Below are 144179 nucleotides of genomic sequence, written 5' to 3'. Positions count from 1 at the left end.
TTGTTGATTCCTTAGATTTATTTTGTTTTTTTCTGGTTCCTCCCGCAGATTGTACCCAGTGATACCTGGTAATGCACGTGTCATCTCAGACCGGGACATCCAAGTGGGAGATTACCTGATCCCCAAAAAGGTGAGCAGAGTTATGAAACAAACGGGGATGAGACCTAAGTTGTAGGGTAGCAGTGGCACAGTAAATAGGGTCACAATGTCCAGGCAGCAGTCCAAGCTGATTTTAGCCACAGGGCAGAGTTTGGAAACATTGATGTTTGCACGACAGCTCCCAGAATCCTCTATCCAGGCTGACCAAGAGTGAATGGAACTCTGTATGATTCTATGATGGCTTGCAATGGAAGATGCATAGGGAGCTTCAGCAAAGGAGAGATACATACTGCAAGGGGCCATTCACAGTACAGAATTATAATGCTGTTATTCCTTTTTAATTGCCATTATTCTATCCTTTAAAATCCTGTCCATAGGCACTAAAGGACATTAGTTCTCAATCTGTGGGTCCTCTGGTGTTTTGGCCTACAATTCCCAGAAATTCCAGCCAGTTTACCAGCTGTTAGGATTTCTGGGAGTTGAAGACCGAAACATCTGGGGACCCACAGGTTGAGAACCACTGCTATAGGGGCTCTGTGCATGGGGATGATAAAGGCCCCTCCCTCAGCTGCTAATTCCAGGATTCTAGAGGATGTTACCATGGCATTTAAAATGGAATAGTAGCCATGATGATGTAGTGTAGAGTTATGCTCCAAGTGTAGGGAATTGGAACAGTGTCTATAGAAGATATCAAACTAAGAGCATAATCCATAATGGCTTCCTTTAACCTGGTATTCATGTTAGCTGTCCAAACACTTGTAAAACACTGGGTCGTGAAAGCTTGTTTTGAGATTGGGGCTTCTTCAGTGGTTGTTTTTGGGGAACTCCTATGCATAGTGTGGACTGCATTCACATTATACATGTAGGTTTCTGGGGTTCACTTCTCATGATGTATTTTTTTCCTTGCTCCTCTTAGACCCTGATCACCCTCTGTCATTATGCTACCTCACGCGATGAAAAGTATTTCTCCAACCCCAACTCCTTCCAGCCAGATCGGTGGCTGCACAAGGATGGTGCACATCACCCATACGCCTCCATCCCTTTTGGCTTTGGGAAGCGCAGCTGCATCGGCCGGCGCATTGCAGAGCTGGAAGTCTATCTTGCTCTGGCTAGGGTGAGTGTCTTTTTGGAAATCCAGCTCTTTCTACCAGTATTGATAGCAAAAGCATTAGAATTCATTGCCTAAGAGGCCAATTCAGTTGAGCAAACTGAGATGAGGTGGATGGAGCACCTTGGCCATAGAATAATCATAGAATAATAGAGTTGGAAGAGACCTCATGGGCCATCCAGTCAAACCCCCTGCCAAGAAACTAGTGAGAAATGCCTTGCTTGGTGAGAACACTGGCTGGCTGGTGTGGACTCTGGGAGTTGCAGTCCAAACAGGCAACTCTTCCAAAGCTCTGGCAAACTAAGGGTTCATTCAGTCCAGCTTCCAGCCCTGTGATCATGGGCCTGAATTCCATGAATGCACTGCATTCCTTCTTTAGAAGCAGCATGGTAAAAGTTGAGCAAATTGGCCCACCCAATGACTGCAAAATCCCTTCAACTTCATGAACTCAACTAGTGATTACTGAGATTTCAAGTATTAGTCGCATATTAAATCTTCTCTGTGATTTAGTATGAACATTAAATATAATTTGAAAGACAGTTCTGCAATGTAGGCCAAAGATTCCCGCAAGGGCTAAAGAATTCTGAAAGATGTGATCCAGAACTCTTCCATAGTCTACTTGTCCTTCCCTCAATTGCTCTATGTGTCCTTCCTCTGTTGTAAAAAGAAACATAGTCTCAATGTATACTAACAGGAACCAATAATTTCTTTTCTTTTTCCCAACTAAAGATCCTGATGCATTTTGAAGTGAAGCCCGAACAAGATGCCCAAACAGTCAGACCCATGACACGGACACTTCTGGTTCCTGAGAAGGAGATTAACCTGCAGTTTTTGAGCCGATAAGAGTGGAATGAAGCGGAACACATGGATTTGGACTTCTCATGAAAGGATGGGCCTGAGTGGAAAATGCCAAGTAGGCAGGAGTGAAGCAGATGCTCTGCGTCCTTTGGAGTCCGCTTGAAAGATCGTTGATGGAGAGAAGATGGCGGAGAGCAATGCCTAAGGGCCAGGCCCTCTCCAAGGCAATCCCTCAGGGGATACAGTTAGGGAAGGACATTTTAACTGTTGTCTTAACCAGGGTTGCATCAACATCCTGGTGCCCATGTGGTGCATAAGGACAAGAAAAATAAGCCAAACTTCTTTTTAAATCTTATTGTTTCCAAAACAAAAGAAGTGGACTTGAAAGAGGATGAGAAGTCCATATTGCTTGACTCATCTCATGGACTGTGAAATACTTCCATAACAAGTTCTTAATGGATAGAACTTCACCAAAACAGAGAAAGCAATGCATTTATGTGTTTGTTTGTTTGTGTATGTATGTATGTGTATATATGCATTCTCTTTGGAGCTTTGGGGATGGAACACCAATATTGTATTTAAATGCCTTATTATTATCGTTATTATTTTTATTATGCTAATCTTCCATATTTAATGCACATTCCCATAATATTTATGTTTTCTACTCTGTAATTTATAAATACATAAATATCATCACCCAAAAATGTCAGAAACGAGTGGAAATATAATTTAATGTTTTTTAAAAATGGAAATATGTTTTTGTATATTTTAAATAGCTATATTGGAGCAGTGCCTGCTAAATTATCCACCTAAAAAGTTGTTTCATTGGTGCTATATTTGACTGTTATTTATTATATTTAGATAATATACATAAAGTACTTTTTTTAAAACAAAAGCTTGCGTTGTTGGTCTGTGATTTGGGGTTGAAACCTTCTTAACCAGGATTGCAAAGTAATCAGGCAGGGAAGGACTTCACACTGTCCAAAGTTTATATAGAACTGATAAAAATATAGCTTGACATTTTGTGTTGCACTTCCAGATTAATAATCTAGAGTCAATGATCTGCAACTGCTCTAAATTCGGCATGTGGTCCTATTGCACATTATTTCCATGATTGTATATCCCTCCCCCCCCCCCCCCCAAAATTCCACCATTACAGTCAGCAGCTACATCGAGTGAAGGAGTCTCTCTAGCTGCAAGGAGGAGGGTGTTTCAAGCTCCCTTTCCATCAGTGAGCAGTTGTGATGGGGTCTTGCTTCTGAGCATTACACTTCACTTGAAAGGACTTCCTTGCACTCCATTCACCAGCGGATGACTTCTTGCATTTGATGATGTTACTGGTTAAGGTGGGCTTGGAGGTTTGGGCCAGGAGACATTGCTTATATAAACATTTGTAACTAAGTAAACAATGCGTAATATTGGCAATTATCGAAACAAAGTTGGACCATCCAGTCCAACCCCATTCTGCCATGCAGGAACACACAATCGAAGCACACCTGACAGATAACAATCCAGTTTGTTTAAAGGCCTCCAAAGAAGAAGACTTCAACACACACCGAGGAAGTATTTTCACTTTCAAACTTTCAGCTCTTACCTTCAAGAAATTCTTCCTGATGTTAAACCAGTTCAAAAACAGTTGCAGCACCTGAGATTTAAATTTTAAAACCCATCAAAAAGTTTTAAAACCTTCCAGAGTAGTCACCCCAAACTTAAGACCCAAAAGCAAACTGCAATAGCACTGTTTTCATTGCTTGCCAGAAATTTGAAAGTGTCACCCAGGCCTCGCTTGGGAAAAAGTCCCACGGCTGGGTTATGTTTATAGATAATACCTTACACCAGTGGTTCTCAACCTGGGATCCCCAGATGTTTTTGGCCTTCAATTCCCAGAAATCCTAACAGCTGGTAAACTGGCTGGGATTTCTGGAAGTTGTAGACCAAAACACCAGGGGACCCCAGGTTGAGAACCACTGCCTTACATAATTATAACAGTATTGTTCCACTTTAACTTCCATGGCAGCCTCCTATGGAATCCTAGAGTTTTTCATTTGCTCAGAGGCTCCAGAGGAGTTTCCCAAGCTGAGGATTAGCTTCCCAAATTCCCAAATTCAATAGGATGGAAGTTAGATCCTTAAAGAGGTATAATTCTGTGGTGTGAATGAATTCTGTAGTTGGGTCTATGACCTAAACTGAATCTTGTTTAGTAATTAATTCACTATAGGTGTCTGAGAATTCTCTTTATTTTGGTGGAGAAGAATTGTATTGTACACCCAGGGGTGGTTCAACCAGTAGGCAAACTATGCATTTGCTGAAGGCGCCATCCTGTAGAGGGCTCAGTTGAGGCATCTCCAAGCTCCATCTCCAAGCTCAGCCGATCCCCTTTTGCTGGCGCTGGCCTCCCACATAATAGCCTCCACGCGGGGTCTAGAGCAGAGCCATCGCCTCCCTGGGTCGCCTCCTGTGCCTGTGTGCGCGCATGCGCCATGAGGAAGAGAGGAGTGGGAGCCGCCAGCAAAGGAGAAGGAGAGAGAAAGAGAGAGCAAGCGCAGGCGCTTCAGTGCGAGAGCCAAGCCGGGAAGAAACACGCTCAAGCGTTTCCCCACATTTCCCTCACTGCCTCTCTTTCCTTTGGATCCTTCGCTTGACAAAAAGCCAAGCTGGAAAGAAAGAAAGTGATGGGGGAAGGAAGGAAGGAAAGCAGGGCACTGCAGTAAACAAGCAAATGGATGACATAAGAACAGCAACATCTGAGATGCCTTTAGTGTGGAATGGGGATCACGGACAAAAATCCAGAGCAATCAAAATTGATAATAAAACAGAGGCAGGTTTTAAGCGGGCCTCCCTAAAAACAAAAGAAAGGAAGTCCCAGCTATGCAGAAAAAGCCACGATTTTGGCTTCTGACTTGTTCTTTGCTACCAATAATCTTTGCCAAAAATCCTTTCTCCTATAGAGGCCATGGAGAACCATTCAAAATGTAAAATTGTTTTCTTAAGCCCACCATGTAGTCATTTCCAGACTTGATGGTTGAGCATACTTGGTAAGCCAGCCTAAGACAGGACAACTTTGAAATAGCAAGGAAACACTGAATGGAGTTCCCAGCATTAGCATGTGGCATATGCTATCAGTTGCCAGGTCCCACCACACGGGCCTTCTGGGCATCTCCAGGTGTTTGCATTTAGCTAACATTAAAATTTTTCACAAGACCATGAACATTAGGACTAGATTGCCAGATCAGAACTAGCTTTGGTTCTGAAATTTCAGGGACAAAATCAGAGGCACAAGGATGCTTTCTGGTGATGTCACAGGGTCAGATCCTGGTGAGGTCTTTGATACTTTAAGTATCAGTCCTAGTTGCACAGTTTACCATTGAAGCCAAAACCATCCAGTCTAACAAATGGGGAGAAATTTACAGAAGTGCTTTCAGCACTCTTGTTCCATGAGTCCTCCTTTTCTTGCTGGGAATTGGAGAAGCGGGTTCAGGCACACAGGACATTAAGAATTATTGCTAATACAGACGCTGTGGGCTATATTTTAGAAAAAGGAACAGGAAAACTACCTTGCCTAAGTATTCCTTGCCTAAGAAAATCTTATGAAATTCAATTCCACATAGTTAGTTAGCAAGCAATTTGATTGGCACACAAATACACCGAGATACTTAGTGCTGTCAAAAACATAACTTGTATCCTTCACCATTGTCTTTTTAAAAATATATTTTTTTAAAAAACAGAATACAAAACAATGAACATACAAACAATCCCACAACCAAGGCCTGAACAAGTATTGTTTCCTTTGCCATAAATTTATGAGTCAACCAGTAAACAAATGTCATATCCAAAATTCCTCACCAACAGGGTTGTATTGTTTTCCTTTAATAAATATTGAATGAAAACCGACCAATATGAATCAAATTCTGATCTTTTAACCCTCCCCCCCCCCCCCAACCACCACCGAACACTCTCATTTCCATGGATAGTTTATCATTTTAGTCTACATTCCATATCTCCCCATACCATGCTTCCAGCATGAGATTGGTTAGACTGTTGGAAACTAGGCAATTGGGGTTTATATATCTCTGGAAAGTCCAGGTTGGGAGAAATAACTTTTGTCTGTTTGAGACAAGTGTGAATATTGCAATTGATCACCTTGATTAGCATTTAACAGTTGTGCCAATTCAAAGCCTGGCTTTGAGAAATCCTTTGTTGGGAGGTGTTAGCTGGCTCTAATAGTTTCATGTCTGGAATTCCCGTTTTCAGAGTGTTGTTTTTTATTTACTGTCCTGATTTTAGAGGTTTTTAAAATACCGTAGTCAGATTTTGTTCATTTTCATGGTTTCTTCCTTTCTGTTGAAATTGTCTACATGCTTGTGGATTTCAATGGCTTCTCTGTGTTCTCAAATAATGTACTGTGTCCAGGTTGCATCAAGTGCTCTTTGAGAACACAGAAATGCTAGACCACTCTAACAACCACCATGTCAGACTACACAGTATTTGAAAGGATGTCACACTGAGGAGGGGGAAAGCTTGTATTCTGTTATGCTGAAGACTAAGACATTGAGCAATGGATTTAAATGGCAAGAAAAAAAAGATTCCACCTAAACATTAGGAAGAATATCCTGATTGTAAGAGCTGCTTGACAGTGGAACTCTCTGCCTCAGACTGTGGTGGAATCTCCTTCTCTGGAGGTTTTTAAGCAGGGGTTGGGTAGCCATCTGTTGGGGATGCTATAGGGATGCAAAAAGGTGAGGTTTGAACTGGATGGCTCTTGTAGTTTCTTCCAAAATTATAATTCTATGAAATAATCTATGTATAGAGGAAAACATTACTGTCTAAAGTAGACCTTTGATGAAGACTACACATCTAAATGTCCTGCTGAAATTCCTCCTGATCTTTTCTGAGTAAAATCTTGTGGAAGCTACTTGGTGAGCATGCCTTCTTGGCTGGCCCATGCCCAAAAAAAGATTCATCAGGCCTTAAAGAATGAGATAAGATTTTAATATGCCTTCCCTTGCCTACTGGCAGTTCCTTCCAGGATTTGAGAGTGGCTGCCCTACTGGAACCAAGTCTCTGTGAAAGTGTTGCACTACAAAACCCAAACATGCCCATACTGGAACGTGAGTTTACTGTAACACTGTAACAGCCACACTTACCTCCCTTCCCATACAAAGAGGCAAAACAGAGGCTGCAATTCAAAATCCCATTAGCATAGCATAACTTTCTGCGTCTGGAGATATGCTGTACTAGCACTATGTAAACCAATACAGAATGGCAACACATGTCAATGAACTGGAGGATGACGTGCACTGTGCAACTGCACAACTGTAATGCAGAGCTGCAATACACAGGGCATCTGCATATGCAACTCCACTTCTACTGCTATCAGCAGGATACATTTGTGGTATTATGATGAACAATTCCCTCTTATGAAGACCATGATGTATGCATGTCACCAGCAAGATGCCTGGCAGCAACAGTACCTACTGCAAAAAAACAAAAACAAAAAAAAACCCTTTCTTCCTTGAGTAGCGGACATCTCACTGTAGGACTATTTCTGTGCATGTAATGTATTGGATCACTCTCTTTTCTTTCTTTTAGCATCTAATAGTATGGCGAGGAAAAGCTGCATTACCCATGTATATTATTGAGAACCACTGCAATTTACAAATAACTTCCCTTTTAGGCAATATCCAACCTGGCTACATTCCCATATTTTCATGCCCTGGAAAGCAAATATGAGGAGAGTAAGCCACAACTTCTGAAAAAAGTTAATGTATAAAGATCAGAAAGGGAGAACTTATGTCTTTGGGAGGTTGTGTGCAATAGCAAATGCAGAGGTACCGTTCTGCCACTGAATTTCCATGCATCCTTGTATTATTTTCTTCCCATATCTTTGTCTTTTAGCATAGTATTCCTCAATGCCATACATATTGGATGGAATCCTGTCTGTGACATACATTAATTAAAATCGAGCTATTCCATAATATGTGTTTCCAGAGAAGGCTGCAGTTACTATACTAGGAAAGGGAGTCAGCAAAGTGACTAATGTGTGTTGGTCCCAATGCACTAGAGAACTAATACACATTGGTCCCACAGTGTATCTCAATCAACTAGGGAGTGCCAATGCATATGGTAGAGCTCAATGTGTTCTGGGAGTTGAAGGCCAAAATATCTGAGGACCCACAGATTGAGAACCATTGCCTTAGAGCATCCTTGTTTGGTCAAGTCAGCACATACGTCTGCAGTTCTGTCCCAGCCAGTAGGACTCAGTTTCCACCAGGCCCTTTCCTGTTCTCTAGGGATCATAGAAACATCTGAAGAAGTTGGGAGGAGCAGAGGAAAAATCCTAACCACAGAGAAACACCACTAAATGGAATAAGAAGAAGGTATGTTTCATATACAGGTGGGGCCATGATGATATCTGCCTGACCATGGAAGCGCTGGGAATTGTATCATTAAAAGCCAAGCACAATTCCCAGAAACCACTAGACAGGATAGCAACCCAACAGGATCTGAAAAGGACCCAATTTTGGAAGTGGCCCACCCCTCCCAACCCCCCCCCCCCCCCACATTTTCCAAGCTCCAGAAAAATGATATGAGTTTGTCTTATTGTGAGCTCAGAGGAGACAGTGAATCTGCCACTGAGGAAAAACTGCTCTCTCAAGAGAAGAATCACCATTGTTTGCATACCAGAAAGTAGCCATATTTACTTGAGCCTAATGCACCATTGAATCAAATGCACACCTCAATTTCCAAAACCCTGAAACCAAAAAAGTATTTGTTGCTAAATGTAAAGTGCAGCAGCAAAAAGAGCACAAGGATGGTAAAAACATCAAGACATCTGGGATATCCCTCCTTGCAGATATCTAATTCTCACACACCAGAAGCGACTTGCAGTTTCTCAAGTCGTTCCTCACATGAATACACACACACACACACACACACAATTGTGTTAGAATATCAAGGCTTCCAGCAATGGAAATGAAAACCTTGGTATGCGTATATGCTGTAGAATGAATCCACTGTAACTGCCTTGGTTCAATGCTATTGAATCCTGGGGCTGTAGGTTTACAATGTCTTGTGCCTTCTCTGTCAGAGAAGGCTGGTACCTCACCAAACTACAAATCCTAAGGATTACATAGCATTAAGCCATGGTAATTAAATTAAAGACGATGTCCCTCTAATAGGTGCTCCAGGTACCTCTCCTGAAGGCACTTCCCCTTTTGTTTTGGCTAAGCGCTAAGATTACTGTATGACATTAATTTAATGTGCACCCCAATTTTGGCAAGGCCATTTAGCCAAAAAAAGGTGAACATTCGATTTAAGTAAATACAGTAATTCAGAGCAGTTCACATTGAGGACATTTAGAGATAGGGTTGTTGTATGTCTTTCGGGCTGTGTGGCCATGTTCCATAGAATCATAGAATCATAGAATCATAGAATAGTAGAGTTGGAAGAGACCTCAAGGGCCATCTAGTCCAACCCCCCGCTAAGAAGCAGGAAATCGCATTCAAAGCACCCCCGACAGATGGCCATCCAGCCTCTGCTTAAAAGCCTCCAAAGAAGGAGCCTCCACCACGGCCCGGGGGAGAGAGTTCCACTGCCGAACAGCCCTCACAGTGAGGAAGTTCTTCCTGATGTTCAGGTGGAATCTCCTTTCCTGTAGTTTGAAGCCATTGTTCCGTGTCCTAGTCTGCAGGGCAGCAGAAAATAAGCTTGCTCCCTCCTCCCTATGACTTCCCCTCACATATTTGTACATGGCTATCATGTCTCCTCTCAGCCTTCTCTTCTGCAGGCTAAACATGCCCAGCTCTTTAAGCCTCTCCTCATAGGGCTTGTTCTCCAGACCCTTAATCATTTTAGTTGCCCTCCTCTGGACGCTTTCCAGCTTGTCAGCATCTCCCTTCATCTGCGGTGCCCAAAACTGGACACAGTATTCCAGGTGTGGTCTGACCAAGGCAGAATAGAGGGGGAGCATGACTTCCCTGGATCTAGACGTTATTCCCCTATTGATGCAGGCCAAAATCCCATTGGCTTTTTTAGCTGCCGCATCACATTGTAGGCTCATGTTTAACTTGTTGTCCACGAGGACTCCAAGATCTTTTTCGCACACACTGCTGTCAAGCCAGGCGTCCCCCATTCTGTATCTTTGATTTCCATTTTTTCTGCCGAAGTGAAGTATCTTGCATTTGTCCCTGTTGAACTTCATTTTGTTAGTTTCGGCCCATCTCTCTAGTCTGTCAAGATCGTTTTGAATTCTGCTCCTGTCTTCTGGAGTGTTAGCTATCCCTCCGAGTTTGGTGTCATCTGCAAACTTGATGATCGTGCTTTCTAACCCTTCGTCTAAGTCGTTAATAAAGATGTTGAACAGAACCGGGCCCAGGACGGAGCCCTGCGGCACTCCACTTGTCACTTCTTTCCATGATGAAGACGACGCATTGGTGAGCACCCTTTGGGTTCGTTCGCTTAGCCAATTACAGATCCACCTAACCGTAGTTTTGTCTAGCCCACATTTTACTAGTTTGTTTGCCAGAAGGTCGTGGGGGACTTTGTCGAAGGCCTTACTGAAATCTAGATATGCTACATCCACGGCATTCCCTGTATCGACCCAACTCGTAACTCTATCGAAAAAAGAGATCAGATTAGTCTGGCATGACTTGTTTTTGGTAAATCCGTGTTGACTATTAGCAATGACCGCATTTGTTTCTAAGTGTTTGCAGACCACTTCCTTAATGATCTTTTCCAGAATCTTGCCTGGTATTGATGTGAGGCTGACCGGACGGTAATTGTTTGGGTCGTTCTTTTTCCCCTTCTTGAAGATAGGGACCACATTCGCCCTCCTCCAATCTGCTGGGACTTCTCCTGTTCTCCAAGAACTCTCGAAGATGATTGCCAGTGGTTCTGAAATAACTTCCGCTAGTTCCTTCAATACTCTTGGATGTAGCTGATCTGGCCCTGGGGACTTGAATTCGTTTAGAGTGGCCAAGTGTTCCTGGACAACTTGTTTCCCTATTTGGGGTTGGATTTCCCCCAATCCTTCGTCCATTCCATGTTGCTGAGGTTGAAGATGGCTTTCTTTTTGTGAGAAGACCGAGGCAAAGAAGGCATTAAGCAGTTCTGCCTTTTCCCTATCCCCTGTCACCATCACCCCATCTACTCCTTGCAGTGGCCCTATCGCCTCCTTTTTCTTCCTTTTTCTACCAACATAAGCAAAAAAACCTTTTTTGTTGTTTTTTATGTCCCTGGCAAGCCTGAGCTCATTTTGCGCTTTAGCCTTGCGAACCTTTTCCCTACAGGAGTTGGCTATACGTTTGAATTCTTCTTTGGTGATTTCTCCCCTTTTCCACTTCTTGTGCATGTCACTTTTGAGCTTTAGCTCAGTTAGAAGTTCTTTGGACATCCATTCTGGCTTCTTTGCACTTGTGTTATTTTTCTTCTTTGTTGGCACTGTTTGCATTTGCGCCTTGAGTATTTCACTTTTGAAAAACTCCCATCCATCCTTAACTCCCTTGTTTTTTAATATCGGCGTCCATGGAATGCCGCTCAGTAATTCCTTCATTTTTTGGAAGTCAGCTCTCTTAAAGTCCAGAATGCGTGTTTGACTTGTCTTAGTTTCAGCATTCCTTTGTATTGCAAACTGCAGGAGCACATGGTCACTTGCCCCTAAGGATCCAACCACTTCAACTGTATTGATCAGGTCTTCCACATTTGTTAAGATTAGATCAAGAGTTGCTGATCCCCTTGTTGCCTCTTCTACCTTCTGGACCATAAAATTATCTGCAAGGCAAGTGAGGAATTTGTTGGACTTTGTACTCTTGGCTGAGTTTGTTTTCCAGCAGATATCGGGATAATTGAAATCGCCCATGACTACTATATCTCTTCTTTGTGCCTGTTTGGTCAGCTGTTGACAGAAGGCTTCATCAAGTCCTTCATCCTGACTCGGAGGTCTGTAGTAGACACCCACGACAAGATCTTTTTGAGTCCCGGTTCCCTTGATTCTTATCCAGATGCTTTCAAGCTGGTTTCCCGGATTACAGTCTTGCATTTCTTCTGCAACGTAACTGTTTTTGACATATAAAGCTACTCCCCCTCCTCTCCCCTTTGTTCTATTTCTGTGAAAGAGGTTATAGCCCTCAATGGTTAAATTCCAGTGATGGGAGTCATCCCACCAGGTTTCAGTGATGCCTATGACATCGTATGTGTGGTGCTGTGCTAGGAGTTGGAGTTCGTCTTGCTTATTTCCCATGCTCTGAGCATTAGTGTAAAGACATGTAAGCCCCTGTGACCTCCCCTCGAACTGTTTATTTGGGATTATTGTGCTCTCTGTACTTGGTCCTTGCTGTGTTTGTGCAGCCCTCCGTTTAGCCTTACGGCGGTTCCCTGTGGTCGTGGGTAATATAGTGTTCGCCAGGCTGTTGTTCCCCTCCCCCAGTGGATTTAGTTTAAAGTGCGCCTGATGAGGTTTGTGAGTCTGTGTGCAAAAAGATGTTTTCCTACTTGTGTGAGATGCACCCCATCGCTTGCCAGTAGTCCATCCTCTTGGAAGAGTAGACCATGGTCAAGGAAGCCAAAATGCTCCTCTTGACACCATTTTCTGAGCCAGTTATTGACCTGTACTATTTTTCCGGCCCTTGTAGAGCCATGTCCTACAACGGGGAGGAGGGATGAAAAGATCACATGTACATTATACAGTTTTAGCTTTGTTCCCAGAGCTCGAAAATCATTTGTGATCTTTTGAAAAGTATGCCTAGCGGTGTCATTGGTACCTACATGAATCAACATAAGGTGGGGAGGGTGATGGGGCTTTAGGAGCCTGCTGAGCCTCTGAGTGATATGGTGTATTTTTGCCCCCGGGAGGCAGCATGTTTCTCGAGCCATCCCATCCGGTCTGGAAATGATGGCTTCCGTTCCTCTAAGGAGGGAGTCACCTACTACCAAGACCTGTTTCCTTTGAGGATTGACAGGGTCCCTTTTGTGCAAGACAGTGTGTATGTCCCCTGAAGAGTGTTCCTGTTGAAGTGAATCATGTAGGTGTAAAGTGTTGTCCTCCTCCTCAACATCCCCAGTGCATTCATCAATGACAATCCATTGAGATACATCCGAGAGCCCATTACTCTCCCAAGGATGTTCCTGTTGCTCCTGGTCTATGATTGGGGATGGAGCATTTGCATGATTACATAAGTGTGACTGTGGTGATGCACTGTCCCTGTCAGGGCTATCCCCTGCGCATTGATCCAGGATGGTCCACTGAGTGGTATCTAAGAAACTGTGGTCCTCCACAAGATGTGTTTCCTGATTGTATGTTAATGATGTAAGAATTTCAAATCTGTTGTGTAAATGCAGCTGAGCAGAGGAGTTCTGCGGAGGCTGCCTGGTCCTGCGTCTCCTTCTATGGGTGACCTCCTTCCAAGCCTGAGGGTTGTCTACCTTTGAGTTGATCTCCCCATAAGGTTCCTGATCATGGTCTTGGTGGTGTTGGTGTGATGCAGGCTGCTGATCTACAGCAGCGTGTTGTGCAGTGTCCAAGAAGAGCTCGAGTGCCTGAATGTCCTTAAGGGTCTTAATACGGTGCTCGAGCTGTTGGATCCTCTGCTCCATCAGAGTCATCTGTTTGCATTTGGAGCAGATGTAGTTGTCTAGTTTTTGTGTGAAAAAGCGGAACATGCCACAGCTGGTGCATGTGATGGGAATGTTTTGCTTTTGTTGCATCTCTTGGTGAGCGTGGTGGCCAAGTGGGATCTTTGTACAGTTAAGTAATATGCACGCACTTTATGTGCAGACTGCAACAAACCACGTCTTTGTGTATTTGTTTATGTTGCTTTGTTTCCTGTATGTACGGCAAAGGATAGTTAGTAAAGGTGCCTTTTAAAGGTGCCTTTGACCACAGGAGCCAAGCCCAAACTCAGTTTAAAATCTTAGCCAAATCTTAGCCAAATCCTACCTGAAGCCAGGGAGCAAAAATGTCCTCCTGCTTCCTCTGCTTCTGCGAGAACCAACTGCCCTTCTGGGATCAGGCTCTGGCAGAAACTCACACTGGCAAATAAAGCTTTCCCAGAAACTCAATTAACAGGGGACAATGCCTGCTGTCAATCAACTTAAGTACCTGGCTCTCTTTCAACACAACAGTCACACAACAGTTAGACTTTGACCACAGGAGCCAAGCCCAAACTCAGTTTAAAATCTTAGCCAAATCTTAGCCAAATCCTACCTGAAGCCAGGGAGCAAAAATGTCCTCCTGCTTCCTCTGCTTCTGCGAGAACCAACTGCCCTTCTGGGATCAGGCTCTGGCAGAAACTCACACTGGCAAATAAAGCTTTCCCAGAAACTCAATTAACAGGGGACAATGCCTGCTGTCAATCAACTTAAGTACCTGGCTCTCTTTCAACACAACAGTCACACAACAGTTAGACTTTGACCACAGGAGCCAAGCCCAAACTCAGTTTAAAATCTTAGCCAAATCTTAGCCAAATCCTACCTGAAGCCAGGGAGCAAAAATGTCCTCCTGCTTCCTCTGCTTCTGCGAGAACCAACTGCCCTTCTGGGATCAGGCTCTGGCAGAAACTCACACTGGCAAATAAAGCTTTCCCAGAAACTCAATTAACAGGGGACAATGCCTGCTGTCAATCAACTTAAGTACCTGGCTCTCTTTCAACACAACAGTCACACAACAGTTAGACTTTGACCACAGGAGCCAAGCCCAAACTCAGTTTAAAATAAGCATTCCAGAAGCATTCTCTCCTGACGTTTCGCCCACATCTATGGCAGGCATCCTCAGAGGTTGTGAGGTATGGATAAACTAAGTCAGGAAAGCAAAGAATATATATCTGTGTAGAGTCCAAGGTGTGGCAAGAGTTCTTTGTCACTGGGAGCCAGCATTAATGTTTCAGTTAATCACCCTAATTGGCACTGGAAATGTTTTGTCCCTTGCCTGGGGGCATCCTTTGTTCAGTCAAGTCCTCATTGTGTTGGTTCCCATCTACTGTTTTGATTTTGGAGTTTTGTAATACTGGTAGCCAGATTTTGTTCATTTTCATGGTTTCTTCCTTTCTGTTGAAGTTGTCCACATGCTTGTGGATTTCAATGGCTTCTCTGTGTAGTCTGACATGTTTCACCATTGCCTCACCACTAGCTACTTTCAGTGGGACACTGGATTCTATGAACAGAAGGATGGAGTGGCCATGGGGAGCCCTCTCAGCCCAGTAGTAGCAAATTTCTATATGGAATACTTTGAAAAACAGGCCCTAGAAACAGCACCAAAAAAGCCAACTGTTTGGTTCAGATACGTAGATGACACCTTCACAATTTGGAGCCATGGAGAGGAAGAACTCAGCAAGTTCCTGGACCATCTTAACAGCATCCACCCAAACATCCAATTCACCATGGAAAAAGAAAAGGAAGGAAAACTGCCATTTCTAGATGTTCTGGTCATCCGCAAACCCAATCAACAATTGGGCCACACAGTTTACAGAAAACCTACACATACAGATAGATACCTTCATAAAAACTCCAACCATCACCCAAGTCAAAAAAGGAGCACAATCAAAGCCCTGACAGACCGTGCACAAAGAATCTGCGAACCTCACCTCCTCCAAGGTGAACTCAACCACCTAAACTGGGCTCTACAGGCCAATGGATACTCCACCACAGACATCAGAAGAGCTGCAAGGCCAAGAACAAGCCATGAGAGTCAAGACAAAGATCCACCCAGAGGAAAGGTGTTCTTACCATACATCAAGGGAACTACTGACCGCATAGGGAAGCTGATGAAGAAGCACAACCTACAAACTATCTACAGACCCACGAAGAAAATCCAACAAATGCTACGGTCAGCGAAGGACAAGAGGGATCCTCTCTCTTCTGCAGGAGTCTACCGGATACCATGCAGCTGTGGACAAGTCTACATAGGGACCACCAAACGCAGCGCCCAAACAAGAGTCAAAGAACATGAAAGGCACTGCAGACTAATTCAACCAGAGAAATCAGCCATAGCAGAGCATTTGATGAACCAGCCTGGACACAGAATACTATTTGAGAACACAAAAATGCTGGACCATTCTAACAACTATCATGTCAGACTACACAGAGAAGCCATTGAAATCCACAAGCATGTGGACAACTTCAACAGAAAGGAAGAAACCATGAAAATGAACAAAATCTGGCTACCAGTATTACAAAACTCCAAAATCAAAACAGTAGATGGGAACCAACACAATGAGGACTTGACTGAACAAAGGATGCCCCCAGGCAAGGGACAAAACATTTCCAGTGCCAATTAGGGTGATTAACTGAAACATTAATGCTGGCTCCCAGTGACAAAGAACTCTTGCCACACCTTGGACTCTACACAGATATATATTCTTTGCTTTCCTGACTTAGTTTATCCATACCTCACAACCTCTGAGGATGCCTGCCATAGATGTGGGCGAAACGTCAGGAGAGAATGCTTCTGGAACATGGCCACACAGCCCGAAAGACATACAACAACCCTGTGATTCTGGCCATGAAAGCCTTCGACAACACATTTAGAGATACTTTGGAATTCAGGCAACTTTCTGCTTGTCTCTCTGGTCCAGGAGCAGCTGACATGAAAGTACAGCTGCTCAAAGTAAACCAGGACCCAAGAGATGTAAGAGAAGACAGGAACAGAAGCAAAGAGTCCAAAGAACCAAATGAGTCAAATGAGGACAAACAGAAGACTGAGATCCAGACACTGGGTTGAAAAAAGCAAGTTCCAGATTGCAGATTCTAAGACCACGGGGAGTGTCAAAGAACAAGCTTTCTATTAGATGCCTGCCAAACTTCTGTCACAGTCTATCATGGATTACACTTCAGCATGGATGGTTTCCTCAGTATTTCCTTCACATTACCTCAGAAGCAATCCCCCTTTTTCCACGGAATCCATTCACACATTCAGCCATCTCTCAGTAAAGGATGAATAATAAAGTGGCAAGACACTAGGTGACGTAGATGCAGAGGCGAAGAAATTCATCTTCTTCCTAAACCTCTTAAACTATGTCATCAGAGATATAAAACTTGTTGCTTGTGTTTTGCAAGAATGATTTTAGTTTGGCTTCCCATAACAAAAGAGGAGTGCTTTTTTAAAAAACCATTCCTACATGGGGAATCAATAAAGACATAATAGCAGCCATCCTGAATCGAGCCCAAAGTCCCCTAGTCCAATATTTTGTTTGCACAATAGTCAAGGAGCTGCTTCTGGGAACCATATGCGGCCTCATGCTCCTTCCAGCTTGCACCCGCCAACAATTGGCATGTTGTTTTTGATACTGGAGATAGTATTTCTTCATACACAAGAGTAGCTGTTGATGGCCCTGTCTTCCATTAATTTATGTAGCCTTTCTTGGAAAGCCATCCATGTTGGCAACCATAAATACATCATGTAGCAATTAATCCACAGTTGAACTACATATTGTGTGCAGTAGCAGTTTTTCTTTCTTTACTTTTCAATCATTTATTTTCTCTATGTTTGGTAACTTTTGGGACACCCTGTAGAACACTCCTTCTGACTTAGTTATTTTAGTGATACACTTCTTTTGCTTCAGCATGTTTGTGTATGTAATTATGGCATCTAAGAAGCCAATAATTAATAAATAATAATCACTGACCTTCCAGTCAGCAAATTCTGCAGCCAGACCCGTAGCTAGGATTTTGTTTTGAGAGGGGCTGGGAGTTTGGTTCCGGGGGGGGGGGGTGAGTCTGAGCGAGAGAGGGTCTACCCTAGCAAACTTTTTGTATCGTTATCCCAATACCTCCATGCATATGGGATATATTGAGCATGGTGATCAGATCATGATATCAATAAACATAACAGTTTAAATAATAAATGTAAGGCCTTCTCTTGGACCACCCTGAGAATTGGGGGGGGGGGGGGCTGAAGCCCCTCAAGCCTCCCCCCCTGGCTACATGCCTGTCTGCAGCTTAGCGGTTTAATCCACTCCACCACCTTCTTACAGCAACACCAGAGGCACTCCAAGTAGCCAGCTACTGGTCAAAGAACATTTAGTATAATGCCAAGTTGTTTTGTGCTGTTTTTTGCCTTTGATTAGCAACCCAATTACATTATTAGTATGCATCTGCAGCAGGTATGGGCAAACTTTGGCCCTCCAGGTGTTTTGGACTTCAACTCCCTGAATTCTCACCCACCTTACTAGCTGTTAAGAATTGTGGAAGTTGAATTCCAAAACACCTGGAGGGCTGAAGTTTGCCCATGCCTGATCTGTTAGATAAACCACTCAATTATTTTGTGTCAAGTCAACACATAGGTAAATTTAAATGACTTTACTCTAGTTGCAATTAACAATAGGATTTAGGCCACAGGATGAAATATGCCCAAGTCAGAATGGCTGCAATCCTGCATAACTCAGATGGCTACAATCCTGTATAACTCAGACTCATCTAGCAGGATTGACACTTTTCTAGGCCATACATAACCTCCACACCAATTTATAGAGCAGTCTTTAAAGTCCCCTGAACAGATATTTCCTGCTTCATCAGGAATGATCAAGATTTCCTAGCCAAACATAAAATTATTGCCACAATGATGAGATTCCTGGAGAACTTCAGTATTTCATGTTTGATTGTGAGGAAGCACATCTACAATCCTGTATGCTCCCCTCTAAGCAGGGAATGTCAATGGAGTAGTAGAGTTCAGAGGTAGTTAAGTGAATTGTGGGGATACAACACTGAGCACTTTGAAAGGAAGCAAGGAATATCCATCTCCAAAGAGCGGCAAGAGGGAAACTCATCCATGTGTATGTCCCCAATGGGATATCAGCCAGTGGTTTCCAATGCTGAGGAGGGAACAATCACAGGAAGCTATGAACAAAACTTGTCTCATTTGTGAGCTGTTACTAGAGCTGAAAAATAGGCCTGTTATATCTTTAGCGGTTACTGGAATTAGCAAAGCGACTGATCAATTAAAAGTATCAAAGGTAGAGGAACCCCATCCACTCTTTCTGGGAACCACCTTATCTAGCAGATCAATGGCTATTCAGCAGTGGGGAAGAATTATTCCTGGCCTTCTCATAAATAAAACCAGGATAAGGACATGATGAAAAGTTTCAAAAAGTTACCTTTTTTTACTATACCTCCTATACAATATATGAACTGATTTTTAAAAATTGTGTCAGAAGTGACTTGAGAACACACTGCAAGTCACTTTTGGTGTGAGAGAATTGGCCACCTACAGAGAACGTTGCCCAGCGGATGCCCAGATGTGTTACCATCCTGTTGGGAGTCTTATCTCATGTTCTCGCAAGCTAGAGCTGACAGATGGGAGCTCACCCCATCTTGCAGATTCGAACTGGCAACCTTCAGGTCAGCAACCCAATCTTCAGGTCAGCAGTTCAGCAATTCATTGCACCACCATCGCTCTTGAACTTATTATTTTTTTAACTGTGTGCAGGATGGCTCCAAGTCAATGGGGTGGTGAAGCCACTCCAAGTTTTAATCTGAAAGCTCTCCAAGGTTTTGTGCCTATTTGAAAATCAGGGTTCAGCACTGTGAATAGCTCCTGTAAACTCTGTGAGAGATTTACCGTCTCACTGTTGTGGAAGCCACTAGCCATCACTATTCAATTATTTTGCCCTTGTAGAGCCCTTTTATATATAGCCTACATGTGTGGAGAGCATCATTATGCCATATAACCACTAGAAGGCTCTGGGTTTAACTAGAGCTGAGCACAGTTCCTTGATGTTCTGATCTTGTCTGAGAGAGACAGAGACACAATGAAATTAGCTTCACAACTAGGGTTTTCTCTTCTAGCCTTCCGTGACTTCAGTGCAGCTAGGGAAGGTCTGGTCGGCTGATGCCAAGATGCAATGGGGAATTCCTGACAAGGTGGTTGGTGTGTCTGCCTACTGAGCCATTGACAAACACTGTCTGGTAGCACTCTTCATCCCCAGGCCTTTGCCATGGTGTGTTTGTGTAAGGAGGAAACAGGTTAAAGGGGAAGGAACTGAGTCATTCTCCGGGCATCCTCTCAGACATTCCTTGATACATACATAGGTGGCAAAAATTATTATTTGGAGTGGTGGGCAGCCATGATTTTGTTGCCAATAGTTCTTCTGGTAACAGCCTGCTTGTTGGGAAAGGAAAGGGCTTGCAGAAGACCAGTACCTACCTGTGAAGGATATGCCTGCAAGCAAAGGCAGTGTGTGGTACTCCTCACATTCCAACAGGATACATCCTACACATATATGACTTTTCAATCCCAGTTCAATGGTCAAAACTCCATCCTATGAAATCCTAGGTACGTGGGATACTAAGAATTCTTTCAACGCTAAGGTTCAAGGGAGTTGCTACAGAATTCAAAACATCTCACCAAACTACAAATTCCAGGCTTCTATAGAAGGGAGCTGTAGCAGTTAAACTGGGATCAAATTGCTATAATTATGTAGTGTAGATACACCAAAAAGGGATGGGAATAGTCTTTGAGTTGCAACTATACTGAGTAATCAGTCAGAGATGGGGCTGATCTTAGATACATTGGCTTATCATATTTTCTCCTCTCCAGATCCCAATTCATATAAAAGGTGCAATCAGAGGTCACATATTAAATGCATTTATAAAATGCTGATAGATCAGGTGAAATATACTTGGCAGATGTGTAGAGTGCTTGAGGCAACTTCCTTTTATTAGTGCCACACCTTATGGGATGTGATTGATTTTATAACACACATCCCTGGGGAAAGCAACGGGCCTCTACACGGAATAGATGGGAAAAGGTGGCTGATGTGCAAATTCCAATCTCCATACGCTTCCTTTCACCTTCCCAGAATGCTTCCAAATGCCTTTATTCTTGGATGTGACTTGTTTCATGAGTTGCGTATGATGAGGAGCAGTGGTTATTTAATGAAGAAGATGCAAAATGCACAGCCATCAACCATTCTAAAGTATTTTGCTATTTAATTGGTGAAGTTTGACATTATTAAAAAAGAAAAGAAGGCTCTATTAATACAATTTGTGGCAGCCACAAACTATATTGGATTGGTTGAGACACTATGAGATATTCATTGAAAAAGTAAAGCAAAATGCTCTGGAGGATGTCCTACAAAAACAAGGTTTTTGCAGTTTAATAAACTTTTTCCATGTCTTTATGATAGAACCAAGTAGAAAATGACATTTATAACCTAGGAACAAAAATCGTGTTACTTAGTGTAATCTGTTTTAATTGAGAAGGATGACCAAAATGTTCAAAGGTCTGGAAGCCAAGCCCTATGAGGAGCAACTTAGGAAGTTGTATGTGTTTAGCTTGGAGAAGAGAAGGCTGCGAGGGGACATGATAGCAATGTTTCAATATTTAAAAGAATGTCACATTGATTTGTTTCTGCTTCTCCAGAGATTAACGCTGACCTGACACTGTAGAGTGGATGCAGTATGACACCACTTTATCTGTTGTGGGAGTTGTAGTTTCGTGAGGTCCAGCACTCTTTGGCAGAGAATATTAAAAATTTTGTAAAACTATAGCTCCCACAATTCCATCATGTTGAGCCACGCCATGTAACATTGACTGATATTACAAGGTCAAAGGGGAATTAAATACAGATAGTGCTTAACAATTTCAGTTACATTATGTGTTACTCCTATGTTAGTAGTGCTGCTCTTTCTCATTCTAATAGTGCCAAGCTAATACATGTTTAGTATTTTTTTATGGAAGTGCTTGGGAATAGAAGTGTTTTGAATTTATTTATTTTTTTCTGATTTAAAATGTCTGTGCTTGCATACGTGTACATAATTACATATCTTTGAGATGGAACCCAAATCTAAACACAGATTACATTCATGTTCCATGCACATCTTATACACATAGCATGAAGGTAATCTTATACAATATTTGTAATCATTTGCTGCCGGGGAAAAAAATGTGTGCATCAAGCCACCAGAAAGTCAAGGTGTCTCAGCCACCCAATGTGGACAGTGTTGGAGTATTTCGGATTTTGTAATTGCAGACAAGGGAACTTGGGAAGGGCCCAGGCAGTTGTTTCCCAGACTGAGTTAGTGGTAGGTCAAAAGAGTTATATTTCCCTTTCTCAGCAAATCAATTGTGGTGGGATCCTGCAGGCTCTGTCTTGACTTTTTAAAAAGTCCAAACAGGCAGGGCAGGCGGTTTTGGATTTGACTGTCAAGGCATCTAGATGGCTGTCAAGAGTTTGGTTTGGTTTGCCTTGAGGGCTCTCCTTACCATTTCTTTCTGAAGGGGGGGGGCTCTTATTTTCTCTTTTGTGTATTAGAAGCAAAAGTGGAGTTAACAAACAGTGACCTACTGCTACCCTACATCCTAAGCAATCCTACTTCCAGTATCTCTTGGGTGGGCTCTCTAAATGATCTTCCAAAAAGTCATTTGCTTCTAACTATAATATATTTTATTTGTAAGTTGCCTTGCATACACTTTTAAAGGGAATTATCCAATGTTGTTGATGGTGCTGATGAGGCTGATGCTGATGTAATTAATCTCACAGGCTCTAGTAGCCTAATCTGGTTTGGACTTGAGAATAGGAAGACACTATCCACGGACATCCAACATTTATTCCAGGAAAACTCAGACCGATCTGAGAAGCTATGGGTGAGAAAATAAGAGCATTCACCTCAATTTAGGATTCTGCTCCCAAATGATTTTTTTCCCTTTCAGTCTTAAAATTTCTACCATTGCGGTAACTTCAAAATGTAGCCAAGTCAGACATACAGTTGAGGCATCCAGAAATAAACCAAACAGCAAAAACAAGCAAAGTGAACACAACAAATTATAGAAGTCCTTTGCATGTATAATTTTCAGTGTTTTCACTCTCTGTAATGCCCTGATTCTTATGCCTGCTATATCCCTAATGCCAGGTAGAAAGAAAGGAGTCTTTCCAGAAAAGTGGCTGTGTTTCTACTTCTCACAGGAATGCTCTGAAGACTATTTTAAAAACATGTTGTGTTGCAGATATTTTGGAATCTCTGACCGCTTCCGTGTCAGCGGGATGGTGTTTAATAAAATGTTAAGGAACTGTCCAAGGTGATGAGGAGGGCAGAATAAAACACATCAAATAAGGATCCAGTTTTGGTGCAGCATTTTATTATGAGGCTGTAGTTCATATTTCTCATTTTATCATGATGCAACATCATGATAAAAATTGTCACGATGTTCTGACCCCTTGATGGTTTCATTTATCCTTTTCCAGAGCTTTTCTAGTTAAAGGAATGAATCTGATTTCGATTGTGCCTAGCAGTAGAACCTGAACTGGCGGGTTCAGATGACCATCCAGAAGGCACCAGCTGTTGAACAGTGAAAGTGGTAAACCTCATTTTAAAATGCCAAATTGTGATTCTTCGGACCCAATGTGGGAGTGGATTCCTTGCAAGAGCAGTGAGTTGCACAAAACCTCTGAGGTCCCTTTCCAGCTCCACAAATCTATATCAGCTGTAGCTTTGAGGCAAGCCCTGGCACATCTGATAGTCCATCAGTCCTACATATCTTCTATGACAGTGGTTCTCAACCTGTGGGTCCCCAGGTGTTTTGGCCTACAACTCCCAGAAATCCCAGCCGGTTTACCAGCTGTTAGGATTTCTGGGAGTTGAAGGCCAAAACATCTGGGGACCCATAGGCTGAGAACCACTGTTCTATGAGATTCCCAACAATTAAGATAAGTTATACCAGGAACTGGTTGCCAGAATGAGAGCGTGGCTAATAAATCTAGTTGGATTCTCTCTCTTTTTCTGCCTGCCCCCTGCATGCTTTGATACACAGGTCATATCTTGCTGCTGCTGACGCTGCAAAGTTCAGGAGGTGAGCGGGAAAGAAGATCGCCTGGGGGCCATGTAGGAAAGATAAGGGATGGGTCATTTCAATAACAATGAGCAGATGAAGGATTGTTCCCATGCCAGTGGGCTTGGTGACAGGCATATTCTAAGCCTAGCAGCAACAGTGAGAAGCAGGAGAAGGAGGGAGCAAGAAAGGGCAGGGCAAAGAGTTGAAAAGGGGGTGCACCCCTTGTTTTTGTTCTTCATATCTACTCACCCAACACACAACTTGTGTTGCACATAAATTGCAGGGAGAGTCACTATGGCTTTTCCAGTGTCCAAGACTGTACTTCCCATCGGTCCTAACCAGCATGACCATGTCAGGGATGCTGAGAGTTATCATCTAAGAACAGCTAGAGGACCTCACAGTCCTTTTTGGGCAGATTTTCCAAGACTTGGGTAGGCGGAAAACATTCTAAAGTACTGTCAAAGTCTTTCACAGCTGGAATCATTGGTGTGTTGAGAAAATGTTGCTAGAACACGACCATACAGCCCAGAAACCACACAACAATTCCAAAGTATCTATTTCTCCAGCCCATTTTGGTATACAAAATGTTGAGTTTGGGGGTGAATTTGGCTTAGAAGCTCAGTTTTGTGCTTGCCTAGTGTGTCTCTGCACTAGGGATGGAACTATGTAGTACTCTGGATGCTGCTGAACTGCACCATTTCTCACCATTGACTTGCTGGATGGGACTGCTGGGGGTTGTGGTCCAACATTAATTATTCTGCATTAGTCCAGCTTCAGTTCTTTACCTGCAACAGGATGATAACTAGCAGAAATCTATGTTATGGAGCTCAGTAATAGAGCACGAGTTTGCACTGCAAAAGATCTCATGTTCAATCCTTGGTGTTTCTATGTAGAGCCGCGAAAGGATGGCAATTCCCAAACAACAATCTCTACCAGCACAAGAATCCTCTCTTTGCTGCATTCAGGCAGTCTACTTGCAATGCGGACTTTTCTTTTAGCCAGTCTTAGGCTGAAAAGGTATGGTTCTCCAGATATTGTAGGGCTGCATTTCCTATTACCTTATCACACCACTCCTTTATACCATGTTATTCTGTTTGCAATCTGCTCCAGCCAGTCTTATGAAAGTAGCTGATGCTCTTTATCAGACCCTTTCCACATTTGTGCTGTAAAAATGTCATTTTCACATTTTTTTCATGCACATTAATGGTGTCATTATCCAAATCCCAACTTTGTTATTGATTGATCATTTAAAAAAATGTTCAACCATAAAAGCATTACAGGCATGAAGGTATGAAAGAAGAACATGCTATAATGTTATGATGATATAGGAGCAGACACAAACAAAAATATGGACATCAAAAGCAGGGGTTATTAAGAGGGGTTTAAACATACCTCTTGAGAACTGGAAATGGTCTGAAGCTATTCTGTTAGAGCAGTGGTTCTCAACCTGTGGGTCCCCAGGTGTTTTGGCCTACAATTCCCAGAAATCCCAGCCAGTTTACCAGCAGTTAGGATTTCTGGGAGTTGAAGGCCAAAACATCTGGGGATCCACATGTTGAGAACCACGGTGTTATAGGTTTCCTTGGGAATCTTTGTGGGAGGAACAGCCTGGCCACACTCCACACTGTTCCCACTAATAGAAGAAAGTACTGTGAGACATACAACAGAATTGGTTAATGAATTGTTGTGGGTAAAAGGAAGTCATTAATGGATTATACCCAGTGTGAAAAAAAGATTTGCAACAACATAACAATGCCCAGAGAGTAATGACATTGTGCAATACATCTGAGACAAAAGGGCAACCAAGTCATTCCTTTGACAGTATAATAGAATGGCATGATAACACTCTTAGAGAACATGGCCAATGGCAAGGCATGCTGGGAGCTCGGCCCAGCAACATCTAGAGAGTGGTTTGCAACCTGTGGGCTGTGGCCCACTGATGGGCCGCGAGACCTAAAATAAGGTCTGTAAGACATGCAGGGAAAATTGCAACTGCACATGTGCAAGTGAGTGCACATCAACTCTAGATTATTAAATATGGCTTTCTGTCAGCTCACTACAGCTGCTCCTGAATGAACACACGAGACTCTCTGATATCACCAGAAACTTTACTGCAGGAAACATAGACATCAGAAAAGCCAAGAATGGGAGGCGCCGGCCAACCATCCTTTATATACCCTCCCCCTCATTTGAAAAGTCTCTTCCCGCTCAGCAAAACCCTGCGCAGATTCCCCGCCAAGTCCAGCAGCCGTTTCTTCTCCGAGTCCTGAGACGCAGGTGTCTTATCAATGTCAGTGACCCTGAAACTCAGAGCCACATCCAGGCTCTAGTAGCAGGGTTCTGACAGTTTTCTGTGGGCAAGCAGATGGAAAGTACTGGACAGCATATGTTCTGTATCAGAAATTAGAGCTGATGTAGTCCATCCAATGCAATATTCTGAATCAGCGTCCCAAATAACCCAACCAAATCTAAAGTTGACCAAAAACAGATTTGTAACCCTTTTGATACTAATGTTGGAGAGTGGACCCTGGTCAAAGTGGTCCCTGGTCGAATGATCCCTGGTAAAAAAAAAATAGGTTGGGAACCATTGATCTAGAGGGTCAAAAAGTTCCTAGTGACAAAGATGGGCAAACAGTAGTCCTCCAGAAGAGGTGGTGCTTCCACCATCCTCATCTTGAGCAGTATCGGCAGGAGTCAAACTATATCTGCAAGTTGAGAGGTTTCCCAGCCTTGAGTTAAGGGGAAGGACTTTACTCACAGGGAATGCTGAGCAAGGGGAAGGCAGCAATTTAAAGACATATCCGGGGCTGGGCTGCAGTGATTCCTTTGCCCATGGTCCAGTAAACACTAGTGGGACCTTTGGGTGAGAGAGACAGGCCTGGCCCATTTACAGTTCAGAGTCCCAGGCGATTGACGTCAGCTAGTCAGCAATTGTTCCTTTGTCCTCTCCTTTACTTTCTGCATAGACTTGGCATGTTTAGCTGATTAACTATTAGAAGGGGGACTTTTTTCATTCTTAAATGTCTACACCATAGCCAAGCCTCCTGGCAATCTGCCACAGGATAGTTCTTCAGTGCCAGTTATGGAAGAATACAGGGATTCTGTTCCCAGTGAAACGTTCTCCTTGTCACTCCTGGCATTGAATGCATTTCTGAAAATATAACAAAAAATGAAAACAGACACAAAGTTCTTGACAGTGGTCCCAAGAATATCTATCTATCCATCCATCCATCCATTCATCCATTCATCCATCTATCCCAGGTCTGCACAACTGGAGCCCCCCCAGGTGTTTGGGACTCCAACTCTCATTCAGTAGGAATTCTAGGAGCTGAAGTCCAAAACACCTGGAGGGCTGCAGGTTGTGCAGGCCTGATCTATCCTATTATCTGTCTGTCTGTCTGACTGTCTGTCTGTCAATCTATCAACATATTTAATCATTTAAATACTATGAATTCAAAACAGTGATAAAGCATCTAATATACTGGTTTTCAACCTGGGGTCCAGGGATCCATGAAGGATGTAAGAAATGTGATGTTTTGCTTTAATGCTTCCATTAAAGTGCCTTACATCTTGATTTAAGTCTTGGGGTCCAGGTAAAATTGGATTAGACGAACCTAATACTAGGTGCTGTGAAGAATAACGTGTGTTGCATACCTTTTAAAAAACTACATAAAACAGACATGGACGTTGCATAGTCCTCCAGATGTTGTAGCAGCTATATTGGCTGTAATAGTTGGGAGCTGCAATTCGACCACCTCTGGAAGGCCCCACATTGCCTGCCCCTGATATAAAAACTCTCTCAAAAGTGTAAAAGATAAAAAACCATGAAATGACTTGACAAAGGGCCCTTCCACACAGCCATATAACCCAGAATATCAAGGCATATAACCCACAATATCTGTTTTGAACTGGATTATGTGTGTCCTACTGCAAGATAATCCAGTTCAATGTGGATTTTATACAGCTGTGTGGAAGGGGCCAAAGTTATTGAAAGGAGGGAGTTAGTGTAGCTCATTGTTGCGAGTATTTGTAGACACTGGGCATTAATTGGCTGAAGCCAATGGGGCATTTTGACATTGGACAAATAATTTATTTCCAACCAAGTGTTCTCCCCTTCAATCCTGGCACTGAATGCATTTCTGAATACATAACCAAAGATGAAAACAGACATACTGTTCTTCACAGTGGCTCCAAGAACAGATCTGTCTGTCTATCTACAAGGGTTATCCAGAAAGTAGATTATGTTTTGGAATTAAAAATGAACAAAGTTTAGGAAAAAAATATTTATTATATGCAGTTGAAAGCCACACTTAAATACTACTTTTAAACATAGTCCCCATTCAAATTTAGGTACTTATCATAGCGATGAATGAGCTTGGCAATTCCTTTCTCATGATATTCTCCCGCTTGTGTCTTCAATCAGTTGGTCACTTCGTCCTGGCGCCGGGGTGTCAGGGAAGGCACCATGGGCTCACCTCGGAGGACTTCTTCCCCCTGGGGAATCCTGAAGGGCTAGCTCTGTCACCTGACCCTTTTCTTCCTTCCTCTTCCCTTCTTTTTCTCCCTCCCCTCCATTCTTTCTTCCCTTCTTTCTCTTTCTTTCCTCCCCTCCCCTCATACCCTTTCTCCTCTCCTTTCCTGTCCTCCACTTCTTCGCTCACTCCATCCTTTTTCTTTCTTCTCCTCTCCATCCCCTCCTTCCTCTTCTTTTTCTCTTTCTTTCCTCCCTTCCCCTCATGCACATGTCACCTAGCAGTAGCCAAGCCACTTCGCTCACTTTCTTTCTGAGTGACATCATAAAAGGCTACTTCACACAGCAACAGCCAGTCCTTCACCTAGCCACACCCAACCCACTTTAATCCTTTTCTTTCCCTTTCCTCTGGGCCGGAAAGAAAAGTTGGATAATGATAGATATGTGTGCAAAGTGTGGTCCACATCCATCAAGCCATGTAGGAGCCTTCGTGGTACAAATGGACAAACATGCATGCATACATACATACATGCTTTGGCTGCATCATTATTATTATTATTATTATGTTGTTGTTGTTGTTGTTGTTGTTGTTGTTGTTGTTGTTGTTGTCATCGTCGTCAGAGGCTTTCATGGCCAGAATCCATGGGTTGCTGTGAGTTTTCCGGGCTGTATGGCCATGTTCCAGAAGCATTTCCCCAAAGGTTAGGCCCACATCTATGGCAGGCATCCTCAGATGTTGTGGGATATATTGGAAATTAGGCAAGGGAGGTTTATATATCTGTGGAAGGTCCAGGGTGGGATAAATAACTCTTGTCTGTTGGAGGCAAGTGTGAATATTGAAATTAATCACCTTGATTAGCATTGATTAGCCTATTCAGTTTCAAGGTCTGGCTTATTTACTGCCTGGGGGAATCCTTTGTTGGGAGGTGTTAGCTGGCCCTAATTGATTCATGTCTGGAATTCCTCTGTTTTCTGAATGTTCTTTATTTGCTGTTCTGATCTTAGGGTTTTTAAAAATATTAGTAGCCAGATTTTTTTCATTTTCATGGTTTCTTCCTTTCTGTTGAAATTGTCCACATAATTGTGGATTTCAATGGCTTCTCTGTGTAGCCTGACATGGTGGTTGTTCAAGTGGTCCAACATTTCTGTGTTCTCAAATAATATGCTGTGTCCAGGTTGGTTCATCAAGTCCTCTGCTATGGTTGACTTCTCTGGTTGGATTAGTCTGCAGTGCCTTTCATGTTCTTTCATTATTGTTATTATTATTATTATTATTATTATTACTATTATTATATGTAAAACTCACCTGGTGGTTCTCAACCTGTGGGCCTCCAGATGTGTTGGCCTTCAACTCTCAGAAATCCTAACAGCTGGTAAACTGGCTGGGCTTTTAGGAAGTTGTAGGCCAAAACACCTGGGGATCCACAGGTTGAGAACTGCTGGACTAACCTAACCACTAGCAAGAGAAGGTGCTGTGAATAAGAACATCAAAAGTGTAAAAGAACAAAGCATGAAATGATCTGGCTAAATCATGGGAAGGATGCTTATGTAGCTCATTGCTGTGGTTGTTTGCTAACACAGACCACAGAGCATTAAACTGCTGAAGCCAACGCATATATTGCCATTGGCCAAATATTTGTGGTAGGGGAGTGCTGTGATGAAGCAATGGCTTTCTTAAAGGACAACTATGGTGTTTGGATCTCTCTGGCATCAACAGCCCAAGAGCTCTGCAATAGACAGTGCAGTCAAATGATTGAGGGTGGATCTCAAATACAGTAGGGTCTCGCTTATCCAACCTTCACTTATTCACCATTCTGTATTATCTAACGCAGTCTGCCTTTTAGTAGCAATGTTTTTGTAGTCAAAGTTTTCAATACATTGTGATGTTTTGGTGCTAAATTTGTAAATACAGCAATTACTACATAATGTTGCCATGTATTGAACTGCTTTTTCTGTTGATTTGTTGTAAAACGTGATGTTTTGGTGCTCAATTTGTAAAATCATAATGTAATTTGATGTTTAATAGGCTTTTCCTTAATTCCTCCTTATTATCCAACATGTTTGCTTATCCATCGTTCTGCCAGCCGTTGGATAGGTGAGACTCTACTGTACCTCTGAGCTGCACTACTAAAACACTATGTTTTGCTGCCACTCTCAGGGCATCATGCTCCACTACAGCCATGCTCTTGATTGAAACTTAGAGGCTGCTGTGGTCTCTGGGCAGAGCTTGGAAAAATGTAAGCAGTTGAGTAGAGGCACAGCTTGGGAAAAGTTACTTTTTGGACTACAGCTCCTACCCTGTTTCCCCTAAAATAAGACATCCCCAGAAAATAAGACCTAGTAGAGGTTTTGCTGAATTGCTAAATATAAGGCCTCCCCCGAAAGTAAGACCTAGCACTGTTTGTGTTTGGAAGCATGCCCACCGAACAGAACACCAGAGCATGCAGGTTTGGTAAATGTATGTACCATAGATTGTTGTACATGGAAATAATGGTAGTAACAAGAAATTCTTGATAGGATTCACAATTTGTCTGGTTATGCTGGTTTGTAATGACAACTACTGTACAGTATATAATAAATGTTCATTTCTTTGTTCAACAATAAATGTGAATTCTTCTTCATGGAAAAATAAGACATCCCCTGAAAATAAGACCTAGAGCATCTTTGGGAGCAAAAATTAATATAAGACACTGTCTTATTTTCAGGGAAACACGGTAGTATCCCAGGAGAATTCTGAGAACTATAGTCCAAAAAGGAACTTTCCCCAAGCTCTGCCTCTGCACAACTGAACTACAGGAAGGACAAATAAGGACAATTAAACTTGTTACTGGGGTACACATATTTTAGACTATTCCAGAAAAGTGAAAATGGACAAGGCAAGGCAAGGCTCCCATACTATAAGTAAGTTATTCAGAATTATTTAACTCTCAAATCATAAATTTTCTTACATTTTGCAGCAGGTTGAACTTCTGTTATTCTCTCTTTGCCATTACATTCTTTCTTTGCTTTATTTCTAGCCCACCTTTCCTGCAAGGAGCTGAAAGCCATGCCTGTGGCAACTCATTCCTATGTTTCCCCTCTCAAGGTACGTTAATTTTTAAGCTAGTGGTCCAATATCTCTCAGTGAATGTCTTGCCTGAGTAGGGCCCAATGCTCTAACTGTTATGCTCTAACAGGAGCTCTCTTCTCAGCCCTTACATTTCTATCTTCCAGGTAGCAGCAAGGAAAGAGAGGAGCTGCATGCAGAAAAGACACACTTGCAAATTTTCTTGCTTCTTCTAAGTGGCTAAAGTACCAGAAGACTTCTGTTCTGTTTGAAACTGGAAAGTGGTATCACTAGATTGGGTTGCTGTAAGTTTTCCGGGCTGTATGGCTATGTTCCAGAAGCATTCTCTCCTGACGTTTCACCCACGTCTATGGCAGGCATCCCCAGATTGTGAAAACTTGGCAAGGGAGGTTTATATATTTGTGGAATGAATATTCCACAAATAAATATAAGTCTAGTGATATTGCGTTATTGAAGGTTTTCATGACTGGAATCACTGGGTTGCTGTGAATTTTCTGGGCTGTATGGTCATGTTCCAGAAACATTGTATCCTCACGTTTTACCCACATCTAAGGCAGGCATCTTCAGAGATTGTGAGGTCTGTTGGAAACTAGGCAAGTGGGGTTTATATATCGGTGGAATGATGTCCAGGGTGGGAGAAAGCACTCTTGTCTGTTGGAGGCAAGTGTGAATGTTGCATGAGGATTCCCCCAGACAGGAAGCAGCCAGGCTTTGAAGCTGCAAAGCTGTTCAATGCTAATCAAGGTGGCCAATTGCAACATTCACACTTGTCTTAAACAGACAAAGAGTTCTTTCTCCCATCCTGGACATTCCACAGATATATAAACCTCACTCACCTAGTTTCCAACTGACCTTAGAACTTCTGAGGATGCCTGCCACAGGTGTGGGTGAAATGTGAGGAGAGAATACTTCTGGAACATGACCATACAGCCTGGAAAATTCACAACAACCCAGTGATTCTGACCATGAAAGCTGTCGACAACATGGTGTCACTAGAGTTAGTGTTACTCACACAGACCTCCTTCTGTAACAGACTATATAGAATCAAGTTTTTTGCACTCATGTTACCTGTAAATCATGTTTCCCGCACATCACTGAATGTAATGAGAAAACGAGTGACAATAAAAACTAGCTTGTGGCACACAGAGATGAAATCATGTGATTCAAAGAATCATTGTAACTGGGTAATAATAACAGCTGTGACATTCTCCAACACTGCCTTTTTTATATGTATCTTGTGCCAGATCTGGATGGAAGTTAGTCCAAAGTAACATTCTCATTCTTGTCTGGCTGCCTATTAATATCTGGAACACTGGAGCAAAAAGTGCCTCATTTCATTTCTATTCTCCAGGGATCGGTTTGGGCCTGCTTCCTTCTTTTGTGAGGCAAAGAAAGTTTCACTAGGTGGAGCTACCTTCTCAGTGTAAAACACTCATTGGCTGGATACCAATAATATACTTTAGCGTGACATTCAAATCATTACACTACAGTGCTAGTCAATATGGTATTGTGATTTGAATGTTGGATTAGGACTCAGGGATACTAGGGTTGGAATCTCGGCTCAACCGCTTGGAAACAATGGACACGTCCATTCTCTCAGTCTCAAGAGGAAGGCAATAGCAAACCTCTTCTGAATAAATCTGACCAAGAAAACCTTAGGACAGTGGATCTCAACTTGTGGGTCCCCAGATGTTTTGGCCTTCAACTCCCAGAAATCCTAACAGCTGTTAAACTGGTTGGGATTTCTGGGAGTTGTAGGCCAAAACACCGAGGGACCCACAGGTTGAGAACCACTGCCTTAGGAGATGGAGACATAAAGGTTCCAAAGGTATTTGTAGATCAGGGTTGGATGTCCGCAGTTTGTGGGGAAACAGAGTTCTCTGTCTTGGGATCCAGGGTCTTTCTGCTCTCAGGTTTCCCTGTTACCACTGAGTTCAGAGACAGTCCTCACAAGTGATGAAGGGGTAGGAGAGAAGCGAATGGATTTATCCATGTTATAAGACAGCATGGCATAGTAGTGTTGGACTATGACTCTGGAGTCCAGAGTTTGAATTTCCACTCAGTCATGGAAATCCACAAGTGACCTTGGACAGTTTGCTGTTTCTCAGACCTAGAAGATGATGACAATCCCCCTCTGAACAAATCTTGTCAAGAAAGTCTTTTTATAGTGTTTAACATATAAATCTCAACCTGTGGGTCCCCAGATGTTTTGGCCTTCAACTCCCAGAAATCCTAACAGCTGGTAAACTGCCCAGGATTTCTGAGAGTTATAGGCCAAAACACCCAGGGACCCGCAAGTTGAGAACCACTGCTATAGACCAACCCAGCTACCAGTGACAGCAGATAGTTGCAGTATCAGTGGCTTCAGGGTTAAGTCTTAATTTTAAAGGCACTGTCTATAACTGCAGGTAGTATTGTCCTCCGGAAATGATAACACTATGTAAAATTATTTTTGTTCCTGTGATATAAATGTCATTTCCTAATTGGCTCTATCATAAAAACATGGAAAAGTTTATTAAACTGCAAAAATTTTGTTTTTGCAGGACACACTGCAACAAATTTTGCTATAGTTTTTCAATTAATTTTTATCAGAGTCTCAACCAATTCAATATAGTTTTTGGCAGCCAGAAAAACAAAGTTTTTGGGGTATAACAACTACTTTCAAAGTAAATGCTGCTCAATTAAACAAAAAAATCACACTTTCAAAGCAAGAAAAGATTTTCTTCAAGTTTTATTACTTAATCTAAGAAGAAATGGGGTGGCATTAATATTGAGGCGATATGCTGCAAAAGCTGTCAGGGGACACAATGGAAAGTCTGATTGAATATTACCAATAAGACCTCTAGTAAATATAGTAAATATAACAGCGCTCCATGCAGTCATGCTAGCCACATGATCTTGGATGTGTCTACGGACAATGCCGTCTCTTTGGCATAGAAATGAAGATGAGCACCAACCCCTAGAGTCAGACACGACTAAACTTAATGTCAGGGGAAAACCTTTACCTTTACTTAAATATAATCTCAATCCAAGTTTATGGTCCACCCCAGAGGCAGAAAAGTAAGAAACTGACAGGTTCTATGGAAATGTCTAGAAGGACATTGATCACACACTGAAGCAGGACATGTTGATAATAACAGGCGATTGGAATGCATACATACAGAAAGGAGCACAGCAAAAATGTAGAAGTTGATCTAGGAGCAAGACATGATGATGAGGAACTGGAAAATATAGATTTTTAGACATATATTGTATGCACATTAGAAGCACTGAAATGTAGAAAAATCATGCTCTCTCTGTACCAGGCACGCAGACACGGGCACAAAGAAGGTGCAGGGGGTCTTTGTAAATGTACAAGCTGGCAGGACAGGGAGAAGGGGGGCTGTTATCTATATGTACATTCCATTAGAGGGAGAGTGGACTTCTGACAGGTCAAAAGTAGGCCTCTTGACAGATCTCTCTTAGTATCTGTAACTTGCTACAGGCTTTTAGAGGGCTTAGATAGGAAAATGCTGATACGTGCATATTTATGCTCATGTATGTAAAAATGTGAAGTGACGTACTAATGACGAGATGTATGTAGAAGCATGTTCTTTGTCTGAAAATGTATAAAAGGCAATGTCAACGCCTTGATCGGGGCTCTGGTTTACTTTTGGATGAAAGTCCACCCCAGAGTCTTCAGCTAAAAATAATAAACCGGACTTTTTGGCCTCTCAAAGGATCACTCTTGGTGTTATCTCTCCTATCATTTACAACAATGAAGCAAGAGAACACAGTGCAAATGCTAGAGTTGGTGCTGCCTGATGCAGTAACCCATGGTATTACCCCTGTGGACTAGATCCCAGACTAGACCAGAATAATGCACTGTATGACCCTGCCCTGGGTCTGCCCCTTTCACAGTAGCTTGCTTCAAATATAGGTTTTCCTGTAATGGAGATAAACTGATGGCAAGAAACATCACCTCCTTTAGAGTAATTCAGTTATTCTCCCAAGAAGTTCAGGTCAGCATACATGTTTTTTCTCTCTCTCTCTTACCTACAAAATGTCACCTGTGAAATAAAACAGTATGAGAATGAGTGACTGGCCCAGATTGTAGATTAGTCATTAGAGGCTGATGATTTAGAGAGGATTGTGAGCTTTCCCACGGCACAAAGTGATGGGCCCTCAAGTCTGGGAAATGATTCTGTGAGAAAACTGGTTCAGAAAGTGGAGGTCCTCAAGGACATTCTGCAACAGCAGATAGAGAATCAAGTGAAGAGCTGAGTGATAAGGAGGGTTCCCGTAGGAACCCACCTGCAGCTACAGGGACTGTCAAAGGTCTTATTTACAAATCAGAGCCAAAAATAGATTGCATCATTCAGAAAGATTATGTGAGAAAGTTGTGAAGGAAATTCATGGGAAATGGAATGCTTTCATGGGTGTCTATTAAGCAACAAGCTGTTTACCTTAAGAACAGTTCAGGCAACACTGAGTTAGAGTGAGAGGCTAAGCCTGAGTTCTCTTTTTCTTGATTAAAATCAAGCTTCAATTTTGAATTTAATATATTCTGGAAGTTTCTATGTTCCTGTTCATGTAGTCCTGTTCAATATTTACCACTTATATTTTCTTGATTGTGGACTTATGCTGTATCTGTGCTTCCTGGCTATTCCTGGACTTTGTCACCTTTGGAATTTTATGAGACTTTTGGATTATTGGTTGATTTTCACCTTTTGCTAAACCTTTTGGATTATATATCTTCTTTTCTTATTCCTGATTTTTATATGCTTTTATATGTCTTTCAGAATAAACTGTTTGCTTATATTTCTGGACTCTTGTGTAGTGCAGTGGTCATAGGTGTTCCAGGCCTGGAATGCAATACTCAGGCTAAACACATGGTGCTTTGTGACTGGAGGGATTTGAATCTAGATCATCCTAGACTGCATCTACATTGTAGAATTAATGCAGTTTGACACCACTTTAATTGACTTGGCTCAGTGCTATGTAATTATGGGAATTGTAGTTTGGTGAGGCACCAGCACTCTTTGGCAGAGAAGACTAAAGACTATGCCCAAAGCATTGAGCCACGATCATTAAAGTGGTGTCAAACTGTATTAATTCTACAGTATATATGAATCCCTGGTCTGACACTTCTGGCATTGGGAGCTTAACTATGCTACAGCTTTCCTGGAAACTGAAACATTTGGGGAAAAGGTTGACATATGTACTGTATGTACAAAAATACATAGGGAGCTTGTTCTGCTAGTCTGATATGGGAGAGCTTCCAAACATGTTTGTTTCAAACATCTCACAGTTGGTCAGAAGCCATTTTCACATCATAAGGATGAGATGACTCTTTTCCGTTTTTCTCCTTAGAAAGCCCGCCCTTCAGCTTTCGACTCCTGCTTTCGATCAAATTGTAAATATACAGATTTGTAGCATCTGTTATCTGGTTTTTTGACAGGTGCTCTTGAATTGCTGAAGCCGCTTGTGGAAAGGATTTGCTGCCAACAACTGAATCCTTCAAGAAAGCTTGAGAAGAAAAGCAGACTTGGCTTTGGGATGGTCTGAATGACCTTTCAGGTTTTCCAAACAGCACAAAGATGCAGCTGAAATGCATGACTTGCAGGGCTGACAGTCAGGAAGTAGCTATTAACACATATGTGTTCTATCTAAAGACTAAATGAAAGTGTTGACTTCAGTTCACATCCACAAATCTCAGTCTCTATATAAAAGTCGATGTGTGCATGTTTTGTCGAAGGCTTTCATGATCGGAATCACTCAGTTGCTGTGAGCTTTCTGAGCTGTATGGCCATGTTCCAGAAGCATTCTCTCCTGACATTTTGCCCACATCTATGGCAGGCATCTTCAGAAGTTGTGAGGTCTGTTGGAAACTAGGCAAGTGGGGTTTAAATATCTGTGGGTTGTCCAATGTAGGAGAAAGAACTTGCCTGTTTTGGGCAAGTGTGAATTTTGCAATTTCAGCAGAAAGGAGGAAACCATGAAAACGAACAAAATCTGGCTACCAGTATTAAGAAAACTCTAAAATCAGGACAGTAAACAAAGAGCAATACTCAGAAAATGGGAATTTCAGACAGGAAACAATCAGGACTACCCAACACCTCCCAACAAAGGATTGCCCCCAGGCAGGAAGCAGCCAGGCTTTGAATCTGCAAGACCATTCAATGTGAATCAAGGTGTCCAATTGCAACATTTACTCTTGCCTCAAACAGACAGAGTTTTTTCTCCCATCCTGGATCTTCCACAGATATATAAACCCCACTTACTTAGTTTCCAACAGACCTCACAACCTCTGAGGATGCCTGCCATAGATGTGGGCAAAACATCAGGAGAGGATGCTTCTGGAACATGGCCATACATTCCGGAAAACTTACAGCAACCTAGTGATTCTGGCCATGAAAGCCTTCAACAACACATATGGTCTAATTGATCCATGTCCCTACATAGCTCTGCATTTAAGACCTATAACTTAAACTCTTCAATGCTATTTTAAAGATTAAACTGGGTCTGAAAAAAGGCAGAAAACTTAGGTCCCTTCTATAGTGCTATATAATCCATTTTATAAAATCAGATAATCCACATGATCTGCTTTGAACTGGATTATAGGAGTCTACATTGCCAGATAATCCACTTCAAAGCAAACAATCTGGATTTTATATGGCAGTGTAGAAGGGGCCTTACTCTTCTTTTTGCAAGAAATCCTGTGTTGCTATGAGGTTTTTTGATTTCATATGTGGACCTGATTGGGGATGAATAAATTGAACCCAATTCTATACAGGATGGAGAGAACTGATTTCCCCACCCTCTCCTCCACAGAGTAGACCCAGGCCCCTTCTACACTGCCATATAACCCGTATTATAATCCTGCTTCGAACTGGATATCTACACAATCCAGTTCAACGCAGATAATATAGATTTTATATGGCAGTGTAGAAGGGGTTCCCAGAGGCTGCACCAAGGATTGTGGGACACAATTGAATGGGGTGAAAGGTGGGACAGTGAAGACAATGAAATGCAACTTCTGCATACAACTCTACACATGAAAATGCACTTTGTTGTTGTTGTTGTTGTTGCTGCTGCTGCTGCTGTGTGCCTTGAAGTTGCTTCTGATTTATGGCAACCATAAAATGAACTTATCCCAGGGTTTGTCAGATTCCAGATGACGTTTAAAGGTATAGGGGTTAGGAAAGCAAAGATACTGTGGTTGAAGCAGAGAAGTGTTTGGCAGAGTAGGGCTGAGACTCCGAGTTGAAATGAAACGGATGATTTCCCTACCTTTATCACTCTGTTAAATCTATCTGTTGTACTAAGTATTCTTTCAGTTGACTTGCCAGCACACTATAGAGATTTGGCTCCTCCATGGCATTTAAAGTGGGGTGCAAAAGCATTCATTCCATAAGGTAACTACACCAAGAGAAAGGTATGGATCTTGGAAAACCATGACTTCCAAGACTGCACAGCATGGAGACATGGCATCATAAACTTTCCCTAATTTTCCCTAAACAGGGTATCTTGGCTCCTCCCACAGTTTCCTCTCCCACAAATTGGGGAAATGTCTCATTTTAATCCTGAGAGCAACGAATGCCATCACATTACTGAACTGACCATTCATCCGGATCATTCCCCAAAAACCCACTTCCCCACCACCTCCTGAAATGTTTGAAAAGAATATTGGCCCCCATGCCTAAAAAACGAAAATAATGCTCTATCCTACACTTGGCCCCAGCCTAATTTGATGAATGCAGTGGTTTACCAAATTTTAAGTGTAGGACTCGGTGGAATTTAGTAAATGTGATAAAATGGATAGTGGTTTTGACCCACTTGATGGATTTTAGAGGGTGGAAAATCATCTGGAATTGTTTAAAGGATGCGTGGATGTGGAGTAGCCTTTCGGACCACATTTTCAAGCCTATGGGGCAAGCTTACCTGGGATTAAAGAATCAAGAGCAGAGGCAGGTTGAAATTTTCCTGAGTCAATAAACACAGTCTCTGGGGTAGAACCATGGCAGCTAAAGTGGTGTCAAATTGCATTAATTCTTCAGTGTAGATCCACCCTTTCTTTTCTGATAGGTCAGTTTTTACAAACTTGGTTTCATGCACAAAATTCTTTCAAATATTATGTAAAATTACCTTTGGACTATGTGTATATGAATTTGATGTTTGGACTTCAGTTCCATCTCAAAGATACCATGATGTACATATGTGTAAATACTAAATACGGATGTTCTGAAATCCAAAAAAATTCTGGTCCTAAACCTTTCGGATAAGGAATACTCAGTCTGTAGCAGCTGTTATCGGGTCTTCATAGGAAGAATAAAATCCTGCCTGCACTCTATCTTACTCACATTTACTTGGAAGTAAACTACAAAGAGAACATGGAGGACATTCCTAAGTATACAATGTGTTGGAAGAGATTTGGGGCCATTTCACTGATAATGGATGGGAAAAATAATTTGCCCTCCCTCTGCAAATAAAAAAAAATTAATAACAATCTGACTGTAATTGTTGACTTTGGCCCCTTCTACACTGCCATATAAAATCCAGATTATCTGCTTTGAGCTGGATTATATAGCAGTGTAGACTCATATTTTTTTATTGTGTCAGAAGCGACTTGAGAACATACTGCAAGTTGCTTCTGGTGTGAGAGAATTGGCCATCTACAGAGACGTTGCTGAGGGGATGCCCAGGTGTGCTGCTCTGAAGCTTCTCTCATGTCCCCGCAAGCTAGAGCTGACAGAAGGGAGCTTATCCCAGGCAGCATAGTCAGTCATTCTGTTAGAACTTTCTCAGCACTTGGCATACAATATATGAACTGATTTTTTAAAATTGTGTCAGAAGCGACTTGAGAACATGGTGCAAGTCGCTTCTGGTGTGAGAGAATCGGCCGTTTACAGAGACGTTGTCCAGAGGACACCTGAATGTGTTACCATCCTGCTGGGAGGCTTCTCTTATGTCCCTGCAAGCAAGAGCTGACATACAGGAGCTCACCCCATCTTGCGGATTCAAACTGGCAACCTTCAGGTCAGCATCCCAACCTTCAGGTTGGCAGTTCAGCCGGCACAAGAGTTTAACCCATTGCACCACCGCAGCTCATGATTCATATAATCCAGTTCAAAACAAATACATGTTTATTATCTGCTTGGATAATCTGGATTATATGGCAGTGTATAAGGGGCCTTCCACTTAAAAACAGGTCCAGTGCCTGCTGATTAGAACATGATAGTTATCCTTGTTTGTGTTTGCTGAAGGAGGTGATGCAGAAGATTGGCAAAACCACACCAAGAACTGTAAAGCCCTTGCATGTGTCCCGGCCTTTGGCCAGCATGACAGGCCAACAAGGCCCTCTTCTGAGAGGTTAAGAGGAGCAGCCACCTGCCCGCTGCCCCATGTGCCTTGGCAGCCTCCCGCCCCGCTCTGCTCGCATCTTCTGGCTAGGGATCAAGGGACCTCTTGTGCAGCCTCTCTCCTCATCTGGAAGATAATTGGATTTCAGCAAAAGGAAAAAGCATTGGCGACGCAGTAGAGAGAGACGCTGCCCCTGGCGCTGAACCTGCTTGTGCTGCCTGGGCGGGCAGCAAATTATCGGCTGCCCAGAGGACCCTCGGCTCTCTTGTACTCGATCCAATCTCCCTCTCTCTCGCTCTTTCTTTCTGTGAACCAGAGAGTCCATTAAGTTGAGTCAGTTTCTGTCTCTTCAATTTCCAGGCAGGGAGGTTAGTGCAGCTTGATGAGGGGGAGATAATAGTGCCATAATTTAATCGTCTCCCTTACCCCCTTCCTCTCTCACCCTCCTCCCCACTTGTAGCACCGGGAAACCAGGAGCAAACAGCGGCAACAGGGAAGGAGCTGATGACCTAGATCTGCCACCAGATTCAGGAGGCATTTCAGACGCCTCTGAAGATGGGGCAAAGCTGGTTCACTTGCAGAGACAGCAGCTGTCCAAGGCAGGAGAGGCCTAGAAAATCACAGCAGATGCTTGGCTACAAAGGCTTCATCTCCCTCCACCCACCCCCCATTGTATGCTTTCTTGACCTTTTCTCCCCTAAATGCCAGAAAATATCCACCTAATTTTTGAGGGATCCCTTCTTTAATCTTATGGTTTTGTGATCAGTTTTTACAATTGGTCTTTGTTAGTTTGCTTTAGAGAGGTTTTGGCAGCTCTTGAGCCTTCAAATTACCTGTTGACGTATTGAGATCTCATGAATGTCTTAGGGTTTTGCTAGTTCCTTCCTCTAAGATATAGCCCACCACACTGCTTTGAGAGATGGTGATTGGGCATTCGGACAACATGGCCTGTCCAGTGGAGTTGATGGCATAGGAACATCGCTTCAATGCTGGTGGTCTTTGCTTTTTCCAGCATGTTGACATTTGTCCGCCTGTCTTCCCAAGAGATTTTCTGGAGGCAACGCTGGTGGAATCGTTCCAGGAGCTGACTGTGATGTCTGTAGACCACATTTTGCAGGATATAACAGAGTTGGGAAAACGGAATGTTGGTGGACAGGAAAAGAGATTTAAAGATGGGCTTAAAGTTAATCTTTAAAACTGATAACTGGGAAGCCCTGGCCCTTGAGCACTCTAACTGGAGGTCAGCTGTGACCAGCAGTGCTGTGGAATGGGAAGAGGCACGAATGGAGGGCGAAAGGGAGAAATGTGCCAAGAGGAAGGCATGTCAAGCCAACCTTGACCAGGATCGCCTTCCACCTGCCCTCACTGTAGAAGATGATGCAGGTCAAGAATAGGGCTACACAGTCACCTATATATCCACTGCCAAGACACTACACTTGGAAGGCCATCATACTCGGACAACGAGGGATCGCCTAAGTTAGTAAGTAAGCCTACTACACCTGCTATTGGTTAGTGGTCTCCCATCCTGCTTGGTTTCCAAAATCTGTGCCTTGAGAATTTTTAGGGCCTGTGCCATATTAGGTGTAAATGTGCCTTCAGGTTGCTTGGTGACCTACAGCAACCTCTATGAATTTGATATGCTTTTCTTAGGCAAGGAATACTCCGCAATGGTTTGCCAGTTCCCTTCTCTGAAATATAGCTGATAGCAGCTGGTATTCATTGGCCGTCTCCCATACAGGTTCGAACTAGGGCTGCAATGCTTATCTTTCAAAACGAGACAGAATTGCTAAGCTAACAGAAGTGGCTGCCACCTAACTCCACAGGAATGTGGGAGATGAATAAAAAGGAACGCTATGGAAAGCTCTTGCCTTCAAGGGGGTGGCTGCAGAAAGAGCAGGAGCTGAATCAGCCCAGGTGGATTTTTCACCATCTGTTGCTCCTTGTTACTGGGGGAAAGAACCAATCAGAGAAGGGAAGCAAGGACAGGTGTCTTGCGTTTTCAAAATGCTTCCTTACAGAAGAACCAGGGCACACTTTACTCCTCTCCCTACACAATCTACACATTTGGACAGATTGGGTGGTGAAGTCCAATAGATTTGGGACTAAGCTTAACAGTTTTCCCTATGGTTCTTAGCCATTTTAAGGAGTATGGCCTAATTTGACTGGAGAAATCAGAACCAAAATAGGGGTATTAATTGCATTAAATTCTATGGGAGGTTTTTCAAGGCCCATAGGGATCTCCAAAGCACACCACTAATTTCCTAGAATTTAGAACCGCGGTTCTCAACCTGGGGTCTCCCGATGTTTTGGGCTTCAACTCCCAGAAATCCTAACAGCTGGTAAACTGGCTGGAATTTCTGGGAGTTGTAGGCCAAAACACCTGGGGACCCACAGGTTGAGAACCACTGCTTTAGAAGATGACATGCCATTCTTTATGCAATCTTTTCTCACTCTCCTGATCACTACCAGCCAGAATGGGAAATTATTGTGCTGTCTGGGGATGATGGGAGTCGAACCTAGTATCTAGGGATACCAGGTTAGCAAAACAAACCCAAAAAGCTGGAGTGGGGAGACACACAGGGGTTATGTGCCCCAATTGTGGCCCTCAAGTTAAAAATAATCAGAGAAGGAAACCACCATGCCTCAAGGCAGCATATTCTACTGCCAAACAGATCTTATCACCAGAATGTACTTCCTAATGTGGAATCTTTTTTCTTGCAATTTGAATCCATTGCTGTCTGTCCTAATCTTTGGGACAGCAGAAAATAAGCCTACTCCATCTTTGATATGCCATCTTTTCAAATATGTAAACATGACTATTGTGTCACCTCTTAACCATCTTTTTTCCATGCTAAACACTCAGCTCCCTAAGCCATTCCTCATATGCCATTTACATTTCTGGACCAACCCACAGATCAAGACATCCTGGGTGTTTCTGAAGGCTGATATATGAAGAGATGATAGCAGTGTCCATCTCAAGTTCTTAGATTCCATCTCCTATTAGCCCCAACTGGCATGGCCAAAACATAGTGATACTGGGGATTGGAGCCCTCAGTGGCACAATGGGTTAAACCCTTGTGCTGGCAGGACTGCTGACCGACAGGTCGGTGGTTCAAATCCAGGGAGAGAGGGAGAGCTCCCTCTGTCAGCTGCAGCTCCCCATGTGGGAACATGAGAGAAGCCTCCCACAAGGATGGTAAATCATCAAATCATCTGAGCATCCCCTGGGCAACGTCCTTGTAGATGGCCAATTCTCTCACACCAGAAGCGACTTGCAGTTTCTCAACTCGCTCCTGACTTGAAAAAAAAAGTGATACTGGGAAATGGAGTCAAATCACTGGAGGAACTGAGTGATCTACCCTAGAACAGTTCAGAAGGATCCACATTTGTAAAGCATCTTAGTGATTGTCTGCTATCTTCCAAACTCTCGAATAATTTTCTTTTGGCTCAGATTGCTTGTGAAATTGCCACCTGTCCTTCCATCCTCATTCTCACTTGCCTAAAGCATTTAGAATCACCTGTCTTGCCACTTGCTCTTCAAAAAGGCACTTGAGGGTTTTTTAAAATGCTGATCCATAGCTTGGAAATGGTTCTGTTTTGGATGCCAGCTTCCAGAATGCTCAGCCAGCATGACCGGTGTCAGAGTTATTTCTTTATGGGGGTGTTGGGGAACAGTGATGGGAGCTGGCAGGATATCCCTTTGGCTTTTTTCCATGTATGTGACTAAGAGCAGGAATTTGAAGGAGTTGACTCATGCCAGTCCTGAATCTAATAGACTGATTCACCAAATGCCTTGCTCGTACATGCCATGTGTGTGCCAGTATTTTCCATGGCTGAGCACCATCACGTGTCACAAAGGAAAATGTGAAGAAACAAACAATGGACACTCAGCAGGCTAATCATAGTTTTCTGACAAACAGCCCTTGAACATTGTGTGTGTCCGTACCTTCAAGCTGTCTGCTACCTTTTGGTGAACCCATGATTTTGCTATAGAGTTTTCTTAGACAACGAATACTCAGAAGTATTTTTGAGTTTTTTCCTCTGAAATATAGCCAACAGGACCTGGTGTTCCTTGACTGTCTTCCATCCAAGTACTAACATTGACCCTGTTTAGCTTCCAATATTAGACAGGATCTGGTGCCTTTCGGGTTTTCATTACTGTGGATTGGACCTTCCCAGTGGCGCAATGGGTTAAAACCCTTTTGCTGTCAGGACTGCTGACTGACAGGTCAGCGGTTCAAATTCGGGGAGAGCGGGTGAGTTCCCTCTGTCAACTTTAGCTCCCCATGTGGGAACATGAGAGAAGCCTGCCACAAGGATGGTAAAAAATCAAACATCCAGGCATCTCCTTGGCAATGTCCTTGCAGATGGCTAATCCTCTCACACCAGAAGCGACTTGCAGTTTCTCAAGTCACTCCTGACATGAAAAAAAAATACTGTAGATTTATTCAGGTTCCCGAAAATGATCCTTTCCCATCTCCATGGGCTAAGTCAGAAATACAAAATTATAACCCAAACGTAATCACTTCAAACTATTTATGGTTGCACTTCTTCATTTTGTAAAAACCAAACCAGCTCTCTTTACAAATATAAACTAGTGCATTCAGAAGAATGACTTCATCTGAATCTTTCACACTTCCTGTACTGAGGGGGTTTGTTGCCAGCATTTTCTGCCAGCATTAAGGCAGAGTTTTGCTGTGGTTTCTTTCAAGCTGATGGATCCTTTCATTATATGACCTACCTAGATTTAGGACTTTATCACCTGTGACAAACAAATCAGCTTTGCAGCTAGACTGTTACCTTTGGTGACAATCCCTATCACATGAAACCATCTGTATCCCACGACCAGTTTGCTTCCTTTGCTCCATGTAAAATCTGGTAATAGCTCCCAATCCTGAAACGTACCTCTCAGCAACCTTGGTGAGATGAGTCCCTTCTGCTTATGTGCTGTAAAGTGATGTCTAGGGGCGAGATGCTCCTCTTTTTCCTCCCCCTTGTTATTCTCAAGCTGGTTATTTTCCTTTTATTTTATACATATCTTTGCCTGTTTTCAGTTTATAGAATTGATATTGCACAGTTGCACTACAACAACAAAAAAAAAATAAGAAACTGTTGTAGTGTAGGAAGGTGGGGTTCCAATGATACATGGAAATAAGGTCATGAGACCACAAAATGGCAAAACAGGGCAATTGAGCTATTGCAGAGGAGTAATATTGAGAGTGCTTAACGCATATATATCCACTACCAACAACAACACAATTATAGTGAAATAATGGGTTCATGTGATAAAGTTTGAAGATATATTCAGAAAGCATTGTACCCTAAGTTTCTCTAGCATGTCGGATCAATTTGTCCCAGCAGAGTCAGTCTATCAGCCAGAGAAACACAGAAAGAGATGTAGTGAGGAGATAGCCATTCCCAGAATAAGTGTATATATGTGTCACTTTTGCCATCCTTGACCATTTTTTGTGTGTCCGGACCGACTTGAGAAACTCCACGTCGCTTCTGGTGTGAGAGAATTGGCCGTCTGCAAGGATGCTGCCCAGGGGATGCCTGGGTGTTTTGATGTTTTTACCATCCTTGTGGGATGGAGCTGACAGAGGGAGCTCATCAGCACTCTCCCCGGGTTGGATTCGAACTTGCAATCTTCAAGTCAGCAACCTAACCTTCAAGTCATCAGTCCTGCCGGCGCAAGGTTTTAACCCACTGCGCCAGTGGGGGCTCCTGTCCTTGACCATAACTATTATAGAGCTATGATTCCACTTTAGTTGTCATAGCAGCATCCTATGGAATTTTGGGATTGGCACTTGAACCTCATCCAGGGAGCACCTCGGAATTGCATAAGAAGCAGCCACAAATCTCAGGATTTCATAAGATGCAGCCATGTGAGTTAAAATGACATCAAAGTGCTATAAATGTGTAGAATGAAAAGGCCCCGGAGTGCAGCTTTCATTACATTTCAACACCAATCACACTATTGCTGGCATTAAATATTTAAAGACAAACTCAGTCTAGATTTTGTAAAAAAATTATATATATCAAGTCAGTACCGATTGGAAATTTTATGATTCCCTATATGCAAGGGTGTAGTAGATTTGGAAAAGTTGCTTTTCCATTCTTTCAGCTCACATAATCTTCAACCTGGAAGTTCTGTGAGTTCTAGTAATCTTTTCAGCTAGTGATTGACTAGGGAGGCATTCTGCACATGTGCAAAGGTACTCTCTATAGCAGCATTTCTCAACCTTGGGGTTGGGACCCTGGGGGGGGGGTCATGAGGGGGGTGTCAGAGGGGTTGCCAAAGACCAGCATTTTCTCTTGGTGATGGGGGTTCTGTGTGGGAAGTTTGGCCCAATTCTATCATTGGTGGGGTTCAAGGGGCTCCTTGATTGTAGGTGAACTATAAATCCTACCAACTACAACTCCCAAATGCCAATGTCTAGTTTCCCCAAACTCCATCAGTGTTCAAATTTGGGCATATTGAGTATTTGTGCCAAGTTTGTGCCAGATTCATCATGGTTTTGAGTCCACAGTGCTCTCTGGATGTAGGTGAACTACAACTCCAAAACTCAAGGTCAATGCCCACCAAACCCTTCCAGTATTTTCTGTTGGTCATGGGAGTTGTGTGTGGCAAACTTGGTTCAGTTCCATCGTTGGTGGTTCAGAATGCTCTTTGGTTCAGAATCCTAACAACTACAACTCCCAAATGACAAAATCAATTCTCCCCCCAACCTCACCAGTATTCAAATTTGGGCGTATCAAGTATTTGTGCCAAATGTGGTCCAGTGAATGAAAATACACCCTGCTTATCAGATATTAACATTACGATTCATAACAGTAACAAAATGACAGTTATGATATAGCAACGAAAATAATGTTATGGTTGAAGGTCACTACAACATGAGGAACTGTATTAAGGGGTCATGGCAATTAAGAAGGTTGGGAACCACTGCTCTACAGCTTCCTATCTTCCAGGTTCTGATATTTGAAAGATACCCCAGCAGGATCTGAAGGATCTTTGCTCCACTTAAACTCTGCCATCATCACCCCCAATTCTCAGGCTTTCTCTATGCTCATGCCTCAGGGACAATATCCATAACCTTGTTCTTTTTGGGCAACAGTAAATCTTCCTTCCTGGGTGAATGGCTCAGTCTCAGCACCTGCCTTTGCAATAACTTAAGACTGGTTGGTAGATGAGCCATCCATCTGTTTCTAATGAGACTGTCTGGCCTTACTTCATTCAGCCACCTGCTGCCTCCCCCATCAGCTGATTCCTGCCTCTCTGCTACCAGGTGACTCCATCCTACGCTGCTGGCATCTCCCCCAGCATTACATCAGTCTCTGGATGTATATGCCTCTGGGCCTCTTGTTATGACATGAAGCTGCCTGGGACGCTAAAGGCCAGACAGAGGACAAAAACAGTGCCAAAAAGAAGAGGGGGCATTCGTTTTACATGCACAAAGCAAGCCAGGAATTAGAGTTTTGCAGTGTTGGTGAGACTTTGATCAGGAAGGCCTTGGGCTCTTGCAAGAAATAAACACATGCCACAGAAAAAACAGCAGGGAAAGCCCTTCCAGGGAAATCAGTGCATTTGTGTAGCATTGGATTGGACCCATAACCTTTCCAGACTCGAAACTGAAAGTGGATTTTGGTTGTAGACGCCGGTGATGAATCACAACATTATTTTCTTCCATCCACAGATTGCCTGATTCCTCTGCACTCTAAAAACAACAGGTGTTTTGACCTGTAGAAATGCTACCTGTGACTTCTGGCCTGTAAATTGATGGAACTGAATGAGAGTTTTGGATCTGGGAGGCTGTGGAAAGAATAACCAAGGATGAAAATGCACTTGCTTTTTGAACCTGGAAAATGGGGCAGAAGGATCATGGCAAAGGTCAGTATGTTAACAACCCACCTATTAAACTCGATGTGCTTTTTGAAAGATTGAGACAGCTTGCTTTTTGTACGCTGTGGTTTCTGATGGTACTTATTGGCCATTTTATTGTTTTTCTGGCATTATGTTTCTGTTGTCATTGTTAACTTGCAAGCACCAGGAGAGACTTACAGATAGTGCTTAGACCAATGACCAAAAAGAAATAAAAACACCTATTTGTTTTTAGTACCATCCAAGGAAGAGGTAATTTTCAATCTCGTTCTGTTAGGTCAATGTGAATCTATACAGGTGTGCATACATGCTGCCCACCATTAAATTATATATTCCAGTGCTATTAGAAAAGCACAACTACATGTCTTCACTGCTTTTTTGCAATGGAGAATATACATGTTGCAGACAACGAATGCTGGTCCTGCCCCACACTAAACAAATAGTACAGATATTCTTGCTGTGGTTATCCCTTCCCAGTGGGTGCCCCGTGCCAATGGCAGCACCGAAAACATACAAGTAAGATGGAATGGAAGACCTAAAAGTGTAGAATGAATTTCAGGCGGGTGGGAAGTTTATCCCATGTAGAGTCATACCTCCAACAACAAAGTCTTTGTCAAAGAAGCTCTTTTTCGCAGTCTTTTTATGGGAGACCTCATGGATCCACCCCACCTCACCCCATTTTTTTTGTCTTCCATTTTGATGGATGGATGTTTGTTTTCAGCAAGGGCCTTGGTAGGATGGTGAATGAAAGCTGGAGAGAAACAAACTTATATAGTTGGGTTTGCAGCAGTCTGTAGTAAGGTAAAGGTAAAGGTTTTCCCCTGACATTGTCTAGACTCTGGGGGTTGGTGCTCATCTCCATTTCTAGGCTGAAGAGCTGGTGTTGTCCATAGGTCATGTGGCCGGCATGACTCCATCCGAGCAGAGCAGTACCTATTGATCTACTCACATTTTCATGTTTTTGAACTGCTAGGTTGGTAGAATCTGGGGCTAACAGCGGGAGCTGACTCTGCTGCCTGGATTTAAACCACCAATCTTTCGATCAGCAAGTTCAGCAGCTCAGTGGTTTAACCCACTACGCTATCAGGGGCTCCTGTAATAAACAATGTGGTAAAGCCTGACCTGGAAATGAATTGGATTCTCTGAAATATGATCCTATTGCAACTGTGTGTGCAGGCAAGGTACACAGCAGCTGCCTCCAGAATCACTTGCAGAGAATGTGCCAATAGCAAATCAGGAAGAAAAAGCAGATTAGCCTGCCTTACCAGCTCCTCTGCTATGTTGATTTATAAGTTTAACCATTAAAGTGTACAGCATAAGAAAAAGTGGAGGTTGTTGAATGGGGAAAAAGAAATCCTGGGATGCATTTTGGAAGAAGCTTTCAAAGTAGTCTCCAGGAGAGTCAACATGTTTTTGTCCAGCTATGCAAAGTGTTCCTGACCTGATTGTTTCATTTCACATGTGTACAATGGAATAAAAAGTTTACTGAAACATGTTGAACTTCTGTTGTTTTTTGCTATGGGAATCTATCTTTACTCTTTCTATGTTATTTCTATCTCTGATATCAATGCTTTTGTTAAAGAAATAAAGTTCAGAAATACATCTGCTACTTTAACTCCAGAATGGCTGTATTAGATTTCTAAAAGAGAAATTGATGTATTTCAGATTACTGCTCCCGTTCCAATCTATGTCCCCTAAAGTAAGCCCTGTTGATCTTATAGAGCCAACTTCCAAATAAGCATGTTTAGGATGACAGCCTAAATTTCCATTTCATGTTTCACACATCATGTAGATAAGGCATGGGCAAACTTTAGCCCTCTAGGTGTTTTGGACTTCAACTCCCAGAAATCCCAACTAGCTTACCATTTGTTAGGAATTGTGAGAGTTGAAATCCAAAATACCTGGAGGGCTGAAGTTTACCAATACCTGATGTTGATGAAGCCTCTTTCTGTCAAAGAACTATAGTGGTACAGCAATTGGTAGGCAGTTGAGATGGAGCTGTTGGAAAGAACATTAAATTGTAGTTAAACCTTTAAAATTGTTTCTCCCTAGAATCATAGAATCCTAGAGTTGAAAGAGACCTCATGGGCCATCCAGTCCAACCAAGAAGCAGGAAAATCACATTCAAAGCACCCCCAACAGATGGCCATCCAGCTTTTGTTTAAACGCCTCCAAAGAAGGAGCTTCCACCACACTCCAGGGCAGAGAGTTCCACTGCTGAACAGCTCTCACAGTGAGGAAGTTCTTTCTCATGTTCAGGTGGATTATCCTTTCCTGTAGTTTGAAGCCATTGTTCCGCGTCCTAGTCTGCAGGGCAGCAGAAAACAAGCTTTTTCCCTCCTCCCTATGACTTCCCCTCATGTATTTATATATAGCCATCATGTCTCCTCTCAGCCTTCTCTTCTGCAGGCTAAACATGCTCTTTAAGCCGCTCCTCATAGGGCTTGTTCTCCAGACCCTTGATCATTTTAGTTGTCCTTTTCTTGTCCGCTTGTCAACATCTCCATTCAATTGTGGTGCCCAGAATTGGACACAGTGTGATTCCAGGTGTGGTCTGACCAAGGCAGAATAGAGGAGTAGCATGTCTTCCCTGGACACTATACTCCTATTGATGCAGGTCAAAATCCCATTGGCTTTTTAGCTGCCACATGACTGTTGGCTCATGTTTAACTTGTTGTCCACAAGGACCCAAGGACTTTCACACACATTGCTGTCGAGCCAGGCGTCCCCCATTCTGTATCTTTGCATTTCATGTTTTCTTCAGTATACTCCAAAACATAGTTTTGAGGTACTTCATTAAGAAGAGCTTGAGAAAGGTTGTTTAAAAAGATGACCCCAAAATCTGACAACTATCATGGCCAATGACTATGCTGGCTAAGGGATTCTGAAACATCCCAAAGCAAATTTTCCAGGCTCTGTAAAGAAGCACTATTTATCTTTAAGATACTTGTTATTGCTAGGCAGTAAACAAAGGTTGGGATCAGCAGTCTTATAGAGGATCTAATGCTGTTTTGGATCACAGCCATGTAATTCATCTATAAAACCCAGGACTAGATTCATTGAGGGTGTGCTGCAAGCTGGATAGATCCAATAAGAGAAATCTCTCCACTACTGAGCAGACATAACATGGGTATCATGACCTGAGCAAAGCTCTCAATCTTGGTCCTTGAGGATGCCTCCCTACCAGCCACCTAATTATCCAGCACTTGTTGCTACTGGGACAGTCATTTGCCGAGAAAGCCTTGCATATTGCCTGGGAGCTTTTTCCCAAGTTGCATTCTCACAATCACAGCTGCTATTTCAGCACCATGGACAGCGACAGCGCTGACCCATTATTGCCAAGAACAACTCTTTTGTGCCAAAAAGCTTCAATCCTTGTTGACGTTGGAAATGGGCCCGTTGGGTAAAGAATGCAGATTTTCTTTTAAAATGTCCAAATATGTTTTTGCACTGAAGCTCTCAATGGCCTCTGAGCAGCCTTGCGCTTCTCTGAACGGAAACATTCAAAACCCTGGGTCGTATTTGTCTGTCTTTTTAAAGGGATTCTCAAAAGCACAAGGAGAAATAAACCTGCAGGGCCAGGGTGAAGAGAGTAATAATCCAACCCTTGGGCCTTGGATATTAAAAGCCACATAAAATGCAAAGCTCCCCTGATGTTGTGAGGATAAGATTAAAAGGAGGAAATTAAAACCTGCCAGATCCAATCAATTCAATGCTCCATTCAGCCCTTGAGAGTTGTTTATATGAAGGCCCTCCTGCCCCCCAAAAACCTTTCCCTCTCTGGATTATCGTGCCAGCCAGTGGCATAGCCAGGAACCAGTTTGCCAAGACATGTGTCACCAAAGGGCACACACAGCGGCTTGATGCACGTCATAACCCAAAGCATAAATCTCAGCAATAATGGAAGCAAAAGAGGTCACTGCAAGCAATGGTGGTGGTGATATAATCCAAAACACACCGATTAGAATACCATTATTTGCTAATTAGTCCACTGTCTATCTACAGAATGGTTAAAGGCTCTATATCCAGAAAGAAAAGAAGCATCAAATGGCAATAGAGTGGGCCCTTTTTAATTGGGTAATTTAAACCAGGGCTCTTCAACTTCAGAGCTACAAAGACTATTACAAAGATAGTTTGGCTGCTCTTCTGGGGCCATCATATATTCCAGTCATGGGACCAGTATATTTCCAAGGTATTGCAAAAAGTTGGCAGCCTTTAAACAAGGTATGTGAGTATCTGTAGGGGAAAGCCTGTTTTCTGAAGGATGTTCTCCCACCTTGCAATGCCTGTTTTCTGAAGGATGCTTTCCCACCTTACTTATGCTTCATGATGGCTGGACTTCGTGCTAGATCTACCCCATTCTGCCCCAATTGGAGCCCTCTAGATAGTTTGGAACAGGAGTCTAGAAACTAGCTATGTTGTCTGGGAGTGATGGAAACTGAAGTACAAAACATTCCAGTTTGGGGTAAGTCTTTACCCAATACCTCCAACATCTTTCTGGAGACTCAAGCAACTACCTCAATGGAAATCCACCCAAAAACAAATACAGTAGAGTCTCACTTATCCAACACTCGCTTATCCAACGTTCTGGATTATCCAAGCCATTTTTGTAGTCAATGTTTTCAATACATCGTGATATTTTGGTGCTAAATTCATAAATACAGTAATTACTACATAGCATTACTGCGTATTGAACTACTTTTTCTGTCAAATTTGTTGTATAACATGATGTTTTGGTGCTTAATTTGTAAAATCATAACCTAATTTGATGTTTAATAGGCGTTTCCTTAATCCCTCCTTATTATCCAACATATTCACTTATCCAACATTCTGCCGGCCCGTTTATGTTGGATAAGTGAGACTCTACTGTATATATAATTTTTGTGTGTGTCAGGATTGACTTGGGAAACTGCAAGTCACTTCTGGTGTGAGAGAATTGGCTGTCTGCAAGGATCTTGCTCAGGGGATGCCCGGATGTTTTACCATCCTGTAGGAGGCTTCTTTCATGTCCCCACATGGGAGGCTGGAGCTCACAGACAGGAGCTCACCTCGCTCCCTAAATTTGAACTGCCGACTTTTCAGTCAGCAGTCCTGCTGGCACAAGGTTTTAACCTATTGCACCACCAGGGGCTCCATTAATTTGGATGTAGATACAGTGACTATGTACTTATCCTTTTACACTTTGAGGTATGACAATACAGTGCTTTCTCTTAGTTTTTCTGCAGTAGAGTAGTCGAGAATTAAGATTTTTGTTAAGAATCTCTCTGACCTCCCAGAAACTGCCAATCAGCATGGGCAATAGCCAACTGACTGAAGGATTCTAAGCATTATAGCATTAAAAAAGTAATGTTCAAGTTGTACAGTGGCCCCTCTGAAAACTGTGACCTCAGAGTTGTGGTAGGGATAAAGCAGAGGGCAAGGAAACAGGAGTTCCTTTGAAGAGAGGCCAGATATAAATATAATAAAAATGCTTTAAGAAAAAAGCAAAGTGATCGGGAAGAATCCAGGTGGTTTCCCAAATACTGCTAAACATTGCAGAGTGAATTATGATCCTGCAATTTTGGAGTACTATTTAGAATTCACTTTTTCAGTGAGATGTCAGTTCATAACACATCCAAAATTTACAATTGGACAAATCCTGTACTGAGTTGAAATTGAGTGGTAGGCCATTCAGAACAAACTCAAGGAAGAATTTGCTCATGCAACATAGTTAAACTTTGGATTTTGTGACCAGAATGTTTAATAATGGCATCTGCTTTTTTATCGCATCAGAAACGACTTAAGAACATACTGAAAGTCACTTCTGGTGTGAGAGAATTGGTCATCTACAGAGACGTTGCCCAGGTGACGCTCAGCTATGTTAGCTGAGAGGCTTCTCTCATATCCCCGCAAGCTAGAGCTGACAGACGGGGACTCACCCCATCTTGTGGATTCGAACCAGCAACTTTCAGGTCAGCAAGCCAACCTTAAGGTCAGCTGATTAGCCAGCACTAGGGTTTAACCCATTGAGCCACCACAACTCTATGGTATCTGCTGAAAAGGATTAAGATAGCTGTGAGTCTTTTGGGCTGTATGGACATAACATGGCCATACCGCCCGAAAGACTCACAGCAATCCATTGATTCTGGTCATGAAAGCCTTCGACAATACAGGATTAAGATAGATTCACAGATGGTAAAAGTAGAAAGTACATTTCCATTCATGCCCTGTGTGCTTCTCTGGTTGGCCCCTGTGGGAACAGAAACCTGGACCAGGACTTTGATCAGATCCAGCCTGGTTCTTCTTATGCTCTTAACATCACCACGCAAGATCCCTTTTCTACGCATGAAACTTCAGAAACTCACCACACCATCAGACGCTGGAATAAGGCCCACACCATATGTAGAAATGGAAAATACAGCTCATTTCCTTCCCTGCTGCTTTTCCTCTGCTACAAATATCATCTCAGCATTTTCCGCACATTCCATCAGCAAGGTCCCTAGAGGGAGTATTGACCGTTTGCTCCAAGCTGAGTGAGAGCTGTGCAATAGGCCTCCACAGACCTCAAGTTCTTCCCCATCTCTCAGCTAATCCTTTGTTAAGTGCCTTGGTGTTGAGCAGGTATTTTTTAAAGGGCAATATTGATTCAAAGTGGGTCACTATCTGGTTGTCCATTTTCAATCTCTTCCTCTCTGATTGCAGGAAGAAATATCCATGACTGTATTCATATCTAGGAAACAACTATTCCACATTTCTGTTAAAGGAGGTGGAGGCACAAAGCCACTGAAAAGACTGTGGAACATGTTGACATGTTGGCTCATTAACATTATGAATTATTTTCAGATGAGCATCTTGAGGTGCATTTTCAAGGTAGTAAACAGAAAACCATGGATCAGAAACTAAATGAAGCCAGAAGGTTGGGCAAAGTGGTCCTACAGCCACATTTCAGCTTCATCCACAGTGACAGTTTAACACATTGAAGCACATTTTTGGCAGTAGAGCATAACCAGTCCATACTCCAGGAAATAATGCTCAGCTGCTCACTGGAGGGAAGGGATATTAGAGGCAAAGATGAATTACTTTGGCCACATCATGGAAAGCTTGGAGAAGGAATGATGCTGTGGAAAACGGAAGGAAAGAGGAAGAGGGACCAACCAAGGGCAAGGTGGATGGTTGGTATCCTTGAAGTGACTGGCTTGACCTTGAAGGAGCTGGAGGGAGCTCTGGCATGGGATGGTCCACGAGGTCGTGAAGAGTCGGAAGTGACTGAATGAATAAACAACAACAGCATAGCAGGAAAATTAACTGGACATGACTGAACAGTAATTAGCAGCAAGCATTTTAGTGGTGGCTGGTGCTTTACATCTGAGGTGTGGAATTCATTCTGGTTTTAGTCTAAACCTCAAAGAAGCGAGCCAAGATGTTAACCCTTACTCCAGAAATAGGTTTAGTATCTTTAAAGTTTGGAGTAGATTCACTGCCCCAATTGCATGAGAAATCAGTGATGTTTGGCTTGTCTTCTTTGCACAATGCTAGAATTATTCACTTGAAGCATTCGCTTCACTCTTCCCGATAGTGGAGCTATCTGACATGGAGGTTTTTTTTAAAGGAAGCTGGAATTTTAATAACAATAGCCATTAAGCAGAGTGGAGAAGCTGCAGCTCTTTGGTGGCATTAAAACGCTAACCGCCATCAACCCCAGAAACCATGTTTGAGGTGAGGGATTATGGGGCTGCAGTTCAACCACATAAGTTGAACCAGAGACTCAATGCTGTAATTACTATAGCTATTTTTTCAATCACATTTGATCTTATTAGCAACACTTCATTCACAAGGGCTGGTCCAAGCAGGACTAGCTCCAAGTCTAAAGGAACTTCTGGCAAATTGAGACCACTGCCTCATGCCACCCTTGGACTTGTCTGGTGGTGACGGAAAGTGGTAGTAGGGTTGCAAAGTATTGGAAATTTTAATTCCTTACAGCAGTGGTTCTCAACCTGTGGGTACCCAGGTGTTTTGGCCTACAACTCCCAGAAATCCCAGTCAGTTTACCAGCTGTGATTTCTGGGGATTGAAGGCCAAAACATCTGGGGACCCACAGGTTGAGAACCACGGCCTTACAGTGTTTTGAAATTGAGTTTGAAAATGTTATTTTTTATTACAGCTCACTGAATCCTGCATTGCGAATTGTTTCCTAAAAGTAACACTTCCAGTGCCCTGTCCTGGACTAATACTGCATCCAAAACATTGGAGATATTGAAATACCAGCTCTAATGGCCCTAGGAATTTAGGATTGGAGAACCAGCTAAAGGGTGGCCTAGAGGAGGCTCAGTATGTGTCTGTTTCTTATGGGATCTAACAGCTGCTTAAGATTTCTATGTGCTGATGCCAGTCTAGTCTGAATCGTGTTGTATTGTTCTAACTTCCTTTACTTAGTACATATATTTCCCCCAATGTGTGTTTTAGTGTTGTAGAGTCCCATGGGTATTGTGTAAGACTGAGAGCTTTACTCCAGATGTAGAAAAAATGTCTCTCCTAGTCACATCCCAGGAGGATTAGCTCTATCAAAACTATCTCTTACAGGTACTGATCTATCCTACTTTTAAAAACTTGTGCTTTTGGCTTGCTGCTTTGTTTTGCTCTCTGATTCTCTCCTCACCATTACCACCCTCTGAGTGTTTCCCTCGATATTCTTCTAATGAATGTCCTCTTTGAAAACTCCTTCCTGGGGTTCTGTGAAGCTGTGAACCCAGTGGTTCTGTGAAGAGGTATTTGCATTTCTTGCTACAGAATAGAGTCAAATTTAAGGATTCTTGCAGCTACAGACTCCTTGAAGAAACCGATCTATGACCGAAGGATGATCAAGGAGGAAGATCAAGGACCACTTTTACCTGTGATCTCTAATTTAGCTCAATAATATAATCGCGTCTATTTTGTATTTCAAGCCCAAATATATGAGGTGTAAAATGCAAAGACAACACTCAGAACTAAGACATAATCATGCCATACTGATAATCAACAATTTCTACCATGTAAAGATTTCATTTTACAAGCACTTTGGGGACTGATTTGTAGGTTGGCTTTAGAATTAAAGGATTGGAGCAGGGGTTGTCACATTTTAACATTTTATAATACAGGGTTTACATCCTGTTGTGGTCTGTCCTTAAGTTGGTTATTTTTGTGGTGCTGAAAATCCATACTCCAATTTTTCTAAATATATATCTTTTACCAAACCTTGTTCCAAACATTATCTTCCTGATCATGTCACCAAATTATTTGTGTAGTATGCTTAATTTGCACAAATGCTTTCAGGTTGCATAATCTGAATTCCAGTGTGTAAATAATCCCGCAAGCACAAAGGAAGGCCTGGATGTGCAGTCTGTGTCTAAAACACATACAGGGCGTGGCAACTTTGCACACCTGCTTCTAAATTTCATAGTTTCAAAGAATTTGGGAGATTTCAGAAACACCACACACAGATATGAGAATTTTTTTCATGTCAGGAGTGACTTGAGAAACTGCAAGTCGCTTCTGGTGTGAGAGAATTGGCTGTTTGCAAGGACGTTGCCCAGGGGACACCCGGATGTTTTGATGTTTTATCATCCTGTCGGAGACTTCTCTCATGTCCCCACATGGGAAGCTAGAGCTGACAAAGGGGAGCTCACCTCACTCTCCCTGGATTCGAACCACCAACTTGTTGGTCAGCAGTCCTGCCGGCACAAGAGCTTAACCTATTGAATTATCGGGGTCTCCTAGATATGATAATTTTAAACATTGCTGTGTTGTTTAAAATAACATACAAATCTAGCACGTCATAGAAATTAGCCTAGAATCCCTATGCTTTTCTACAAACATAAAGGTCTTGACAAGAACTGCACTGTCATACAAGATGTTATCCAGCATGCTGTACCAGATAGGCTGCCCTTTTTCTCAAATATGGAAATAAAGTCTTCAAGGGAGGGGAGAGGCAAAGCTATTGGGATGATGTGCTTTGAAGGAAGTTTGATCATTGTGGCCATTTTTCCTTACGCTCTCATACAGAACAGAAGGAAAAAGATGGTAATTAAATGCCTGTGGTTATTAAGCCTAGGATCCCACATGCTGTTCCTGAAATGCTGAATTTAAAGAGATTTCCTTCCAAGTTGACAAAGTATCACAATCAGGCTATCAATGTACTGTATCTTAAAATTACTAAACTAGAGTAAAATTTTGTATAGATAAGCTTTTACAGTTCTGTCTTGTAGATGTTAAAACTTAAGTAAATATCACTGAATTTTAAAAGGTTTACTCGCAGGTAAAGGGGCCAACTCGTGCAGCCTTATTTTTTTCTCCAAAAAAAAAGTATTTTCATTTAAGACAGTGGTTCACAACCTTTTTTTGATGAAGGCCCATTTGATCAGGGTCCACTTTGACCAGGGACCATTCCCCAACATTAGTACCAAAAGGGTTACAAATCAATTTTTGGTCAACTTTAGATCTAGTTTGGTTATTTGGTGTGCTGATTCAGAAAATTGCATTGGATAAACCACATCAGCTCTAGTTTCTTACACAGAACATATGCCATCCAGTAGTCACCACCTGCTCACCCACAGAAAACCATATTTAATAATCTAGAGCTAATGTGGTAGTAGTAATATTTCATAGGTAGTCAGCCCCTCCCCTCCCAACATCCCCATTGCCTCGGCACTATAAGAGGGTTTTGCAAGACCAGTCGCTCTCGTTGCCACGTGGTTTCAAGGCAATGGTGTAGTAATGGTGAGGCCTCGGATCATATTTTCGTTCTTGTGGACCACTGGTGGTCCATGGACCACAGGCTGGGAACCACTGATTTAAGATAAGAGTTCTTAATGCTACAGAAATTCTCCCAATGAGAATTTTAAAAGCAGGGGTAGGCAAAATAGATCTCAGCCCCAAGAAAGGAAGGGGAAGAGGAAAAGGAAAAAGAAAACGAGAAGATGAGTGGGAATGTCTCTGTTTTCTGTTTTGCTCCATCATGTTCAAGATCTACATCTTGTGAAAGGTGTAAACTAGCATGTCACAGAGGTTTGAGTGTTGGACTCAGGCCCCATTTTACACTGCCACATTATACTGTTTGAAAGTGCATTATATGGCAGGATAGATGGGGCCTGAGACTCTGAGATACCAGAGTGTGAATCCTTACTGAGCCATAGAAACCCACTGGATAACTTGGGCAAGTCACACTCTTTTAGCCTTAGAGGAACAAAATGGCAATGGCAAGCCTCCTCTGATTAATACATTTTGCCAATAAAAAACTAGATAAGGTCATAATAAATTCTTAAAATAAAAGTTATGGGCCTCCAAATTCCATAAGAGTGTTCTTAGCCTTCAAAAAGTTACTCAACTCTAAATATACCATTGATACCTGACTATAAGAACTTCTAATTGATTGGAATTGCTTTTTTTAAGGGAAACTTGACAATGCAGCATTTTTTCATGTCAGGAGTGACTTGAAAAACTGCAAATCACTTCTGGTGTGAGAGAATTGGCCGTCTGCAAGGATGTTACCCAGAGGATGCCCAGATGTTTTACCATCCTGTGGGAGGCTTCTCTCATGTCCCCGCATGGGAAGCTGCTCCCCAGATTCGAACTGCCAACCTTTCTGTCGACACAAGGGTTTAACCCACTGTGCTACCAGGGGCTCCAACGCCATTCTAAAAATGAAATTTCAACAATGCAGTTGAAAGACAACTATTTGTAGTATATAAATGATTATTTATCCTTTCTCTAAAGAGAGGAAAGAACTAGGAAGGGTGAGAAGAAAACTAATTTTCATGCATGAAATTAAAGACGAAGTGTACAGGTATCTTATTGCGAAATGCCATTTTGCTTTAAGAAACATGTTTATTGCACCATATTTTTTTTGGATGGGTAAAAGTTCAAAACCTCTCTGGTTGGTGTCTCCTGGGCAGAGAGAAACCAATGGGATGGGTGGAAAGGCATGGGTCATCTGGCAGGATTTCCATCAAAAGATGAGGTAAAAATGTTTTCAAATTTCTGGGCCAGTTGGCACCACAACACATCCAGAAAAACCCCTAAGAAAGGGCTTTAAAAAAACCCAAATAAATAAAACCCCGTTACACTTCCAAGGAATCTAGTCATAACAAGGCGAGCTGGGAGGAGGGGTCTCTCTCCTTTCACCACAAGCCTGGATGGAGAGGGGAAAAATAATTCACATTGATGGGAGGGAAGGAAGGTGCAACCCAGTTGAGGCACTCCCCACGCACAATGAGGAAGAGGCGGGCAGCGGGGTCCGCGGCAACACCACCGATCCAGGGGCCTCCTGCGTCGGACAGTATACAGCGTGCGGCCAACCCCGTAGGGGCTCAAAACGGAGTCTAGGCAGAAGGGAAGAAATGGGCTTCTTCCTTCCCTGGGCACCGCGGGGCCTCTCCCACTTGGCAAAGGCCCCGTAGGCTGTTATTATACAGTCGTCACCCTCATGACAACCTCGCGACTGGAGCCGGAGCCCCCGCGATGTTCGTTTGGCCGCAGGTGGCTGAGAATGTGCAGAATCGTGTAGCCACAGTGATGGTTCAAAATAGTCCTAACCCGCTGGCCCCGCTGGGAGGTCCGCTCACTCCCTGAGGAAGGGTTCGTCCGTGAATTCCGCCCGCCGGGCTTTGTGCTCCCACCAAGGGGCTCCCCCAGGTCCTTGGCCTTGTCGTAATTCAGCACCTTCCACTGCTGGTTTACCGCCTGCCAGCGCTTGAATATTCGATACACCGAGGAGCCCTCGTGGATAATCAGACCTGAGGAGGGAAAGAAAAAGAGATAAAGTTGTTGCCAGGGGACAAGCAACATCGTGGATGACTGGAGGAAAGCACTTGAATGTTTGAAATGTGAATGTTGGACCACAGCACGTGGCTGTTTTAGTTCTTTTGAACTAACAAGGAATTCAGACAAAGCTATGAGAACTGTGGGAATGAAATTTATCAGTAAGGCTTTAGTTTCATTCAACATCTCATTTTCATTCAACATCTCAAAACACCGACTTGGTCACTCTTCAGTTCCCAAATATTCAATAAGTCACCAAGAATGCATCCACACTGCGGTCCAACCCCCTACCAAGAAGAAGCAGGAAAATCGCATTCAAAGCACCCCCGACAGATGGTCATCTAGCTTCTGCTTAAAAGCCTCCACACTTTGGGGCAGAGAGAAAGAAAGAGCCTCCACCACACTCCGGGACAGAGAGAGAGTTCCACTGCCGAACAGCTCTCACAGTTAGGAAGTTCTTCCTAAGGTTCAGGTGGAATCTCCTTTCCTGTAGTTTGAAACCACTGTTCTGCGTCCTAGTCTCCAGGGCAGCAGAAAGCAAGCTTGCTCCCTCCTCCCTATGACTTCCCCTCACATATTTATACATGGCCTTCATCATCATGTCTCCTCTTAGCCTTCTCTTCTGCAGGCTAAACATGCCCAGCTCTTTAAGCCACTCCTCATAGGGCTTGTTCTCCAGACCCTTGGTCATTTTAGTCACCCTCCTCTGGATGCCTTCCAGCTTGTCAACATCTCTTTTCAATTGTGGTGCTGGGAATTGGACACAGTATTCCAAGTGTGGTCTGACCAAGGCAGAATAGAGGGGAGCATGACTTCCCTGGATCTAGACACTATGCTCCTACTTATGCAGGCCAAAATCTCATTGGCTTTTTAAGCTGCAGCATCACATGTTTAACTTGTTGTCCACGAGGACTCCAAGATCTTTTTCACACGTACTGCTGTCGAGCCAGGCGTCCCTCGTTCTGTATGTTTGCATTTCATTTCTTCTCTCTAAGTGGAGTATCTTGCATTTGTTGAATTTCATTTTGCTAGTTTCGGCCCATCTCTCTAAAGTGTTAATATCATTTTGAATTCTGCTCCTGTCTTCTGGAGTATTGGCCTTCCCTCCCAATTTGGTGTCGTCTGCAAACTTGATGGTCATGCCTTCTAACCCTTCATCTAAGCCATTAATAAAGATGTTGAACAGAACCGGGCCCAGGACAGAACCCTGCTTATGGCACTCCACTCGTCACTTCTTTCCAGGATGAAGAGGAAGCATTGGGGAAGCATTATAGCGGTTTAATGCCATTTTTGCTACCACAGAGCAGTGCTATGGAATGATGGTAATTGGAGTTTAACAAGGTATTTGCGTTCTCTACCAAAAGGGTGCTCAAACTACAAATTCCATGGTTGCATAGAACTGAGCCATGACAGGTAAAGTGATATCAAACTGCATTAATTCTACAGTGTAGATGCACCCAAAGGTGTGTGCTTCCCTCTTTGCAACTCTGTAAAAATAAAGGCCTTCATCTCTGGCACATCAAATTAAAACACATTGATCTTCAATTTGTTGGCCATCTCTTAGCTGCTGTAATCTTCTCTCCCTTGTCTTCTATCGTCTTAACTCTATCCGATACTGTGGCTCCAAGACCATAATTTTCCTCAAGGCCTTGATAACAAGATAAATCTTTTGAACCCCTTCACCAGTCTGGGGGGTAATGTTCACCCCCACTGAATTTTCAGTTGAAAACTGGTTGAAAATACATATAGTAGAGTCTCACTTATCCAACGTTCTGGATTATCCAACACATTTTTGTAGTCAATGTTTTCAATGCATTGTGATATTTTGGTGCTAAATTTGTAAATACAGTAATTACTACATAGCATTAATGTGTAATGAACTAGTTTTTCTGTCAAATTTGTTGTATAACATCATGTTTTGGTGCTTAATTTGTAAAATCATAACCTATTTTGAAGTTTAATAGGCTTTTTCTTATTCTCTCCTTATTATCCAACATATTCGCTTATCCAATGTTCTGCCGGCCCGTTTATGTTGGATAAGTGAGACTCTACTGTATATATATTGGTTCTTTTTGTTTTGTTTTGGGGTTTGGGTGAGGGTAGGGCATGTTCAAACTACCACATTGAAAAACATTTTTGGTTCATTTTCATGTGATCCTTTTATCCTGTCTTTTGTAAATGGTGGGCACAAATAAGTGGCTGAAGACTACTTTCTTACCTCTTATCTGATTTCTAGTCTCATTCAAAAGCCTGTATCTTCTCTTCTATAGTGTCCCTTCCCTTCTCTCTGTTGCTTCTGGGAGCTTGAGCCATATGTTACTCTTTTGGACTACCTTTCTCAGAATCCCACCACCACCTTTAGGGTCTAAAGCCATGATCTGACACATGCCTGTCCTTCATCTTTGTTGTACTGCTTCCCAGAGCACCTGTGTGATGCTATTCTCCTGCCTACCTTCAAATCCTTCCCAAAATCTTTATGGGCATAATCTTTTAGTTCCAATGCAATAGTCTTAACCTGTAAACAAGTCCAAGACCATGTAATGGAAATCATGGCATATATTTTCCTTTGAACTTCAGCCTGTAAGCTCCTTAGGGGAAATGATCCATCCTCTTGCATGTCTGAAACTGCCATGAACACTGTTGTACAATACAACTAAATGTAAGAATGAACAAATAAATTAGACAGGGTGAAAGGCTGATCGACTGTGTGCATCTGGGATGCCCGTCCTTCCATTTCCACCTCCAGCTGGAATTTATCACTCTGACACAAAGCACCCACAACACCAGAGTCATTTATCTTCTGCAAGTGTGTGTATTCATGCTATTTCCACACAGAGCCAGCATGTTGCATTTGGATATGGCAATCCAATCTGATGCTCAGCCATAAAGCTTATTCACAAGGTCGCCCTGTGCAAGTCACTACCAGTCCACCTAACCTATTTTTCAGACCTCTTACAATGAAAAAACAATATGAATACTCTGCAACACATACTGAGTAATTGTAATAGGAGCGGAATTAAAAATAATCAATAAATCCATTACTTGCTAGATAAAAGTAAAGGTTTTCCCCTGACATTAAGTCTAATCATATCTGACTCTGGGAGTTGGTGTTCATCTCAATTTCTAAGCTGAAGAACCAGCGTTGCCCATAGACACTGCCAAGGTCACGTGGCCAGCATCACTACAAGGAGCGCCATTACCTTCCCGCCGAAGCAGTACTTATTGATCTACTCACATTACATGTTTTGGAACTGCTAGGTTGGCAGAAGCTGGAGCTAACAGTAGGAGTTCACCCTGCTCCCTGGATTCGAACCACTGATCTTTCAGTCAGCAAGTTCAGCAGCTCAGCGGTTTAACCCGCTGCGCCATCGGGGGCTCCAATGATACAGTAATCCTTCCAAATTCCCTCCAATGATATAGCCACCGCTCCACATTCACTAGGTTTGGGGTGCAGGACCCACATAAAAGTAGAAAAAACATGAATAATAAAACACTATTTTTTAAGGTGAGAAAACACCTCTTCAGGAATTTTTTTAGGTCCCTCCAGGACAACTCCATGGTCAACTTCCAACATAATTGTTCTGTAGGATTTATCAATGCATGGAGAAATGCTCTCTATAGCAGTGGTTCCCAACCTTTTTTTGACCAGGGACCACTCTCCAACATTAGTAACAAAAGGGTTACAAATCAGTTTTTGGTCAACTTTAGATTTGGTTTGGTTATTTGGGGTGCTGATTCAGAAAATTGCACTGGATAGACCACATCAGCTCTAGTTTCTGATACAACATATGCCATCCAGTAGCCGCCATCTGTTCGCCCACAATAATCTAGAGCTGATGTGGTCTATCCAAAGCAATTTTCTGAATCAGCACTCGGCCATGGAAACCCACTGAATGACACTGACTGAGCCACACACTCTCAGTAAAGAAAGCCAATGATAAGTCCACCTTTGAGGCACCATACATTGGAAACTACCTAATGGTGCACAACAAAGCAAAAGCACGAAACCACAAAATACACCATAGACTAAAAAATGTGAACTAATCAATAGCTGCCAGTTTGAACAATAGGCAGATAACCTTTTATAAGAGGGTATCTATTCATGTGATGGTCTGCATAGATTATGTCTGTTATGGATTTTTAAAAAACCGTGGGTGTGTTTTGCAAAACTAATAACAGAAAACCTACTTAAAAAAGGACTTCTACATCCAGACCTCTTTGCATGCTAGAACTCTGCATGCACCAATGAGTTATAAATATCATCTTCCACCTGGTCACCACCCAAATGACAATCAATTGAGCTCCCGCCATCCCCTACCACGGGTCATTACCATGCGACACGTGTCCCCCCTGAATCAATAGGAAATGGAAAAGTCATTCATTCATTTCCCAATGACAGCACATGGCCCTCTTCCCATAAGAGCCTGGCTGTTATCATTCCGTCTCGCCAGAGCTCGTTTGTCAGTGCCACAAAGGCACTTCGCTCTCTTTAGTGAATGTCATCAGCCTCTAATATTTTTTTTGTTGGTTAAAATAATGTTTCCAGTCCAATTGAGAGTGTATAGCTAAGAGGTAAAATTTCTACCCAACTTCTCAACAGCCCTCAAGCAAAGACTGCCACCGGATGAACCAAGCCCTAAATATGCCATCCACCCCATCAACCATGTATGACGCCACGGTCACAAACATGTGACATGAAAGATGCCAGCAGTCCTCTTACTAGGACACACTATAAGGGAAAAGAACAAGATCACCTGCCCACTGAACAGATTGGTGGGTTCACCGGTTAGTTAGCTTTTGTAATCTGAGGTAGGGACTCAGACAGTTTTGTGCTTTTAAAAAACTGGTTTTGGATTTTTGTTGCATTTTTGCATGTTTTAATTATTACAGTGCTTGGGGAGACTTTGCTCATGGAGCATTAAAAAGACAACAGGCAGAATGAAATACACCTATGAAATGATGACAAAACACAGGTGTAGAGTTTGGAATATTATTGTAAAAAACCAATTTGTTATTCATTGTTTATTTATACATTTGAAGTTGTTTATTTGAAGAGCAATATGTTATTCACTAGTGTATTACTGCAAGGCAGCTGTTCCATTATATGCCTTTTAAAGTAGTGTGTTACAGGTATGGAGGCTGCTTCTAATGCCTTCCTTCCAAGCTCCAGATAGCTGCCCAGGGACTTTTGTTCCTAGAAGCTAAGAGTCCTTTGCAGTTGTGTTTTGCATCCAAAGGCATACATCTGCATGCCCTTTGGGAGAGCCACTGCCAGCAACCCTCTCTAGTCAAGGATCACCCTCTCTGGGTGGTAGTGAACTCTAGTTCCCAGTTAAACAGCCTAGCCAAGGGGCCAACATTGGATTTTATAGTTTTTTGACCTGGGGCAGATTTGCCAGCCCTGATCTATTCAAGTAGATCAGTGGTTCCCAACTTTTTTTTTTAACCAGGGACCACTTTGACCAGGGACCACTCTCCAACATCAGTATCAAAAGGGTTACGAACCAATTTTTGGTCAACTTTAGATTCGGTTTGGTTGTTTTGGGTGCTGATTCAGAAAATTGCATTGGATAGACCATATCAGCTCTAGTTTCTGATACAGGACATATACCGTTCAGTAGTCATCATCTGCTTGCCCACAGAAAATCATATTTAATAATCTAGAGCTGATGTGGTCAATCCAATGCAATTTTCTGAATCAGCACCCCAAATAACCCTAGGAACAGTAGTCAACTTTTTGTGGGTAGTCAGCCTTTCCCCTCCTGACATCCTCGTTATCTCGGCACTATAAGAGAGTTTCGCGAGACTAGATGCTCTTGTTGCAATGGTGTCGTAACGGTGAGGCTGAGGACCATATTTTAGTTCTTAGGGACCACTGGTGGTCCATGGACCACAGGTTGGGAACCACTGAAGTGGATGGACCTGTCCTCAGTTTTCTTCTAGAACTGGCTTGTCCAGCCTGTAGCCCATAGGCCACATGGGTGGCAGTGCTATGAATACGACCCAACACAAAATTGTAAACTTACTTAAAATATTGCAATTCTTTTTTGTTCTGGTTCACTCGATTGCACAATTCTTGATTGCGAGTTTCATAGAAACAACAGAATGGAATATGTTACATCTACAAATAGCAACATATTATCCATAATTTGCATTTTATAGTGTTCCCTCTTCGGTCTGCAAGTTCATCAGCTCAGCGCTTTAACACACTGCGCCACCACCAGGGGCCCTAATCTTCAGTATAGCCCTAAATATATGTACTCAGAAGTAGTCTCTCTGAGCTTGCTTGGGCTAACTTACTAGTTACTAAATCTGATTAGGACTGTACCAATAGCAGATGGAGCAAATCAATATTCAAGGCAGCCATACTAGCTCTTTCATAGAAAAGGTGACCTAGCTTTTTATGGCTCATTAGTGTCCCAATGGGATAGAACAATAAATAAATACAAAAATTGGCCTGGAGCATTGCAATGGAGTAACACCTAGCCATCTCCTCTTGCTATATTTGGTTCAAAGGCCAACATGAGAGCTCAGGTGGACACGCACATAGGCATTCATGTACTTGAAAAATAAGAGATTTAATAGACTTTAAAACAGTTTTCAAAATTGCTCCAGGCCTTCAGGGAAATGTAGCATAGCTACCTTGTAAATTTAGGTGAATATCTGCCCTACTTTCATAGTCACAACAAAACACAACCATGGCTATTTTACCAGCACTGGCCATGCTTCTGATCCAAGCTAATTAAAAAAATCAGAACCATACAATTGCCCAGCTAGAATTACCCCAGACATGTTGTTTAGGGATTCTAGGGGTTGTAGTTCCCCCAAAAAGTGACAGCTCTGATTCTGATAATTAACAGGATTTGGTGATGACCCAGAGAAAGAAAGTGTGGCATTGAAGGGGGATTAGCCAAATATAATCTTACTGATGCTCACTAGTTGTCAAGCCTATTCCACACCTTTCAGGTTCAGTTTCCTCCCCTAGGATGAGTATGCCATAGGGGAAGGGGCCTAAATAGCAATATCTCATGCTTCACCTGTATCCCCCTTCCCCATGAAATTTTAGGGTCCTTCTACACATTCATATAACCCAGAACATCAAGGCAGAAAATCCCACAATATCTGCTTTGAACTGGGTTACTTGTGTCTACACTGCCATATATTCATTTCCAAGCAGATAATGTGAGATTTTATTCAGCTGTGTGAAAGGAGCCTAAGGGCCCTTCCACACAGCCATATAATCCAGAATATCAAGGCAGAAAATCCCACAATATCTTATTTGAACTGAGTGATCTGAGTCCATACTGCCATATATTCCAATTCAAAGCAGGTAATGTGGGATTTTATTTAGCTGTGTGGAAGGGGCTTTAGACTACAATTCCCAGTACTCTTGACCCTAACCTGGGATTATTCAGGTTATAATAAAAGCATCATGGTCCTTTCCACACAGTTGAATAAAATCCCACATCATCTGCTTTGAACTGGAATATATGGCAGTGTGGACTCAGATTGCCCAGTTCAAAGATTATATTGTGGGACTTTATGCCTTGATATTCTGGGTTATATGGCTGTGTGGAAGGGCTCCTTGAAGACCCCATTTTGGGGAAAGTTGGGTAGAACCTTAGCTCTGAACTAGCAAGCTTCTCCTCGCTTTCTTCAGCCAGTTCCAGCTTTTTCAAGGCACAGGCTCAACTCTATGAAAATTGACAAAATTGCTTTTGGCCAGAAACTGGTCTTTCCATACAACCATATAACCCAGAATATCAAGGCAGATAATCCACAATATCTGCTTTGAATTGAATTATCTAAATCCACACTGCCATGTAATCCAGTTCAATGTGGATTTTATACAGCTGTGTGGAAGGGGCCAGCTAAGCAGGAGCTTCAAAGTGTTACAGCAACAAAGTCAAAAGGAGCAAAACACCAGCTTCTGCTATAAATACTTGGCATCGGTCTTCCCCTTCTGCTCAAGAGCAAAGTGTCTTTTGCCAGCCAGGGCCCTTCCACACAGCCATAAAACCTAGAATATCAAGGCAGAAAATCCCACAATATCTGTTTTGGAACTGGGTTATCTGAGTCCACACTGCCATATATTCTAGTTCAAAGCAGATAATGTGGAATTTTATTCAGCTGTGTGGAAGGAGCCCCAGTCCCCCAATTCCCATTTATCTTCTTCATCTTTAATGGAAGGAAGCTATGGGAGAAAACAAAAACCAGAACGAGTGTAAAAGTAGTATATGTATAAATGTCTTCATCCGAGAAGGAAGACAGGCTCAAATGGTCAGAGACTGTAGCAGGACACAATAACGTGACTGCGGGCACAAAAGCAGTGGATGGCCTAAGAACATCTTAGGCTGAAAGATTGCTGAAGCTAAGAGAGAGACAGCTGACCTGTGCTTTGGATGAGGGTGCTGCAAGAGAGCAGTGCTACAAGAGAGCAGATGGTCAATTGTTTCCCATTGTTTCACAGTTTAAATGGTTATATTTTTAAATTGATTTTTACTGTGTGCTGCCCCCAAGAGCTTTGGATACAGGACCTTCCAAAAAGTAGAAAAACAAATAAAAGATGTTTTTCTTTATATTTTAGTAAACAATTTCTCTTGGAATCTCAAAGTCCTTCAATGTGATTTTATGGCTAACTTATAGCAGACATTACCCACAGAGTAACATTATGAGGACCTAGAGATCCATAGAGAAACCATATTAATGAAAATGGCTAATAACACTATGTAACACATTTTTTGTTCCTGGGTTATAAATGTCATTTTCTAATTAGTTCTATCATAAAAACACGGAAAAGAAGTATTAAACTGCAAAAATCTTGTTTTTGCAGGACATCCTGCAGGACGTTTTGCTATAGTTTTTCGATGAATATCTCATAGTCTCTACCAATTCAACATAGTTTGTGGCAGCCACAAAAATGAAGTTTCTGGAGTATAAGAACTGCTTTCAAAGTAAGTACCACACAATTTAACAGGAAATAAGATTTTCAAACCAGGAACATATTTTTGTTCAAATTTTGTTACATAGCTATTCTAATTTGCATAAGTTACACTTGCAAGTATGGAGGGTTAACTGTATCATTTCTTGATTCCAGTCTCCAAAACCTAGCTTAAGTGCAAGTGGCAACACTGAGCAACCAAGAACTGTATTGCTGGTGACCAGAGTAAAGCAGATTGACTTCTCCAGCCTCTTCCTTGCCAATCATGTATGGTGTGATAAAGAGTTGCAACAGGGACCCTGTTTCTGATTGTTGTGCTGCAAATTTCTGGCAGGAGAATACTAGAAACAACTTCCTGCAGTGTCCCAATAGCTAGCAGAACAGGCCTCCCTCACTTGATAAGACTGCTGGCTGTGAAGGAGCATCTGCAACTATGGTATTAGTGCCATGATCATAAACATGGGATCCCAAACAATTACACATTTGTATCTGCTCGACAGGATGCAAGCCAATAATAATAATAATAATAATAATAATAATAATAATAATAATAATAACCCCAAATAGAATAATAGTACTACTAATCCTATGTTGTTGTTGTTTACAGGTAGCATAGTATAGTAGGTTGAGTGTTGGATTAGGGCTCAGGGAGACCAGGGTTCAGATTTTTACTTAGCCATGAAAACCCATTAGATGAGCTTGGACAACTCATGATCTCAGCTTTGGAGTAAGCCCCTCTAATAAACCTTGTCAGAAAAATCCCATTACAGGGTTGCCACTTGAAGACCCAAATCAATATTATTATCACAGTAATAATAAGTAAAGGTAAAGGTTTTCCCCTGACATTAAGTTTAGTCATGTCTGACTCTGGGGGTTGGTGCTTATCTCCATTTTTAAGCCCAAGAGCCGGCGTTGTCCGTAGACACCTCCAAGGTCATGTGGCCAGCATGACTGCATGGAGCGCTGGTTACCTTCCCGCCAGAGCAGTACCTATTGATCTACTCACATTTGCATGTTTTCAAACTGCTATGTTGGCAGAAGGGGCCTAAACCCACTCCCTGGATTCGAACCGCCGACCTTTCGGTCAGCAAGTTCAGCAGCTCAGCGGTTTAACCCGCTGCGCCACTGAGGGCTCCACAGTAATAATATTGATATCATTAATAGGTTGTAATGATATCTATGATATCTTTACAATAATAATGATATAATAGAATATATTGAATATTTTGCTAACAAAGAAACAAACAAGTCCTAAGATGTTCACCACCAAATTAAAACTTTAAAATTCTAGTGTCAATTCAACAATCAAACAGAGGCATCAGATCAATGAGGTTTACCTCTAGGTTGACAACTAAATCAATGAGTTTCCTCTCATTGCAAGTAATCAATAGGACTGCATCCTTGGCTTCCAGCCTCCCATTGCTGAGTAGCCCTAGAAAGGCCATCATTACAGTGGGGCAGGGTGAGTTCACAGCGGCCAGGGTTTCTTGAAGTTGTTCAGGAGTTTTTTGTTTTGTCCTCTGATGCTGCCGCTCACCACACTCAGCCAACTGCTGCATACTTTACTAGTTTAAAAGGACTGGAATTGAGGCATGTGAATCAGACAGGGATTTCAAAAGAGGTAACTGGCTTACTTATGCTTGAGATCATAATGGCTGCTTGGCATCTGGGAGGCAAACAGAAGTGAGGGGGAAGAGGGAACCAGAAGGTTGTGCGATGGATGGGAGTGGGAAGGGGCGGAGGCTGGGATGGTTTGTAAACTATACTACGACATGCCAGCCTAGCGGACAGATGGATGCTTCTTCCTCCAAGGATTGGCCATGTGTTCAGCTCCAAGAGTCATGTCAGAAACACTTCGCAAGCTAGAAACCTGTGACTAAGTTATATACATTATGGAATAATGTCGTGAATACAGCTTCTGTTACCACTTTCCTCATGGGTCCTGAACTCCCAATTTCTCATCCTTTGGTTTGGGTTGGTTTTGGTTTCATGAAATCATGCATCGTTTCCCTGCTATCCCAGAAATACAGGAGCAATAAATGATACAAGCTGAACTACATGATGGATTTGGGCTTTTATTTGCTTCTTAGCTTCAGGTACCTCAGTATTTGTGCCAACATTAGTTCCAAGATTTATTTCTGCCTTGTGAGGTCCAGAAAGATAAGAAAACAAAAACTGAGATTCTAAGGATTATGATGAGAGCCTCTGAATTCCTGAATGGTTTGTGTCTTTTAAGTCTGATCTGCCAGACTTAATTGATTCCTGATGTTATATTTACATATTTGCATTTGAGGACCCATTCCCTCAGTTAGGGAAGGGAAAGAACATATGTGTCCAGCTATTGAACTTCATCTCCTATTAATGACAGCCAGCATTGCCAATGGAAAGAGATGATGCAAGTTGTAATCCAACCTCTGGAGAATGACACTAGGTTTTTCTGTCATGTTAATGTAACCCCCCCCCCCCCCCCAGCTATAGACCTGACTGCATTGAATTCGATTATATGAGTCTACACGGCCATATTTTCCTGTTCAATGCAGTTAATCTGCATTCTGAGGCTGCATTATAGGGCAGTATAGATACAGCCTGAGCGAGACCTGTTTTATTTTTAACAGGTGTTTTTGTAGGAGACATCAATGCAAAACCTGCTGTGCTGAAGCCCAGCACAGAAGGTTAACCATCTGTTTTCCTTGTATCAATTTTGTTCCAAATGATAGTGTATCTGTAGAAAATCTTGCCAATCGAAAGGTTGACAGATTGAAACTCGGGTCGGGGTGAGCTCCTGGCGTTTACCCCATCTTCTGCTTAAACCACCAGCTGCAGTAAATCTTGTCAATCAAAAGGTTGGCAGTTCGAAGCCTGGGTCAGTGTGAGCTCCTGGCCTTTAGCCCAGCTTCTGCCTACCTAACAGTTTGAAAGCAAAATATAAGTAGATAAATAGGTACAGCTTAAAGCAGGGAGGTATTTTAAGGCAACCCATAACGAAAGCCCCAGGTGGCGCAGCAGATTAAAGCACTGAGCTGCTGAACTTGCTGACTGAAAGGTCACTGGTTCGAATCTGGGGAGCAGAGTGAGCTCTCGCTGTTAGTCCCAGCTTCTAACAACCTAGCAGTTCGAAAACATGCAAATGTGAGTAGATCAATAGGTACCATTTCGGTGGGAAGATAATGGCACTCCATGCAGTCATGCCAGCCACATGACTTAGGAGGTGTCTACGGACAATGCTGTCTCTTCGACTTAGAAATGAATACCAACCCCCAGAGTCAGACACGATTACACTTAATATCAGAAGAAAACCTTTAAACCTAAGGAAATGCCAGAAAAATGCCGGCAATTTGATCAAGGAGGAAAGTTTACAAATAAAGCTCTTTGGCAGGGGGATGGAGTGACAGCAGCCCCACCCAACCACCCCTCCCCCGTGGCCGGAACTGAGCACAAGCTTCCAAGATGCTGAAGATGTGAAAAGGCCTATTTACACCTCTGTCTATATACAACTGTCTGTCTTGTCAATATATAAATGGCACTGAATGCTTCCTGTATATATGTGTTCTGTGATCCGCCTTGAGTCCCCTTCGGGGTGATAAGGGCAGAATATAAATATTGTAAAATAAATAAATAAATAGAAGACAACCTCAACAGCTGGTTCAGGCTGGGGGGAAACTTATTTCCAAAACTCACATTGAATCTGGTGCATGTCAAGCCTTTTGAATATTGCTTCTTGTGAGCCTAATACAGACTGGGGCTGAAAACATGGCATACATTCTCTCATCACCCTTGTATTTAAATGAAATAATGGGATGGACACATTCCTTCAAGGTTCAAGGAGGAGTGCCTGTAGTCCTCAGATACCCAGAAATTGCTCTGGGCTAAACCCAAATATGTCAGGCAAAGCATTGTGTAAATACTGACAAAGAGCTCCCATCTTGACTGAGAGATGATTCCTAACACCTGAGTATAGTTTTCATAGGCTGAGTATAATTTTCATTTCCTATCCAAATAGCTAACTTCTGTGCCCTGTATGAATTTCTGGATGGAAGCTTCCATAAGGAATCCATACATTTGTTGTCATTAGTTTTTTTTATTATGTCAGAAGCTACTAGAGAACATACTGCAAGTCACTTTTGGTGTGAGAGAATTGGCTGTCTACAAAGACATTGTCCAGGGATGCTCAGATGTGTTGCCATCCTGCTAGGAGGCTTCTGTCATGTCCCCACAAGCTAGAGCCGACAGACGGGAGCTCACCCCACATCGTGGATTCGAACTGGCAACCTTCAGGTCAGCAACCCAACCTTCAGGTCAACAGTCCAGCTGACACAAGGGTTTGACCCACTGTGCCACCGTGGCTCTTGCTCCTGTATGAATAACATAAATTATGCTGGTTTCTGTGATTTTTTAAAAAAAATCTGCATATTTTGTTTTCTAGGGAGGAGACAGGAACTATGTGAAGTAGTGGAGATGCCTAATGGAAAACTTGTTCACTTAGAAATTCTTGCCACCAAACTCCTAAGATTTAATCAAGCATTGTTATGACTTGCTGTCTCCACATCCATGTGGGCAAGGACATATATTTCTCGTATATTAAAAAAAGGGCTTAGAGACTCAGGAAGCTGAATTCTGAAAGCAATGCACAATTTGGTGCTTGCATCAAGCCCAGGGTTACAAATAATTCTGCAGCATCAAGACTACTGGTAGAGCTATTTTTAAAAAAATGCCCAGAGGGGGCAAAAAAGAAAGAGCGAGAGGAAAGGAGAGGTACCTAACAAATGGGAGCAAATTGTTACAATCTCAAGCAAAACCAGGACGCAATAAAACATGCCTAGAGAGAAGTGCTTTCTGACCTCAATGGAAACACATATACTACCGATCCTAATTTCAGCCGGTGTGTTAGCAAGCTTCCATGACTATTCCTCGGAGGCAGTGCTTGAGAATTGGGCTCCTCTAATGCCTAGAAATCTTCAGAAATCCACCATCACATTCCTCCGCATTGAGTTCCACAGAGGCATCACAAAGTGAGTGAAAAATTGCTTTTCCATTTCCCTGCCTCTGGCATCCTGCCGGCTCATGCTAACTGGGAGGAGAAGTAAGGCAGCTCCATTTTCTAAGCACTGAAAAGCGGGAGGTAAGCTCACCTATGCACACAATGTCCATAAAACCATACATCCCATAGCAGATCTGGAAAAGGAGGTCCTGCCGCTGCCACTTGGCCGAGGGGCTGAGGGACGACCAGATGAGCCACGAGATGCTGGCGATGAGGAACAGCGAACCCAAGATGATGGCTGCGATTTGCACCTTTTCAATCACTGTCAGGGAAATGGCCTGCCACTGCAGAGAGAAAAACATCACAATAGTGGTTAACGGTGGCTGGAGAAGATTTGGCTGCACTGGTGGAGGACCAATGGATTGGGGTTATAGTAGCTACAGTTTCATCTACCCACGTCTAGCAAACTATGCTCTTTCTAGGCATTTTCTGGGCCTTCTATGTGATTCTATTCTATGCTTCCACGCAAATTTGACCACAGAGTTGTGTTGGAGGACTTGGCAATGCCTAGGGAAGTGTCTTCTAAGCATAGGTTTTCCAATGCCAGTCCATAGCAGGGCTTCAGCTTTTCCACTCAGGACCCCTTTTGGTCAAATAAATTTTTACATGACCCCAGATATATAGATATATACAATAAGTATAAAAATCAAATATTTACTGATAACAAATCAGCATTTGTGGGGCTTGCTAAACAAGCTGATTTTCCTTTGAAGTACAGTTGAAGCATCTTCTACAGAGTTCACTATAAACACAGCACATTTGCTTAAATGTCTAAAACAGCCACTAGGAGACATTTAGAAAAAAAAATTCAGGATTCCAACACTGAGATAAGACCCCATTTGGGGTCAGGACCCATAGTTCAAGAAGCAGTGATCTATCGTATGTTTCTACCAGATGCCATTTTTGCATATTAATGAAAAGTACTGGGACATATTCCCCACAGACATGGAGTCATTCTGTATTTTATGAGGAGTGCAGAATCTCAGGGAATCAATGGACCAGAGATGCAGGATATACAACTTTGGTACTGTTTGGTTCTGTTTCGCCTTTGCACTGAACAACCTATAACCATTTTTTATCATGTCAGAAGCGACTTGAGAACATACTGCAAGTTGCTTCTGGTGTGAGAGAATTGGCCGTCTACAGAGACGTTGCCTAGGAGATGCCCAGATGTGTTACTGGGAGGCTTCTCTTATATCCTCGCAAGCTAGAGCTGACAGACAGAAGCTCACTCCATCTCGTGGATTCGAACTAGCAACCTTCAGGTCAGCAACCCAACCTTCAGGTCAGCAGTTCACAAGGGTTTACCCCACTGCGCCACCACAGCTCCTTATAACCAAAATAAGATTACTGGAATGCTACAGGAAGAATGCCCCAGGAACCAGGTTGCATAAAGTATGTTCTAAGTAGCCTCAAGTTCTCTATGAGTATCAAGAGCTCCTTAATAAAGAGATCAACCATGGCAGATGGATTGCAATGATCGCCAGAAGGAAGAATGCATTCTAGGCCAATGGCTCTCAGCCCTCCAAATGTTGGCCTTCCAGATGTTTTAAGACCTCCAGAATGTCTGAGCCTTGTCCATGCTGTCTCCGGCTTCAGAGGCCATTGCCACATAATCCAGATGATCAAAGCCAGAACTCCCCATTATCTGATTTGAACGGAGAGTCTACACAGTGAGTCTACACTGACATATAATCCAGTTCAAAGCAGATAATCTGGATTGTACATGGCAATGTAGAAGGGGCCTGAGAGTTGAAGCCTAAAATGTCTTGGGGGTGAAGAGCTGAGAGATGCTATTCCAGGTCAAACTTCCCAATAATGAAGACTTTGAAAAATCCTCAGCAAGGCTTGGTCTGTTGGAACGTCCACACCACAGAACAATTGTTCTCAATCTGGTGATCTCCAGGAATGCTGGATCACAGAAAGTTAGATCTTAAAGGAACTGTAAGAAGCATTTAATCCAGCTCCTTACCATGTAGGAATACACAACAAAAAAAAATCCTGAAAGATGCTCATCCAGTTTAAAACCTCCAATGAAGGTCTACCACCATCCAAAGTAATGTATTTCTACCACTGGCTATGCTGTCTGGGGATGATGAAGGCTGTAGTCCAACATACTCTGAAAATGCTCTGTGAAAACTGGCACAGATTATACTGTAGGTCAGTGGTTCTCAACTTGTGGGTCCCCAGATGTTTTGCCTTCAACTCCCAGAAATCCTAACAGCTGGTAAACTGGCTGGGATTTCTGGGAGTTGTAGGCCAAAACACCTGGGGACCCACAGGTTGAGAACCACTGCTGTAGGTGTTATTGTGATGTATTGAGATTCTGTGGCAAATGAGTTTGTATCAAAGGACTTCCCTATAAACCTATTGGTGAATCAGCTGTCCTACAGATATGCGGTGTTATTACTCCCATCAGCCATAGACCATGTGTGTGAAATTGGGGTGGAATATGAGGAAATGCTACTTCTTCACCTCAGGCAAAAAAACATTTTGGGTCAGCCCTGATCAGAGATGCTGCGAGCTGCAGCTCTAATTATGGAAATCCAGGATGATTCTTTCCTGGTGTTGTGTTTGTGTGCCGGACTGTCATTCATCTCTGAATAATTTTTGCCATATGTGCTAGTTGCACGTCTCAATTTTGGCAGCTCAAGCCAGAACTGAAATCTGATGGGGCAATCATTTCAGGACTGCATTCAAATCTAATCAGACCCTGAAAATTTACTCTTGGGCACAACTCCTCACAGAATCTCACAGCTATTATGACTGCTGGGGGTGCTCTTCAAAAAGTAACTTTTCTGACGCCTGGTTGCCATTCCTGTATACCTTTCCTCCAGGAGAAGTAGGGCACATGTGGGAATTATGTGTGTCTCCAGATGATGTTGGACTGCAACTCTGAACACCCTACCCACTTGAGACTATGTTGGCTAGTGGTGCTGGGAGCTGCAGGCCTACAACATCTAGAGGGCCATACAATTCCCACTCCTAGAGGGCTTGAGCTGTTTCGTTGCTTTTCTCAGAACAACGTGTACCCTGTGTTGAGGACAATGGCTGGTGTTGCCAAACTATCCATCTGCACATGAATCAGGATCGATTCATTTCCCGTACTACAAAATCACCACGATGACACTTTTTACATGTCACTTTTCATATGGTGAACATTCTCTTCAGCATATCTGGTAAGTCATGGAACTCAGAGTCAGAGACCACTATATCAATGTCAAATAAGAGTACAAAATTCAGCCCTAAAAGCAATTTGCTTTGTTCATGAACATAAAAGTATCAAAGCACAGAACTTGCCTGGTAAGCTAAATATACCTTTCTAGCACAAGCTCAAGTGCAGACTTTTACCTACACAGATGGCTGGCCCTCTACATCTGGCATAGAACTTGGAAACTTGACTTTTTCAAGACTACAACTCCCAGAATCCCCAGTCAGCATAACAAATAGCCATGTTGCATGGATAACTGAGAACAGGAGTTCAACAAAATTAACCTTTCCAAACTCTGGACATTAGTGGGATATATTGTGTTTGCTCTTGCATTGCTCCACATAAAACAGCCAGAGGTTGACCCAAAATGCCTGATGTAAAGAAGCAGAATTTCCCCATATTCCACCCCAATGTCACATACAAAGTCCAACTGGACTGGCTTGACATCTGATTCTTCTTAGTTGCTTTGAGTCTCCTTGTAGAGAGAAAAAGCGGGGTACAAATGTTTTACATTGTAATTATGTATGTGTGTGGTTGTAGTTCTTTGCTTTTATCGTTTCAGATTTATGTATTATCTATATGCGGCACTTCGCTGTATTTAGTTGGCCGAGTCCCTTCGGGGAGATGGTGGCAGGGCAGAAATAAAAGTTATTGTTATTATTATTATTATAAATAAACATAATAAACATAAACATAAATAATAATAATAATAAGAAGAAGAAGAAGAAGAAGAAGAAGAATTCAACACAATGGCCATGAGCTAAAATACTCAACTGCATTTGAAGGTTCAGCTAGGGATGCATATGGGAGTGCATTTGGCACCATCACCTCATTTCATATAATGCCATGACTAGTCCTGCCCACAACTCAGGAGTATGGGAAGAAAAACAGATAAAGCAGCTGGCAGACTTTGCTAGTAGGCTACCGCATAGGCATGAACGCATGCCCCGATGTGTAGATATGTATTTTGCCTAGCATGGTCGGCTGCTAATCTTCCTCCCTCCCTCACCCCAAACTGTTCAACCAACAGAGTCAGTTTGCTACCCAGGGCTTACCTGCAAGGGGTTCTTTGTGCTGATGGCTAAGACCTGGTACTTGAAATAGCACAGTTCACAGCTCCAGGAACCCCTCTCGCTGATCCATCGAATCAAGCAGGGCTGGTGGGTGCAGCGGACAGACCCCGCACAGCGACATGGGCTCAACAACTCCCCCTGTGAGGAAAAAAAAAAAGACAATGGGAGAGTCAGAACATTAAGTAAGCATTCATCAGTCATCTGTATAGCTTGTCTTTCTCAGAGACAGAAAAGAAGATTGGGTTCTCTTATGAGACCTCCAGGTGATTTTGAGCAAAACAGAAATATTCCACGCTCAAAATGGTTTCACACTGAGAGTAAGAGTCTCTTTCCCTCCTTAAATTCAGAGCTTAGTAAGTTTTCAGTTTTGAATTACCATCTCAACATTCCCTAACCAGTTATGATGGCTGGAAGATTCTGGGAGTCATACTAAAATAAAAAAAATATAAAACCTATTTCAAGCCTTACCTAAATTAGTCTGCTAAAATGAAAAAAGGTCACTGTGGGAAAAATTACGAAGTGTGTCACTGTGTGTTTGGGGGGCCCTTCTGTGTGCAAGTTTCTGTTGTGTTATTTAGAATATATTCCTAAGCAAAGTGTGTGCTCTGAGGCATCTTGTTCTGAAAGTAGGGTTGCCAGACTGGATGTAAGAGATGGCTCCTATGACTTCAACCTTTTTTATTATGTCAGAAGCGAACATACTGTTAAGTCACTTCTGGTGTGGGAGAATCTGTTGTCTACAGAGACATTGCCCAGGGGACACCATGGTGTGTTTCCATTTTGCTGGGAGGCTTCTCTCATGTCCTGCATAAGAAGCTAGAGCTGACAGACTGGAGCTCAGCCTGTCTTGTGGATTTGAACCACCAACCTTTACTTATCTCACAGTATTTTCCGGATCCTGTATCCCCAGCTTTTATGGGTTATCTCAAGGCAGAAGATCGAGGAACAGATTCTCCAGTTTTGGTGGCCTTGGTTCCAGGCAAGAGGAAACAGCTATGTACAACTCTCCAGCGATTAAAGCAGCAGCTTGCTACAATTTGTAAGCCTTAATCCATGGCTTTAGCTTGCAAATACACTCCAAAGGGCCTGTGTATTTGCATAGTTAGTTTTCTCTTTCCCTCCCAGTCATTATAGTGCCAGGGCTCACCCTCTTCTTTGCTGAGCAATGCATCCAGTTTCTGGCTGCAGGCAAGTAGCTAAAGTAAAGGTTCCTTATCCAATCTCCCTGAGTACGTGAGAAGATATAATCTCCTCAATTTACCTAGTTCTGGGAAATTATGCCTTAATTTCCAAACAGGAAAATACAGTTAGCCCTCAACATTTTACTGGGGTTTGGGACACAAGGTCACTGTGAAATTTATTTTAAACCCCATGAATCAAGACATTACTTTTTACCCCCTGAGAAGACAGCTCTCTAGGAATTTCTAGGTCTTTCAGCATGAATCCAGGTCTACAGATTCCTAGGGAGAACATTTTTAATAAACCCGGTAATGAAATCCACAAAAGTCAAAATCGCAAAGGTGGAGGGACAATGTTATTTCTCTCTGGATAGATGTGCCTTTGAACAACAAGCTGTGAGCAACTGTGCATTAATGGATAATGCTCAAATGACACCACCAGGAGCTTAGGTCTCAGATTTTGATTTGAAAATAAACAATTCCTGGGATAATGCTGAACTGACATGTGAAGGCCTAAAGTCTGTCCATTCTGGTCTGCGTCTTTGTGTAGCATCACTCTCAAGAAAGCCACCCATTCTTGTAGGTATCTCTGTAACACAGCTCAACAAAACAAATATTTTTTCTTGGCTTTTAGGCATGTTCCTGGGGTTATTTGGAGTGCTGATTCAGAAAATTACATTGGATAGACTTCATCAGCTTTCATTTCTTAGATATGCTTATCATGGTTTTCTATGGGTGAGCAGATGAAGACTGATATACTGTATGGTATATGCACTGTATCTCAAAAACAAGATCTGATGAAGCCATTTTTGGAATCAGTGGGTCAGATGCCTAACATTTGATGCACTAAAAAGTGTGTTGCACAGTGTGAGACCAGGCCAAATAATGTCCCTCCCAAAGTCACCCAGAAGAAGATTCTGGGCTATTGGGCATCTCTAGGTCTGTAGACTATTAATCCCCCTCTACTCTAAAAAGGAAACACAGCTTGTTAGTTTTACCTGCTTAATGTGCTACCACGAGAACAGGAGGCGCAATTAGCATCAATATTTCAGATCCACTTGCAGGAAGTATTAGCAACGGGTAATAGAAATATATGACCTGAACAAGGAAATTGCTCCGGATTTCCTGTCAGATGGAATACCAGTCACACAGCGCTAGTGCTGAGTCTTTCTCATCAAATTCCTGATATGACCAATCAACTTCACAAACCCAATTACAGCAAGACGAGAAAATAAGGACAGAATGGAGCAAGATCTGAAGTCCTTGATTGTAAAGCAAGTACCAAAAAAAAATCATACACAATATTGCAAAAGTTTACCATTTTTATTTAGAGCTTTTTGGACCTCAACTCCCCAACCAGCATGACAGCCTCAAGCAAGGATGCCATGGCCCTGAGTTTGCAAGACCTGAGCAGGGTGACTTGAAGGTCTCTCATTCATAGGATCACTGTAAGCCAAAGCTGACTTGATGACAAATAACCCAACGAACAATATACCCATCACAGTAAGAGTTTTATTAGGGTAGCCAAAAGATGCAAACATAGTAAATTATAGTAGCCATTGTTCGGCAGGATCTAAAACAGTGGTTCTCAACCTGGGGTCACCAGATCTTTTTGGCCTTCAACTCCCAGAAATCCTAACAGCTGGTAAACTGTCTGGGATTTCTGGAAGCCGTAGGCCAAAATCATCTGGGGACCCCAGGTTGAGAAACACTGATCTAAAAAAAACAGATTGCGGATGGGAACATCCATGGTTTCCCTTGCCTTTCCCACATCCACGTCCATGCCATCTCTGAGAATTGTCATATTTGTTTCTAAATGAGGAAAAAACTTTTCACTTATTTTTTTTTGCAAGTGTACACAAAGTTGTATACTGGTTTGCATGTGATTGTGCCTTCAAATTGCACATTGATTTAAAGTGACCTCATTAATTTCTGAGGCAAGGAATACTCAGAGATGGTTTTTCAAGTTCTTCCTCTGAAATACAGCCTATAGCACTTTGGTGGTTCCATCCAAGTCCTAACCAGACTGATCTTGCTTAGTGTCTAAGATCAGGCAAGATTTGGTGCATTTAGGGTATTTACAGGTCCATAGCCAGAGGATATGTGTGTTAAACTTTCAAAAAGAAAAAAACACACCGAAATGTGTCAGTTTAAAAAAAAAACTGGTTTACTTATAAATTGGTTAACCAGTTAAAATTCATGAGAAAAACGGGTTTGGGGGGGGGGGGGGGAGATTGAACCCTTTGGGGGGGGGGGTTAGAAACCTTAACCCTTCCCCCTGGCTACAGCCCTGGGTATTTACATTGCATGAACTTTCTGAATGCATTCTTTTCTTGACTGAAATGTATTTCGGGAATGCTTTGGATGTAATATTGAGGTGTACAATTTTCAAATGTGCACATGGAGGGATTGTCTGTCCACCAAAAGGCAGATGCTGGAGAACAAATTGGCATAGGAAATATGGAACAGACAAAGTCTTTAAAAAGAACTAAAAGCAGTTAGACTAGATGGCCCTTGTAGTGTCTTCCAATTCTAGGATTCTATTATCCTAACATCTGACATTTGGAGAGGCAGAAATATATATCCTGCTCCATCAGCCCATTCTACAAATTAGCATACGCATGTTGCTCAAGCCATCTGTTCATTCATGCCTGATCTTTGGTCCACCATTAAGACACTAGAGAGATGCCTTGGGCTTTTCTCCACAATCTCCCCCCTTCACCGTCCCCCAATGTCTAGATCCCTACATTCTTGGAAAGACAGAGTGAAGGTAGGGGAACGTAAGTACAATCAACCTTCTGCATTAGCTGGGGTTACAGGCACAGGACTCATGTGAAAGTCAAAAACTATGAATAAATAAGTCACTATTTTTTCCTGAGAGAACATCTCTTTAGAAATTTCTAGGTCTTTCAGCACTACTCTGGTAGAAATAGACCGCAGACCTGCACTGGAGGACCTAGGTCAGGGGTGTCAAACCCATTTACATCTAGGGCCACATCAGCTTTATGGATTCCTTCAAAGTACAATGAATCCATGGATAAGGAATCCATGGATACAGAGGCCCAACAATATTTTTTTTACATAGTGGTCAATGCTCTTTTATTTTTATGCAATTCCAGTCCCCAGATGTTACTGAACAATAACTTCCATCACTTCTGAATATATGCCATGCAGGCTGGGAATAGTGGGAATTGCAACCAAACAGCACTTGTGGCTATGAGGTTAGGAAACGGATAAAGGACATTTTAAAGACATGCATCATATCCATGAGCTTGTATCTAAATCTGGACCCCACTCTCTTGACTAAACAAAATTAACTACAGCCTTCCAACTCCCATCAGCTGTAGTTATGATAAGGAATACAGGAGTTGTAGCCTAGCATCTAGAGGGCCACATAAAATCACACGGCAGGCCAGATTTGGCCTGCAGGCCCTGAGTTTGACATATGTGACCTAGAGGTAATCTCTAAAAACTAGTAGGTTCTCAGTCATGACTGCAAAATTGATCACAGAGTCACATTGAAGGACCTAGAATTTCTTAGGCCTCTTCTAAAGGTAAGGGTAATGGTTTTCCCTGACATTAAATCTAGTCATATTTGACTCTGGGGTGTGGTGCTCATCTCTATTTCTAAGCCGAAGAGCCAGCGTTGTCCGTTCACACCTTCTAGGTCATGGGGCCAGCATGACTACATAGAGCTCCGTTACTTTCCCGTAGAAGTGGTACCTATTGATCTACTCATATTTGCATGTTTTCGAACTGCTAGGTTGGCAGAAGCTGGGGCCAATAGCGGGAGCTCACTCCACTCACCGGATTCGAACTGCCAACCTTTCGGTCAGCAAGTCCAGCATCTCAGTGGTTTAACCCGCTGTGCCACTGCGGGCACCAAGGCCTCTTCTACACTGTCCTTATATCCAGGATCTGATCCTAGATAGTCGGCTTTGAACTGAATTATATGAGTCTCCACTGCCAGGTATACTAGGATAAGCAGATAATCTGGGATCAGATCCTGGGATATAGGGCAATGCAGAAGGGGCCTTAGACATAACATTTTAATCAAGTCTGTGAATAATCAAATCTGCAAAAGTCAAAACTGTTTAGTATGGATCCTACCAGATCAAAGATCAGTGAACATGTGGAGCAGACTGTTTGTTAGGCTGCAAGTGTGTTATCAACTATACATTTGAATATCTCTTGCAGAGTTTGGATATGTTGCATTTGCGATAAGACACTAATGATATGGCCTAAATGCCCCAAAGGCACTAGTTCTCATCTGATCTTGGAAGCTAAGCAGCTTAGAATTTGGATGGAAGACTGCCAAGAAATAACAGGTGCTGTTGACTATATTTCAGAGGAAGGAATTGGCAAAGCGACTTCTGAGTATTTCTTTCCTAAGAAAACCTTATGAATTTCATGAGGTCGCCATAAGTCAACCAGCAGCTTGAAGAAACATAGACGCACACACATAATAACAATGCATAATTAAATGAAACTAAATCATTGCCTTCAAATCATAAGAGACATCTATGCTGCTAATTTGTTATGTTGGTAGTTATTAACATGCTAATAGCATGCTTGTTATTTTCACAAAGAACAATTAAAATAAACTTAAAGAGCTGGGCATGTTTAGTCTGCAGAAGAGAAGGCTGAGAGGAGACATGATAGCCATGTATAAGGAGGTTAGTTTTTATGTACTTGGGACTTAAACGTGAACTTTTTTTATTGCTGTGGTACAGTTGAGCCCTGTATCCATAGATTTAACGATCCAATTTTTTAAAGAAAAAATGATTTGAATACCTGTTTGTATACCTATATATCTGGGGATATATATTTCACAGGCAAAAAAGGGTTACAAGTTGAAAAAGTTTAAGAAGTCCTTGCTAATCTTTAGGCACTGCTGTAGGTGTGGGTTCCATAGTGAGAGAAAGATGGAAGATAAATCAGATCAATATCGTTTATCTTCCTTTTTTAAAAAAAAAAGTGTTCAAAAATATTATTTCCTGATGGGGTTACAAATGGCCCTGACAACAATTCTATAGAAATTAAAATACCGGTAATCTCATTTTTTGCCTAGTCCTTTGATTTTACAAACAGCACTCCTCCTCCATGGATTCTGTGTCCATAACTTCAAACAAGCCCTGCAGAAGAGAAGGCTAAGAGAAGACATGATAGCCATGCATAAATATGTGAGGGGAAGTCATAGGGAGGAGGGAGCAAGCTTGTTTTCTGCTGCCCTGGACACTAGGATGCGGAACAATGGCTTCAAACTACAGGAAAGGAGATTCCACCTGAACATTAGGAAGAACTTCCTCACTGTGTGAGCTGTTCAGCAGTGGAACTCTCTGCCCCAGAATGTGGTGGAGGCTCCTTCTTTGGAGGCTTTTAAGCAGAGGCTGTCAGGGGTGCTTTGAATGTGATTTTCCTGCTTCGTGGCAGGGATTGGACTGGATGGCCCACGAGGTCTCTTCCAACTCTATGATTCTATTATTCTAAACCATTGTGACCATAATGATGTTCTCTCTTGTGCACATACCAAATTAAGTAATAAAAAGCAAGGAACTAATGGTGCAGTGACCTGAGTAATCGACAATGACTCTGGAGAACAGGGTTCAAATCCCTGCCTAGCCATGAAAACTCAATGGGGTGATCATGGTAAAATCACATTCTCCCAACATCCGAAGAAAGCAAAGACAAACTCCCATGAACAAATCCTGCCAAGGAACTCCCATGATAGGGACACCTTAAGGTTGCCTAAGTTGGAAACAAAGGTACACAAAGACAACAACAAGAACAATAGCCCCTGTTCCCAATAGCAGTGTACAGACAGAATTCCCAATGAATCTTATGCCAACCTTGGCATCCTCCTCCCCACCCCCCTCTTGAGGGCAGTAAGGTAGCTTGGGCAATGGGCGAGGCACACACAGATACCTCCAACTCCAACATTTCCCACCTCACTCTTCCCAATGGCAGGACCAGCCCTGCTTCTGGCATTAATTCTCCTCTCCTCTCCCTGTTTATTTGCATCCAAACAAATACCTAAGTAAGGCTGCTTGTCACCCAAATCACACATTCCACTTCTGATGCTGAATGGAACTTGTGAATAATAAATCAAATTCGATTGAACGACAAAGCCAAACAATGTTGCCTGTTTTTCATAATCTATGCTGCTCGTGGTGAAAAATTAGAATTCAGCTTTTGAGGTTGGAGAGGATTGGTTTTTTTCACCTGGCAGAAAACCAAGATCCCTCAACATATCCTTCCTCTATTTGTCCTCTTGCTGCTCAAGCCATTAAAACCTCAGTTATAAATCCTGGAGACAGAGGGACTTTGTGCACATTATTCAGTGGCAAACTCAGGTTTGGCAGCAAAAGATTACTTGACAAGGAGTTGCAGCCATTACTAGTTTCCTTACAGGGTCTGAATGACAAGGAGATATTTGCAGACAAAAATCTGTCCCCGTTTGTTTTTGATACTACTACACCATCAGGTATACATTTAGAATATCTTAGGTGTAGGAATGCACGAATCAATACATAAACATGCTAAAATGACTGATGTTAGGCCTGAACAGATGTTGGTGATGACAAAGCACTTTCTTCACCACCAAATATGGACACCCTAATAAGTGAGTTGCCTCATTAGTATGACAATGATATGTATTTTATTCATAGACATCACTACTTCTGTTTGGCCTTTGATTATCTCTGAGGCCCCATCTACACTGACTATTTAATGCAATTCAAAGTGAGAGCCAAACTGCGGCAGCTAGACAACAAACCATGGCTTATATAATTACCATCCGGGCCTCAAACTAGTACTAGGATTTCTTATTTACAGTTAAAACACTTTCTTCAATACTGGTTTGAAACTGCATTAAATGGTCAGTGTAGCACTTTGAACATGCCATTCCAGAGAACTTTTCAACCTCTTTACATTGAACATGAGCCTTGAAATAGAGGGAGTGGGTTGTAGTAGGGACTGAACTCCAAAACAATTTAGCAAAATGGAGTACAAAGACTTCTAAGACTTCCTTAGGAATTATTGACCAGAAAGGTACTAAGTGATCAAGTGATTTTGACTCCATTAGATGGTTTCTGGTTCTTTTATTAAGCGAAAAGGAAGCAGGAATTATATCTCTGTGAACCAGAGGTGACCGACTGTGGAGGACTAGAAGGCCAAACTGGTTCCCCAGGAGAGACATGGTGCAAATACCCTTCTAAGCGACATCAGGGGTTTTTGCTAGGGGTGTGCAATTTTTTCGTTAATCCTCCTATGTTGGATCAAATTTGTTAAATTCATACTTATGAGGCGGTATCTGCCAAAAACTTAAGAATCAAAATTTACCCAATACTTTTTTGTTTGCATTTTGTAAATCTCGGAAACCTTCCAAAGTCAGTTTCATTTTCAGCACAAGGAAGCAAAGCATAGCCAAAAAGGCTGCCACTCCTCTTTAAATTAATGGCCTCTTGCCATTAAGAGAGGGAAGCAGCAGGGAGAAATCAGAGTTTGCTGGGAAAGAAAGCACAGAATTCTGGGAAATGTAGTTTTGGAAGGCGAGGTGCCCTATGCCAGAGAATTCAACCTAAACTACATTTCCCAGAATTCTGCTTAGCATCAGAAAGCCCCAATCAGGATAGGAGAAAGCTATTTTACCTCTGTAGCAGCATCCAACCAGAGTTCCAATAAATCGACAACACTTCCAATAAATTGTTGAATCTGCAAAGAGGAGGACTGACCGATACTTCTAGTAAGTAAATCTCTGTGCTGGGCTGGGAAGAAATCCCTAAATTGAAGTTCTATTGGTTAATATGAGAGATATTCAACGAGATAGCTGTTGTGGCTTAAAAAAAATTGTTTCTGTCAAAAATATATTTTTTAAAATTCCCTAAATTCAGTAGATGTATGAATATTTCTGAAAGTTGGTGGGAATGATCCTCTGTTATCTTATGTCATTGTATAGAACATTAAAGGAGATAGCTCTTGAAGGTTTTTTTAAATGTTTATAAAAACTTTGAAAATCCCAAAACTCAGTGGATAATTGAAACGTTCTGAAACTTGATGGGCTAACAGTGGTAAATATGTTCTACCACTGTAACCAGTTTTACCTCAATAGCTGTAAACATGAGGGAGAAAGGAGTCCCTGAAGTTTCCCCGCTTGCGCAATTATTATAACGAAAAAGTAACTTTTTTTGTTATTCTTGTTATAGTAACGAAATATTCACTAACTATAGTTTAGAAACACTTTAGAAACAAAAATGCCCCCTAATTTTGTAAAGCCTTTTGAAACATTTTTACTCAATCGCACATACCTAGTATTTGCACCATGGTTTTTTAATACCAAGAAGTGAGTGGAAGTCATGGTCTTTTTTTTTAAGCCTTCTTTGGAGACAAAATTGATCAACCACTACCTCAAAGATGTAGTAGAAATGCCTTGCTATATCCTAGAGGACATTTTAGTGCCAAAAATTTTGATTAAAAACTTCTGAGGGACCTGGGTCTACAAACATGATCCTCGGCCCCATGTAAAAAAAATGCCCACCCTACTGCAGGGTTCATATAGGGTTGCTCAGACTCTTGAGTATTTTGACTATCATTTTTTCTATGCCTTTATCAGGTTGAATTTAAACAAGCTGTTATCTAATTCTTCCCTCCTCAGCCTAGTATACTCCAGATGTGCTAGATGAAAAATCTCATCTTCATCAGATATAATATTCTGGATAGAAGTATGGCCCCTGAAGACATCTGGAGGCTACCATTTTAGAGACCTCTGACCTAGTTTCATCATATTCTGGCACAATCCCCAGCAACAATCCCATATTGGCTCATTCAAATGAAGTAGGCTGAGGTAGATACTGAAAAATAAATGTATCCTATTATGGGCTGCGAAGATCATGTATTCAAAAAGGCTTGGTCTTAAAAGTCAGCTCAAGGCATTTCACTGCTTAAGGTAAATGACAAAATGATCCGTTCCATGTTCAAAAACAAAATGGGCAGACAGCTGAGTTTCAATATTACAGTAATTCTTCCACATTTGCTGGGGTTATGGGCACAAGATTCCCACGAAAACAGTAAAAGTATGAATTAAATATGCTATATTTTTATCTGAGGGACCTTTTCTCTAGAAATCTCTAGTTTCCAGAGTGACTCTATATTTAACTCCTACTGGACATTGACCATAGAACTGTGCTGGAGGATTTAGAGATATGAAATCTGCAAATGGCCAACTTTATAGCAGTCCTCCACCACCCAACTGAAGACAGCAAGCTATCTAAGAGAGTTCTGTACAGGACCTGTGACGCATACAGCAAGGTCCCCCATAATGGCAGAACCCATAGCCGCTGTTTCACTTACCCGCATCTGGTAATGATTTCTCTAGAAATTTGCTAGAGCCTTTAAGTGATTCTGTAATATGCTTCCCCTGAAAGGTACCACAGAATTGCATTGGAGGACTTAGAAAAATACTGAGAAAATTCTTTTGTAGGATTCTCTAGGTACCCCAATGCAACTCAATAGTGTGCTAAGACTGGAAGTGAGGTAATTTAATGGCATTTAGTCATATCTGTGGCTTCAGGTAATTGCAGTCCAGTTGTGAATGCATCCTATGTAGACATAACAGGGATCTTACTGTATTGAGCTCCTCTAAAACTTTGGGATATAATGTTAACTTTAAGTGCTATGGTTGCATCCTATGGAATCCTGGGATTCACAGTTTATGGAAGGACACTTAAAACTTAAAGCCAGAAGCTCTAGGGCAGTGGTTCTCAACCTGAGGTCCCCAGATGATTTTGGCCTACAACTCCCAGAAATCCCAGCCAGTTTACCAGCTGTTAGGATTTCTGGGGGTTGAAGGCCAAAAACATCTGGAGACCCCAGGCTGGGAACCACTGCTCGAGTGCCACCCCAAGTGATAACCCCACCCCCAGAATCCAGCAATGTCAGTTAAAGTGGAACCACAGCACTGTCACTGTGTCATTATAATCTGTATGGACCCTCACCGCTCCCCTGCAGATTTTCAAGCTCAGTACATATACAGTAGAGTCTCACTTATCCAACATAAACAGGCCAGTAGAACATTGGATAAGCGAATATGTTGGATAATAAGGAGGGATCAAGGAAAAGTATATTAAACATCAAATTAGGTTATGATTTTACAAATTAATCACCAAAACATCATGTTATACAACAAATTTGACAGAAAAAGTAGTTCAAAACGCAGTAATGCTATGTAGAAATTACTGTATTTACAAATTTAGCACCAAAATATCACGATGTATTGAAAACATTGACTACAAAAATGTGTTGGATAATCCAGAACATTGGATAAGCGAATGTTGGATAAGTGAGACTCTACTGTATTGAGAAACAATGTGCCTGCAGGAATCCTGAGAATGAGCAAGCTGGATTATGGCTCAGGAGACCAGGGTTCAAATCTTGGCAAAGCCATTCAAGCTCACTGGCAATCTTGGGCAAGCCATACTCTCTTAGCCAGAGAGGAACAAATACCTTATAGGGAAATTTGGGTTTGAAAATATGAAAGGCATGGGCTGACAATGGGATTTTTTACCTTAATTCAGATATGTGGTGTTGGGGATGAGTTTTTGCTTTTTCACTGTTATCTATCTATCTATATAAAAGGATAAAAAAATTTCGGCCTAGGACAAAATAACAAAACTACACATCCCAGAAACACTAAACCTGGCAACACAACCCCTCATCCATGCCTCTACGTTCATACAACAAAAAGAAAAGAAAAATAAAGTCCTAATTAGAGGGAAAGGAATAATTGTTTTTTATACAATTGCTGCCAGTTACAAGGCTAAACTCTGCCCACTTGGTCTCCTAGCAACCTACTCAGCCCAGGGGACAGGCACAGTTAGGCCTCAGACCTCTTCCACACTGCCTATAAAATACAGATTATCTGATTTTAATTGGATTATATGGCAGTGTAGACTCAAGGCCCTTCCACACAGCTATATTACCCATTTATAATCGTATATTATCTGCTTTGAACTGGATTATCTTGACTCCACACTGCGAGATAATTCACTTCAGTGTGCATTTTATACAGCTGTGTAGAAGGGGCCTCATATAATCCAGTTCTAAGCAGATAATATAAGATTATAAATATACAGTAGAGTCTCATGCAACATAAACAGGCCGGCAGAATCTTGGATAAGTGAATATGTTGGATAATAAGAAGGGATTCAGGAAAAGCCGATTAAACATCAAATTAGGTAATGATTATACAAATTAAGCACCAAACATCATGTTATACAACAAATTTAACAGAAAAAGTAGTATTTTGTAAATACAGTAAATAATTACTGTATTTACAAATTTAGCACCAAAATATCACAATGAATTTAAAACATTGACTACAAAAACATTGACTACTAAAAGGCGGACTGCGTTTGATAATCCAGAACACTAGATAAGCGAATGTTGGATAAGTGAGATTCTACCGTAATATGAAATAATTACTGTGGTAATCCAGTCCAACCCAATTCTGCCATGGAGGACACAATCCAAGCACGCCCAACAGATGGCCACCCAGCCTCTCAATAATAATAATAATAATAATAATAATACGAAGAAGAAGAAGAAGAAGAAGAAGAAGAAGAAGAAGAAGAAGAAGAAGAAGAAGAAGAAGAAGATACAATCATAAGGTTAGGAGACACCCCTAAGGATCATCTAGTTCAACTTCCTTCTACCATGCAGGACGACACAAACCAAGCACTCCTGACAGATGGCCATCCAAGATCTGCACAGTAATAATACAAATCGAATAATAGAATCAGACAGTTAGGAGAGACCCCTAAAGGCCATCCGGTCCAACCCAACTCTGCCATTGGACGATACAATCCAAGCACTCCCAACAGATGGCCAGCCAGCCTCTCAATAATAAGAATAAGAATATCATACAATCCTAAGGTTAGCAGATACCCCTAAGGATCATCCAGTTCAACTTCCTTATATCATGCAGGAGGACACAATCCAACCACTCCTGACAGATGGCCATCCAATATCTGCACAATAATAATACACATCGAATCATAGCATCAGACAGTTAGGAGAGACCCCTAAAGGCCATCCAGTCCAACCCAATTCTGCCATGCAGGACACAATCCAAGCACTCCCAACAGATGGCCATCCAATATCTGCACAATAATAATACACATCGAATCATAGCATCAGACAGTTAGAAGAGACCCCTAAAGGCCATCCAGTCCAACCCAATTCTGCCATGCAGGACACAATCCAAGCACTCCCAACAGATGGCCACCCAGCCTCTCAATACTACTACTACTACTACTAATAATAATAATAATAACAACAACAACAACAACAACAACAACAACATCATACAATCCTAAGGTTTGGAGTGACCCCTAAGGATCATCCAGACCAACTTCCTTCTACCATGCAGGAGGACACAATCCAAGCACTCCTGACAGATGGCCATCCAGCCTCTACATAATAATGATGATGATGATGATGATGATGATAATAATAATAATAATAATAATAGAAGCATAGAATCCAAGAGTTTGGAGAGACCCCTAAGGGCCATCCAGCCCAACCCTTTCTATTATGCAGCAGGACACAATCCAAGCATTCACAACACATGGACAACGTATAAATACTATACAATACTACACAGGGACATAGACCCCCTCTACCCTCACCACTTCCACAGTACACAAACAACCAAATGCATACTAAACATAAAGAGAACCATACAACAGACATTCAGTACCACCACTACCTCAACAAGTTCTCACCAACACCACCAGACAACGCCACAGCAATGCGTGGCCGGGCACAGCTAGCATATATATATATAAATGTACTGTCCTCTTGTAGGACCAAATTAACAACAAAACCACTGGAGCAAATAATACAAAATTTGGCAACAAAATGCCTCACTACCCAATGACTGACCACCACAAAGAAAAAAACATACACACAGAGAGAAAAGGACTTAAACTCCCCAAAAATAAACAACATACAGTGCAAGAAATATTGCCCCAAGCAAAGCACCCCTCCAGTGCACAGGAGAAAAAAGCATTCCATAGAATCACATTGGAGAACCTAAAGATGCCCACAAGCACTTCTGATGGATGGAATATTTTTTTTGAAGCATGAGTAACTGAAACTGTGAGTAAGGGGATAGTACTATAAAGTCTATACTAAAGGAAAACCTACAAAATGTTTCATTTGTGCTATCACCTGTTTCTTATTTTTGCAGTGGAAAAATAAAAACAGAAATAACATTTAGTAATAAAGCGCTAAGAACATAAAGTGCAGTATTTGGACAGAAATGGTAGCTATAGTCACAATCTTAAGAACAAACAAAGCCAGCATCTTTAGATATACAACTAACTCAAAACTTAAAAGTGAACTCTTTAATAGTATATTTTAAGCATAAGCAGGGAAGGCCTTCCTGTATGATCTCTCGTGAAGATGGCAACACACAAGTGCAGGAATCCGCTGTGGCAGGAATCGCTCTCTAATTCTGTACAAACTGTTTGTCATTCAACTTGTTGTATTTATGTACCCTGTTTTCCCGAAAATAAGACATCCCTTGAAAATAAGACCTAGTAGAGGTTTTGCTGAATTGCTAAATATAAGGCCTCCCCTGAAAGTAAGACCTAGCAAAGTTTTTGTTTGGAAGCATGCCCGTCAAACATGGTAGTAACAAGAAATTCTTGATATGATTCAAAGTTTGTTTGGTTATGCTGCTTTGTGATAACTGTACAGTATATAATAAATGTTTACAATAAATGTGAATTCTTCTTCATGGAAAACTAAGACATCCCCTGAAAATAAGACCTAGCGCATCTTTGGGAGCAAAATTTAATATAAGACACTGTCTTATTTTCGGGGAAACACTGTAGTTCTTGGTATTTGGGTGACAAACTTGTCTTACAAATTATTTCACTCATTCTAAAAGAGAAAAAAATAAGGTGTGTTTTTACTACATTTCCCCAAAATGTATAGTTTCGCCACTTAGAAACTGGGGTGGGGCAAATAAATGTTTTGATGGATTTCAAGGTTTTCTCAATTTTTCTCTTTTTTCCCTAGGAATTTCACATTTCTTACCAGCATTTTGGTTCTAGCCTGGTCACATTCTTCTGCATATGTTAAATCTTATGAACTAATCCATGAAATGTTGGCAAATCTTATAAATAACGAGTTACAGATAAGTTATAATGAATCCTTTTCCGACAATAATCTTATAACTAGAGCTTTGTCCATCCTATGAGAACCTGACAGATGCAACAACTCCCTCTACTCTCACCCCCCAAAGTACCACTTCTGGCCTTTTTAAATGCCTGGGTGGGAAAATGGTGATAGCAGAAATCAGGGATGACTGGCTCTTCTCAGGTGATGCACTTTCCCCTCTTCGTAGAATGACCCTTCACATATTCACATGTCATATCAAATCCCTGCTCTTGACTTATAGTAGAATTATTCACAAGTATATATGATAATTAAAAGCACCTGTTTTAAAATAAAGAAGAACAAAGAAAAACGATAACTATAATGGAAGCTATTTCTGATTCATGTGAATCTATAGTTGTGTCTATTTTTAAAAGTAGTTTTTCAAGTTCATTATCTAAGATCCTGTTCTGTCTGTCCATCTTTATTCTCCCGCTTGTGGCATTCCCGTTCTCTCCGCTGGCTCTGCTTGGAATCTGAGGGGGTAGAGGCCATCTGCATGAAATTGCCTCCCTGGACAGAAGCTGCTTTCCTTTTTCCATCACTTTCTTAAACAAGGGGAGAAACATTTGTGTCTCCTCCTGGTTACAAACCACTCCTGGTAAACCCTTGTTTGCAACTTCCTTATCTTCGCTACCCCCCTTTTAATCAGATCCTCCAACAGCTACTCTGTTCTTTATTTACTATCCTGATTTTAGAGTTTTTTAATGCTGGGAGCCAGGTTTTGTTCATTTTCATGGTTCTAATAATAATAATAATAATAATAATAATAATAATAATAATCCCCCCCGCAGGTGCCACCTTGACGTGGTGGGGGGGCTTAGCTGCTCCAATGATGACTGAGGGCTGTGCCGGCGGTAGTGTAACTACCGGCAGGTCCAACCAAGCCAGAGAGGCCTCAGCTGAGGAGCACAACCAAGAGCACCTAACCCATTAGCATTATGGAGAATCAAACCCAAACGAAGTCTATACTGGCTCGGTCGTCGCCCAGGATAAAAAGGACCGCGGTGGATGCTGCTGATTCTGGACATCCATCGACAAGTGGGCTACGGAATCATCAAAACCCAAATGAACAGTCACAGAAGCGGCAAAAATATACAATGCCAGAAAACCGCACAATTATGAAATGCTACTACAAATCTGAACCTCAAAGGCGTGGCTACCAAAAAAGGATGCATCAGCTATGGAAACAAGAGTACCCTGACTCACAGATAACAGAACCCCGACTGGCTGACCAACGAAGATTCATAATCAGAAACAAAGTATTCAGTGAAGTTGAACTCGAAGAAATCCAGAAAATTTGCAAAGTAGATTACCATCAGACCACAGCACAGACAGCAGCAGAGACTCCAGCAACACTTGGAATGGTGGAACAGATTGAACCAGAAGAAAGTGTGGCGCTTTTGCAAGAATTTGAGGAACCAGCACTTGAAACATCTGTTGAACCACCAGGAACCTTGACAGCAAGACAACAAGAGCTCAAGGATAAGATCATGGCTCATGCTGCAGCAAATGCAATAAGACAGCGGCTCCCAACTCTAAAAACAGTGCCCAAGAGACACCTGGCGCCTCTCATGAAAGATGTGAATGCAATTGAACAAACAAACCAGTTTGCCTACAGTGCAGCAGTGATAGTAACAGAAGAACTTGGGCTCCTACAACCAAGGCAGCCCCAAAGAAAATCGACTGGAAAACCAAAGTGGAAGGTCAGGCTAGAGTTGAAAATCAAGAAACTTAGATCAGATGCAAGTAACCTGAAAAATATGAAAAAGAGGAAACTGAAGGATGACAAAATCAAGCAATACCTGATCCGAAAGTACTGGCTGAACACCAGAAAAATTGAAGAAGCTTTGGAAATCGTGAAAGAACAAATTACAGCAACAGCCAGAAAAATTGAAAGGTATGAAGCCAGAATCATCCAGTACAGACAAAATCAACTGTTTCAATCAGACCAAAGACGGTTCTACCAGAGTCTGAACCAAACAACAGACACAGTAACCATAAAGCCAGAGAAAACTGCAACAACAAAGTTCTGGAAAGAACTTTGGGAAAATAATAAAAACTACAACAAAAACGCTGGGTGGATAAAGGAGTTTGAAGGAAAATTCTCACAGAACAAAATGGAACTGATGGAAATAACAACTGAAATGATCAGCAAACGAGTGCAAAAAGTCAAGAACTGGACATCGCCTGGTAGTGATCAACTTCATGGATTTTGGCTCAAACATCTGATTAGTTTACATGGAAAAATGGCCCAACTATTCAATGAGATGCTGCAGAAAGGAAGTATCAGTGAATGGCTAACAACTGGAAGAACATACCTGATACAAAAGGATCCAGCAAAAGGAGCAGCACCAGGAAACTACAGGCCAATAACATGTCTGCCCACTATGTTTAAACTACTGACTGGCATCATAGCTGACAGAATTCAAGACTATCTTGAAGAAAAAAAACATCTTGCCAGATGAACAGAAAGGCAACAAACGGAAAAGCAGGGGCACAAAAGACCAGTTATTGATTGACAAAATGATTCTGGAGAACTGTAAGAGCCGAAAAGCTAATCTCCACATGACGTGGATTGACTACAAAAAGGCCTTTGACTCACTCCCACACGGCTGGATCATCAAGTGCCTGGACGCCATCGGGATTTGTAAAACAGTTGGCACCTTCATTGAAAACATGATGGAGCACTGGAAAACTGAACTGTTTGTTGGAAATGAAAGCTATGGACTTGTCAACATCAGGAGAGGAATTTTCCAGGGAGGTTCATTGTCCCCTCTGCTTTTCATTATTGCCATGATCCCTCTGTCAACAATCTTACAAAAAACAAATCTCGGCTATCAAATATCTAAGAATTCTCACAAAATTTTACATTTGATGTACATGGATGACCTGAAGCTATATGGGAAAACGGAAACTGAAATCCAGTCTCTGACCAACACTGTCCGAATTTTTAGCACTGATATCAACATGGAGTTTGGTTTGGACAAATGTTCGACAGTGGCATTGAAGAAGGGAAAAATCATTGAAAGTGAGGGCATAAATATGCCCAATGGCCAAACAATAAAGTGTCACCAGCCAGAGGCCTATAAATATCTGGGCATACTACAGCTGGACAACATCAAGCATGAACATGTGAAAACTGTGGTCAGCAAAGAATACACACAAAGGGTCAGAAAAATTCTCAAAAGCAAGCTCAATGGAGGCAACACCATCAAGGCCATAAACGCCTGGGCCATACCTGTCATAAGATATACTGCTGGCATTATAAATTGGACACAGGTGGAACTGGACAATTTGGACAGAAAAACAAGAAAACTCATGACCATTCATCATTCACTGCACCCTCGCAGTGATGTTGACCGGCTATATCTGCCTAGAAGATCAGGGGGCAGAGGACTCTTACAAGTAAAACAAGCAGTCAAAGAAGAAGAACATGCCCTGGCAGAATATGTCAAGCAAAGTGAAGAACCTGCTTTGATTGAAGTCAAAAATCAGAAACTCCTCAAAACACAGCAGACAAAAAACCAGTACAAGAAAACCGCACTACAAACTGACAGCTGGCACAACAAAACATTGCATGGAAAGTTCCTTGACAAAATTGAAGGAAAAGCTGATAAGGAGAAGACCTGGCTCTGGCTCACGAATGGGACCCTGAAGAAGGAGACAGAAGGCCTGAACCTTGCAGCCCAGGAGCAAGACATCAGGACAAAGGCAATTAATAATAATAATAATAATAATAATAATAATAATAATAATAATAATAATAATAATAATAGAAGCCTGGCTCTGGCTCACGAATGGGACCCCGAAGAAGGAGACAGAAGGCCTGATCCTTGCAGCCCAGGAGCAAGCCATCAGGACAAAGGCAATTCAGGCCAAGATCGAAAAATCAGCTGATGACCCAAAATGCAGACAGTGCAAGGAAACCGACGAAACCATTGATCATATCCTCAGCTGCTGTAAGAAAATCGCACAGACAGACTACAAACAGAGGCACAACTGTGTGGCCCAAATGATCCATGGGAACTTATGCCTCAAGTACCACCTCCCAGCAGCAAAGAACTGGTGGGATCACAAGCCTGCAAAAGTATTGGAAAATGAGCACGCAAAGATACTGTGGGACTTCCGAATCCAGACTGACAAAGTTCTGGAACACAACACACCAGACATCACAGTGGTGGAAAACAAAAAGGTTTGCATCATTGATGTTGCCATCCCAGGTGACAGTCGCATTGTCGAAAAACAACAGGAAAAACTCAGCCGCTCTCAGGACCTCAAGACTGAACTTCAAAGACTCTGGCAGAAACCAGTGCAGGTGGTCCCGGTGGTGATGGGCACATTGGGTGCCGTGCCAAAAGATCTCAGCCGGCATTTGGAAACAATAGACATTGACAAAATTACGATCTGCCAACTGCAAAAGGCCACCCTGCTGGGATCTGCGCGCATCATCCGAAAATACATCACACAGTCCTAGACGCTTGGGAAGTGTTCGACTTGTGATTTTGTGATACGAAATCCAGCATGTCTGTCTTGTTTGCTGTGTCATAATAAAGTAATAATAATAATAATAATAATAATAATAATAATAATAATAATAATAATAATAATAATAATGGGGAATTACTCACAGCGAGGGCATAGAGATGCCAAATGGACAAACCATAAAATGCAATCAGCCTGAAGCCTATAAATATCTAGGCATGCTACAGTTGGACAATATCAAGCATGGGCATGTGAAAATTGTGGTCAGCAAAGAATAGATCCAAAGAGTCAGAAAGATTTTGAAGAGAAAATTAAATGGCGGGAATACGATCAAGGCTATCAGCACCTAGGCCATACCCGACATTAGATACACTGCTGGAATTGTGAACTGGACACAAGCAGAGCTAGATGATTTGGACAGAAAAACAAGAAAACTGATGACAATCCACTACTCGTTACACCCGCGTAGTGATGTCGACAGACTTTATCTGCCCAGAAAATCAGGAGGCAGGGGGCTTCTGCAAGTGAAACAAACGGTAGAGGAAGAGAAACATGCCCTGGCAGATTATGTGAAAGGCAGTCAAGAACCAACATTGAGGGAAGTCAACAGTAGTAAACTGCTTCAAGTGCAAAAGACCAAGAGTAAGTACCGTAAAAACACCATCCAGAGCAGAAGAGAAAACTGGTGTAAGAAGGCTCTCCATGGACAGTTTCTGGGAAAAATTGAAAGCCAAATTGACAAAGAAAAAACATGGCTGTGGCTCACAAATGGAACTTTGAAAAGGGAGACGGAGGGCCTGATTCTGGCAGCCCAAGAACAAGCCATTAGAACCAATGCCATCAAAGCCAAAATTGAAAAGTCGACAACAGATCCAGACACCTCCAAGGTCATGTGGCCGGCATGACTGCATGGAGCGCTGTTAGCTTCCCGTCGGAGCAGTACCTATTGATCTACTCACATCTGCATGTTTTCGAACTGCTAGGTTGGCAGAAGCTGGGGCTAACAGCAGAAGTTCACCCCGCTCCCCGGATTTGAACTGCCACCCTTTCGGACAGCAAGTTCAGCAGCTCAGCGGTTTAACCCACTGTGTCACTGGGGGCTCCATTATAGTACTTGATGAAAAATAGCTTATATAAATGGCACATATTCATTATGCTGTGATTGGTAGTTATTAATTCCATAAATCATTACTTCACTGTTCACTGCTTATACAATCCTGAGAAAACTTATGAAACCATATGTGAAAGCAAAATGTGGTAAACAATGCGGAAGATAAATACTTCAAGTGACCGAAAATATACAAAAGGTCCAAAGTGTCCTCCCCCACAAATGCAAAATGAAAACAACAACAAAAATAGTGATTATAGGCATCTATACCAGTCAAGATACTCCATTGTCTTTTGTTCTGGAGCTGTCCCAGATATAATGTGAGATCACCCCAACCAAACGGATCTCTCCAACAGAGCCTTGCTGCCACCATTGCTTCCGGTGAGGTAACCACAGGACACCCAGTTATATGATCCTCAGAATCAATGTCACCAGCAAGACATGGTACTAGGTGTTTTTGATGTGTGGACACTAGATCATCCAGCTCCAGCCCAATCAGTTGTCCACATGTCAAGAACTCTGGGCTCCTGGAAACTCTGGAATAATTTGCAGCTCTTCTTGGTACGGATTAACGGCTGGAAGCAGTGTTTTTGCTGAGGAACAAGATGTACATAATATGGACTGCTTGCAGTGGGTTTGAGGTGAGATTGTTTTATTTGCCCCATGTAGACACAGCCAGTGGCACAGTGGGTTAAACCACTGAGCTGCTGAAATTGCTGACCGAAAGGTTGGCAGTTTGAATCCGGGGAGCGGGGTGAGCTCTTGCTGTTAGCCCCAGCTTCTGCCAACCTAGCAATTTGAAAACATGCAAATGTGAGTAGATCAAAAGGTACAGCTCCAGCGGGAAGGTAACGGTGCTCCATTCAGTCATGCCGGCCACATAACCTTGGAGGCGTCTACGGACAATGCCGGCTCTTTGGCTAAGAGATGGAGATGAGTACCAACCCCCAGAGTTGGACACGACTAGGTTTGTTGTCAGGGGAAAACCTTTACCTACCTAGACACAGCCATAGTTTAAAAACAAAGCAAAAAAGCCCCATACTCCACTAGTACAGTAGAGTCTCACTTATCCAAGCCTCGCTTATCCAAGCTTCTGTATTATCCAAGCCATTTTTGTAGTCAATGTTTTCAATATATCATGATATTTTTGTGCTAAATTCGTAAATACAGTAATTACAACATAATATTACTGCGTATTGAACTACTTTTTCCGTCAAATTTGTTGTATAACATGATGTTTTGGTGCTTAATTTGTAAAATCATAACCTAATTTGATGTTTAATAGGCTTTTCCTTAATCCCTCCTTATTATCCAAGATATTCACTTATCCAAGCTTTTGCCAGCCCGTTTAGCTTGGATAAGTGAGACTCTACTGTATAAGATACCAAGATATAAATTCCAAAATTCAAAATATTTCTGGTCCCAAACATTTCAGATAAGAGATTCTCAAACTGTAATGCAAGTGTTCTGGTAATATACATGCATGTGCATGTTTTTGAGATTTGGGAATAATATGAGCAATCAATACAAAACGCTGAGCCCCCTCCCACAGATTAAACAGATCTGTCCTGACTATACCAAAGCTTATGCTACCAACTTCTTTCTCTCCGTTAGAGGTACATATTATACCATACCATGGAAATGCAAAAGAAAGCCAAGGTTGCAGAGGAAAATGTATTGTTTTATACACATCCATACACACATACACAGAGAAGGAAAGTTCAAGATTATATTTACATAATCATTTCCCTTTGGGGGAAGAGAACATTCATTAGCAATGTATCGTGTCTTCATCATGTACGGGGTGAGCAAGCACAGGGCACAGAAACAACCTCTGGCAGACATTACTGGTTGCATTCTTGGCTCTCAAAATTCAGACCAGCAACTTGCCAGCCACAGCAGTTCTTCTGCAACTACAGATCTTTCCTATATATGAACTACAAACTTATACCATAATTTAAAGTTAGACTGGCATGGGCAATCCAAATCCTGGCTACTACCAATGGCTCCTAATTCCCTTTCCAAGAGCCTGGAAAAATCATGAATATCCATAACCTATGCACAAGCCCAAACTGATGGGAAATGGTTTCATGGCTCACAATAACGTATTCATATCTTCACTGTGAAAGAAAAATATCTCTCACCAAATAATTTCCCCCTTTCCCCCATTTATTTTGAACCAGGCAACAGGGAAGGGGAACAAAACATTTCTCCTCTCTCCGCAACAGATATGGAACTGAGATTTTGAAAAGATCAACCTCACAGCAACCACATAATCAGCAGGCAATAGCTGTCGATGGGAGGAAAGCTTTTCGGCAAGGCATTTTATTACAATATAAGCAGGCACCAATTGTTTAGCTGAATGCATTCTCCCGCCGTATGATTACCATGTGATGATAACCACCTTGCTTGGCTTCTCTTGATTTTATATTTCACAGCATGGGCCCCAGCACTATAATGGGAGACTATTTCACACTACAGGAAAAATTACTAAAATGGGTGTTACTGCCCATTTTTGTTGTTCGCTCCCATTCTTCTTGAGTTTTCTCTCTTGTTCCCATACAGACACCTGGCTGCTAGCTCCCTTTGCCCACTTTCATCCTCTGGTCTCAGAAGAAACTGAAACTTCAAATCACAGCTGATGCACCTGTAATTCCATTAGATGTTTTGGGCAGTGGTTAGAGGTGATGGAAGAGGCCATTCTGGAGGGGCACAAGGTCCCCCACCCCTGCCCTAGTCCTCTGCATTATCAACCAGAATGCAGAATGCAAGCCACAACATTTCTCCCTCGGAAGGCTTGCCAGGAACCGATCTGACAGCAAAGAGCAGGAATATATACCATTGGCTTGGCTGGATATTGTAATCGGCAATTTCACAGCTGGCTAATTCCCTTTGCTGCTGTCTTGCTTACACTTAGGGCTCTCCCCCTGCAATCCTCCTCCCCCCTCACTTTCTCTCTCTCTCCTACACAGCGTACCCATATTCAAAAGCAACACATGAAATGGGTGAGGCTGCGCTTGAAAAATCATAGGGACTGTTGGCCCTGCTGAGCTTGGATCCCTGCCTCAAATCGAGTTCATCGACATGCACTCCATTTCTAACCCGTCGCCTCGCCCTAGAGCTCAATACAGCTAAGAATAATAAAACATGGGTTAAATACAAAAGGCATGTTTAAAATATGGCATAAAGAGGAATACACTTCAAATACAACAACAGACTGCAGATGAGCCTGCATGCCAAAAACCCATCTGGAAATAAACAGAATTGATCTTCCCCCTTGAACAACAGGCAAAGTGAGCCAACCAAGCCTCCCTCGGCCAGAAGCGCCACTCCAAACCTTTAAAAAGCCTTCTTGGAACAGCCACTCTGAAGGGCATCTGTTGCATCCTTGCCAGACATGCCTTTAGCAGTAGTTGGACAGAGAGAGGGCTCTGCTTGCCACCCCATGTGGAGAAAAAGGGACCTTGGGAGAGAAAAGAAACTGGAGAGAACCCAACAAAACCCGCAGGAAAAACCTGAAACATGCCTCAAAGTGCTCAACAGATGGCTGGTTTATTTTTAAAAAGTGTTCAATGTGTTTCGGCCAATATACATATACGGCCTTCTTCAAGGGCTACATAAAAGTAAAAATAAATATAAATTTAAATGGATGACACATAATTACATTATCACCTCCATATCTGCAGGGGATACTTCTCTGGCATGCTGTGGAAATGCAAAATTATAAGCAACACAGAACCCTATTGAAACAAACAACTTCTTGTTGTTATTTATTTATTCAGTCGCTTCTGACTCCTCGTGACCTCATGGACCAGCCCACGCCAGAGCTTCCTGTTGGCTGTCGCCTTCTAGTAGAAGCATACCATAGAATCAGATGGGGAGGACCTGGAAAATGCATAGGGAGAACACTGCTCCAGTATTCCTAAGCCCTGTAGCGCAAATCTATGATCCACTTCCAACAGAAGCATACCATCAAATCATGCTGGAAGTCCAAGACACAATTTTTCCAATGTAGATGAGTGAAACTGGAGCTTCTCATCCCACAGATATGGGGTTGTACTGCATATGATTAAACATACTTAGTGTAAAGATACAGAATGGGGGATGCCTGGCTCAATAGCAGTACATGTGAAAAAGATCTTGGAGTCCTCGTAGACAACAAGTTAAACATGAGCCAACAATGTCATGTGGCAGCTAAAAAAGCCAATGGGATTTTGGCCTGAATAAATAGGAATATAGCATCTAGATCTAGGGAAGTCATGCTACCCCTCTATTCTGCCTTGGTCAGGCCACACCTGGAACCACACTGTGTCTAATTCAGGGCACAGCAATTGAAGGGAGATGTTGACAAGCTGGAAAGTGTCCAGAGCAGGACGACTAAAATGATCAAGGGTCTGGAGAACAAGCCCTATGAGGAGCGGCTTAAAGAGCCAGGCATGCTTAGCCTGCAGAAGAGAAGGCTGAGAGGAGACATGATGGCCATATATAAATACATGAGGGGAAGTCATAGGGAGGGAGCAAGCTTGTTTTCTGCTGTCCTGGAGACTCAGATGCGGAACAATGGCTTCAAATTACAGGAAAAAATAATGCACCTGAACATGAGGAAGAACTTCCTCACTGTGAGAGCTGTTCAGCAGTGGAACTCTCTCTCTGCCCTGGAGTGTGGTGGAGGCTCCTTCTTTGGAGGATTTTAAGCAGAGGCCAGATGGCCATCTCTCGGGGGTGCTTTGAATGAGGTTTTCCTGCTTCTTGGCAGGGGGTTGGACTGAATGGCCCTTGAGGTCTTTTCCATCTCTATGATTCTATCATAACAAATATATAATTCTCGCTGCTTAGAGCCTGCACACAAACATGAAAAATCCAAGTGAGAATCTCATTGCATTTATTGGACAAAAAAGGAAGCGTGTGATCTTACTTATGTGTTGTCTGTTTATGCATATATTTATATTTATGATTCCACTTGTAGCTGTCATTGCTGTATCCTCTGGAATTCTTAGGTTTGCAAGAAGATCACTCTAGTTGAGAATGCTAATTAAAAGTACATTATTAAATGTTTCAGTCTGAACTCCTGATCGTTTTCAAAACTTGTCAAAGGGTTCATGCCCCAGGCAAGAATCCGCACCAGTTTGTATCCTCAAGGCACACCAGGCCTCAGCAACTACCGGTGGTATGACACGAAAGCCATCTCTGACTTGCCCTGTCATAGGATTTCATATCTCTCCCTATCTATACTGGAAATTTGGGGAGGGGGTAATGCTTCCCTTAGTAAACCTGAAGATAGTCTGGAAGCTTTAGTTCCCCAAATCTTACATGTCTAAGCTGGTTGAGTTCACAAGAGGCACCTTCTGCAGTTGTTCTGGCTTAAGACCTCTGTTTCACACACTGCTGTGCTTTCCTGCTCTCATTCTCCTGAACTCAGAAGCCAATGGCATGGTTCACAGGGTCAAGATAACAGAGATCTCAGACAGGGAGCTGAATGCATGGGTTCAGAGATGTCTTGGTAATGTCCATTTTTTCTCCATCTATTTTGAGTCTCTTGGGGGAAAGCAAAAAAAGCCACCATTTATCTATGGGAGGTATGTACACTGCAGAAATACACCACTAACTGCTATGGCTCAATACTATGGAATAATGGGAGTTGTAGTTTCTCTGCAAAAGAAAGATGATGCCTGACCAAATTACAAACCCAGGATCTCATAGCACTTAAACATGATAATTAAAGTGTGTCAAGCTATCTTAATTATGTTGTAATGTCACTCGTGGAATTCAGGGGTGCGCACCTCAGCAAGTGACACGGTCAGAGGGGGTGGCACCAAAACAACCATCTATAAAAATTTATGGAGTATTTCAGCATAAAATTGCATTTTTAAAATAAAAACACTCCTGTGGTCAGTTTCCAGGTACTAGATCACTACTGTTTTCATTACTTCTGGGCTTTTTAAAATAGTTGCTCATTTTGCCAAATTTTCTTGTATTTTAGTTACCATTATTCCCCCGTGTCAGGAGTGACTTGAGAAACTGCAAGTCACTTCTGGTATGAGAGAATTGGCCATCTGCAAGGACATTACCCAGGGACATTGTGGGAGGATTCTCTCATGTCCCCGCATGGAGCTGGAGCTCATAGAGGGAGCTCATCCGCGCTATCCCTGGGTGGGATTCAAACCTGGCAGCTTGCAGATCAGCAGCCCAACCTTCAAGTCATATTGTAAGTCACATACCATATTGTAACTCCAAATACTATATTTTAGGATGGAATGACATAACTGCATGGTTAAACTTAGCTTAATCAATCATTGTCATCATTGTTGTTGTTGTCGGGAATTTTGCTAGTGCAAATGGCCATGGCTGCATCAGTCACAAAAAAGCAAGTATTGGAAAACTTTTATTTAAAATGAGTCAGAGCTAACATGGTGCAATGATTTGAGTGTTGGACCAAGATTTTAAGAGAATAAGAGTTCGAATCCTTGCTCAGTCATGGAAACCCATTGAGTAAGCTTGGGCAACTGACAACTCTCTAATCCCAGAGGAGAGCAATGGCAAACCCCTTCTGCCAAGAAAACGCCAGGAGAGTGCTGCCAGGAGGCACATGACACCAACATCAGTCAAGGATGTTTGGAGCTGGCAGATTTAGTCTACCTTTCTTAGGCATCACTGGAAAAACTGCCACCAATAGTTTATTATTATTTATTTACTATATTTGTACCTCGCCCTTCTCAACTCCGAAGGGGACTCAAGGCAGCTTTACAAACAGGCAACTATTTGATGCCTTAAAACAGTGTACAACTAAAATAAACATTCTAAAATTGAATATAAACACATTAAAACATTTAAAAACATTACATTCACTATTAAAACCATGCTATCCACAACTATAATCCAGGCTATTCCAGTTTAGCACACCAACTAGATTCTAGGTACAGTGGTTACAGATTCTGTACTACACTGTGAGCTATTTATTTATCGTGTCAGAAGCGGACTGAGGGTACAGTTATAATATATTTAAAAACACAAACAAGGTAAAAAAAACTTTGGCATTATACTAAATGTCCTTTGACCAGTAGCTGGCCACTTGGAGTGCCTCTGGTGTTGCTATAAGAAGGTCCTCCATTGTGCATGTGGCAGGACCCAGACTGCTTTGTGGTCTGTGGTTTGCTCTTCTCCACACTCGCATGTTGTGGACTCCACTTTATGACCCCATTTCTTAAGATTGGCTCTGCATTTCGTGGTCCCAGAGCAGAGTCTGTTCAGCGTCTTCCAAGTTGCCTAGACTTCTGTGTGCCCAGGAGGGAGTCTCTGATCCGGCATCAATCACTGATTGAGGTTCCAGGTTTTAGCCTGCCACTTTTGGACTCTTGTTTGCTGAGGTGTTCCTGCGAGTATCTCTGTAGATCTTATAGAACTACTTTTTGATTTAAGGTGTTGGCGTGCTGGCTGATATCCGAATAGGGGATGGGCCAGAGATGTCACTACCTTGGTCCTTTCATTGCTGGCTACTACTTCCTGGCGGATGTCAGGTGGTGCAATGCCAGCTAAACAGTATATTTTCTCCAGTGGTATGGGGTGTAGATATCCTGTGATAATTCGGCATGTCTCATTAAGACATGTCTCATTTACACTGTGAGTAAAGCCATATGCTTTACAGAAACTTTCGCCAACCATGTGACTTTCAGATACGTTGGATTACAATTCCCAGCATCTTCATCCAACCATGTTGGCTGGGGATGACAGACATTGCATCTGCAACACTTGGAAGGCATCCAGTTGGGAAGATTAAGGCAGGATCTACATTGCCATACAATCTAGTTTCTGAATGTAAATTAACTGCTTTAAAATGGATTATATTAGTCTACTCTGCCAGTTCAATGCAGTTAATCTGCATTCAGAAACTAGGCTATATGGCAGTGTAGATGATGATTTCCTCATACTTCTGAAGCAAATGTGATACTGATAACCATTCTATAAACAGTCTGTTAAGGTTTCTATTTTCTAGATAAGAAATACGTAGACTAAAGAGGAAAGGTGAGTAGAGAGTTTGCTGCTGGATCTCCATACCCAGGTTCAGGGGTAAAAATCTGTCCAAAAATAAGTAGACTTCAGACTTGTAGGTTGTCCTTTTTATTTTAACTAGAACTTCCAAGATTCACCAACCACAACTAGGCGCAAGCTTCTGACTCAGATGGGCAGAGATGCACTAACAATTAAGGAAAGGGGTGCCTCTGAGCACATGGACAGTCAATGGATTGATAACCCATGCCATAAGCAAAATTACAAGTCCTTTCACTTGAAAAGTCATCCCTTGTCTTTTCATTGGTGCGGGGAGTTTTCCAGTTTTGTGACTATTACACAATATTGAAACAGGAAGCTTGGGAAAATCTACTACATATCACCCTCAAAACTACCAGTAGATCCCTTTCCATCACATTTATCACGTTGGTCTCATTCTCCTGTTTTGTCTTTTTAAGTGGTGTGGTCGCTGGCACAAAATCCATGATAGTGTGGCAGGCCACCCACCACACCGGTATCGTCTGTCAACATGTAATTAATTGCCAGCCCCACTAAACACACATCACATACATATAGTTGCCTCACACACAAAAAACCTCCATTATTCTTAATGATATTCTGAACAGGTCACAAGCTATCACCCTGGATACTACCATTACACCAAAATTATATGGGGTTTGGGCTAAGAAAACCCCATTTTCATTCAGGCCAGAGTAGAAATTATTAGACCCAGAGGTAGAGTCCTACTGCTGCTGTTGTGTGTTTTTCAGAGGCAACTACACCACAGAGACAGCCTCTGTTTGGGACCATCCAACAGCAATGCGTGATATACCTCACCAAGAATCTGAGTAGCGGTGTGCACACAACCTTAAGACAGTCAGCCCCTTAGGCAAAGAACTGTCACATCAATGTTCTGTAGAGCTCCTAAGCAAGCTGTTGGCACTAAATACATGGTGCAAGGCAGTAAAGCAAGTCCTCACTCGGAGGCTGCAGTGCAGCTCCCCAAGCAATGAAGATGGAAGTGGGCTGTTTGGTTCTCTGGAGAAAGAAGGCAAAGAATACTTGGAAGATTTGTGCTTAATGCTTCCTCCTTCCCCTGTTGCACATACAGTACATACATCTGCAATGTCTGCATCTTGTGGAATCCTTGAATGTGTAGTTGGTCAAAAACACTAGAGAAGTGGTTCTCAACCTGTGGGTCCCCAGGTGTTTTGGCTTTCAACTCCCAGAAATCCTAACAGCTGGTAAACTGGCTGGGATTTCTGGGAGTTGTAGGTCAAAACACCTAGGGACCCACAGGTTCAGAACCACTGGCAGACAATTTTAAATGCCTTTCTCTAAGCTGCAAATGCCAGGATTCAATAAAATGCTGCCATGGCAGTTAAAGTATATTCTAGTTCTATAGAGTATAAAAGGGCCCTGATATCAGCACAAAGACAACTGGAGTCAGATATCACTTGTAACTAATACAGTACAACCTTCTGTATCCACAAAACCAATATACAGTTTTATTCATCCACTTAGTCCCTTAGGATCTCATGTTTCAGCTACACCCTCTTCTTTGTACCACTGTCGTTCCTCCCACTGAAAATAATAGGGCTTACTATTATCTGCAATTTCACGTATCCACTCGAAGTCCGAAAACACTGTATGAAAAACCCACACAGAATGAAGTCTCGTTTGGCTAACTGGCTTAAAATCATAACGTTTCTGCTCTATAGCTTTGTGAATCAACAGCATTTCAGCTTTTCACAAGAATAGGTTTTATTATTATTTTCGGCAACGTTTTGGTTGGAGGTGGCATACAATTTCCACAGTCAAACATAGGTTGCAACAATTTTAAATACAGTTAACAATATCTTAAAGGCATCAGATCCTGTCTGATCTTGGAAGTGAGGCAGGGTCAGCCCTGGTTAGCAGTTGAATGGGAGGCCACCACTGCATATCAGGTGCCGTAAGGCTATATTTCTGAAGAAGGAACTGGCAAAACGACCTTATCAAATTCATGGTGTTGCCACAGGTTATGTCTTAAATATAAATAACACATTAAAACGTATTACATACGTTAACATACACATTTAACATGTTTGGATGTCTAGACTGCCGTTTTAACCTAAAAAACCTACCTTTGGGAATATTATTCAAGAGTAAAATACAAATACTAAACTGAAACTGAATTGACTCAATTTTTACTCATTTTCCAGCATGAATGTTGTAATTGTGAGGCATGTGATAAAGAGGCTTCAATACCGGCACTTTACACCTTAAAATCCAATATGCTTCATGTGTATGTGAGTCTATGTGCCTTCAAGTTGCCTGCTGATTTATGATGACCCAGTCCATTTTTCAACGTTTTCTTAGGCAAGGAGGTGGATTCACCAGTTCATTCCTCTGAAATACAAGCTATAGCACCTGGTATTTATGGGTGCTTTCCCATCCAAAAGTTAACCAGGGTGTGCCCTGCTAAACTTACAAAATCAGCTTGGATCTCATACCTTTCAGGTGCCTAAGGCCCCTTCCACACAGCTGAATAAAATTCCACATAATCTACTTCGAACTGGAATATATGGCAGTGTGGACTCAGATAACTCCGTTCAAAGCAGAAGGGTGGAAGGAGAAATTAGAGAGAAAGCAAGAGTGCGACAAAGGGTGATCGAGAAAAAAAAATAGGTGAGAAGAACAGGGAAAACAGGGAGGAAGGGCAGTGTAGACTAATATAATCCAATTCAAAGCAGATAATCTGGATTTTATATGGCAGTGTAGAGGGGCCCTAGATAAGTATCGTCTTTGGACTTTTTGTTGCCTGAAACAGCGGGAAGATTCTACACACAGTCTGTTCCACTTGTGAATGTTGGAAAGGATTTGTTTGAGTTTGCTTTAAAATGATAACTTTTCCTGTATTTATCTGTGCCCTTTTTGTTTAGTCTCCATCTACAGCCTCAGTTTTGGAAAAAAGTGAGGTATGATGAATAAATACAGCTTCTGGTATTGGTTGGGTTTTTGTTCCAAGATCCCCCGTGGAAACCAAAATCCGTGGATGCTCAAGTCTCGTGACATATAATCAAATGGTAAAATTGTGCCCCTTATATAAAATGACAAAACCAAGGTTTTAAAAATGAAAAACCCAACTATTTTCAAGCTATGGACATAGAATCCATGGAGGCAGAGGGCTGTTTGTAAAATCAAAATACTAGGCCAAACATGTGATTACTTTAATTTCTGTGGATGAGAATGGTTGTCAGCACAGGGGCATTTGTAACTCCATCAGGAAAGAATAATTTTTAAACTGGTTTCAAATTGGAAGATAAATTATATTGATCTGATTTATCTTCCATCTTTCTCCCACCATGCAATCCACACCTATAGCAGTGCCTAAAGGTTAACAAGGACTTCTTAAACGTTTTCAACTTGCAACCCCTTTTGCCTGTGAAATCTTTATGTGACCCTAACTCAGTGGTTCTCAACCTGTGGGTTCCCAGGTGTTTTGGCCTACAACTCCCAGAAATCCCAGCCACTTTACCAGCTGTTAGGATTTCAAGGAGTTGAAGGCCAAAACATTTGGGGACCCACTGCCTTAGCTATATCGGTACACCCCACTGAGTCCACCCCACTGAGTCCACCCCACTGAGTCTTGGGGGGATCTAAGTCTTGACAGGAGATGGAGGAATTGGAGGGAAAGTCAAGGGAATTCATGTGAAGAGGTGGGAGCAGCTGCGGGGGATAGTGATGGGACGGTGGTCAGTTCATCTTCTGATGATGATGTGTAGATAAAAGTGGGTTCAGGGGTGAGAGGTCTTTGCAGAAGGCAAGGTGTTGATGTGTGTTTGTGTGCTGGGTGCTGTGTATTGGTAAAGATTCTTGTAGACTTGCTGTTACCTGTTTCGTGTTCGGCGTTGGATTCGAAACTGCAGTTTGGACTTCTCTCTCTCTGGACTTGGACCGGTTTGGCTAAAGATGCTGCTTTGCGGACACTGGAGCGATGCTGTTTTGGATTTCTCCCGCTTCGACCCTGGACTTCCTGCAACTCCTTTTGTTAACCATTTGTGTACTGTGCCTTTTTGTTTTACCTCAGAGCGCTTTGTTGAACTTGTTGCTCTTTGCATCCAGTTAATCTGGATTATATTTCTGTTTACCTTTTGAACAAGGTCTGGTTTGGTTTTTTGAGTTTTGACCAGTGAAACTGCATTTTAGTCCCTTTCCTTTTGTTTTAATAAATTCTGTTTTGAAGTCACTTTTAAGTCTGGCCCTTTAAGGCATCTGTGATTCCAACACCCATGATATGCATGGGTGTAGTGAAATCATGTCCCTTCTAAAAATGGCAAAGTCAAGGTCTGCTTTTTGGATATACATGCAGGTAACCCCAAGTAACGGACATCCAACTTACTCATAGTTAGGAACAGGGATGAGACAACAGGAAGTGAGAAAAATCTTCCCCTTGGAAGGGAAATTTACTTGCAGAAGAGTTATCATGGGGAAAAGGTGTCTCCACCAAAGCTTTATCACCAATCCTTGTTTCTACAACAAGCCACATTTTTCAAAATCCAGTTGTCTCAGGGACAGAAAGTGGAGAAAAATCTTCTGAGACATTATAGGGGTGTTAACCCTTTCCCCTATGCTATTGAAACTTTAAAAATTGGTTGGAGCTACACTTTAAAAATGTACCTGTTCTGACTTACATACAAAGTCAGCTTAAGAACAAACCGACAGAACCTATCTTGTTCGTAACCTGGGAACTACCTGTATTAATATTTTCATATTTGAATCCATGGATACAGGGGGTCCAACCTATTCTAAACTAAGTTCTCCAAGAAAATTAAGATGCAAGTCCTTAAATTAAGAACAAAACAGAAAGAAAATCAGATTTCCTTCAAGCAAGGGAGTGACTGGGGAAAAGTAAGGGCAGTAAATGTCTGGAGGGGCTGGCAGGGTTTTTCTTCTTCTCCTTTGCCCTTACATATCCCCTTCTGCCTGTCTTTGACCTGCACTTTCCTCCTCCCTTGTCTGGTTTCTGTCTCCTTCATCCATCTAAGTGGCCAGCTACCTTGGCTGGGCCCCTTGACCCCCACAATTCACTTACACAACCTGTTTGGGATCCCGACCCGTGGTTTTAGAAGCACTGGGTTAGCACAAGAGGTCTTTCTTCTGAGCTGGGCTCTAACGCATTGCAAATCTTTTACTGTTTTACTTCCTGCTAGCAAAAAACTTACTCATACTTCAGAAATGCTGGTGTCTTTTACATGCACTCTAATAATAAATAAATCTTTATTTGTACCCCGCCACCATTTCCCCAGGGGGACTCGGGGCAGCACACAAAAGCACTAGATTGCCGCATCTGAACCACAATGCACAGTATACAAATGCACAAGTATAAAATATATAACATAGGTATAAAAACAACAATGAATGTAAAATCCCATTAAAAATATAAGAATTATAAAATTCCTAAAATGCAGTAAAATCTACGAATAAGTTAACTATCAGCAATAAAATGTGGAGTGGTACAATCGGATCATCGGGCTGGCCAGAATTACACAGGCTCAAAGGCCTGTTGGAAGAGCCGTTTTTAAACTCATTAGAAAGGCTTAAAGGGTTGGGGGCTAGTCTAATTTCTTTAGGTAGGGAATTTCAGAACCAGGGAGCCACTACCGAGAAGGTCCTCTCTCTCATCCTCATCAACCATATTTGGGACTGAGAGAAGGGCCTCCCTGGCAGATCTCAATGCTTACACCGGTTCATAGAAGGAGATGCAGTCTTGAAGATAAGTTGGACCTGAAGCCAATAGGGCTTTAGAGGTAATCACCTGCACTTTGAATTGGGCCCGGAAACTTGTCGGAATCTGTACCTGATCAGAGTCTTTCTTATCCTTCCTTGCAGAAGTTGAGAATATAAATCAATGCTAAAACAGAGGCTGAGAACTAATTCATGCTTTGGATTAAACAGCCCAACAACAAACAATCCTTGGTGTCCAGGATTTTAGGCCTGTTCCTGGGGTTATCTGGGGCACTGATTCAAAAATGGAATTGGATAGACTGCATCAGCTCTAGTTTCTTGATATGGTTATCATGGTTTTCTATGGACGAGCAAACAACAACTGGTACATGGCGTATCTCAAACGCTTGAGCTGATAGGGGGAAACTGTTGCCATTTTGGGGATCAGCAGGTCAAATATACCCAGAAACAGGTTTAACATTTGAAGCACCAAAATGTGTGTTGGCCAGTGTTATCACTCCCATAATCCCTGTCTATCCTGCCTGTGGCTTATTGGAGGAGTGAGTGAAGTCCACTAATGCGGCACTTTTGTGGGTGGATCAATCCTGACAACCCTGTTGGTAAGCCAAGCGTCCCAGAAGAACAGCTCCGCATGGGATGGGGAATATCTCATTCATTGCCTGAAGCCCACACACAAGCCAAGCCTACCATTAAAATGACATTTCAGTGTGCGCTGTGCCTTGACAGTGACTCATTCTTTCACTGGACTCCACTCAGTAAAGCCTCTGGTAATTCCGGCCGAGCCAATTCAGTGTGCAAAATGGAAAGAGCCCTTCACTAGGTACACAGCTGCTCCATGTACAACAAGCTGGCCCCCAATGCTTAAAATCAGGGGGTTATGATGTCTCTACCTCCACCTGTCAACAGTAGTAAAAGTGGCTTATATCTAGCCCAGCCATCGTCCACTGTAACAATAACACACAAAAAACCACAGCAAGGATTCAACCATTAGGCAGATTAAAGGAAATACTGGATAACATAGAAAAATACAATTAAAATATTATTAAAATACAATTTTGTTGTACAGCATGCTGTATGTTCCCACATGACAAGACTGGACTACATGGACCTTATGGTCTCTTCTAACTATATGATTCTGTATATTTGGCTTTCATAGGCTGCAAATACATATACATTGTAGACCAGTGGTTCTCAACCTTGGGTCCCCAGATGTTTTTGGCCTACAACTCCCAGAAATCCCAGCCAGTTTACCAGCTGTTAGGATTTCTGGAAGGCCAAAAACCTCAGGGGACCCCAGGCTGAGAACCACTGCTGTAGACGTAATGCAGTTTGACAGCATTTTAAGTGTCAGGTCTCAGTGCTATGGAATCATAGGAGTTGTCGTTTTACGAAGTTCAAAGCCCTCTCTGACAAAGAGTGCTGGTACCTCGCCAAACTACAGCTCCCAGGGTTCAACAGCATTGAGCCATGGCAGTTAAAGTGGTGTCAAATACTATTAATTCCACAGTGTATATGCAACCTGGGTGTACATCATCAGATGCAGTGGATGCAGCGGATGCAGCGGATGTACAGAAGTTTAAGTTTCAAACTTACTTATTTCTTTTAGAAAATGGCATTCATGCAAGGCAATTAGGTTTTTTAGCTGTTAAATTGATATCTTAAATATCTCTTTGAACTGTTAGGGACAAAGATATGCCAATGCACAAAAAAGCATATACACATATATAGAGGGGGGGGGGCTATAGCAGAGTTTCAGAAGTGTTCTTTATAGTTGTCCAAAATAATCTACTCTCCCTTAAAATATATTTGCCTCCACAGGTTGAGAACCACTGATCTAACCCATTCTGCTATTGTTGTGTGCCTCTGAGTTCTTTTCAACCTATGGGGACCCTAATACACTGGGTTTCTTGGCAAACTTAGTTCACAGGAGTTTTCCCATTGCCTTCCTCTGAGGTTGAGAGAGTGTGACTACCCAAGGCCACCCAATGGGTTTCCATGTCCAAGTGGGATTCAAACCCTGATCTCCAGGATTGTTTAATGCTCAAACCACTACGTTGGGCTTCATCCAGAATTCTGGGTGCCCCAGCAATTTTTCAGATTTTTATTAAAAAGCTCACAAAATGGGTATACACTTATCACAAGATTGCCTTGAATATCTGGTACTCAGAGGCCGCGTGCCTCTTTTGATGCTGTGGGCGTTCATGCATCACCAAACAAAGGAAATGCATAATCACAAGAGACAGCGCAGATATGAATACAAATGCTAATTTGTATGTATAGATGTGTACTGAGAAGTAATGAGTAAAGTTTAAATAAAAATAAAATACATCTCACTGTACTGGGAAGACTGACCATTAGTTGACCCATGTGTCTGCTCAGGTCATTGTCGGGGGCTCTTCCACATTATATAGTTATAGTGCTGTGATCCCACTTTAAGTGGCTTGGTTCTGTCCTATGAAACCCTGGGATTTGTAGGATGGAGGGCATCCTGTGGTGTCTCTGACCAACTACAAACCCAAGTATGCCAAATGATAAAGCTATGAGAGGTAGAGTGGAAGCATAAGACTTGTTTACATGGACAGAACAGCCCACACTCACTTTTTAGTTGCCTTGATCCTGACACACAATCTGCAACCCCTCTAGCAACAAAAGTGCTTCTTTTAGGCTTTACTGAAATATAACAATGCTTGCTTCTTACTCTGCAGTTTCCGGGAAAATCCAGCCTGTTGCTGTTTAGTTAGATTGAGGTAGGTTTGGAGAGGGCATAGGACAAGTTGCTGGGGTGGCATTCATCCCCATTTTGTATGCTTTGCAACACTAGGTCTTCCAGCATGACTCTACGGTTGAACACCACTGGAAGTTGACCATAGAATCACACTGGAATACCTAGAGATTTCTAGAGAGAATAAATCTGTGAATAATCACATCCACCTAAGTCAAAATTGCAAATGTAGAGGGGCGACTTTAACTGTTCAATGCAAAAAGACTCCAGTAATACTATTGACAAGGATCTGCTATTACATCTCTGTGTAACTACACCTTTTTATAGCCTTCAAACACAAGACCCTTTAGTAGAGCTTTAAATAAAGCAGAAATGGGTAGACTTTGGGCTTGCAAGATGTACTGTATTATTTACTCGAATATAACGCTCACCTTTTTGGGCTAAATTACTTTCCCAAAATTAGAGTACAAGTTAGATTCATGAATTATGGTAATTTAGTGCTGAACCAAAACCAAAGGGGAAGATACTTCAAGAGATGGACACGGGGCTCCTATTTGAGGAACATCACCTCTAATTTAATTGCCATGGTGAGGCATTAGCATTCTTTGGCAGTCGCCATGACCCCAAACTACAACCGCCATGACCACATAGTATTGAGCCAGGGAAGTTAAAGTGGATTGATTCTACAGCATAGATCAAGCATGGGCAAACTCAGGCCCTTCTCATTTTCCCTGTCCTCTCAGCATAAGGACACAGTGGCCTGCCACATCCTTATGCAGAAAGGACAGGGGAGGAAGGCACGCAGCAGCTGAGAGCCCTCTGGAGCGCTCTCAGCCACCACATGTTTCTCCCTCCTCCTAAAAAGGACGGTGTGAGCGATCCCATCATTATGCCAAGAAGATGGCCCAAGGAAGGCATGCAGTAGCTGAGAGCCCTCCGGCATGCTCTTGGCTATCGCCTGTCTTGACCTCCTCCCAGCATAATGCCAAGATGATAGTTCGAAGATCAGGATAGCTGGATCAAGGAACAGGATCGGAACAGTCACTGCATGTCTCGTTTTCCTCCCAGCATAAGGATGGGGTGAGCAGCCCATCCCGCCCAGCGCATGCCTGGCCACCCTCTTGCCCGGCACAGCCCTTTTAGTCAGGCCCACAATGTGGCCCCAAGGCAAAAAGGTTTGCCCATGCTTGGCATAGATATATGCACTCAAATGTTTTCTTTTCCAATGCTAGAAGCTTTGGTCCTCTAAAACTTTTGTTTTTAAAGAAGGACTTGGGGCGGCTACACAAGTCATACAAAACAATAAATCAGTTAAAACACATTGCAATACAAAGACAGTAAAATCAGCAGTTATACAAACAGTTACCTTAACCAAAACAATACAATACAGTAAATCATAAAAATTCAATTAACATATAAATCAGTTAAAAATAAAAACAGTTAAAATAAAGTAAAATAAAATGGACCCCCTGGTTGGTGGAGGGGATGGCATGACGGGGCTACCTAAACTAAAGTGCAATGACATAGTTCTAAAGTGCTTTGAGTCAAAGGACAATCAACCAGAATTCAACTAGTAGATCCAGATCTGTCTTCTTCTCATCCCTCAAAGTGAGGACTGTCCTTTATAAAGCAGAGAGTATGGTCTACCCTATCATATGAGCAAGTTCCAATTAACTATAGCTGCCCAAGGAAACTGGGGGCTCCAGTGTTTGTAGGCAAGTAAATCTGCTATAGGTTTTACTTTACGAGCAGCTTTCCAAGATGCTCAGCCTTATTTCTCCATCCAAAGTTCAGTATCTTATGTAGATAACTTGTTAAGGTACAGGCTGAAACCTGGAAGGGGATCTGCCTTTCACTAACACTGGAGCCACCAACCTCCCTAGCTATGGGATTAATCATCACTGCCAAACCTACCCAAGAGAAAACTAGTTCTTACTGTACAGAAAATTACAGCCATCTTTTATAATGGTCACCATTATAGGCTCTTGGGTAGTAAATCTATATGCTGATCACCAAATCACTAGAACAGTAGTTTTCAACCTGTGGGTCCCCAGATGTTTTGGCCTTCAACTCCTAGAAATCCTAACAACTGGCAAACTGGCTGGGATTTCTAGGAGTTGTAGGCCAAAACACCTGGGGAACCACAGGTTGAGAACCACTGCACTAGAAAATCTGAAGGCACTGTAGTGGGCCCTTGTTGTCCACTGGGGTTTGGTTACAGGGCTTCCTGTGAATACCAAAACCCATAGATGGCCAAATCGCATCATACAATGCCATAGTAAAATGGTGTCCCTTGTATAAAATGGTAAAATCAAGGTTAGTTTTTTGGAATTAAAAAAATCACACCGTAGATCTTTGAAGCTGTGGGTAAAGAATCAATGGATTTGCAGATCTTAAGATACATTGTTTTGTGCCTAATTGGCTCTGTAGAATGGCAGTACAGTAGTTACATGGAAACTGAAGCAATTTGATGTAAGCAGCTGAATTATTTCTCTTCCAATTCCACAGCTCCCTGCCACCCTTGAAAAGGGTTGGCCCCACTAGCTTCTGAAAATTGGATTTTCCCGCCCAAGAATCTAAAACATTGTTCCGGCTCCACCTGTGTGTGAAGAGAACCCAGGAATCTTGCCTTTTATTCCATTCTGGAGAGCACGAAGTTCTCTTTAGCATGAGAAAAGAAAACCTTTGAAGGTGGCTTTTGACATTAAACCCAGCCCCCTGCAGCTCTGCTAGAATCTCCCATATAAATCAGATGGATGAGTCAGGAAGAGAATTGCAGTGACGCCTGTGCTGCAAATGAGCAGGACTTCTCCTTAGCTACCACACCATGGATGCTAGCTCTGGTCTTGGGTTCAGGAAAATATTCTTGTAACAATCTTTGAAGGCACATATCTTAAATCTCCACAGCACGATGAACAAATACAGTGGCATCAAGGGTCAATTTTCTGCTTTGGGACCTTTAAATTGCAGGGGGGAAGGAAAACAAAATGAGGTGCTGAACAAGTTGATTTTTGGTTTCCAAAAATGGAGATTTCTACTATTAAATAAGACAACCCGTCTGGAATTATTTAAAACCTAAACTGCGAGTTCTAAACTTTTTTTTCTTTTGTATGAGACAAAAAGTGGTTTGTCAGGGGACTGTGGGCTATAAATATTATTTTAGACTTGTATGCACCACCAAAGATGCACAGTGCTCACCCCCATCTTACAGAAACATTCATTTTCCAACACCAAGTTTCCATCTATATCGAGCTGATCTGTAATGGGATTTTTTTAATTTCAATTTTTTTCTGCCTCACCTTTCTCCCCATGGGGACTCAAGATGGCTTACCATAACATGACACAACCCGAGAAATATAAACACATGGAAAATGCAAAAGTTTAAAAACAAATATGAGGGTCAAAATGCAATAAAAATACCGAAACAATTAAAATTACACTTGAAACTAAATATCCTCCCCAACTTCCCTAAAAATGTATAAGACAGTGTGTCCTGCATCCTTTCACAAATGCCTTATGTCAAAGAAAGGCAAGCAGGGATGGAACCATCCTGGTGTCTCTTGAGAGAGAATCCTGAAGTCTGGGAGCAGCCACCAAAAAGGCCCTCTTCCTTGTTCCCACCAAACATGCTGAATCCTCAGTGGTGCAATGAACTGCTAACCTGAAGGTCAGTGGTTAACATCCGTGAGACAGAGTGAGCTTCTGTCTGTCAGCCCCAGCTTCCCATGCAGGGACATGAGAGAAAGCCTCCCAGCAAGATGGTAACACATCCAGGCATCTCCTGGGCAACGTCTCTGTAGGTGGCTGATTCTCTCACGCTAGAAGTGACTTGCAATTTCTAAATTCACTTCTGACACAATTTTTTAAAAAGCCAAACACGGTAGGGCAGGTGCTAGGACAGAAAGAAGACCCTCTTCAGATAATTGTAGTTTTCTAACAGGTTCCTAGAGAAATGTAGGTTCCTTCAAGTAACCTGGGCCAAGCTGTATAAGGTTTTTGTTTTTTTAAAAAAACAGCACTTTGAATTGTGTCCAGAAATGGGTTAGCGGCCAATGGAGCTGTCACAACAGCAGAGTTATATGCACCCTGTATCCAGCCCCAGTTAGAAGTCTAACTAATGCTCTTTGAACCAACTGAAGTTTCTGAGCACTTTTCAAAGGCAGCCCCATGTAGAGCACATTATAGTAGTCCAAGGCATGGACCAATCAGGGCCACTTCTCCAGAAATGGTACAGTTGGCACACGAGCTTTAACTGTGCAAAAGCACTCCTGGTCACTACTCATACCTGAGCTTCCAGGTTCAAAGCCAAATCCACAAGTGTCCCCAAGCTGCAAACCTGAGTTTTCAGGAGGAATGTTACCCCATCTCACACAGGCTGAATTCCTATTCTCAGATCTGTCTTTCGACTGGCCAAGAGCACCTCTGTCTCGTCTGGATGAGGCTTCAATTTGTTTGCCCTTGTCCAGTCCATTACAGCTGCCAGACACCGGTTTGGCACAGGAACCGCTTCCTTGGAAATAGGTGGAACAGAGTGATAGAGTTGGGTGTCATCTGCATATAAATGGCATCACATTTCAAAACTCTGGATGATCTCTTCCAGCGATTTCATACAGATGTTAAATAGCATGTGGAACAAGACTTGACCCTGAGGGATGCCACAGGCCTGTGACCAAGGAGTTGAAAAGGAATCCCCCAGCACCACCTTCTGAGACCATCCCTCCAGGAAGGAACAAAGCCACTGAAAACAGTGTCTCTGAGTTCTATCTCAATGAGGCGGCCTAGAAAAATACCATAGTTGATGGTATTGAAAGCCAATGTGTACTCTGAATCACAGCCAGCGTGAAACTAGCTCAATGACTTGGCAGATGTCCAGACTGTGTGGCAGCAAGCTGGTCAACAGCTGGAAGAAATCTCCATGATCCAGTGGCACTGAATCTGTTTTGGCATTGCTAGACAACCACCCTTACCATTCATCTTGTGTCCTTGGCTTAGTGGCTACCACCAGGCATGAACTATTGCTAGTCATCACTCCTCACATCTAGTGATGCTGACTGGAGCACCAGAATGACATGGCAGAGGAGAAGGGGGAAAAGAGGAGTGCCCTTTCTTCCCCCCTCTCTTCTTCAATCACTCTGGCATTTCAGCCAGCACCAGAAGATGCGACAAACAATGATCACGAGCAATTTTGCACTCAGCAACCACCAATAAGTCAAGAACATGAGGAGAAACGGTGCCATTCCCCGTCCCCGGGCCACCCGAGCCACGGGGAAAGTGACATTGCTGTGTGAAAAGCTACAACAGGTTCTGAATCAGAACCAGTCCAACTGTTCACATAACCACAAAGTGTAGGCAAGCATCAGAGCTTCAGCGAAGCTTCAATGTCTAGTCCAACGTTTTTAAAACACAGAACCAGACCATGTTTTGTGGCCTTGGTGGGTGTTAGGGTGAATCAACCCCGTGCATCATGTGGATATCACAGAGTCCATTCACCCCCATCCTGCCTCATTTGACCCATTTGAGGCAGGATCATTCTGCATTGCCTTTAAAATCTATTTAAATCACAGCAAAAATAATTATAACAACAAATATCACTATAACGTGAAGGTTTTTAAAATGTTTCACAGATAGTATCTCATTAATTCATGCAACAACCCTGTAAGGTTAATCCTTCGTGTTGTGGGCGAAGGGCTGAGGTTAAGAGAAAGTGGCTTGCCTAAGGCAGAGTAATGAGAGGTCATGGCAGGAGAAAGATTCAAATCAGGAAGAGAACCAAGTTAACACATTGCATTTTGAGCAACATGGCTTAATTCAGACCATGGTGTGCTGTAAACCAATGCACAAATGACTCTATTGCAAAGCCCACATAGATCAGTCCATCAACACAATTAACAGCAAAAACCTTGATCTACATTCCATTGCCTTTCAGTGTTTGGTTGGCTAGACTCATCCAGGGACTACTGCAAATTTTCTTGCTCATGATGAGAAGGGTAACTTCTTTCTGAGAAAAAGGGAAGCAGCTATGAGGCTTTTCATATTTTGAGACTTTTTGGCCCAAGTTCAAACCGATCTACACTCTGTAACTACAGGATAATTTGCCAAGATGGGTATAGGTGATGGATTGATTCAATTAATGAAATCAAGGTCTTAGGTTTTCAAGACCAGATCAGGGCTGTTGATGTCTAAGACCCCTGCCATGCAGGACTTCAGCATTACAACTTCTCTGAGACGGCCATCCAGCATATCTTTAAATACCGTATGTCCAAAGAATCCAAAACTACAGTACAGTAACCTCCCCATAACAGTGGATAGAATATCCATAGTTTCGCTTAACCATGCCTAGGGGGGAAATGATATTTCTATGAACTTGCTATGTTCTTCATGCAATTCAATGGCATACTTCTCCCAGAACTTATCAAAGATTGCCTTACAGCAGTGGTTCTCAACCTGTGGGTTCCCAGGTATTTTGGCCTACAACTCCCAGAAATCCCAGCCAATTTACCAGCTGTTAGGATTTCTGGGAGTTGAAGGCCAAAACATTGGGGACCCACAGGTTGAGAACCACTGCCTTAGATGGTGCAGTAAATTGCTAGATAGGGTATTATTCTACGAACCTGTACACCCACCAATACAATTTTATCATATACTGAGACTGGAAATTAGGTAATTTCAGGCTTTCGGTCTTATCTGCAATTTCATGTAACCGCAATCTAGTCAGGAATGTATCCTCCATGGATAAAGAAATCTTTACTGTACAGTATAGTACAGAGCTTCTTAAACTTTTCCACTCTGGACCCCTTTTGGGCCAAAAAATGTTTACATGACCTCAGGTACACAGGTATATAAAATAAGTATACAAATGAAACATTTACTGATAATAAATCAGGGCTTGCAAAGCTTGCTAAACAGGCTGATTTTCCTTTTTGTGAAGTACAACTGAAGCATCTTCTGCAGAGTCCTCAGTAAACACTGCACAAGATTCATGTAGATGTCTAAAACAGCCACTAAATGACGTTCAGAAAACCATTACTGCTGTCAAATTTTCAGGCCCCCAACATTGATCTAAGGTCACAGGATAGGTTTGGGGTTGGGACCCATAGTTTAAAAAGCACAGATATAATACACATAATAACAATCACAAGTTTATCAGTCTATTGTAGCAAATACACTGTTTTTCATTTTCAGCCTGGGAGGTGCAGATTCAAGTTTGTCTTTAGTCTGCAACTGCAGGGCAAGGGGCCCGAATTCAGAATTGCTAAAGGGATATAGATGTTCTTTACTATTGCTGCGAAACCAGCAAAAAGTCTTCTGATGCCTTAGAGCAGTGGTTCTCAATCTGTGAGTCCCCAGGTGTTTTGGCCTACAACTCCCAGAAATCCCAGCAACTTTACCATCTGTGCTAAGATTTCTAGGAGTTTAATGCCAAAACATCTGGGGACCCTAAGGTTGAGAACTACTGCCTTACAGAGTAATTATGCCATACAGGTCACTTCATCAGATGCATTTACGCATACTTATGGAATGCAGATCCTTAGCAGGTCTGATGGAGACAATAAATCCCCTATTAACAAATGACCATTCATAAAACAGTCACTGAGGGACAAAAGAAGATGAACTCATGGACACAGATGGCGCACGAATCCTCATCCCTTACCAATAATTAGACTTCACCTTCAGTAGGAAGCAGAAAAGAACTCAATAGCTCTGGGCTGACCTGGAACCCTTTATAGTATTTTCAAATCTGGAGGATAGGTAGTAGCAGTTATCAAAGGGTTTTATTACCTGTACTCCTCACATAGGGCTGGCAGCAAAAAGATCTGAAGGTGTCCAAACCTAGCTTCTGCTAAGATCTCTTATCAGCTTTGGGCAAGTCATTATCTCATAACTGCTGTGTGGAAAATGGAGGCAAGAGATAGCCTACTTCACAGCATCCCAGTGACCAGAAATGAGTTAAAAGAACTAAAAGCACTGGGTTTATGCTTCCAGGACAAGGCAGGGGAGAAATACAAGCAAATGGAGGAAAAATCGTCATTAAGCAAGCCATGTCAGAGATGTCAGCCTTTCTGTTTATTTTATTCTTATTGTTTTCAAAAACCCTTTATATCCTGCCTCTCTGTCCTCTTAACAAAGAAGACACACCCCAAGGCGGCGAATAAATCGTGGATGATAAACAATAGCACAATAAATCAAAATATATTAAGAGCTGACAACACACTCAGGATATTAATAGCTAATTTATTCCAGAGCCCCAATGTAGAAAACATACGATATTTCAGTTCTAACTGTATTTGTATTCTTTTCAAAACTACGTAGAATTGCATGGATGCCATTTCTGGCTAAGCACTTAGAAGGAACATCTTAAGGCAAGAGACAATGGAACAGGATTCCAGAGGCAAGGAGCTCCTCTTGACTGAAGATATTTACGCTGTCTCTCAGGGATGCTATATTTGGACCCGCACAACTCTTTCACTGATCAAAGAACAGAATCTGATGCTCTTTGCATATCTCTGAATTATATGGTTTTGGAAAGGTGGGATAAAAATATCAGTAAAATATCAATAGAGGTATGCACTTTCCCCTTTTTCTTAAAGAGTTTAAGAGAGTTCGTTCCAGTGCATTTTCTTTAAAATAAAAAAGGAAGGAATCTTGCAGCGCCTTTAAAATTGACCTATATTAAAAAGGGTTGCTCTGTCCATATTTTGATGCTTTTTCATTGGCTACTACTGTTCCATACGTGAATCCATTGAGCATACAGCAGAGCGGGATGGGGTTTCAGAATGTCAAAATATCAAGGGACTGAGGCCTTCTTCAAACAAGAGTGTGTGAAACTATGCTTCAGAAGACCTGGGGAATCCAAGCAATCTACCTCTAATGCAATAGTAGGTATGGAGTTGAGCCAAAAGAGTTTCTCAGAGATTCTGGTGGCATCCATGCTGTAGAATGAATACAGTCTGACCACTTTAATTTCCATTGATCATTGCTATAGAATCTTTGGATTTGTAGTTTAACGAGGATGAGCTCTCTTTGGCTGAAAATGTGGCAAAACTGCAACTCCCATGATTCCATTGCCTGGAACCATAGCATGTACAGGGACTATGAAAACAGGCCCAAAATGTGGGACCTGTCTCAGTTTTACAGGAGGCGTCCAAATGACGCCTCCAGTAAAAGTGAATTAATGGATACTAAACCAAGGTTTCCCTGGTTTACTCCATATTAATTAAACACCTCATTAGATCCAGATCTTTATAAAATGAGATGCTGGGCCTGTGGGGACTGACTCCCGGAAAGCTTTTCCCAGGGGTCAATCTCCACAGCCATTCTGCACATTTGGGCTCAAAAGTGCGGGAGCGAGGGAGGCACCCACCCCCTCCTCCCAGCCCTCTATCCCCTAAAAATTTCCAAAGGATTCCCTAGCATCTTCGTGGTGCAAGAAAATGAGGTATGAGAAGACCTGGGGAGGAGAGGAGCAGACGGATTTTTCTTCTCAGCCCTCCCATCTCTTCAGGCATCATGAGAGGCTTCATGGTGGCTTGGACCTTTTTCCAGTAAGTTTTAGGGGGTAAATTGGGGGCTTTGGGGAAGGCTTCATGCTATCCCTATTTCAATCAAAATGGTTGATTTCAATCAGAAATAAACCATTTTGGTGTGGGTTTTGGCGCTGTCTGCAAGCGCCCACAGTGGTGCCCAATTACATTCATTCTAAAGCAGTGGTTCCCAACCTGTGGTCCATGGACCACCAGTGGTTCCCAAGAACTAAAATATGGTCTGCGGTCTCACTGTTACTACACTGTTGCAATGAGAGCGACTGGTCTCGTGAAACCCTCTTATAGTCCCAACACAATGTGTATGTCAGGAGGTGAGAGGCTGATTACCCATGAAAGGCAACAAACCTCCTGACTGCTGCTTCTTCTTCTTCTCTTTACTCCCCCTGAGCAGAGCCATTCCATGTGGTGCCTAGAAGTGGGGGCACCTTGGTGTCTTCGTTTTTAGGCTTGTTCCTGGGGTTATTTGGGGTGCTGATTCAGAAAACTGCATTCGATAAACCACATCGGCTCTAGATTATTAGATATGATTTTCTGCAGGCAAGCAGATGGTGACTACTAGATGGCATAGGTTCTGCATCTGAAACTAGAGCTGATGGGATCTATCCAATTCAATTTTCTGAATCAGAACTCAAAATAACCAAACTGAATCTAAAGTTGATCAAAAACTGATTCGTAACCCTTTTGGTACTAATGTTGGAGAGTAGTCCCTGGTCAAAGTGGTCCCTGGTCAAAAAATGCAAACTAATAGGGAGCAGCTGAACAGCCATACCATAGCCAAAGTAAATAGGCAGCCTAGGAGGCCCTTTTGAGAGGCAAGGGGCACAATGAATTGTTTGTGTGACACAATCTGTGCCTCCTAAACTAGTCTCCTGGTTTCAGTAGTAGTAGACAATGCCATGCAGCTATTAGTGTAGGTATAAAAGCCAAATGTTAATCTAGTCAGCTTACATGATATGGAGAAAAATTGCCTTTTTTCCTTTGCCCCCTGGATGCCCTGTATCTTGGGCCAGGATAAATGAAAGTTTGGGAATAAATTACAGTTGGAAGACCCAAGTTGCCAAACATAGCTTGAAAGCACACAGGACCTACTTGTTCCTAACTCGTGCCTCTGGCAGTCCTGTTAATGTAAAAGCATTAATCATCTCAGAAGACTAAACATCCACACTAATCAGGCATTATTACACTAGGGTTGGAAGACCTAAAACTGTGGTTCTCAACCTGTAGGTCCCCAGATGTTTTGGCCTTCAACTCCCAGAAATGGTAAACTGGTTGGGATTTCTGGGAGTTGTAGGCCAAAACACCTGGGGACCCACAGGTTGAGAACCACTGACCTATAAGAGTTAAGTGTTTGCACTACATTACATGAGGCCTGATCTTCAGGAACCTTTATTTTTACCCAAAACTTAGGTGACGGGTTAAAGCCATGATTCCCAAACTCTAGTCCTCCAGGTGTTTGGGATTTCAACTCCCAGCTTTGGCTGCCTTGGTCAATGATCAGCAACCTGGGAGCTGAAATCCAAAACATCAGGAAAAACAGAGTTTGAGAAACACTAGGTTAAAGGGAATCCTGATAAAGTCTGAGTACGATAAGAAACTGGGAGGGGTAGCTAACAGATTGGAAGATAGAAACAGACTTCAAAAGGAACCAGATAACCTAGAAAATGGGGCAGAAAACAATAAAATTCAGTAGAGACAAATGCAGAATTCTACATTTAGGGCACAAAAACCAAATGCGTAGGTGTAGAATGGGAGATACTTGGCTGAGCAGTACAACATATAAAAAGGGCTTGGGATTATTGTTGCTTGTATGTGAAACATGACCCAGCTAGAAACCAAATACTATTTTAGCCTGCATTTATAGTTTCCAAGATAAATGAAGCAACAGTTCCACTATATTCTGCAATAGTTAAAGCTTCATCCGAAGGATTGTATTCATTTCTGGGCATCTAATTTAAAGGAAGATTTAGACAAGTTAGAGCGGGTTCAGAAAACGTCAGTGGGGATGATAAAGGTATAAAGAACTAAATATATGAGGAAGGTTGAAGGAGCTGTTCAGTGTGGTGAAGAGAAGACTTGAAGGAGTGACACGATTGTATTCTTTAAATATCTAAAAGGCTGTCACAGAAAGAAGGGTGTACTTTTGTTCTCTGCTGCCACAGAAGGTAAAACCAGATCTAATGGTTTTAAGTTACAGGTGGATAGATTTCAATTGAACATTAGAAGGAACTTCTTGACAGTAAAAGTAATTACCCAGAGAGGTAGTGGGAATGCTTTCCCTGGACAGCTATCAGCTGAGGAGGCACTAGTTAGATTTCCTGCACTTAGCAGAGGGTTAGTTTTGATGGCCTTTGACCCCTTTCAACTTTATAAACCTGGTAAACCTGAAGACTTGTTGGACTATAACTCCCACTTTTGGCCAAGCATAATCCATCTACATAATAACTGAGTCTAGCAAGGTATCAGCATCCTCAGGATGTGTCTTTGAAGATGTGCAGCAAGGAAAGGTTTTTTTGAAAGGCACCAACATCTGATCCATGTTGTGAATATCCCTGCTAACTTGCCACACTCAAAAGATACTACCATTCTGAGTCTGCTGGGGCCAGAATGAAGCCAGCAACACTTTTCTATTTCAGGCTACCAATCTGAGCCAATCACAAGGCATTCCTGTTGTGCATCACAGGCCTTTCAACCTTTTATCTGTCCTCACTGTTTAGCAGAGTGCCAATTCAGACCTCAGGCAAAAGCAACGTCAGGTGTGACACCAAGTGGGCAATCAAAAGGGAGCCTATAAGCCAATCCCAGCTCCCCAGAAGCATACCTGAACATATAAAAAGTTTTCAAAGTACTTCTTCGTTGCATTCCTGGTGTAAATGTTACAGGTATGCAATGGATTGTTTGAAGCAGCCGAGATAAACAGCTCATGTGCAACACCTATGCATGCTTTCTGGACATTTTTCAGTGTAAAGATCCTTCACACCAGGCTGTAAGATTGAAGAATGAGAAAAAGAGCATTGTGGCCTAGATGGCACAATCCCAGAACTTGGAGGAAAATTCTGAATGAAAACTCTCAGAATCACTCCAGTCAGCATTGGGCGGAAGGGGGGGGGGGGGGGGTTCTACGAGTTGAAGCACCAAAGTTAATGTTACCAAGTTCACACTGAAATGGTAGGAAGCTGTGGTTCCCTTTCACTCCCTCCAGATGGGCCCAACATTGGCTAATGGAGTGTTGAGGATATATCCTACTTAGTGCCTGCCCAGTCTGGGTGCCAAAGTGTCTGACAAATTCTGAATCTGTATTTCACATACCGTAATTCAAGAATTGATTTGGAAGCCTGATTATGGCACCCATGGTTCAAAGCCCAGAAAACAATCAGCCCTCCACAAAGGAGATACCTTTTTTTTGCTATTGTTGGACTAAAACTTCAGAAATCCTTACCATTGAACATACAGGGTGGAAGATGGGAGATGCGGCCTTTATTTCAGGTATCAGACTTCCTTACTGCAGTATCACATACTGCAATAAGGAAGGCTGATACCCGAAATAAAAATACATTCATGCCAGCAAATGGTCACTTGGAGATATGGGTACACTAAAGGATAAATGCAAAACGTAAGTGATGGTGTGCAGACAAACAGTAGGCTATCTGCATTTGCTGGGCCTGGGGTGCATGAAATCCACAAAAATGGAAAACTGCAAATAAAAAAAACTATTCTTTTTGACCTAAGAGAATACCTTTATGGCCCTCATCCAGTGGAAGGTGACCATGCAGTTGTGCTGAAGGGTCTAGAGATTCCAAATATTGAAACCTGCAGATGTGGAGAACCAACTTGTTTTCTGCTGCCCTGTAAACTGGGATGTGGAACAGTGGCTTCAAACTATAGGAAATGAGATTCCACCTGAACATCAGGAAGAACTTCCTCACTGTGAGGGCTGTTCGGCAGTGGAACTCTCTTCCCCGGACTGTGGTGGAGGCTCCTCTTTGGAGGCTTTTAAGCAGAGGCTGGATGGCCATCTGTCGGGGGTGCTTTGAATGCGATTTCCTGCTTCTTGGCAGGGGGGTTGGACTGGATGGCCCACGAGGTCTCTTTCAACTCTGTGATTCTATGACTGTACATTCAATTGTAACCAATGTTTGGTCGGCTCACAAAATGTTCTCCACATAAGTGACATAGTCACACAGTTATGAGCACACATGCATTTATTTATCATCAAACACTTGAGGGGAAGGAAGGATATAAAACTGTTTTTCACAAATGTGCATAGCCAATGAAACAGAAGGCCAGTCATACCTTACAAATGTACTTCCATGGCTATTGGATTTCTGTAGTTTCCATTCATGAGATTTACTGATGGACATAAGCAACCTGATAATCAGTGCCATCTGACACACAATGACTTCCTGAAAGGGGATCCTGCTGAGACCCAGATAAACAAAGGGGAAAAAAACCATTTTCTGCTCTTGCTATAACCACCATCCCAATATCTCCCTTCTTCATCTCAACTGCAAAATATAAAAAACGCATCTAATTATGGAAGACTCAATTGCCTCCCTTTCCAGCACATAACACCAAAGCCATTCAGCTGCTAGGCTTCATATGTATGTTTTTGTGTACACACACACCCATGCTGGCTGAGTATTTCTTATCTGAAATGCTTGGGACCAGAGTGTTATTGGATTGTTTTTACCCATTTTGGAAAACCTGTATTTGCATGTGCATTCATAATGAGATATTGGAGTTGGAGCATTTATGTTTCATGTATACCTTAGGCACATAGCTTGAAGGTAGTTTTGTGCATGACATAAGCTTTGTGTACAACTAGTAGAAAACAAAGGTGTCACTATCCCAACCACACATGTGGACTACTTTGTATTTTGGAGTACTTTAGATTTCAGAATGCCAAACAAAAGATGTTCAGCCAGCAATTCCTTGATGGGCTTCTTAGTGGAAAGGGCAAAGCTCAATGACAGAGCACCTCCTCTGCATGACCCAATCCTTGGTATTCCTAGTTAAAAAGGATCAGATAGCAGTGACTGAAAAGGCCTCTGCTTGAAACCTGGGAAAAATACTACTGGTCAGATCAAATAAACTCTAAAATCAGGATAGTAAATATAGAACAACACCCAGAAAACAGGGGAATTCCAGACAGGAAACAATCAGGGACAACTAACACCTCTCAACAAAGGATTCCCCCAGGCAGGAAACTGCCAGGCTTTGAAGCTGCAAGGCTTTTCAATGCTAATCAAGCTGGCCAACATTCACACTTGCCTCTAGCAGACAAGAGTACTTCCTCCCACCCTGGACATTCCACAGATATACAAACCCCACTTGCCTAATTTCCAACAGACCTCACAACCTCTGAGGATGCCTGCCATAGATGTGGGCAAAATGTCGGGAGAGAATGCTTCTGGAACATGGCTATACAGCCCAGAAAACTCACAGCAACCCAGTGATTCCTGCCACAAAAACCTTCAACAACACATAGATCAAATAATATTTGGGCTAAAAGGACAGACCATCTCACCTTATACTGACCACGGTTTCTTATGCTTCTGTGTGCAATTAATCAACATTGTCAAAATTCACTTATAATAGACTATGATTTTAATCTACATTAGCAATCATACATATGGAACCAGAGTGTAGACCACTCTAGATTAACTCACCCACAGTTAAAATAGTGGCATATTTTTGTTCCTTTATCTGGTTCACTTCTTCCCCTGAAGAATGGCTCAGTGGTCTTTGGCCTTTCAGGCCTCTTACACTACAATCTCCACTAGCACTAGCCATATTGATTGTCACATCTGTAAGATTGAAATCCAAACCATTTTAAAGGGAAATCCGTCTTTTACTGATATAAACTCAAATAGAAATTTGTATGTGTCAGTGTGGTCTCTATTATATACATATGTACATATACACACACACACACAGTCTTTACTTCCACCTTTCACACAGTCTTTGCTTTCACTTGAAGGATTTTTAACCCAAGCTTTACCCCCCCCCCCCCCCGAATTTTTTTTTCCAAAAGCCTAAACCTGAATCAATAGCAACTTGGTAAGTCGACACCCATACATTTCCATTGATTCAATGGGTCTACCCTGGTTGGGAGTGGCAACAGGATTGAATCAGGCCAACTCCCTACTCCCCCAAAACCCGGACTTCTCCAAGTGGAGCAATAAAGGCACATTCTAAATACACTTTCCTTGTCCTAGACAATCTGCATAGGGAATTGCCCAATATTAAATACTGTAGCTGCCTGATCTCCAAGAATATGATTAATTATGGATTCCAACACACACACACATATACACACGCGCTCTTAATCTCCGCTCCAGTGCCTGCCGTATTTAAATGAGTCCCCATGAGGGAAGGAGGAATCCGCCCAGCACCAGGATAAAGTACTGCCTCTCACATCCTCCTGCTCCCCCATGGGCTTTCAAGGTAAACAATGCCCACCTTCCTTTTATCCTTCAAGAATGCTACAAGCTGTGTCAGCTTCACAGATTCCAGCTTCTCTAACTAGGACACTGAGACCCTTAGGAAGACGCTCCCATTGTCTAGGCTGCTAATGCTGTCTCGCGCAGAGAGGGGAAAGAAAACAGAACTGTGTGCACAATCTGTTCCTGTGTAATCCCGACGACTTGGCTGTGTGCATTTCCGAGCCACAGCCCAGGCCACCGGTGAGGTGACCATTCCCCTGAAATGTCTGAAAACAGCCGAGTGATTGTAGGAAAACATATTGGCTTGCCTCAAAAGGTGGAAACAGAAGAGCAAGAGGTAGCATTTTTCAGAGCCAACCAGCCAACTCCCGAAGGTGTGGTCTTCTTTCCATTGACAGACACCTCGGAGCTCTTGCCCATTTGGCTTGTTAAGAGACTCTACTGCTTATTGTCTCTCTGCTAGGACTCCCCAGATCCCCATTCACACATAGTTCCAACCCCATCTTTTGAGAACAGCCTTCACACACACACCAGAACACCTCGCCTCCATTTGCACTCTTTGAAGGAGAAGCCTTTTTCTTTGTCTTTAAGGCCCCCATCATTACATTCCTATAAAGGCTGCTACAAGGAGGAGGAGACATTCCTGGAGGCACCCTCCCAGCATAAGCAAATAAAGGTTATCAAATGGGCCATGCTTCAGACAAGGAAAGGGTTTTGTCAGTACAATCTAGTCACAATTACTAACAGGCACACATTACTGTGTTTCCTGAGGTTTATTGATAGGAAAGTATACTTAAGGTCACAGCTCCAAGCCCTATGCCAAGCTGCTCAATCGTATCAAAGGGTCTAGGGCTCATGTAAACAGAGGTCTGGTTTTATGGCTTCAATGTCATCTTCCAGTTCTTCAACCAAAACATCAAGGCAATGTGGCAACCTTCTGTAATGAAAAGGAGATCTATAGGCCACCCCCAAACTTACCAGCCACCCAGACCCACACAGCTCCCACAAAATGCTCTACAGCAGTGGTTCTCAACCTGTGGGTCCTCAGATGTTTTGGCCTTCAACTCCCAGGAATCCTAACAGCTGGAAAACTGGCTGAGATTTCTGGTAGTTGTAGGTCAAAAAACCTGGGGACCCACACATTGGGAACCACTGCTCTATAGTGTAGAAAAGTGCTCCTGGTTGCAAGAAAGCCCCCCCCCCCCGATTATGGGAGGGGTGTCACAACATGAGGAGTTTGGCAGGTGAGCGGAAAACCTCTTGGTGGGTGTAATTTCCCCCCTACCCAAAGAGCCAGTGCCCAAGAAAAGCCCTGTGATAGAGGATTGTACTTTTTATCTATTGGCTTTTGATTGATGTTTTCAATGGTGACAATTCTATAGATAGATCTATTGCATTTCACAAAAATAACACTTAATATTTTTCGCTCCAATTGCTTTTGATATGCATCTCCTTTTTTGCAAACTAGGGAAAAGGTGTGGTATGAACAAACAAATACAAGACAATACAGTACAAGAAATAGCTCATCAGCACAAAAGTATACAGCCTTCCCAATGAAAATAATACAGATCAACCTGAAAAATTGTTCTTTTGATCACTATCACTATATACGTGTTCATTCTACCCCACACATCACAGTATGTTCAAAGCAAGCCTTAGAATGTATCCCACACCTTGTCTGTCCCCATCTTGGATCATTTGGTATCCTGGAAAGCAAGAGTACAAAGAAATGGACCTGGTCCACACGTTGGCCAAGGTACCAGGTGAGATCAGGTGCTGTCTGGGACATCTAGTCCCTCTCTGTGTTTCTCTGCTGGCCAGAGCCCACAAAAACCTGGCAGACGGACGGGAAGCAGATGGCTTGGCCCACACCTTGGCACCTCCAGCAACACTTGGCCACAGTGCCCCTCCACATTCAGAAATGCCTTTCTCCTCTCAAGAAAACCATCAGTAGCTTCTTCTCTTAGCTCAGCAACTCCCTTTCCCAGATTACCTACAGTAAATATGGTAACTATGCCACTCTTTGGATGCAGTGATGCTTGGGCCACACCTTGGCCTCACCTTTGCCCCTTGTGCCCAGATTGTTTGGAACAGCACACTGATGAAAAGTGGCAAGGAGGCAAGGCAGTCTATAGGAAATATAAGCAATTACAATTGGAATGGCTCCGGTGTATGATTTCTGGATCATGTGATTTTAATATTTATATTAGGATGTTTGTAATGCTTTGTCTTAGTGTTTAAATGTTTTATACACCAATGTTTAATGGTTTAATGATTTTAATGTATAGTTATATGTCTGTGTTTAATTATTATGATTTTTATTATATGTATGTTGGCATTGAATTCCTGCCATTAATATGTCGTAAACTGCCTTGACTCCCCCCAAGGGTGAGAAAGGCAGAATATAAATATACTAAATAAAAATAAATATTCTGCCTTGGCATGGTGGCTATCTGACAAAGATCTCCTGGTACCCAACTCATTTGTCATCCTATTCCGTCCCAGGGAAAATGGTTCTCCGCACACTTTTGTGAGGTAACCTGGTGTGACCCCTCACCTCTCAAACATGCCCCCCCCCCAGATCTCCCATCAATATCCCTAGCAAAGTACAACTAGAACATATACCCACCCCACCTTTACCTACTCAGTGACACTACTGGGTGCCCTTTGACCTGTATGGATCTCTGGAAACTCAGCAATTAAAAGTGACAAAGAGGCATAGTGACCTAATATACCTTGACAATGGGGCTACTTGAAAGAGAAGTTCCCAAGACTAACACTATGAAGTTCAACAGGGACAAATGCAAGATACTCCACTTAGGCAGGAAAAATGAAATGCAAAGATACAGAATGAGGGATGATGCCTGGCTCGACAGCAGTATGTGTGGAAAAGATATTGGAGTCCTTGTGGACAACAAGGTAAACATGAGCCAACAATGTGATGCGGCGGCTAAAAAGCCAATGGGATTTTGACCTGCAGAAATAGGAGTATAGTGTCTAGATCCAGGGAAGTCATGCTACCCCTCTATTCTGCCTTGGTCAGACCACACCTGGAATCACACTGTGTCCAATTCTGGGCACCGCAATTGAAGGAAGATGTTGACAAGCTGGAAAGTGTCCAGAGAAGGGCGACTAAAATGATCAAGGGTCTGGAGAACAAGATCTATGAGGAGCGGCTTAAAAAGCTGGGCACGTTTAGCCTGCAGAAGAGAAGCTGAGAGGAGACATGATAAGGGCTATGTATCAATATGTGAGGGGAAGTCATAGGGAGGAGGGAGCAAGCTTGTTTTCTGCTGTCCTGGAGACTAAGATGCGGAACAACAGCTTCAAACTACAGGAAAGGAGATTCCACCTGAACATTAGGAAGAACTTTCTCACTGTGAGAGCTGTTCGGCAGTGGAACTCTCTGCCCTGGAGTGTGTCCTTCTTTGGAGGCTTTTAAGCAGCGGCTGGATGGCCATCTGTGGGGGATGCTTTGAATGCGATTTTCCTGCTTCTTTGCAGGGAGTTGGACTGGATGGCCCACCAGGTCTCTTCCAACTCCTTTGATTCTATGACAAGGAGGCATAGTGGCCTAATATACCTTAGCACTGGGGCTACCTGACAAAGAATTTCCCAAGATGAGACAATTTGCTATGGCCTGGCCCAACTATCCTGGCACCTGATCCAAATAACCCTTTGCGGGGTAATTTGGCATGACTCTCCCACTGATGACTCCCAAGCATGGGTGCCACTGAAATCTCCCCTCAAAGCATACATCCCCACCCCACCTTTGCCCACACAGTTGCCCCCTGACCTGTTCGGGTCCCTGGAAGCAAATCCGGCACTGCGGGGTCCTCATGCCACTATCCAAGCTGCTGCTGAGCGACACCGAGTCCAAGGCTCCTCCTGTCCCGGCCGTGGCCGCCTGCTGCCCGGTCTGTTGCCCGAGGGGCTGAGGCCGGGGGTCCTTCTCCTCCAGGGCCAGGCTCCGGGGCCGAGCATCAGCCCCGGCCCCTCCAACCCCTCCATAATACTCGGCCTCATCGTCCTGCTGGGATGAGCAGTCGGCAAAGGGGGGCCACCCGCATCCTTGGCTGGCCCCTGCTCCGGGCTCGGGCTCCGGGCGGCCCCGACGCATCAACACCAGCAGCTTCAGCTCGTTGAAGAACATGCGGATCCGGTACTTGAACATCATGGACGTCCCCCGGAGGCGGCAGATGTGACCAAGGCTATTGGGGAAGGGGGGGAGGAGATTACCTGTGCCTCTTACTTACATGGGGAGATGGGGAAAAAGAAGAGGGGCGTAAAGGAGGGGCAGAGAGGGGCAGGACACCTGGGACCCCCATTTGGGCACAAAGGGGGCATGGGGGGGGGGCAAGAAGCAGAGCGGGGGTGGGGAGCAAGGGAGAAGGGTTAGAGGGGAGCGGGTGATGTGTTTACAGGTGTGCCTCCCAGGGATGGAGAGAGGCCTCAGCTAGGGAGATGGGTAAGGGAAAGCGGCTTTGATGGGGGGTGCAGAAGGCAGAGAGGGACCTCAGGAGAAAAAGGAGGGCGTCGGATCCGCATATAGCGGGAAGCCGAAGCCAAGCTGCGCCTTTCCTCCTTCCTCCCGGGGTTGGACCCTCCGCCGCAGCCAGGGCCGCTTCTCCTCCTCCTTCTCCTCCGCCTCCTCCTTTTCCTCCTCCTCGCCTTCTTCCTCGGCTCTTTTGTCTGCAGCGCTAGGGGCATCTCCGCTCCCTCCCGCGCCGCCGGGCCTGGAGAAGCCGCATCCCGGCTCCTTGGGCGGCCTCGGTTCCCCGCAAGCAGGTAGGCTCGGGCACGCGGGTGCGCGCGCGGGGGGCACGCGTCGCCAGAGCCGAGAGGCGCTTCTCCTCCTCCTGCTGATGCTGCTGATCTGCCTTCCTCCTGCAGCCACCTCCTTGGCGGCGGTGATGGAGGAGGCTCAGCGCCTGGGAGGAGCGGGAAGATGGCTTCTCCTTCCGGTCCAGCGCGTTAAATAAAACATTTTTGGGGAGAGGGAGGGGGAAGAGGAGGAGGAGGAGGAGAGAGAGGGAGCGGGTGGCTGCGTGGCCGCGTGGGGAGGGACTCGGGTGGGGCGGGAGGACAAACACATCCGGAGAAACAGAGAGAGGCACGCACACAAAGCCCGGCGCGTAACCGTTGCGCCACTCTCTAGGCTAGGCGTGGGCAAACTTGGGCCCTCCAGGTGTTTTGGACTCCAACTCCCGCCATTCCTCACCGCCTCAGGCCCTTTCCCCCTCCCCACCTCTATCGAGGAATCTCTCAGATGTGTCTGGAAGGAAGGAAGAAGGGAGGCAGCCGCTTAAGCGGCTGAGGGGGAAAAGGAAGGGGCCTGAGGCGGTGAGGAATGGCGGGAGTTGGAGTCCAAAACACCTGGAGGGCCCAAGTTTGCCCATGCCTGCTCTAGGCTGTGGGTCGGCCCCGTCCACGTGGAAGGAGGGAAGAAAGAGTCCCCTGCAAAGCGCCTCCTCCATCCCTCCCTGCCTCCCTTCTTCCTTCCTTCCAGACACATCTGAGAGATTCCTCGATAGAGGTGGGGAGGGGAGAGAGGGAGGGAGAAGCCATTTTTAAAGACTTGTCTCGTCGGATAATAATAATACAATCACAAACCTTCATTTATATACCGCCCTATCTCCTCAAGGGACTCAGGGCGGTTTCCCACATAACAGAAAACCATACAACAGCTAAACAGAATTACAAGACAGACAAATCACTCAGTTAACCCAGGCTTAAGAAGTAATGACAGAAGATAGTGTTCCCTCACTTATCCCTGGGGTTACGTTCCAGGACCAACCCGCAATAAGTGAAAATCCGCAAAGTAGGGACACTATATTTATTTTAATAAAAAGGTAAAGGTTTCCCCTGACGTTAAGTCCAGTCGTGACCGACTCTGGGGGTTGGTGCTCATCTCCATTTCTAAGCCGAAGAGCCGGCGTTGTCCGTAGACACCTCCAAGGTCATGTGGCCAGCGTGACTGCATGGAGCGCCGTTACCTTCCCGCCGGAGCAGTACCTATTGATCTACTCACATTGGCATGTTGTTGAACTGCTAGGTTGGCAGGAGCTTGGTCCACAAGTTCAGCAGCTCGGCACTTTAATGCACTGTGCCACCAGTTAACCCAGGCTTAAGAACTAATTACAGAATACAATGTTCCCTCACTTATCTCTGGGGTTACGTTCCAGGAGCAACCCACAATAAGTGAAAATCCGCGAAGTAGGGACACTATATTTATTTTACTATTTATACATTATTTTAGTACAGTAGAGTCTCACTTATCCAACATTCGCTTATCCAACTTTCTGGATTATCCAATGCATTTTTGTAGTCAATGTTTTCAATATATCATGATATTTTCTTACACATCCACACATTTTCCACATACAATAGAGTCTCACTTATCCAAGCTTCACTTATCCAATGTTCAGTATTATCCAAGGCAGTCTGCCTTTTAGTAGTCAATGTTTTTGTAGTAAATATTGCAATATTTTGGTGCTAAATTCGTAAATACAGTAATTACTACATAGCATTGCTGCGTAGTGAACTACCTTTTCTGTCAAATTTGTTGTATAACATGATGTTTTGGTGCTTAATTTGTAAAATCATAACCTAATTTGATGTTGAATAGGCTTTTCCTTAATCTCTCCTTGTTATCCAACATATTCGCTTATCCAATGTTCTGCCGGCCTGTTTATGTTGGATAAGTGAAACTCTACTGTAGTCATACACTATTTTAAGTCTTTATCAACCAATCGTGTGTTGATAAATTGCCTCTTTCTCCTCCTGTTGCTGCCTGGGCTCCTTTTCTCTCCCTTTGGCTTCTCCTTCCTCCTTCCTTAGGCTGTAAATTGTAAATTTTTATTATTTATAATAGTCTTTTAGAGTTTATTGAAAATCCGCTAAACAGTGAATCCGCAAAAAGTGAACTGTGAAGTAGCGAGGGAACACTGTACTCCCATCAACTAACCAAGATACTGTGAACAGGGTTCAATGTTGGGGTGGCCTACTATAAGATGCTAGGCAGGTCTAGTGCAACAGTATGGCATGGGGCCAGAAAGTGCTGAGCGGGATCATAGCCCGGAGGGCCAAGGATTAGCCCTGCTCAGTGATCTGCGGGAACCACCAGGTTTTCAGATCCTTGTGGAAAGATTGTAGAGAAGGGGCTTGTCTAATCTCTCTGGGAAGGGCATTCCAGAGCCAGGGAGCCACCACTGAGAAGGTCCTCTCCCTCGTCCCCACCAACCGTACTTGTGACGGTGGCAGGAGCGAGAGGAGGGCCTCCCCGAAAGATCTTAGAGCCCACACTGGTTCGTAGGGGGAGATGCGATCACTGAGATAGGCAGGGCCTGAGCCATATAGGGCTTTATAGGTCATCACCTGCATATTGAATTGGGACCGGTAGCTTATCGGCAGCATCAGTGATTAGCATCATATCCCCCAATCTGGAGAGGATGACATCCCCTTCCCACATGAGACACAATGAAATCCCCCCAAAAGAATCCCTTGGGAAGTTGATGCTCTGGCTTCCTCCTCGTTAGGAAGGCACCTCCTTGCCCTTCCTTGGAAGCTTTTGAACAGAGGCTCGTTAAACAGAGGCTGGATGGCCATCTGTCGGGGGTTCTTTGGATGTGATTTTCCTGCTTCTTGGCAGGGGGATGGACTTCATTTAGGTCTTGTCGAAGGCTTTCATGGCTGGAATTACTGGGTTGTTGTGCACTTTCCGGGCTGTATGGCCATGTTCCAGAAGCATTCTCTCCTGACGTTTTGCCCACATCTATGGGAGCCATCCTCAGAGGTTGTGAGGTTGTGACAATGATAAATAAATAAATAAATAATCAATGTTGCCTAGTCGCACAGAAAATCCCTTCCCATATTTTTCATAATTCCATCACAATGTCCTGAGAGGAGAGGGGGAGAAATCCCTCAATGAATTTACATCAGTTCCCCGGGCCTGTTTCTTGCTCCCATTGATAAGATCAGGCCTATCTGTGGGATAAATCCAGCACCCATTCCCCAAGCCAGCTTCGCTTATTGAGATGGTCATCATCTCCAGGTATCCATTGTATACATTGAACTAACCCTGTTGTGTTCATAGGAGCCAGATTGTTAAACTCATTGTGGACTCATTACCTGGGATCACACCACATTCTTTTTGGACCATGCCTCCCTTGGAGGGAGATCATTCAGTGGACTGACATTTCAAATGCTCCAATTTGAAAAATTTCCCGCCATACAAAAAGCCAATTAACAGTGATGTCCAATGGAGTCCTGGGCCACTCAAGACGTGGATCTAATCCAGACTGTTTTTCAGCCAATCAGGAGTTGGCGTGGGTTTCTTGAATAGCTGTCAAATGTAATAAAAATGCTTTGTATTCACAACTGCAGTATGTCAGTACTTTGGAGTGCTTTCCCCACTGACAACTTCTCTGGCCATTGAGAAAAAAACTCCAGTTTTGCCTTCTGTGTCTGATATGGCCTTTTGGATTAGCTAGACATGTCAGGCTTCCAAACCCTTCATTTCAGGCTCTTGCGGTGGCTGAAATAATTCAACAAACCTATCATGAACCTATCATGGTTTTTTGGGTCTGAGAATGTGTAACTCACATAAAGTTCACACAGTGGGTTTCCATGGCAGTGCAGGGAATGGAATCCTGGTCTTCAGAAGTTGTAGTCCAACACTCAAACCATTAGAATAAAAGTTATCATTTTACTGTGACACCAATTTCAAGGTTGAGATAAGGACAAAATGTGCCAAAAGGAAGTGACTCCTTTCATCTGGAAATCTATGTCCTCAATGTTAAAGACCATGTGAATCAAGAATAAGTCTTCATAATCATTTACCCACCGCCAAGACTCTACCTCTGGAAGACAATAATACTTGGCCACAAGTCATCACCCATGATGGTCATCTTGTGCTAGCCTTAATGTGTGTTTCTTCACCAGGGCAAAGTTTCATCTTAATGTTGAGTGAGGTACTAGTTGAGGTGGGGGCACAGCAGTAACAATCCAGTCTATTTCTCTAGCCCATCCACACCACTTGTTCCCCTCGGGTGACGGGCAAAATTATATTCCATGTGCAAAGTGTCCTGATCCCCTGAGTTGGCCAGATGTCCTTGGGTTTGTTGTAGGATGATATCTGCTATCAGCGAGTGCTCATTCACATGACAGAATTGTTGTTAACTATCATCAAGCCAACTTTAATCCATGGCAACCCCATGAAGCAAGACCTTCAAGTCCCCCTCTCCTCAATAGCCCTACTCAGATCTTGCAGACTCCAGGCATTTGTGGCTTCCTTGACTGAATCCATCTGAAATGTAGTCTTCCTCTTTTCCTATTACCTTTCAAAGTATTATTGTCTTTTCTAGTGATTCAGGCCTTCCCATGATATTATTGCTATTATTATTATATGGCCAAAGTACAACAATCTCAGTTTAGTCATGTTGGCTTCTAGGGAGAGTCCAGGTTTGATTTGTTCTAAGAACCATTATCTCTCCTTCTAGTATTCCGTGGTATCTGTAAAACTCTTCTCCAGCATCACATTTCAAATGAGCTGATTTTCTTTCTGTTTACTTTCTTCACTGTTCAGCTTTCACAACCATACATAGAAATGGGAAAATGGCACGGAATATCTTATCTTTAGTATTCAGTGATATATCATGATGCTACAAGATCTTGTCTAGTTCCTTCATAGCTTCCCTTCCAAGTTCTAGTCCTTCTGATTCCTTAACTGGAGTCTCCATTCTGATTCATGCCTGAACCAAGGTATAAAAAATGTTGAACTATTTCAAGGTCAATTTACATAAATTACTTGGGGTCATAATTTTTGTTTTCTTAACGCGCAACTGTAAAATTGCTTTTGCACTTTCTTCCTTGACTTACTTCAGCAATCATTCCAAGTCTTTGCTATTTTTTGCATGGTATGGTGGTGTCTGCATTTTTGAAGTTGTTGATGTTCCTTCCTCCAGTATTCACACTTCCTTCTTCTGAGTCTAATCCTACTTTGTGTATAATATGTTCAGCATACAAGTTAAACTGAGAGGGTGATAAAATGCAGCCTGGCCTGACCCCTTGCCAACTGGAAACCATTCTATTTCTCTGTATCCTGTCTCCTCCTCTGTCTCCACTTCTCATCGGGGGCCCATTCACACTAGAGAATTACAGTACTATTATTCATTGTAATTGGCCTGGTTCTATGGAGATTTGGAATTGATACTTCAGGAAAGGATATTTAGAAATTTCAGCCAAGGGGTTCTTGCATCATCAGACTACAAATTCCAAGATCCCATAATCAAAACATGGCAGTTAAAGTAGAATGATAGTGCTGTAACTATGTGGATTTTTTTCGTATCAGGAGCAACTTGAGAAACTGCAAGTTGCTTCTGGCATGAGAGAATTAGTCATCTGCAAAGAATTGCCCGGGGAACTCCCGGATGTTTGATATTTTACCATCCTTGTGGGAGGCTTCTCTCATGTCCCTGCATGGGGAGCTGGAGCTGACAGAGGGAGCTTGCTTGCTCTCCCTGAATTTGAACCATCAACCTGTCAGTCAGCAGTCCTGCCAGCACAAGAGTTTAACCCATTGTGCCACTGTGAGCTCCAAAACTGTGTGGATGGGCTCATGTAATAACATCAAAGTTATCTGGCAGTGTGGGTGGCTTTTGGGTGGGAACTGATTGTTGTCAAATTGGACAGATCTACATAGTTTTGAAACCTCATAAAATATTGTTTCAATCGGAAGTAAAGCACACATCATAAGGTTAGCCAACACATTTTTCAGCCTAATGAAATAAGGATAAGAAAGTACCGCTTCCACCATCCCTAGTCCAACTTATTATCCAGAATCCCACTGAATTGACAAGAATACAAAGAAAACACATTCCTGTCCATGGGTCCTTCATTTTATAGTGGATGGACAAGACCAAGACAGAGAGAAAACAAGATAAGGGACTGATAGAGAAATAGTAGAACTTGGATCCTGTGAGTGGGCAGAAAACAAAAAGCAATGGAAAGTTAAGTATCTATATATATAAAAGAGTGATGGCATCACGGCAATTCACAAAACAACAAAAGTACAGGCCCCCCAACCTCAAAATTTGACAACACAACCCATCATCCACGCCTCAAGGTTGATACAACAAAAAGAAAAGAAAAATAAAGTCCTAATTAGAGGGAGAGCAATAATTTTTTTT

At 42.6% G+C, this 144179-nt stretch overlaps 2 protein-coding genes and 1 long non-coding RNA gene across 3 annotated transcripts in view; 2 read left to right on the top strand and 1 right to left on the bottom strand.

Moving 5' to 3' along the window:
- LOC100559713 (25-hydroxyvitamin D-1 alpha hydroxylase, mitochondrial) overlaps positions 1 to 2900 on the top strand; it is a 16878-nt gene extending 13978 nt beyond the window's left edge. The window contains exons 7-9 of the mRNA XM_003216688.4: positions 49 to 130; positions 1016 to 1213; positions 1937 to 2900. Coding sequence (XP_003216736.2) covers positions 49 to 130; positions 1016 to 1213; positions 1937 to 2050 — 394 coding nt within the window. The 3' untranslated portion in view covers positions 2051 to 2900. The remainder of the gene's footprint in view (positions 1 to 48; positions 131 to 1015; positions 1214 to 1936) is intronic.
- Positions 2901 to 28619: 25719 nt separating this feature from the next.
- Positions 28620 to 36980, top strand: LOC134294766 (uncharacterized). The gene is made up of 5 exons (XR_010001458.1): positions 28620 to 28711; positions 30939 to 31134; positions 31251 to 31318; positions 31447 to 31584; positions 36741 to 36980. It is a non-coding gene; the product is annotated as an uncharacterized LOC134294766 (long non-coding RNA).
- Positions 36981 to 60326: 23346 nt separating this feature from the next.
- Positions 60327 to 137908, bottom strand: marchf9 (membrane associated ring-CH-type finger 9). The gene is made up of 4 exons (XM_016991083.2): positions 136787 to 137908; positions 79541 to 79696; positions 75366 to 75558; positions 60327 to 61270 (listed from the first exon to the last, which is right to left on the bottom strand). The coding sequence occupies exons 1-4, from the start codon at positions 137165 to 137167 to the stop codon at positions 60942 to 60944; spliced, it is 1059 nt and encodes a 352-aa protein (XP_016846572.1). The 5' UTR covers positions 137168 to 137908; the 3' UTR covers positions 60327 to 60941.
- Positions 137909 to 144179: the final 6271 nt, after the last annotated feature.

This window comes from Anolis carolinensis, unplaced genomic scaffold, assembly GCF_035594765.1.
Source record: "Anolis carolinensis isolate JA03-04 unplaced genomic scaffold, rAnoCar3.1.pri scaffold_20, whole genome shotgun sequence".
Taxonomy (NCBI): Eukaryota; Metazoa; Chordata; class Lepidosauria; order Squamata; family Dactyloidae; genus Anolis; species Anolis carolinensis.
This window is presented reverse-complemented; position numbering and strand designations above follow the sequence as displayed.

What these genes read in the sequence shown, in the direction of transcription:
- marchf9 (XM_016991083.2), bottom strand. Translation starts at nt 137,167, where the DNA reads ATGATGTTCAAGTACCGGATCCGCATGTTCTTCAACGAGCTGAAGCTG. An exon ending in GCTTCCAGGGACCCGAACAG is followed by an intron (nt 79,697 to 136,786) that starts GTCAGGGGGCAA and finishes TTTTCCTCACAG; the next exon opens with GGGGAGTTGTTGAGCCCATG. An exon ending in GCACAAAGAACCCCTTGCAG is followed by an intron (nt 75,559 to 79,540) that starts GTAAGCCCTGGG and finishes TTCTCTCTGCAG; the next exon opens with TGGCAGGCCATTTCCCTGAC.